The sequence below is a fragment of the Parasteatoda tepidariorum genome, chromosome 12 (genome assembly GCF_982258835.1).
Source record: "Parasteatoda tepidariorum strain Cologne lab strain chromosome 12, Ptep-v5.0, whole genome shotgun sequence".
In the NCBI taxonomy this organism is placed as follows: Eukaryota; Metazoa; Arthropoda; class Arachnida; order Araneae; family Theridiidae; genus Parasteatoda; species Parasteatoda tepidariorum.
In genome coordinates, this window is record NC_141766.1 from 53,932,917 (window position 1) to 54,048,674 (window position 115,758).

Below are 115,758 nucleotides of genomic sequence, written 5' to 3' on the forward strand. Positions count from 1 at the left end.
AGAAATGTGCAACCAATCGAATGCAATACATTGAACACGCGTTACATCGTAATTTCTGTTCCAATAACCTTATAAAGCAATAAATTGTTCTCCCTGTCAAATGACTGGTTGTGGTAGGAATACGACAAGTATTATTCGAAATAAAAAAAAATAGTCAATAAAATAAAAATAGTAAATATTAACTGAATATAATTGTTAGAAAAAGTCATAAAATCAAAAGTGCAAAAACGATAAGATGATAAGCGCATTTTCGATGCAAGATATAACGAAATACCCAAAAAGTAAAATTAAAAGGAATTATTAAACTATAAAAAGGGATTATTAAACTTTAAAAATTGATTATTGAAGGGGAAAATGAAACTTTGGATTGCTCTCTCAATGAAACTATCGGGGGCAAATTTCCCAGATTGTGGTTTCATCATGTATTCGTCCAAATCCGCCGAAAAAAAGATATGTTTATTCAGAGAAAGTGAGTTCTTAGGGTCTGATTTCGTAACTTTAAATGTCATTTATAAAATTTTATTAGCATATTTGAGGTCACCCCCGTGAACCATTAAGTTTCAATCTCAGTACATGAAAGTCCTATCATTAGATCAAGAAATATTCAGGGTGATTCGTTTATTTTTGTGCTCATTGTACAATGGAATTCTATGTATTATATTTGTAATACACTTTTAGTTCCACTAAAAACTTTTATTGTCATAAGATGTTTATAAATTGGCGTATAAGATCTCTAGCTCTTTTCTTAGAATGGTTTTACATTATTGTTATCGAATATATATTAATTATTTCAACTAATATGTTGCTACATAAAAAGTAATTTTAAACAAATTACATTTAAAGTTCATTTGAAATTATTAGGGGGACCGGAAAGTAAAGTCGTTTTGGTGCATTTAATATTTGTTATCAAAATTTTATTTTTAATCAATAATGTATTATTGATTAAAAATTTTTGATTAAAAACCACGTTAGCAACAACCTTTCAATACCGGATTGAAAATGAATCAAAATCGATCGAAAAAAATTTATTAGTTTTTAAGACTAACGAATATAAAATGCGGCGAAACAACATTGTTTTCCGGTCCCCCAATGATATTTAGTAACAGTATTACTTTTGGAGGATTCGGAGGAAGTTTTTATTAAATATAGGTGGAACCAAATCCGCAGCTCTGCTGTTTGCTGTTTGCACATAGAACCTAGAAACATAAGGAAATAACGATAAATTATATATCCCTTTGCATCCAAGATTGATTTTTTTTAAAAACTAGAAACTCGTGCAATAAAAAATATAATAAGGAAATAAAAATAGTTTAAACTAATATTTTTTCAGTTTTGTATTTTATAAATTGTCTTTTATTTATGTGCATCTTTTCTCTTTTGTTGTCCAAATAAAAAGTTTATTTTTAATTCAGTCTTTTATTTATGTGCATCTTTTCTCTTTTGTTGTCCAAATAAAAAGTTTATTTTTAATTTAATTTAATTAGGAAACAAATGCTTAATGACGTTAATTCTCTGCATTTGATAAGTGTTAATGTTTTACTAAAAGTGATATTTATAATATAAATTCTACGTAATATTAGCAATATTCATAGCAATTTAAATATAATTGATCTTACTATTTTAGATATTAAAAACTATTTGAAAATGTAAAATACTCTGTTTAAAATTCAAAAAAGAAACTACTTTATTTTATGAAAATAATAATTGTCTAAGAAAGTAACTACTTTGTTAGTAAAATTTAAGAGGAAAAAAAAATATTTTCAGTTTTAGGTCTTAGATAATATAAATAAATTTAATTACAAGAATAATGTAGCCCAAACTTATATGTTATCATGTCACTTTTGAGGTTATAGTTTTGCACTTTCATCAAATTGAAATAGATACAAAATTTTCATCTTCTTTGAAGATACAGTTTTCAATCTCTTGGAAATTATAGCTGAAAATTTTGAATCTCATAGTTGAGCAAAATGCAGTTGCTGCCATCTATTAGCGAAAACTTGCAAATGATATATCTCATTGATTTTGTAAAATAATGCGACAAACTTCATTAATCTCTTAACAGCAAAGTTTACTTTATTGATTGAAATGTGTGATTTAATTAAATGTTTCATTGATATCTTAAATAAAATTTCCTTAAAATGATTCTTTTTTTACGATTTACTTCTCAATTAATCAAGCTATGTATCAGAAAAGTATTTTTCAAAAATATTAGAAAATACGAAATGAAGGAAACACAACTGCTGAAATAAATAGAAAAAATACAACGAGTGTTAATTTGTTTTAATAGTATTTGTGCTGATTACTCGGAGTTACACGGAGTTCTGGGGCCTTTAGAGATTATTAGAGATTACTCGGAGCCTTTAGAGTCAGTAGCAATAAGACATTTTTAAACAAGTCTATAAATGTGTCTATTAAGTTACTTCTAAAATGTTTCTAGCTGAAAACATTTGTGTACGCTTAGTTTCATAATTATATGAAAGTAAATTTCTGTCACTAGTATCTGAATGTAAAGTTCTATTAATTACATATAAATGCGTTAACAAATGGCGTAAAGTTGTCCCACAAAATTGCGTGTGAATGTCAAGTTTTCCCATTCATGTTACAGCAATATATTTATTTATTGTTTTTAATTACACCACGAGAGTAATTTTGTCGTTGAAATGTCTACTAGGAACTGACCTTACATATACAAATATTTGTGCAAACGATATTTTAACTTACGAAATCAGACATAATGACGTTGTTTCATTAAATTAACATGCCTTTTCTATGACCAATTTGAGTGTTTGACCTTCAATATATGGGACGGGGTAGCCACAATTTGAAAAATAAGATCTCTACAGCTTCGGCAAGAGAGTGTTAAAAAATTTAGGAATCATAATGTTAATTTAATTTCGTACGCAATACGCTATATATAGAGAACTTTCTAAGAAAATCGGAAAACGTTTGATCACAAATCTAAAATTTGTTTATCAAAAAATTATTCTATGTAAGAAAATAATTTCAAATAATTATTTACCATTTTTTATTATTCTTTATAATAATAGTCGAAAATTTTCATTTTATTCAATTTTTTCTAATATTTTTGTACATTTTTATAACGTTTTTAACAATGGAATTTCAAATAACAAATTACAAAATTCGAATGATATCGATCGAACAGTTTCTGAGCTATCAAATTTTCAAAAGTACGCCCGTAATTGCAAACGAAGATTGTCATGAGATTTTGTTTAGTTCTTTCTTACTTTTATTTTTTAAAATACTTTGTATTTATAATATATATTTGTAAGAGCATAATTAATGATTGAAGAATTTAGAAATAGATTAATCTTAAAATTTTTTTCATAATTAAATAGAGAGAATGGCAAGGTATTTAATGCAAATTAAATATGTTAATTAATTTATTGTCTTGATTTAAAAATGCGGCAGTGAAAATGAGGCTAGATTTTCAATTACTGTCACTAGTTGCTAAATAGTAAACTTATTTTCACTTTTGTACTTCATATAAATATTCCAAAAAAGCAACAACAAAAAATTCTGAGTTATTCCACGAAAAGTTTAAAAATAATTATTTTTTAGCATTTAAAGTTAAAGATTCAAATTATTAAAATTCAAGTAGTTTTTTAGAAATTTGTTTCTGTTGACTGGCAACAGTGTATCAAACACTGTTGTTTTGAGAAACTCAGGCAGTTCCGTTGAATTTCGTTTTTTGGAATTAACTTTAAATCATGAGTTTTCATTTTGAACAATTAATGAACAACACTTATATCAAGTTACTAACCGTTCTCAGTTTTCTTATTTGTTAGTGGAAATAAAATATTTCTTTTTGTTTAAAAAACTAATAGTTGAAATTACATAGAATAGTTGTTTCACACGTGACAGAAAGCATGGATTTTTCTCAGTATCATCGTTATTTTCAAACATTGATTAATCATTCGTATTGTATGAAAATTCATTTGTATTATATAAATTTTTTAAACAAAAATTCAAACCTTTAAGATAATTCTATCGTGAAAATTCAATCCTTATATCAAAAATTATTCAGGGTGTTCACTTTTTTGCGCACTGTACAATTATATGTTATAGCAAAGTTTTCCTGTACAACAATACATGAATGTAAAATAATCCTAAAATAATCTAAAGTATTTAAAACCTTAAATTATAAAAGAATCTCGTAGAATTCGATAACTAAAGATATATTTTGTACCGCAAGGATACATAAAACAAAGATCCCTTCTAACAAATCCCTTTGTTGCTCTCACCAAGTTCCTTTTTATGTCAAGTTTCGTTTGATACAATTTTAGCATGAAGCAAAAAATCGAATTTGCTCACTCACATCGAATACTCAGCATTTTTATGGCTGAAATATGTTTCGTCCTTGATAAAGGTCATTGGTTGATCATATTCTTTAAATTTCATTTCTTTTTTCTTTGCTTCATTAGACATTAGAATATTCATAAGCAATTTTTCTGGTAATTTAAATATATCCCTTCTACAAAAGAATATGTTTCTAAAAGTAACCATATACCAATTGTATCTTTAACAGAAGAATGTTTTAGAATTGGTATACTTTTCGACGTTTTGAAGCATTTTCTTTTTAATATTATATTGCATTTTATATGTGGCCAAGAGAAAACAACTTACGGCCGTTGCAGTCACAGTTATTTGTGGAAGCCTATTGTGAAAAATGTACTTACTGTTAACAGGACTAAAATATTAAATTTTTTTTGTTCCAAAATTACAATGAGGGGACCACTTTCAGATTCGACTCAATTTAGCAAAATTACGTTACTGAATAAGGTTTATCTTGTGTTCTTAACTTCAATAACTTTTCTTTATTTATAAACAAGTTTTCTTAACTTAGTATTCATTAAAAAGAAAGAACTTAGAACTATGTAGTTAAACTTTTTATTTTGATGAATTTTCTTGCTGATTATATATATATATATATATATATTCTTTAAGATTCTAAATTCCAAAATTCTTCGCGATTTCTTATAGCACAAAAGCAAAGTTTATTGACCTCTATATTTTTTATCATGGTGTAAAATGCCATATGAAAATCAAGAAAAGAAACAGTTCGCGTTCATGAAAGCTAGTTATCAGAAAATTGTAATTTTAAGCTGGGACTGGACTCATGCTGTTTCTATTTTTGGTGATAGAGGGTGATCTTGTTGTCATTTTTGAGAAAAATGAACATAAACCTTTCAAAATGAGAAAATTAGGAAGTTATTTTTTATTTATTAATTTTTTTCTTTGATTCAGATCGGGAAATTCGTTCTTTCACAATTAAAAAATATTGAAATAATTCGGCAAAAAATCACTTTTAATTTTTTAATGACCAAAAACAAAAACAGAAACTTTTATGATTTTCTACGCCGAAAAGTTTAACTTTTAGCATTATATGAAAAAGGTTAAGGACAAGAAACTTTGTTTTGTGCTATAAAAAATCTTGATGCATTGTAGCAAAAACCCACTTATTTTAACGGGTTCAAGCAAAAAACACTCTCTTGATTTTTTTTATATAAGAAATTATGACATTTAGCATTAGGAAAAAAATTGAGGCTAAAAAAAAAAATTTTTGCTATAAAAAGTTTGAATTAGTTTGGCTAAAAACAACTTTTTTCTTAATGTCAAAAAAACAGAAAACAACTTCTTGATTTTTTGTGCTGAAAGGTATAAAACTAAAAAAAAATTGAAATGGTGAAAGTTGTGATGTCCTTGAAAAAAATTTCCTCAAACATTATTTAAATAAAATGTTTAAGTGATGCTCCTCTTCGGGTTTTTAATTCTAAGCATTCAGATTTTATCCCAAATCATGTCACAGTTAAGTTTGCTTTAGAAAATTTTTAAAATATATACCAAGCATATTTTTCGATAATGAAAAAAGCAAAATCTATAAAATTTTTTCGAAAAGAAAACTTTTTTTAAATTCCTATTCTGTCTCTAATTTTCACTTCTAAAGAATCTAATTTTTTTCTCAAGATAATTTTTTGCATCTCAGTTTTCTTAAGTAAATCCTTTGTTAATTTCTATTATTTTTTCCACATACCATTGCAAAACTCAAGAGATAAAATAATTTATGGAGAAGAATAAAACAATCTCTAACATAGTTTTCAGTCAATAAAACAAAATGTTTTGTATGTATAAAAAACAAATGATCGAGAGATTTTAGATAAGATATCTTACCATTTAATGGTTACATAAATGAGTATAAAAGGAAATAAAATTCTTTTCTTTTAGTTAAATGGAAAAAAAACTTAAGTGCACTGCGATAAATGGAATCACTTACTAAAACAATATCCACCGAAAAGATAATAGTATTAGCGTTCAATTTGCTTCCATGTTAACTTAAAATGAACTTCATAATGAAATAAAACAGCTGCTTTGCTGGGGACAGAGATTGTTAAATGGAAAACAATAAAAATTCATCACTTAAATAGAGTGAATGATGAATTTAGAAAACAAACCATTTATTTTTCACTCATTCATTCGCTACTGAAATAAAAAGGAAAAAAGTATTTTTTCCTCATTTAATGGCGAGCAATTTATTAAGAATAAAATGAAATGATTGTGTAATTGCTTAATAGTTTATACCATCTCCCGGTTTCATTACAAAATGAATGTTTGTCATTATCCAGGTCTTCTGCAAGGCTTATAAATGTAACAATGTTGCCAATTTTTTCAACAAGGATAGTGATTTAATCACAAAGAAGCATTTGCCACTTTCATTAAAAAAATCATCTACTTTCTCTCACTGTGCTTATTTCTATTGAAGTAGAATTGGTTTGTGTTAGGTAGAAACTTGACACTGTCATATTGTTTTTTGAAAAAAATTGCTGCATTAGTTTCTAAATTTTAATAAAGATCATCTTGATGCGATGCTTTAATTAAGGAAAAAATATTTTTAAGCAAAAGTATTAATGAATAATGCAACTGATGAACTTTTCATTTATCTTATGTGTCATTTTTAATTAAAAATTTCGAAAGAATTGCAATTTTGCGCTCAACTTTAAAGATTTAAATTCAAACTCAAAAACTTGCGTCAATCAATTTATCGATAAATATTTTTTATGCTTTATACTCTCAGAATAAATTCAAATTCCTTTACAAAGTTGAACATATTTTCATAACGCAATAAAAGCAAGTTTTATTTTAAACTTTAAATTTGAATTTTAGTGTGGCCTTCAAAAAAATTAACGAATGATTTCTGAAAAATATTTAAGCAAGCTAATATTTGAACTATTCTATCTCCTCATAATTGGAGAAAAACTATTACCTACCTAAATTTTATAGATTTAAAGTATTATAACATTATTAAGAAGTTCGTTTTTACAATTTGTGATAATTTAACAAGTCAGAGACATCTGGTAATCAAATCATTACGATAAACACAAAAGGAGGAGATATTTTTTTTTACTTTTTTTGTATTATTTATGAGGCAAGAATAGAGACTATGCATTGAAGAGAATGTTGTACCGTGGATCTCAACTTTAACCTTTTGCTTTGTTATTTTGTTTTATGTGATTAGTATATACCAGGAATAGAGATTACCAGGAATAGAGATTATAGACTGGAGAAAGAGTTGTACAGAGGGGGAAAAAATTGTGTCACTTTGTTTTTGTGCGCTGTTTGAGCAACCGAAATAAATACTGTGAATTAGAAAGATTGTTTTAACATAAACCAAGTTTCCTATTTTATTAACTTTGTAAAAATTAACAATTTAAATCACATTCACTTTTTTCATTTTCACAAAAAAAGTATCTTTTTTTATACTGATGTTTTACGTTATTTTTATAATTAGCTTAAATCACAAATGACTTGCGAAAATTGACCAAAGAACCATGAATAACTTTTGCAAACTCATAACGTACTCACGTTTTGCGCCATTATTATAATTAGCTTAAATGACTTAAGAATCACGAACAACTGTTACAAACACATAATTTTTAGTTTTATGCCACTATTATCACTAGCGCAGGTGGCAGAAGAAATCAAAAATTGACCTAAGAGCCATGAACAACTGTTGCGAACTGATAACGTAGTCATGTTTTGTGCCATTTTCATAATTAGCCTAAATAACTAAAGAATCATGAGCAACTACTACAAACACAAAAGAACGTTTTGCGCCACTATTATCACTAGCGTAGGTGACAGAAGAAAGAAAAAATTGACCTAAGAGCCATGAACAACAGTTACAAGTTTATACCATTTACATAAGAAGCATATTATTTGCTAAAAAGAGCTATTTCATGTGACGGAAGAGACTTCGAAAAGCAGCCTTCGATCAAAAATCATCAAATAAATTGTGAAATGAAACACTCCGTGCGTAATAGTCAAATTTTGAAAATATATTTCTAAAATAAATTAACCGCACCTTGAGTTGGAATGATATAAATGTAACGAAGCAAATCACCTACATTCAGAAGTTTGTTTTACGCAGTTTTTTTTATATATTTACTACAAGATGTTTTAAATGATGCATAGAGATGCCAATACTTTTACCTAACAGTAGAGTATCTTCACGCCTATGGAAATTCTTTAAGAAAGAGCATGATCATTTTTCGAAAGATTACGAAAAACATTTGACCTATCGAACTATTTTGATAGAATATGAAACTTTTTCTTATTATATATATATATATATATATATATATATATATATATATATATATATATATATGTATTATAAAGTGTATATAAGTTATATAAGTAATTTTATAAGTTATAAAGTGTAATTAATTTTTTATCATCATTATATTTTAATAAAACTGAACATGATAAAATATTTTGCTTATTACTCATTCGTGAGTTGTAAATAAAGTAATAACAACTTACTTGGAAAACATTTTTATTTACGAAGCGTAATTTAATTGAAAATAGACTTGATACATTTTGAGAATCAATTATAGAATCATTGCCAGTCCATACAATTTAATCACTGAAAAGTACTTTTTACAACTCCGGGTCACATGCTTGTTAGAAAATTCTAGGGCATGACTTATTGTATTGTTCCCTTAGCAATGTTTTGCGATTTGTCCATTTCAGATTGGTTATGTCAGGGGGCGAAATTTTCACTCGCCATTGGCAACAAATTATTTAAGAATGGCAAGTAAGTTTCATCTTTTAAAAATTTAAGTTTTAAGTTCCATATGCCCTTCGACTATTGTGCTTAAATGAATCGACACAGAGCCGTCGTGGCTTAAGGGATGGAGCGTTTGCCACCCAATGAGGTGAACCTTGTTCGAATTCCAGCAATGGCTGGTTGATACGAATTCCGCATCCGACTCTCAGCGAAACACTGTTCTGACGTAACGTATCCTCAGTGGTAAACGTATCATGGGTCAGAGTCCACTTGCCGTCAGGCTAACCATGGGAAGTTCTCGCGGTTTTTCTCTCTCTGTAACTCAAATGTGGGTTAGTTTCATCAAAAAAGTCCTCCACGAAGGCAAATTTCTCCCAATACTTGATCCAGGAGTTCCCTCGTCTTCTAGATTGGGTTCAAAATTACAAGGCTACGGATTTGAACATTAGTATTCGTTAACCCAAAATTGGGTGGGCAGTTCAAAGGCGGTTATAAAATGAGGCGACTCGTAGAAACGCCTCAAAATCAAACGACGGCCTCTATCTTACAAAACATCTTAAGCCAACCATTTTTCAATTGCGAAACCATTTTTTATTTAATATTATTATTTCAATAAGGGTTTCGATCCTTAAGTTTCTTCATTCTTTTTTTTATTTCGGTCATTAAAAAGTTTAACATTTTTAAAAAAACGTTCATATTTTTCATAAATGCAAAAACAGTGGTGAGCGAAACTCTTAGTCCAACTACTATCTTTAAAATTGAACCTGGATTAAGTTTACTTCTAATTTTATGCGATCTAGATAATTTACACAAAAGTCAGATAAATAAGGCTACAATACAGAAAAATATAGTTTACAATTAAACCTAGATTTCCTATATTTTAACTAAACTCAAATTAAGCTTTATTGACTTGTTTCTTTTCTGAGGTTCTGGTCGTACACTTAATTTAGTGTTCAACGCTTTTTAATTCCATACGTTTCTCCCAGATTTAAATCATTTCTCCCAGAAAAAATTGTTTTTCCTGCTCCTAATTTATTGTTCAACGCTTTCTAAATTACGCTCGACGCTTCTTAATTCCATTCATATCCACCCAGATTTACGAAATTGCACACAACAGTGACAGAGCAACCCATCTTCTTTACAATAGACCCATTAATGCAACCATTTATGCTACATATGATTTTACTTGAAAATTAATCCATATGATTATGACAATTCACTGCAACACAAAAGAGCAGGAAGAACATTAAACTCTAAGCAATAAACAATTAAAATGAGCAATAAACGATTTAAAATCTAAAGGGGAACAGTAAACAATCAAACGGGGAATAAGAACAATATAAATTATTGTTCGAAATAAAAGAAATCACTGAGAGTTCATTGTTGTCCTTGTTTCCTTATTTAATTTTGTTATTCTTGGGAGCTTCTTTCTCATTCTTGATGTGTCAAAAGATGACTCGAATTCATAGTGCCTGCTTGGCAAATTGAGCATACATTGCATAATACTTCTCTCTGAATAAGTGCAGTACAACCATAACTTTTTTTTAAATCAAATTTTCGTTTGATTTTCACTAGTACGCTTAATTTTACGTAAATGAGATAAATAAAACAAGAACAAGAAGACAAATTTATAATTGCGAGAATTGCTATAATTGTAGACAAATTGCGAGAAGACAATAAATTTGCCTTCTCACAAACAAGAAGACAAATTTATTTTAATACTTATCAACGTCAACTAATAATCCCTTTTATCTAATTTATCTGCAAAAACAAAAGTGGTAAATTATCGAAATTTCATATTAGAAAAGAGAATGAATTTTTACTCCGTTTTCATGTAGAAACTCAGATGAATAAATGAGGACTATACCCATCAATAATTATTTTTGTTGGTGCATTTCTCTCTTAAAAAAGTGTAAAAACGATTTGATATTTGATATTGCAAATTAATTTTAACTCCGTTTCCATGAAGAAACTCAAAGGAATAAATGAGGACTATATCCATCAATAATTATTTTTGTTGGTGCATTTCTCTCCTAAAAAAGAGTAAAAACGATTTGATATTTGATATTGCAAATTAATTTTAACTCCGTTTCCATGAAGAAACTCAAAGGAATAAATGAGGACTATACCCATCAATAATTATTTTTGTTGATGCATTTCTCTCTTAAAAAAGTGTAAAAACGATATGATATTTGATATTGCGAATGAATTTTAATTCCGTTTCCATGAAGAAACTCAAATGAATAACTGAGGACTATACCCATCAATAATTACTTTTGTTATAAAGAGTAAAAACGATTTGATATAACGTAAATAAAGATAAAAAATAATAATAACTCAGTGTTTTATGCGAAAAGTGAGTGAAAATACAGGTATATTTAATTGTATTTTCAGATCTGTAGAACAGTTAAAATTCCACGAGTTAGAAAAAACTTTCTACATCTCTCTAACTTTCAAACAAGCTTTCAATACTCTTATTTTTTTTATCTTAAAAAAACAGACCATTAAAAACTGAAATCATGAATTTAAGTGGTAGCAAAGTTTTGTTTTTGTCATTGAAAAATATGTCTCTGAATACAAAGGAAAAAAACTCGATATGATAGGGAAAAAGAGACAGGGGAAAAAATAATATCCATATAACACCATCCATATAAACTTGAGGTCGAAAGTATTTCGATCGATCTCAGCGCCCTCTAGCGGTTACTCTACTTCCTAGTTTCATAAATTGATTCTATTGGTCGGGAACAAATGGATTTCCGACCACTTCTTTTATTATATTCCCCTTTTCCCTAGTCCATATTTCCCGCCATTTTATCCTATACCCTCTGGCGGTACAGAGGTTGTTATTTTCTGAAATATCACCCTAGATAGCCGATGTAAGAGAAAAAAAAATTTAGATCGAGATGATGTTTGTAAACGCTTATTTGGAATTTGGACGGTTGTGACGATAGGATTTTTGTCACAGAAACCCGAGAATTTGCGTTCCTCGGCCGAGTCTATTAATTTGAAGTTGTGACTTTGGATTTAGATGACGAGAGATTTCCTTAATTGAATTTCGTTTCCTCCAATACCAAACTTTGCCTTCCAGGGAGAGTTTCCGTCCATGAAATTCGATTTGTGGGACTGTTCATGTGGAAAATAATTTTGCATGTAAGGATTTTTAAAGAACATCAACTAGCAATTGAAATGCAACTTGCTTTAGTTTATTGCTAGAAAGTTCAGGACCTCTCAGAAATAATGAAAATGAGGCGAACGACTTCAGTGCAACTTTTTACTAAAATTAAATTGTACTCGCTGTACTTTTTAAAGGTTGTGTAGTTACATGAAATCACGTTTTTTTTTCATAACAAATAATAGGCTATTTTAATAACTACGATGAGTTTACCACAGTTATTCATTACTGTTTGGTCAAATCTATTCTATTTTAGCCCAATTCCTAATTCTGGAAATGGCGCAAAACGGAAGAAAAATTACCATTTTGTGAAAATGATAGGAATTTGTGATCTTATTTTTTATATTTAGTAAGCTACTCCAACACTGCTTTATCTGGACTCATAAAAATTTACATAAATTGAGTATTATTCATCGATTTTGATAATTTTCTTCTAGGTTTAAATTAAATAGTTAAGGTATTTTTCCGTTTTAAAACCTAAATAATTTTCACAGTAAGATGGTGTAAATGGTGTTCCGCAAGACCACCTATTTATATGTATTTTTACATTCCTTGTAAAAAATGGAAACAAAAAAGTAAGCACATTAGGGTTTCAAATTAATATTTAACCGAGGAAAAAGCAAAATTGCTTTTAAAATCAAACAAATCAGGGTTAAAGAAGTCGATAGTAATAGACAATAAGAAAGTTTGACTGGTTGGAGTTGATCTTCAAAATCTTCAAATTTAAATCGCAAGTCAAACCTGTTTTAATATTATTATTATTATATATTTCGTCTATTTTAAATACCCAAAATTCGATGTTTTTTTTCTTTTGGTTAAATATCAATTTGTGACTCCTACAGTTATACTATTTTGATTTACTTTTTGGTAATGATTCTAAATATACATTTTAAACGAGTTCTGTGGGAAACACCAGATATATAGTTTAAAGTTATATCTTTATTTCATATGCAACGCACTAAAACTGTGGCTTTGAAAAACACTGTTTAAGCACACTGTTAAAAACACTGCCTCATGCATGTTTGTTGACATCATTTTAGAGTGACTTTGCCAAATACGCTTTTTATCATCAAATTTGGAAACTCTTTAAATTTACTTTTTATTTAGAAATAAAATGCTCGGAAGAAAGTAGATAAATGAACGTATTTAAAATTTTGTTTAAAGAATTCAATTAATTAAACTTTATTACTTTCAATTATTGCATAAAGTAATTATAAGTTTTAATTTTTAGCACTTTGTAGGATACTTTTATAGTTTATTTCTTCATATGTTGATGATGAAACAAAATCCACTTTACGCAAATAATTAAGTATACCACAAAACAGTCTCAAAAGTTACTTTAACGAACATCTCATAATTTTTTATTCCAATTAAAATTTGCATATTTCAACGTAAAGTGTGTAATGGCCCAATCTATTGTGTCATAGGAGGATAAATAAGTTTGCAATCCATTGAATCTTAAACAAAACAAAAAGAAAAAACAATCAACAAAAACAATCTTATTCCTAATGATTTGTTTAGTAAAAAAAAGCTTCAATAGTTGCTTAGAAAGGAAAAAATCTTTGTAGTACTGGAAAAAAATTATTTTAGCTCAGCTTCCCTACAAAAATTACGCTTTATTTTTAATTTCGCGGATTTTAAATTTTTTTTAAACAAATTCTATCAAGCATTTTCTATACCTTATCAATATACTGTACTTTTTATGTGCTACTGTTTTGAAACTATACAACTGGGCTGGGATAGCCTGGTTGATAGGGCACTTAGCCCATGTCCAAGAGTTTGTGAGTTCGAACCCAGGCGGCCGAAGACTCCCCGCGTAGTAATTGGTGACTGATACGCGTTAAATCTGTCGAGTCGCAAAGTCCTCCATGTTCCCATAACAAATCAATACCTCTGGAGGTACTGATCCAGGAGTTGGCTTGTCTTCTGGATTGATTCAAAATTACAAGGCTACGAGTTGAACAATAGTAGTGGTAAGCCCAAAAAATTGGGTCGGTTGTTCAACGACGGATATAAAATATTAAAAAAAACTATACAACAGTTGAATTTTTCCTCAAAGTTTCCTCCCCATTTCACTAACGGCAATCCTATTTCTTAGAAATAAGCATAATTGTTACATATACGAAATAATACATAAAAAACAATTTTTACTAAAAATTGTGCCTAATAATCTATTGAGCAAATCAAAATCGTGATTTACAAATTTATTGCATTGTATTTATTAAAAATTGCGTACAAGGAAATGTTATTTTTATTGTTATTTGAGATATAATAAAACAATTGTATTCATTTACTAACATTCGCATCAATAACTAACTCCTAATTAAAGTTTATATAATTTTATTAGATTAACGAAATACATGAGATGAATAATGGCATTCAGACCTTCTGAATTGTTGACAAAAACTATCTTAGCAATGGTTAAAAAAATAAAAAAATAAAAACATTCATTCGCTGAAAGAATTCCATTAAGTAATAATTCAATTTGTTCATTCAACGGGCTTCAAGGAATAAAGAAATTTCATAGAAATGTTACGGGAAGCCATCAAATCTAAACGTTCTATCAATTTATCAAGAAAAAGGGGACATAACTTGATTTGATAAAAAGCTGGACAAATAACAAGTATCAATTTTATTTTATTTGCAAAGGATTTTTAACTCTACCTTTATGATGGTTTATTTGTAATTTTTTTTAAATCTTAACATGCTTAACTTTATGTATATTTCAATAAATTTTTCTGCTATTTCAATGAATGTACGTGATTTCTTAAAACAGAGCACGGAGTACAAAATTAAAAATTGAACACCTTGATAACTTTTGCTCTAATGATCGGGATTTTACACGTGCTAAGAAGGTGAGCAAATTCTGTTTCATCTTTTTTTATATTTAAAGTTAATAAGGTGACCAGGAAGTTTAAAATGCTGAAAAAATGCTTTTATAAAGAACATATTTTTGGAAGATTACTTAGAGCAGAGATGGGCAAACTACGGCCCGCGGGCCAACTGTGGCTCGTCGGAAGGTTTTATCCAGCCCGCGGATAGAATTTTAACTTGCCGATCCAGGATAAATATAAAAAATATGCATCTATTTTCTTGTCGACTTTTTTAAAGCTATTTATGTTCTTTCTTTTTTTGATAAGTACTGATGACCTTTTTACTTTCCCTATTTTTGTTCTACAAATAAATTGATGGAAATAGCACAGAGAGCTTCAATTGGTAAAATGTTGAACGCAGAAGTTCTTTATAGACTAGCTGTAGATTGGCGTTTGTCTTTCTCGAGGAGAAAACTTATGGAATCGAATATAGGTGAATTATGATTCACGTGTGGCAGACTGCGCATTTTAAGCTACAACGAGAGGACAATCTAGCAATCATCTGATACAGTTGTTTCTAAATATGCCAATGTTTGAGTTTTACAAATCATTACCAAAAGCTAGCACCCAAAATCTTAATATTTCATGCTCAGGAAATCAGTGCTATGTTTGCTTAATCTTAAATATATCTTGAATATAAAAATAAAATATTAAAAATAAAATAAAATAATCTTAAATATAAACAATCATTTTAGAAGTAGACTAACCGACAAGTATTTAGCCTCGTTCTTTAAAGTAAGCACATCTCACTTCGAACCTCATATAAGGAACTACTCATATAAAAATGAAATCGAAATTTCATTCATCTCACTAAATACTTAAATTAAAACTTAAATATTGGTTTTTTTTTTAAATTTAAATTTTGAAGTTTTTACTTGGCCCACCAAACAATTTTTTTCTCAATTTTTGGCCCTCGACCAAAAAAGTTATCCCATTCCTGACTTAGAGGATGAAGAACAGTGAATCATTTTGCGATAACTTGTTTACATTTTGGCCTTTTTTTAGCATTGGAAAATTCATGGTTTACCTTCCCTCACTTTTTCTTTACTTTAAATTTTAAGCTACGTATTTAGGTAAAAGGGAATTTGCCATGAAGGTATTTTCCTACGATAAAGCGTCCTCTTATAATTCGGGGGACTAACCTTGAAAATGCTGATTAATTAATGCAGATTTATATTATTAGTACTTACATATAAGCTGATATTTTAAGTACTTACACAATTAGTACTTACCCAAAAAAGCATATAGTTTGTCTATAGAACGAACTCCCCTCGTTATGAAGTCTAAAGCCGTCTTCTACTATGGAAACAGGAAATTGCGCATTTCAAAGAGGGGAGCTTCTTTTTCCCCTGATTCCCTTTCTCTCACCAACCCAAACCAAAACCCATCTTAAGTTAAACCTCGTAACCATAGTCACCGCCTCAACTCCAGGCGAATGGTTGGGGGAGTTCCTTACATAGACAAACTATACCTTTTTTCGATGGATTCGGGTTCTAAATATAAGAGAAGCCGCAATCCAGAAAGTAAGATCCTAATAGTTAGGAGAGGGATCGAAAACATAAGTGCCTTAACGGTTATTTCACTTTTTGAGGATTTCTCAATATCTCTGAAACTATTTAAAAGTTACTGTTATTTCGATATTACTGTTACTTCGATATTACTGTTATTTCGATATTACTGTTACTTCGATATTACTGTTATTTCTATATTACTGTTATTACTGTTATTTCGATACTTCAGATAATAAACAAACGAATTCTTTTAGAGTACTCTTTGAGAACTTTTGTTAAATTATAAAACTCTACTATAATCTAATATTATAGAAAATTAAAAACGGAAGTTTTTTATGGAAATACAGAAAAATATTCGTAAGAGGCTCAGTAATTTGACGGAAATAAAGTGAATATTAATTTATAAATTATTTTCCGGCTCTTAGTCTTTAAATTACTGTTCCAATCTAAAAAAAAATTTATTTTATGTCAGTGATAACAAATATTCTTGTTCAATTTTCAAAAAATTATTCCATTTCCATTAAATTATAAATTCCATTAAATTATAAATCCTTAAAATTTAATTTTGCGTTAAATGTCAACTATTAATTAATTAACAAAATTAATTTAGTTAAAATGTTAAAAAAAAACTTATTTCATTTTCTGATTTCTTGTTATTACTTATTTGACCTATTTATTAACAAATTCATTTTTAACCTTTGGTAATGTATAGCTTTTTTATTAAAAATTTTAAAATAGTACTGAAATTATTGGAGGGATAGGTTCAAGAATTTTTAAAAAGTGGCAAATAATTACTCACTGTTGTCTACCACCGCCTCAGACGTTGTTACCCTAATTTATTTAAGTACAAAAACACCCTTTGCTCCCTAAACTACCTTCCATTTATAACTTAAGTAAAATCAGCTAATTAAGTTAAAATTTAATAAACTAAAAATATTTTACCTTACCTTTTAATTTGCTTCTAAAAATTACATTTTAATTTTTATTTTCAAAATGAATATATCAATGCTGTAGATAACAATATCTCAATTCATTAAATAATTAACTTGATACGTGTTCACAAAGTATCTAGTTTCTGAAAGAAATAAAATTGGAAACAAACTTGCGTTGTAACGCCACTGTTGTTCATTGTATACATTTGTTTATAAGTTGAGAGTAAATATTTATTCCACAAGGAGACAAATTGTCTACCGAAAGACTGAGAATGATTTATTTTCGCAAACCTTTAGAGTTTCTATCAGAAATACTGCGAATAGAAGGTAAGATTTAAAGCTGAACAACAAAGTAAATAGTGTACTTTCAGTAGATAACTTTAGAAGAGAAGAATTGTAATTTAACCAAAAATAGTCATGTTTCATTTTGATGAAATGTTTAATTCAGGCTTGATTTATAAAAATTCCTGTTTATTGCTTTTCGGAAAGCTTGTAAATTTTATTTTTTTCAATAATTTTCTTAAATAGTTTTCTATTTTAATAATATTGGTATGAATACATACTTTATGTCAGTCCTTTACTTTTACGGACCACTAAGTACTAATCGAAAATTAAAAAATCCGATGTCTGTACTATGCTTTGTACAATATTGTACTAAATACTAAGCAATTCAGAATTTTGTTTTAAATAAACAAAATCAAAATTCTTGATTTTGAGACCAAGCTGATCAATAAATTCGGTAAACGTTTTCACTTTTAAAAAAATCTCTGACTAGGCCATTAGCTCTATGTGGCCGTATGATGTCGACTATTAAAACACTCCATCCCTAGAAACAAACACAGGGCTTCAATACTTCAAACAAAAACCGCAATAGCTAAAGCGCTCACGTCCCATTGAGATAACCTAGGTTCGAATTCCTGCGATCCGACCTCAGTGCTGACGTAAAATATTCACGGATCATCCGTAGAATACTCTTGTTATAATCCTCTTGTCAATGGACGAACCGTTGGAGGTTTTCATGGTTTTCCTCTCTTTGTAACGCTATTTTTTTAACTGAATAACGGATTAAAAGTGTAGTAAATTTTAAGATACACACATTTTCCTTTTAAAATAAACATATACCGTTATTTAAACTTAAAATAACGGGATGACTAATTTAGCAAAAATAATTGCTCTTTAATCGAACGCACTGTATTTTTATTTAAAATTTGCTCAAAAGGAAAATACTTAACAATTTGAAACTAGAGCCCAATAGGCACTAAATCCCATAAAAATAACATTCTAAAATCTTGTCTTACAAAATATAAGTGCAAATCATTAAGACATTGTACTATTAAGTAAGAACAACACTATTTTCATCCTTTTAAAATTTTTATAACTCATCTTATAATTCAGCTCTTCAATATGTATATCTCCGTTCGGAAAAGATTTTTCCTTAAAAATTGCATTTATTTTTTATTTATATCAAATTCAAGGCATTTTTTGTGAAATGTTTACTCTTTATGTAATTTAATTTAAAAACTAGCAGAAAAATTTTTAAAGGAAAAGCAAACTAACTTTCTTGTATGCTAAAGTAAAACGGCAATAAAAATTAACCTTTTAAACAAAAAGCTATCTTTCAATATTTTTTTTTCTTTAATAAATAAAATGTTTATTTCCTCTAAGAAAATAAATCTTAACAATTCATCAAAAATAAATGAATAAAAAATGCAACTCGATCGCATAATCAATCATTCTGTGGGTGAATTCAAACTGAAAGAAAAGCAGTATTTCAATGTAATGCCGAAAGCGACTAAAAAAACGCAGACTAAGAAAACTAAAAAAAGACTGGTATCGCCTTGAGGTCGTAGCCCTTGAAAAAAAAGAGGTCACTTTCTAGATCAAGAGAAGAATTCGCCAAATGAGAAAAACATTTTCATCTCTCGCAATTTTTTTAGTTCCAGTGGTTTCAAAAATAATGCGTAACATAAAAGTTATTTTTTTAATACTTTTTTATTCTGTTGACAGTTATCCTCAAGGGTTACCTACAGATACTTGTGATACAATAAGTCCTGTAAAAACTCCTTTACAAGTCAATGATTCACCTTATGTTCTTCTTCAAACAGCTCTTTCTTACAAACCTGGCCAAGTTATAAATGGTAAATATTTATATTATACTTATTTTCAGGTAGCATTTTTTTTTCAGTTAAAATTTCATTTGCGTTGCGTCAAGGAACTCATATTTTTATTAATTCATAATAAAATCTAATTTTACGTACTAAATTGATTTCACGTAAATTACTTATAATTTTATGTAATATGATCTTTAAGGGACCATCCACAAATATTTGCGCTGAGAAAAGAACAGGGTTCGTGAAATTATATAAATAATATTGCAAAAAGCGAGAGAATAAGAAAAGAGTGTGACCACATATTTGGTTAAAATAAAAAGTTTTTTTAAAAACAATTTCTTAATCTCTAGTAAGTTATCCACACTGGTTGATAACAGATACTTGTAATAAAATAAGTCCTGTAAAAATATTTTTACAAGTCAATAATTATCCGAAGATCTTTCTCAAACACCTCTTTCTTACAAACCAGGCAAAATCATAAATGGTAAATTAAATATTATATTTATTTTCCTGCGCATATGTATATTTATACTTGACATTTTATTAAACTTCTCAATAAATACTTTCGATATTATTTTGTAACTTTAGAGGTGTTTAGTTCATGTGATTTTTCATACTTCGTAATAAGATTTAAAGCCTTTAGAGGTTTGAGGGACCGATAATAAATTACGAAAGAACAAGTATTTTTGAACGCCAGAAAATCAGTGAATAAACTTGTAACAAGCTATACGATTTCTTTGATTGCTATAATTGAATAAAATTTCGTAAACCTAGCTTAAATATTTAAAGAAATATGGACATTTTTAACCAAAACTATATTTATGCTTCAACTTTAAAAATATTTAATAAAATGAAAAACATTTTTGAAGCGATTTTTCCTATTAAATATAACCATATTGGTCTCTGAAGATATTTAGCAGTATGGAAGAATACAACAAATAATAAACAATTATAAACAATCTGCTGACGTTATCGAAAGTATACTAAAGCAGGTGCTTTCGGAATCGAAAATAATTCACAAATAATAGGATTCACGGAGCTTACGATTTCTTAATTATTGTTTTTTAGATTTACCTACCCTCTTTAAAGTGTATTTGGACGTTTAATTTGGTGTAAACTTGAAATAAAGTGTTTCAAAACGCACTGTTCAACACCAAATTTGAAGAGGTTTTACACCACAGGATTTACAGTGCATGCATTTCGCAATAGTTATTTGACTATTATTATAAAAATAATTTTCAAAACTAATGCAAATCATTTCATCGCATTTCTTCACTTTTTTATCGAGCTAATCGATTTATAAAATGAATGGCTCAATTACTGATGAAAGTGTTTTGAATTTGTCAGTTTTGGGAGAATGGGAAAATGTCTATTACAAAATAGATAAGATTTAAAAGCTTTGACTGAAACTAAGCAATCTGACAGCTCAACCAGCAGAAAATTGCTTTCCATTGGGTTATTTTCTAAAAATGATTTCAAGAAATTTTATTTCTATCTTGAAAACATTCTAAGAAACAAAAGTTTAACCAGCAGCTCTCTCTTAATCCGTTCCTTATAAGACAAGTTCTGATGTAATTTAATAATCAATAAATCAATAGAATTTTCTTCGTCCGACTTTTATCTCTTTTAAGTTCACAAAATGGCGGCGAATCTATAATAATTACCGACCGTAATTAAGTTGCCTTACAGAGTTTCAAAGAATATCATTAAATGCGAGATTTTAAAAAGCATTTAAAGCGTCTCACTCCGAATTCTCTAAAATGTATATTTCCCATCATCCTTTGTTTGGTTAGTTCCTGGCAGTGACGGCTGCAGTTAAGTAAAAAAGAGGAGATTCTATACAACCGATGCTTAACGCAACATTTTCTTCATACTCCAGCCATCTTACTACCGTTAAGGGAAAAAAACCATTGACTCAGCTTTTTAATCATTACTTTTCCTTCTTCGGATTTTTTTGATACTTATTAAATGAAAGTTCTTTGAATGAAATTCTATCAGCGTATAAATAGGATGTAGAGATCGAAAAATGAGTACACCTTAATAACTTTTGAACTACCGATTTTCACTTACTATGACTCAATCTTAAAGGTTAAAGGGCTTAAACTTAAATATACTATATAATTAGTTTAACGTACGCGATAGCCTGGTTGGCAGGGCACTGGACTCACGTTTGAGAGAATGATAGTTCGAATCCATCCAACCGAGGATTCTCCGTGTAGTAAATGGTGACTAGTGCACGTCAAATCAGTTGGATCACAAAGTCCTCCATGTTCCCATAACAAATCAAAACCTCTGGTGGTACTGAATTGGAGACTGATCGTTCTCTAGTTCGGGTCAAAATTACGATCTGTGGATGAATGAATGGATGTATGAAAGGGTACACCCTATAAACGGGTGTGACGTATGGATGTGGCAGAATTCAAATTCGTGGCCATTGGTGCCGCTGGAAAACAATGGAAATCGCACCCTCTCTGCCTTAATGGCTGACGACGACAACAGCAATTTGTATAACGTGATATTTTAACAAATTCGGAACTTCGATCACGTGATTCTCCCATCACGCCCGAGGTATCCTGTATGAGACAAAACTTTCTGACTCTAGTTGAAAATAGGAGAGCGATCGAATAGTTGAATTTCATATTTTACATATTTCGTTACCTCTAAGAAGTCATTTTACATTAACATTTTATGATTTATTCGATTCAATTTCAAATTCATTTGATTCGCTTCATTAGTTCCAGAAGTACGGCAAAGTACGCAGAAAATAAAATTGACTCTAAGGTAGCTCGAACTCTCGACCACTCTCATATCGAAATTATTGGGACCATATTTCTCAACTTCTCGCAACTATCCATATTTTGAGCATCAAGTATTCAAATCCAATGAAATCCATCAATCAAATCCTTTTTTTTTTTCAGATAAAGTACATTTTAGAGTCTAATTTCGTAACTTAAGATATCGTCGGCGCAAACTAATTAGCATGCTTAAAGTTAAGATTTCAAAACAATAACATTAGATATTAATACGTGATTAGATCAGAGGTTATTAAGATGTTCTTTTTTTCCGCACACTGTGTTCATTATATGGAAATTTAGTGTACTTAAAAAAGGGAATATTACTCAAATACTAAACTCGTTTAATAAAATAAGCATGAAAGATTTAGTGTTCAATCTATAAATGAAAATAACATTTTTTATGATAAAATAGCTGAACAAAGAAATGACTTAAAAGTCTAGACAAGATGTTATCTAACAAACAATACTATATTTAGACGAAATATCTGCTTAAAGAGCGGAGAGGTTGCAGAATGTTGAATATGTAAGTATCTTAAAGAAAAAATTAACATGACAAAGTTTTATGGATTTAAAGATGGATGGATTATGGATTTTTGAACTATCTTTTACCAAATCTTTTTTTTTCTTTTTCGAAAAAAAAATTCAGATGTTTATAATTGAACGCATAGAAAGGAATTATTTTATTCTACACTGTAAAAACCACACTGTTAGAAATTTCTCGGAAGAAAGGGTTAAATAACAATTTATTGAATGGTTATTTTACTACATTTAATCAAAACAGTCAAATAACCATAAATAAAATGGTAATCAAACTGTTAATTTTGAGAAAAACTGTTTATTAACTGCTCTCCCCTAATACAGTTAAGCAACCAGAATTTTATCGCACCAACTACAACCACCTAATGAAGCTACTTGGTTCTTTGCAACTGCGTGCATATCATAACCGAGTGGGCTTATTCTGTCAATCTCATGACCGGCAGAACTAGAGTTCGAGTCCTAGTGTTGACGCTACTATATTTCCTCCTTTCCCTTCAACACATGAAAAATTTCCAGTGTCCGGCACTCTCCAATGCCCATTACCTTACGAAAAGCCGAGCTCCTATGCCTAGTTAAATAATTTTTTTACTTTATGCTAGTAGTAAACGTTTAAAAAACCTAACAGTTTTGTATTCATGGTTTTTATAACCATACTTTTCGTAAATGGTTAGAGGAAAAACATTCTTTACCGTAAACTTTGCAGTTAATCGTAAGGACAGACAGCTGCCATTTACTTCACCATAAGTTTAGAATAAAAATTTTAAAAGTGCAATTAAAATATCATGTTCAAAAACTCTAAAAATTGCATGAATAAATATAATACCGAATTAGCAGCACTTTAAAGGATGTAGTTACTTAAGTACTAATTATTTAAGACTTACACCAAGCTCCGATGCATTTCCGCCATTCACGAATTAAGCCACTTAGGCGTACGTTTTAAAAACGTCAGATAAAAACGGTAGGTTATTTACAATCAAGCCGGAAAAGGTCAAAGTTTGTGGTTGCGTAACATTTCACAGAAATAGAAATTTACTTTTATAAAGGGCATGTAAGTGTTTAAATGTGTAATAGAGATATTTATCTTCTCATAAGATTTACATTAATCTGTCAATTGTATAAAACAATTTTATAGTATTTATTTTTTTTCACTCCTAATTTATTGAGCCTAGTTCGAACTCATCTTAATATTATCTTCTGGTGTGTATACGTTTGGTTAACAAACTTATTTTACTTTAAGGATTAGTGTATATATGTATCCTAAATTAATGACTCTTACTTTGTATTGAAATCAACTATAATCGTGAAATTAACTTTGCTAACTCTTATGTGTATCATATGTATAATTAGAAATTTCAGTGGTTCTGAACGGGGGCAACTACTTCATACCAAGTAGTGTAAAAGAACATTCTTAATGTTGAACTTAAAATCATGCTCATATTCCAGAGAAGTCAGTCCTGGAGCTTAATTTGAAAGTGACAAAAAGGTGTTTTTGAGTTTTAAAAAAAAGTAGGTGTTTTTTAGTTAAATAAAAAAACGAACTGTTAATTAACGAGTTGCGAAGCGAAACTTTTCCCCCTATAATTACAATTATATTTTTTCCTTAAATCTGAACTTATCGTGGTTATTGCAAACTATGAGTGCAAAAAATATTTTTACTATCTGCTGTGTTTAATTTACAGTTGATACTACAGTCAAGTGCGGGACACTTTTTTGTGCATTATCTTCATTAAATGTGTCTTAGATGTAGTTTTCATCTTAAACTAAAGATTATAAACTTAAAATTATAAGCAGTTTGCATGAAAGACTAAAGAAAGACTAAAAATTATAAGTAGTTTACATGAAATGTTTAAGAGTTTTCTAATTTTTAAGACAACATTTTTATTTCGCAGTCTAAAAGCATTTTTATTGCAATTTTTGCAATGATCAAATGCGGGATGGAGCTGAAAATGGATAAATTTATTTTCTTAAATCATTAAATCTGCGAATTGAATATGATATTAATCATATTTGTTTTCATAAAATGCAAATTTTTGCAAATGCTTTGCAGAAGTTTCAATTTTAAATTAAGTTCCTCACGTATTGAGACACTAGAGAAATGTTTAGCACGTGACAGTACATGATGAAATAACATTCATTTTAACCCAATATAGATCTTCATTATTAAAGATGAGTAATGTTATAAAAATTTGTATTATTGTATAAACATTTTAATGATAAAATTATTTTGTGATAATTTATTTAAATTAGCAAAATTAAATATCTACTTATGTTTCAATAGAATGCCGAACAAAAAATTTACGAACTGCTAATTAACGAACTGCGGAACGAAACTTTTCCCTCTATAATTACAATTATATTTTTTCCTTAAATCTGAATTTATCGTGGTTATTACAAACTATGAGTTCAAAAAATGTTTTTACAATCTGCTGTGTTTCATATGTTGTACAGTCGTAAGGAAATCGTCATTAATAAATTCCAGATGTACTATTTCCCTCTTTGATATTTGATTCGTACCTAAACTTTTTACGCGCAATATTTTTACTAAATCGAAATCAAACGTAAAAATTACTATCTGTTTGAGCAATTATTCAAATGTTTAGCCTTTTTTCATGATTGATAATTAATTCAACATTATTGTATTGGCATTAAGTTTTCAATCAATTTCCTTGACTTTCTATTGTATAATGTTCAATACTATCTCTATACACTTGCGATTTCAATTAATTTTAAACTAGAAAAATATTTTAGAATTTTTCACCCTTTGTGGAATTCGCACGTGCTAATTCTATTAACTCTTTTTTCAACTAAATGAAGAGTTCACTTTTTGTAATTAATTTAAACCGAATAAGTTGTTTGATATTTTCTACCAACAACCTTTTCCGTATGATATGACAAAATATTTCCATCTACCTTATGCTTAGCTGTTGATAGAATTATTTTCCCATTAGTTTGTATTTAGGTTAAGATCAAGGTAGATCGCTCCATCATAACTTTGTTTTTCGTCGTATATTCTAAGAAAGAAGAAGAAAAAACTTTCAAAAATTACGTTTAGTATGTATAAATCATACAGTAAATAATGCAGTTAAATATCAAGTTAAAAAATTGGCCTTAGTAATCAAAAATTGTAAATTAAACATGTTGTCGATTCATATGTTAAAATTGTATGTCCTTGTAAATTACATACGTTTTGTACAAACATTGCTACTATGAATAACAGAACTGTAGTTCTATTCTGGAAGGAACTTCGTACATTACAAAATCTATTTTAAATGTTCTTTCGATGACTTTTTTATTAATTTTTCAAATTCTATTTGATTTCCTGTTTCTTCATCGAAGGTAAATCTTCTAACCTCTTCTTCTCTAACTTCTTCTAACTTCTATCTTTTTCATGCTTATGAATGTGTTTAAATTTTAATTTCTCCTCCCCCAAACTTCATATTTTCTTAATTTAGAAACATGGAATAGAATATTATTTTTTTTACTCGCAGATTATTTCATTCCTTGCATCTTTTTTTCCCTTTCCACCTGTTATATATCTATTGAAAAGAAATTATACATCTATTGAAAAGAAACCGAAAATACATTGACTAATTATAAAGTCATAACTTCTTTATGATGAAAATATTAAAGAAAACATTATTTTCAATATATATATATATATATATATATATATATATATATATATATATATATATATATATATATATATATATATATATATATATATTAAGAAACAGGTATATATATATACATATATATATATATAAATTATTACTTTGTGATGTTTCAGAATCGATATTTTGCATTAAATTTAGTGTGCCAAAGAGCTATAACTATTATTTTATTTTTATTTTATTGTTATCATATATTTGCTAAATTAAACTAGTCAAAACAAAGTCACCTAGTTTTCAGTGTCTCATAAAAATTTGAATTTTGTGATGTTGTTGTTGTTGCTGTTGGAATTTTTTTCATGTGCAGGACAAAATGTATGCTTCAAAATTCTTTGTTTAAAACAATTGTATAATTTCGATGAATCCATGCAATAGAAATGATAAATCAATGTTGTAAAATAAAATTTGAAAAAAAACCATGACAGTGGAAAAAATCCATATTTTCTGTCACTTGTGGGACAGCTATGTCATTTCAATTATTAACTTTTCAACGAAAAAATGCTTTAATTCCCCAAACAAATAAGGAAACTATGAACAGTTGGTAACTTGATATTATATGTGTCGTTCATTAATTAGTCAAAATGAGATTTCATGACTTAAAGTTGATCCTAAAATAACAAATTCAACTGAACAGATTGAGTCTCTCAGAACAGCAATATTCGATACACTATTGCCAGCCAGCAGAACCAAATTTTTAAAAAACTACTTAAAATTCAATTATTTGAATCTTTAACTGTTAAATGCTGTCACGCAACTTTTAAATGTTATTCAAGTGTATTTGCTAATATTTTCTTACATTTTTATTAACAAAAATTTTTACAACATAATTTATTAATCGGGTTTAGATTTATTGATGATTTAATTATTTTTGATTATAATGATTTTGATTTAATTAAAGATATTTATCCTAAAGAACTAAGTTTAATTAAAACTAATTCTGCTGAAAATTGCGCTTATTTTTTAGATCTTGATATCAAACTTCATAACCAAACAATTTTCATCGGATTATAAGATAAAAGAAGATATTTGAAGTTTAATGTTATTGGTTTAACACATTTTAATTCCAACCTTTACTTAAGATTTTTAAGAATATTTTAATTGCTCAAATTATTAGATTATTTATTTGTAATAATAAAACAGATTTTCTTACAGCTATCGGGAATTTCGAAATTACATTAGAGAATAATAATTTTCTTTTTAATTACTGTAATTATGATGTTTTGATTCAAAATATTTTAAAGACGTTTAAATAATTCGGCCGATATTGTAACCCGCATAAATAGGCCTATGCGGTGAAATTTAGGATTTTCTGTTCCTGAAGCATGTAGATGCAGCACTTTTTTTTTAAATTTTTACTCATTGAATGTTTTTCTGTTTTAATTTTTCAAGATTTTCAAGAAAGGAGTCAGCACTTGATTTATTTCTAAAGTTTTCTTAATGATTTGGCCATTCATATTTTATTTTGATGTGGCTATTATAACTGTAACCTTATCTTCATTTATTTCTCTTATTTGTGAGCGTCTCTTGATTATGTCTTAGTTTCTGTATTTTTAAGCCATTATTAAGACTTACTGTGATTGTTTGTCATTTATTTTTCTTTGCATTTACATTTCAATTTTTCTAATTGCTCTTTCTTATTTGATTTTCTATTATGGGGCCTCGGGGCACTGTCAGTTTTTGGTTTCACCACTGACAACAAAAAGGCTCCTGTGTCTTGGCAGGCAGTGTGTCCCCTGGTGAAGTGCTGTCCTGCTAGCAGACATATCTTAAAATATCTATAATTTTTGTTGTTTTCTGATATAAAATTGTTTTTCTGACTTTATAAATTAAAATAAAACAAATTTGAATTCACAGCTGCTTTAAGCACTTTTCCATTTTGATTTATTATTTGAAATGTAACTTACTTATTTTGTCTTTTTCTGAATTTGTAAATTAGTTTCATTCTTTTATTAGATGCTATAGGTCTTAGCATCAGTTAAAAAAAAATATTTTTTTACGTCTTGTTCCAACTTTTCGTACAAAGAGATTTTTTTTTTTTTTTTGCTTTTTTGGAATAGTTATATGAAGTACAAAAGTGTAAATAAGTTTAGTATTTAGCAACTAGGAACAGTAATTGAAAATCTAGTCTCATTTTCACTGCTGTATTTTTAAATCAAGACAATAAATTAATTAACATATTTGATTTGCATTAAATGCCTTGCCATTCGCTCTACTTATTTATGACAAAAAATCTTAAGATTAATCTATTTCTAGATTCTTTAATCATTAATTATGCTTTTCACGCTCCAAGATTCATATTTGCCTTCATTACGCTGAAAACATTAACACTTTTCCTTTGAGCGCCGTAAAAAAAAGATAGCTATCCGTTTCTCTTAAACTAATTACTTAGTATTTTCAAAAGTAAAAGTAAGAAAGAAAGAAATGAAATCTCATGGCAATCTTCGTTTGCAATTACTGGTGTACTTTAACATAAAGGAGAGAAACAAATGTTCAACGGCAAATGCTAATTCATTTTCATATTTTGAAAATTATCTTAGTTGCTATTAATTTATTATTCATTCATTTTTCTCACAATGACAGAGTTTAAAGTGCGATAGTTATAATTTTTTTTCAAACAATTATAATCTTCACAAAAATATAAATATAACTACTCTTTCACTGTCTTTCTAAAACAAATTATTATTTTAAAATTAAATAAATATATAATTCGGACTCCATATTTTAAACAATCAACAATGAAGGATCTTTAACTTAATATTTATATTTTAAATTAAATTAATGCGACGTATGCCGTCTGCTAAAATCACATTAGTTCTTAGAACATTTGCAGCTGTTTTTATAAACCGAAAATTCTAGACTAATGAAAAAATATTTTCAAAATTAAATTTTACAAATACAGTAAAACCTAAATTAATTACTAGGTTTATATATATATTTTTTTTTTACTGAATCTATATTTGATATTTTTACGAAACATGAGATACATTTCTTTGGAATCTCTACAGAAGAGTTTTTAAATATTATATTTATATGATGAGAAAAATTTTAAAATGAACACAGTTTGAAAGTTAACAAGAGCTCTTTTTTAACTTTTTTTGTAAAGTTTATTTTACGAAAATCTTTTCTGTTTAAAAGTTGTATAAATAAAAGAGTTGAAAATTATTGAAGGCATTCTATAACTTTTCGTAATTTATAAATAGTTTTCATTTGGTTTCTTTCTTAATTTTTTTAACTTTCAATTTTCTAAAGTAGCGTAATGCTTTGAAACTTAGTGTGAAGCTTTGTTCTTTTTGTTCGTAAATTTAGAAAATGGAAAGCTCTAATCCTTTATATAAGAAAAATGACAGTTTTAAATTATGTTTAATATATGCCCTACAAAAAAATTGATTTTTCAAAATGGTGATCATTATTTAATAAAAGAATGGTTGAAGCATGTTTTGTTATTGCAATAATTATTTTCTTGGAGTTTTGATTTTAAGAGGCGGCTGGTTAAATAAACCAGTGATTTTATTAGTAGTGGTCACTGTACTCAATTATGCTTGATCCATGAAACATCATCAAGTCTATGATAAGACAAAAAATCAATAAGAAAAAAAAATAAAAAAGCACATAAATAATTATGGAAATTTAACTTAAAATTTATATTTGAAACATACTTAATATTTTATGTAATGTTACACGTAATTTACCAATTAAATAATAATTGACAATTATTATTTAATAAAATAACAATTAATAAAATTATATTAATAAAATAACAAATAAATAAATTATATTTAACCATTTTTCCAAGAAATTTCTAACAGGGTACTTAAAAAATTTTCTTTTCTAATTTTATAAGTTTTCCAGATCTGCAGAAACTTTTTGAATAAAAGCTGATTTTAAATAAATCTTATTTTGAAAATCTATGAAACAAGAAAGACCTTTTGATTTGAGATACATAAACTATTGCAACAAAACATCTTTTAAATCATAATACGTAATAAATGTGTTAGTAGAACTTCAGTTTTAAAAAGATTTAAGCTTTATTTATATACTTTTTATGAATGCATTAACGAATTTTAACACAGAGGTATTTAATAATGTATTTAAGAAAACGAGAAGTAATTGAGACAGTTTTTGAATGCTCTGCTTTTCCAATTTTTTAATCTCTCGCGAAATTCTTATTGTTTTTATTCTATTTTTCAAAATCACTCTTTTTCTTAGTCTAAACTGCATGTCAATATATTAACATACAGCATTTTCTTACAATTATACCAGTACAATACAATTAATAATATTTAAAATATATTGCTTTATTCGTATTTTTATTAATAAATAAAAACTTGTTTAGTGGTGTTGGAGGGAAACCCTGTTAATAATTAAAAAGAAATCTTCAGCCTTCTTAAATCAGCCTTCTTCAGCCTTCTTATAATTAAAAACAAATCTTCTGCCAAATCTTAGTGACCTTTCAAAATAATCGTTCATTTTTTCCTGAAGGAAAAAAGTAGTAGCACAATAAGTGTTTTATCGTTAGGGCTTATTTAGAAGGGGAAAAAACAAATTATTTTGCAGATAGGTTATTGTACAGAAACTGTCGACCATACACTCTCAAACATCACAAAACATTTTTGACGAAACCATTTCTTGGTATGTGATTCGAGCAAAGGTTTCGTGAAAGTGACGAAATATCTATTTTCACTTCTTCGGTGAAACGAATTTAATCGGAATTAAAGATAATTTCCTCTCATTCCATTGCATTCTAAAAAAATACTTTGTAGTGACTTATGCATGTAACTCTTCTAATAATCACTCTATCGTGAGCACCATAAAGTGAGATCAATGTCGCCTAAGCAACACAAAAAGAACAGAGAGATAAATAACTCCTCAAGCCCGAAGCGGTATTCGAACCAAGAATATTCCTGGTACGAAATACGATACTTGACTTCCTTGCATTGTAACTTTATTTCCAATCGTCTAGTTTTCATTCTAATTCCCTCATACCATTTTCGTCATTCTGATCTCCCACAATGTACAACTATGAGGTTTCGAGTGGAAGAAGCATGTCGTCAAACATTTGAGAGTTCACGTTTCGTCACAAATCACGTGATTTCGCGACGAGCTGATTCTCAAAAAAAAAATAATAATACAGCTCAAATATTACTGAATCGTCAGAAGTGTGAGTTTCATTTCTGAGAGTGTAATATGCTAATAACATAATTATTTATTTTTGAATCTAAAATCAATGCAATTATTGCAATGCAATGCAGTTATGCTATATTCTGACCACATTTTTATAAAAGTGTTACATATGCATTTAAAATCTTAAATGTAAAAAACTTTAAACTCATTCCTTATAAAAGTTATCAGCAACAGGGTGTGCAGTTTTTAACTAAGCCAAAAAACCATCGAGCCAGCCTATTTCGGGTTTAAACTACTAACAAAAAATTTCAATTTAATAAAAATTTATAATTGTGATAAATAAAAAATACAAAATATTAATAAGTAGCTGAGCTTAATATTGATAAATATGTATTTAATTTTAATATCATCTACTTAAAATAAAATAGATTTTGTCTAATTTTTATTTTCAAAAAAAAAATTTTTTAAGCAGTGCACAACTTTTTGTGAAAAGAGCCCCTTTATGTATATAAATATGGGAAAGTAAATAATTTCAGATTGATACAAATGAATTTGCGCAAAAATTTTAGAAAAGTCTTAAAAGTCTTTTATATCATTTAATAAACCGTTAAATATACATAAAATTCAAAATAGTTTAATTACAAACTGGATTATTTCAATCTCATAGTATTATCCTCATCATGTTACAGTAATGACATTAAAAATCACTTTCATAATAACATTCGTAGTAATCCACAGAAATATTTCATAGTTAAATCATAAAATCCTATTAAGGTATAATTTTTTGAAATCGATATACATTTAAATCGTGAAATGCAATTTAGAGGGAAGCTGTTTTATGGTTGATTGTATAAAATTAATTTTTGAACGAATTGAATGTCATTATAGAACCATAATTTGTTTTTGTTATTTAATTCGATGATAAAGTATTATAAAAATAGTTTCAGCATCGCTCATATATTTGCATCTCAAATTCAATTTAACGCAACTGTGACTCAAAGAAAGGTGTTTTCAATTAAAGTTGAATTAAAAAAATATCACTTTTTTTAAGAAGTAAAAGTAACTCTTCTATTTTAAGTGAGTAACTGAAGATCACGTCATTATTTTTGACAAATTTGTAACGAATGAAGACTTTATTACTATAGTTTTGAAGTATTCGCCATCAACTGCAATCCCCAGTCGTAATGTGACATTATGTGATGTTTTTTCTCAGATTTACAGAATTATTTTCCACAGCGCCATCTGTGGAAATTTTCTTGAACAAAAACTTGAAACTCTAGGCAGAAACATTTGTGCTATGTCACATAAATCTGCTAAAATAAATTATTATTTTCCTTTAATTTAAACCATTTTTCTGTACAAAGCTGTCAATCTAATTTAGGACGCCCTGCAAATTAAAATGGTTAAAATCTCTGTGTTTCATAATACAGAAAAGGGCCGATAACACGCTTCTCATTTACGCGTCATTTTCATTTATGAATCGTTTCATCGCAGCCCAATCTATGTAGTTGGTGTTGGTTTTTGCAGCGGAAAAGTTTCGGTTTTTTAAAAAAGGCCTCCAAATTTCAGCAAAGTGATGATCATAAAAAGGTCATTCTAAAGTCACTAGACTGATTGCTGAAAAGAACTATCTCTACTGTTATAATATTAGGTCTCTACTGTTATTATTAATAATATTAGGTTCCACATCAACTAGGCTACTACGTTACCGAAATTATTATTTTACGATCAATTTTCTATTAATTTTCTTAATTTTCAGTAATACGTCTTTTCATTTATACGTCGATTAGCATCGGTTCTCTCAAAGACGTATTAACTGGGTTTTGGTGTATTTAGATTAAGTTTGTGAAATGTGGAAAAGAACTAAAATCTAAAGAGCAATTGTAACAAAAAGACATTTATCTTTTTCCTTTAAAAAAATAGACTAAGAAATCCATTAACATATTCTCCTTAACGACCATTTCCCATTTAAAATGGACTTTTGTACCTGACTTAATCATACTCTTGTTCAGCAACTTCATTTCTTCCTCTGATTGGAGACAACTTTTCTAGAATAAACTGAGAATTTTTTTACCCTTTTTCTGTCCTTACATAGTTTTTCCCCTCAAATCTTTTGTCTATTGGTCTTTTTTATTTCATTGTAATTTATTTCCAAATCTCTACGTTCATTTAACATTATTCGCATTTCCCTTCGTGTTGTCTCATTTCCCTAAACGATAGATTTTTTTTCCCTTTTTAATCTTTGTTTCCGTCGGTTGTATCATTCATTGTAAAGATTCAAAACAAAAAAAAGGAGGATGAATATCATTGTTATACTCAGAAATGATAAAATGAAAGGCTTTTTTTCTTGCTTCTCGGTTCAGATTTTCATAAATAATAAATTTTAAAAATAAGGAAAATAATGTAATTTTAATGAAGTTGTAAGACAGTGAATAATTACATCTGTTCTCACAAAAAAAAATCTGCCTCTTTTACTGTTGACACAAAACCATAGAATATCATTTAAGGTTCATTTTATTTTATCTGTGTAGATGGGTATAAAAAGTTAAAGAGGAAAATAATACTGCTTATAACCTTTCATCTAATGATCAAATTTATACGTATCATAAATTTGGGCGTTTTCAACCCATTTTTCTATATCTTAGAATGTATTTACTTTTAAATTTCATATAAAATTTACGATTGGTGAACAATATTTTTCTTGATCTAAAACAGTAATTATTATGCACAGCTTTATGAACAGCTTTTTATTATGCTTGTTTAAGAAAATGAAGATAGCATTTGATTAGTTTTTGAACGATGATAATTATTCCCTTTTAAGGAATACATTAATGTATCCAAATCAATTCATAATGTGACGTCTTCCGTGTTACTTAATCACTTGGCGCAGTATGCTAATATGCACACAAAATGCGCAATATGCACACAAAATAGTCTCTTTTTTTTTGGAAAAGATATTAAATGTCAACAAATCTTCTTACAGGGTTGTCGCAGATCCTTTAAATTTATAATAGTGGTATTAAACTGACGATATACGAATTAAGATATTTTAATACAACTTTTGAATCGTTTTTTGTTCTGAATACAAAAAGAGACTTGAAAAATTACGTTTGTAATGTACCCAGCAACCCCGATCCCGAAGTCCGGGAGTTTGCCCGTAATAATTTTGCTTGGTATTTAAAAAATAAGGAAAAATAAGTACGAAATTACTCGTTTAGTTGTAAAATTCAGGTTGAACAATGAAAAAGAGCCTTTTATGATGTGTCTATTTTCTAAACAATATTTGGAGCTGTGTTTTGTTCTTTCAAACACTCATTTAAGCTTTGTTCGTTTTCTCATTTCGAGCTAGATCCTGAATAAAAAACTCACTGAATAAAAGTAATACTTTTGTTATTAATAATACAGGTATATTAACATAATAATATTTTTTGGGTTCAAATAGAACTTAGGACGGCGGGGGCACAAAGACATCATTGTGCGGAGGTTTTTCTAGAATAGAAAGATATTCACCGAAGAATTGGTCAACCAGATCTCCAGACCTGAATCTAATCAATACCTTGGAAAGCAAGTTGCTGTCATTTTCCCTAATAAGCTGGAACTCAGGTTCGATTCCAGAGTCGGCTGGTGGATTCGAATTCTGCTCTCGGCTCTCACCGACCACAGCACTGACATAAAACATCTTCAGTGGTAGTTGGATAGTGTGTTGAAATCCTTTTGCCTTTGGGCTAAATGTAGGAAATTTTCGTGGTTTTCCTCATTATGTAACGCAAATGTGGGATAGTTTCATTACAATGGTCTTCTTGAAGGCTAGTTTGTCCCAATGCTTGATCCAGGAATTCCACAGTGCTACCACAATGCTGACATAAAATATTCTCAGTGGTAGACGGATTGTGGGCTAGAGTCCCCTTGCCGTCAGGCTAACTGTAGTTTTCCTCTCCATGTATCGCAAATGTGGGTTAGTTCCGGGAGTTCCAAAGTCCTCCACGAAGGAAAATTTCTCCCAATACTTGATCCAGGATTTCCCCTGTCTTCTGTATTGGGTTCAAAATTACAAGGATACGGAGTTGAACATTAGTAGTGGTGAACACCAAAAATTGGGTCTGCTGTTCAACGACGGTTGTAAAATAAAATGAAATTTGCTTTGAATCGGTCAATTTTAATTTTATGAATGGAATAAAGAATTCAGTACTCTATACAATGTATTGGATTTCATGTCTCAAATATTTCTGAGTTTAATTAGGGTTAATAATTCAAATCTTGAGTTTAATTAGTTTTGTTTAGTTTAATTTTACATTTAGAATTCAGTTAAAAACAACTCAACTTGATTTATAAATTTTATTACGTAATTGTCTTTTATTTATTAAGTTTGGTATCAAAATATTAATGATGTTAAGAAATATTAGTCAGTTATAGAGCATTCAATCAGTGGCCAATTAGTTGTAATAACTGAAATTGTTTATTTTAGCATTTTTTTGACACTCAAATGCTTAAAGCGCTATAGCGAATTCAAATACTTTAAACACTATTTTTGGAATTCAAGTGCTTAATGCACTATGTTTGGAATTTAAATTCTGTGTTGAAAATAAAATGCTGTATGCTAATACGTTTCTCTGTAAGATTTAATGTAATTTTTAATTTTTATTTTTTAGAAAAATCTTTTATTCTATAAGTTTTCAAGTAGGTTGCATTATTCTCAGTTAGTTACCAAATTTGAACTTTTTTTTTTAAATTATGCAAGAAGTATTTTAAAGTTCAATTGTACTTGTGGGTTAAGCTAAAAAACAAGGACAAAGTATCGTAAGGAAAAATCTTTTATAAAGGTATATTTTGCCTAATATGTTTCAAAATACTCATTATTTTACTTTGTGAACGTCAATCAGTTAACCGTGAAATTAATCAAAAAATGGTTATTGTGAAAATAATTTTTCCCTTCGTTATTTTTAACCGAATACATTTCTCAGTGATTACGAAATTTTTAATCCCATAAAAAGGAAGAATTTGGAAGAATATAAAATGATTTCTTCAATTCCAATTGTTAAAACCTTTTCTTGAATTATTTTATGATTCATTTTTTGAAACCCTAATAAGAAAGAAGTTATCGTGTTTGAAAAGATGATCCATTTCTTAAGAGGTAGACATGCAAGATGTGTGTACAGATTTTAAAAAAAACTGCTCATTAAAAGGATTGGAGCTGCTAATTTGATGAATCCAATTTATGAGTAGTATGTGATTGATAAGAATCAGAATTATTAAAAAGTATAACAGTATCTGGAGGTATATCAGAAAAGGATTCTAAGAAACACATAAAATCAAATAACGAAGCAAATATATTAACATTGTTTGAAATAAGTGTTTTTTGTAGTAAATGCAGTACAGCTTCTATTTTGACTGAATTAATAAAAAAAAATACCGATTAAAGTATTCTATTTTTGATACAACGAATTTTGAATATTGCGAAACTTTGAGTGCTCTTAGTTGTATTCGTAATATAATAAATGTATATCTTAATCATATCAAACGAAGATGTAAATGAAATAAAATCAAAACAATGATATAATAAAGCAATTAAAAGGAATAGAAGTACAGTCTAACCTCGCTATAAGGAACCTGAGATGGTTGTTGCGAACGTTTTTAGTTGTTCGGCTTGAACTATTATTTAACTAATGTTGTTTTATTCATATATAGAGAACAACTAAGAAGTTAATAGCTCATTTATACTGGATTTAAATTACCTTTTTACACGTATAAATGTTACAAAATTTTTAGTCTATGTGATAAGTTCAAATACATATAATTTAATAATATAATTGCTCTAAATTAATAAAGTAACACATATTGTAAAGGAGTGTTTAAAATGAGCCATTTTGCTGAAATGAATAATGACAGTGGCTCCAAAAACAAGAGAGCGAATCGGTTGCACAGAAATACCAACTTTCTCCAAAATGACGGAAATAAAAAACATAAACATCTAAAAAATTCCAAATGACCGAAATAATAAAGATAAACATCTGAAAAATTCCAAATGACGAAAATTGTGAAAACAAACGTCTGAAAAATTCATTAAAGGGAAACAAGCTGTTCCTTATTTCGAGAATGTTTTGAACATTATTAAGCATTTCGATTTAAAATTTCGTTATAGGAAGAAATATAGTTATAGAATCTGTAAATTTTCTTAGTTTATAAGTTATAATGCAAGTTATGTAACACTGCAATCACTGTTTTTTCAATACTTCTACTGAAAAAAAAAAATTTCACAAATTTTGAAAACAATGAACCAACGTTTACAGAGGATTTTTTGCTGGGTTCACGAACGGTTCACTATAACGAGGTTCAACTGAGTAACTTAAGTTCTTTCGTAAGTTTTACATTTCCTTTTCTATGTCAGAGAAAACAAAAAAACCTTCAAAAACCGAATTAATTTCTAGATGCGACCTCTGAGAAAAATACCTTAAATGGAGAAGATCAGATCAATGAAGCATGTAATATTATCCATGTTCTCAGAAGGTTTAAGGAAATCCTTTTTTTTTTTCAAGCTTCTCGTCAAATCGTAATTCCATCTTTCATTTCTTTGTTGCATTTCTTCATAAACGTCAAGAAAAAAAAAGCTAGGCTTTCAAATGCAGAACACAATAATAGCCATGCAAGACAAATGATCGGGCATAGAAGGAGCTATTTTTCTCCCTTCTCATCTAATACGATATATAAAAAAATACCAAACTCCAATTTCCTCCATTTTGGGTCAGTATCAACAAAATTTAAAATCTCTTGCTTAGAATACAGAATCTATCAAAAAAATATATAAACAAAAATAATAACTATGTATACTTGGTTTAAAAAAAGAGAAAAAGCTTTTAAACGTTTATCCACTTGATCTAAGTGCTCAAAAAAATTAATAAATAAAAGAATAAACTTTTAGTCTAATGGTCGGATTTTTACGTACTAGGAGTAAATTTTATTGATTCGTGGAACTAACCTTAAATATACTAATAAACCAATGTAGACAATTTTTTAAGTTATAAAATCAATACTTTCTTTGCAGAAACATACATTTCTTCGATAGATTCCTGAACCTTATAATATGGGTCTAAACAGTATCTGGAAAATATGTACCCAATAGGAGAGTGGCTCCTAATTTCGTTTTTTCTGTTTTTCGCCATTTCAAAGAAGTTGTATTTTTAAAATTTAAAAATTTTTTTTTATCAAATTTCAATTTTTTTTATTCAAAATTACTTAGATTAACAATTAAAGGATAATGTAAGTCTTGTAGAAAATAACGGTATAAGCATTTTATTATTTTTTTTTTTTTTTTTTTTTTTGCATAAAATGGAAAATAGTCACAAATGCAAATTTTTCTTACTTTCAAACTTCGCAGTATTCAAATTTTGAGTTTGACGTCGCAGATGACGATTTAGTGCCAGCGAATTTGAATTGGCTTTCAGCATAATATAAGATAATGCGAAAAGCAATGATCGACATACAATAAGCGAGTTGTTTCGATGAGTGCGATGTCGCAACGAAGTCTAACTAAATCAGAAGCTTGGAGAGTGTTTGGCTGGTTAGAGGGGGCCAAACACAAGCAGAAGTAGCAGAAGCCATTGGAGTTTCACAAAGTGTGATTTCCAAAATCTGCAACCGTTCTGTGGAGCCCTGAAATGAAAACCGAAGATTAGGACTAAGGCGTAGACGTGCAACAACGCCCAATGAAGACCGTTATTTAACGCAAGCTGCTTAGAGACACCGAAATATGAATGCCGCTCTTCCTCAACAACACCTTCACTCGGCTACTGGAGCCACAGTTTCGATACAAACTCTCTAAAACCACCTTCAAGTTGTAGGTCTGTATGCTCACCGATCAATGGTGTGTGTCACGTTAACAGCAGGACACTGTAACGCCCGCAGGAAGTGGGCTACAGAGTATGTGAACAAGAGGAGAAATAAATGGCGCACTATTCTCTTCTATGACGAGTCCCGTTTTTCTGTTCATCCTGATAATAGACGTATTTTCATCTGAAGGGAGCGTGGCACTAGAAACAATTCAGCGTTCGTGCACGCAAGTGTGGGATTTTGCTGTAGGACAGTGATGGCCTATGCTGACATCTCCATTGATGGGCCAAATGGAGCTCTGACTGGTCGCCGAAATAGGGATGAAATCTTGAAACCGTTTGCAGTCCCTTACCCTGAAGCAATTGCAGATGACTTCATGTTAATGGACGAGAATTGCAGGCCACATCGTGCTAACTTGATAAACGAATGGATTGGGCAGCGTGTTCTCCGGACATGAACCCAATCAAGCATGTTTGGGACATTCTAGGTAGGGCAATTGCTGGACTCCTACCGCCCCCAAAAACAGGAAAGAGCTCTTCTGGAGGAGTGGGACAGAATACTCCAGCCCCTCATTAATAACCTCGTTGACTGGATGTTTCAAAGGCGTTCAAAATTGCTGGCCATCCAGGCAAAACATATCCTCTACTAAAAACGATTTTCTTTTATGGAAACACCTTTTTCATTTGTTTTTCTCATATGCACAATTTTTTTTTCCTTTCGTACCCAAATGCTCAATAAAACGCTCTTTTTTTCTTCTTTTTTTTGCCTGTTACTACGTCTGTCGATAATGTATCGATCATTCAAACAATTCTCCAGGTGCAAGATCAACCCACAACTTCAATATCCTTAAATTGTTTAGAGCAGTGTAGTTGTAAAATTTTGTATACTTTAAATTTCAAAATTTTTTCCACCATCAATAAATTAAATAATAAAAATAATAGCTAAATACTAAGCAAATATTTTTGCACCGAATTTTCTTTAGATGAACAAGTTTTAAACTTTTCAGTAAAAACAATTTTATTCCCTTCGTTAGTTTTAGAAAAGGGCAAAATACGCAAGAAATGACGTTTTCATGAAACCTTCGACCGCTCTTCTGCCAAAACTATTGGGACCCTATTTTCCAGATTACTGATACTCCTTAGAATTTGAGGACGAAAATCCTCTAATCCGTCCTAAAAATATAGAAATATATATTTAGAGTAAGTATGTTTTTGCAGTCAATATAATTTAATAACATTTCTCTATAGTAAGAAAGACGTTTAAACTAAATCCAAACATTTGCAAACCATTATTCAATTTGACTTATTCGAAAGCTTAGATACAATTTTAAGTTAAATAAGCTTTAATATTCATAGTTTTAACTTGACGATGAAATGGTTCAAAAAGACAACATGGCTTAGCAATATTTCCTTGACTAGAGCCATTTGCTGATGTTCTGTTTTAGTTTTATAAGTGGCAAATATATATATATATATATATATATATATATATATATATATATATATATATATATATATATATATATATATATATATATATATATATATATATATATATATATACATATACATATATATTTTTTATATTTCCAATATAAGCTGCACAATCGGTCTTGCCGATGACCAGACCTAGTGCGTTCTCCAGAGGTGGTATCCACTCTTTCAGGACCACCACAATGGGTGAGATACCGTTGGTCATGTTAATTTGGACGTCTAGTTTCTGCCACACTAGATGGCAGCACCGAGACTCTATTTGGATGCTAAAGTGCACTAGGAATTTAATTTTGCCGGAAATGCCAAGAGACAATGAGGCACTCCAGGGATCCTTTACCTGCCGCATAATCATACGACATGGCCGTGGAGGATTTTCTGCATCCCGAAAATCCAGTGTCTGGGCCGGGGATCGAACCCGCAGACTTGGGCTCAGAAGACAAACCAACTGCGCCACCCAGCCACTATATATATATATATATATATATATATATATATATATATATATATATATATATATATATATATATATATATATATATATATATATATATATATATATATATATATATACTTGATAAAAACATCGCTTTTAAATTTTCGTAAAAGTTTTAATGAGTCAACCTTAAAAAAGTATTACATTTGTAACTAATTCATATTTCTTCCATTAGAAGTTGAAAGTGACAAGTGTATACATTACCGTGAATGACCGAAATCAAGAGAATGTCGACATTCACCGGTGAAGGTCAGCAATCACATAGTCGATCGGGTGAATGTCCGAAATATTTGTTGGATCCGATTTTATATTAATTTATTTTTTGATATCATTATATTTATTCGATATTTTAATATCTGTCTAGGATAGATTAGGAGAAATATCAGTGTTCGGAGTTCCGATTAAATGCTTACTGGGCAGTGGCACTTGACCTATAAAAAAATCGTGCAAGGGCATGCCGGGCGAATGTATACCGGGCAGTTGCTACTGAACTAGACCTAGTATGTATTTCGGACACTTACCAAAGAAACTATGTGATTGTCAACATCCACCGGTGGAAGTCAAGAACTACCAATTTCTTTCACTCACAGTAACATATATATGTCCACACTAGCCCTATCAGCATGTGCAAAATTACCGATGTATTTTTACAGTTAAATTGCAATACACAAAATCTAATATATACCGTAAAACAGCTTCAAAAATCCTCTAGTTCTGTAGAAGAGCTGCGGTTTATTTTCAAGTAACCTCTTTTTTCGACATATTTAATTTTCGACTATCAAAATATGGAGGGCTTCTGCAATCTGGAAAATAAAGTCCTTATAATTTAGTCAAGAGATAGGTCGAAAGTTTGGGTCCTTTTTTTGCAAATTTCACCATAAATCGTTAATATTTTAAGTGATTCAATAAGCTTTTGATCACAGTTATGAATTTAGTTTAACCAAATATGTATGTCAAAAATATAATCGGGAAAATAAATGGCTGAAAAATTTCTAAAATTTAATTTTGAAAAACACTTCACGAAATGTTAAATTTCGCTGAAAATCATCAAAATTAAAATGTTATATTTAAAATTCGATCTTTTATTAATTAAAAAACTTTGAAAAGACAAACAAACAACTCGCGCAAATCTATTTCCGAGCCAATCCGAGATGACAGACAAATTAAATGAGATTCTGTACTTCAGTAAGAACTCACCTTAAACATATTCCTCAACTCTCTATTTCCGCTTTAATTTCGTATTTTGTAATCTGGCAACTTGGTTAAAAAAAGTATTTTTAAATCATTTTCATAAGAATTTTTCTTTTTTTCTTTTAAAATTTTTTTTTCTTCTTCATTTCTTTCTTTTTTTGGTATTTTTATCCTATAATATGGGCTCTATATACTTGCAGCTAATGCGCATTTAACAATTTTATTTTAGAATGTCCACTACTTTTGTTGTAAAGTAGTTGCCACCATTTTTAATGTTAAGATACACAGAAATTAAAAATAATATATATTCATTGTTAATTTCAATGCATATTAAATAAATGCATGTAAAAGTATTGAGCATTCAAGTGAAAGTAATGAACATTCAATGTTCATAAAAGTAATGAACATTCAATGTACATAAAAGTAATGAACATTCAAGTGTTTCACCTCACCGGGAGTTCTTGATGAAATGAAACATTCAGTGGAACAACACTTTAGTGTTAAGTAGTCGCCACCATTTTCAACGTTTTGGTTCTCGTTTTACTGTTCTATTGTAAAGTGCTCGACTTAGTTTGCAGGTCATCGGGCTACCAAAGCGGGGTAGTCATCTCCTCTGCAGAGGATTCAAATTATGATGTCATGTCTTAGAATCATCTTATGGGATTTTTCCCAAATCGTCGTCAATATCCTTCTCTGCAGCTCTACTGCGACGAATATAAGCTTTTATTACTAATATTATATTTTATTTATTTAGTTATTTTTATATTTTCCAATCGAGTTGATTCAACAGTTTCTAAGAAATAAAAAATTCAAAAATATGACTTTTAATAGCAGTTTTTGCATTGAAGTTTCATTTGAAAAATTCCGGAAGATAAGATGCTGATGTATGTTGCATATAAAGAATTATTTGATATATGTTGCCGTTATTTAAACTGTCTGACATATTATGCTTGTCTCCATTATTACATGATGCATTATATTTTCTAAAAAGCAATCATTACAGTTAAAACTGAAAACATTCCTGATTTTTTACCTTCATATATTTTGAAATATTTATTTCTAATAACTTTCTCATATGTATCATTAACACGTTGAATGCCACACTAATTTTACATGACTTGTCTGTCTGGCCAAAATGATTTTTGTGTGCTCTATATTGCATAAATTTTTTCAAACCATTTTAGTAACGATAATGATGTAAAAAAATTAAAAGCATTAAAAATTTGCTCAAATTATGTGTTTCTAATAATCTTGGCATCACCGGTGACCACCGTGGCACTACGAACAAACTCAGTGTCGGTCACCGGTGATCCCCATCTCAACGTGTTAATTATTTTCCTCAAATAAGAACATTGTTTAAAATGTCTATAATCGCAAATCAAAAAATATTTCATTAAAGTACCGCTAGTACATGTAAAATTCATTTTTGAAAATGTTTAAGGAAGAAAACTTTTAAAAAAAAATTAATAAATAAATAAATGAAAATCAATGAAGCCTGTTTTTTCAGCATGAGCACTTTATACAAAATCATGCAACTCGATTTGAATGGGAAATAAACAACTCCAATAAACTGACTCGAATGAATAAAAATATAAATTATTAATTACCGATTTTAAGAACTTCTTATTTCATAATCTTCTAATTAAAATATTTGCAATCCAAACGAAAGATTTGTTCCTCTTTTTTGCTAAGAAGAAAAAAAAACATATTTTTAAATTAACACCGGATTAGTTTAAGAAAGATGGTAACAGGGGAGAAAAACAGAAATAATTGGTGAATCAAAGGAACTATTTCTGAGAAATATTCTTTTGTTGATGAAACTGAATAAGTTAGTTAAAAAAAAATATATATATATATATATATATATATGTGTATTTCGAAACTTTTATTGCGGATTAAAGAAACTAATTGCAATAAAAAAGGGATACCACTTTCCAGCACTTATGATATTTCTTCTTTCGCATTCACTCATTAAAAGACAAAGAATTAATTACACTGACTGATTCTTTTATTTCTTTTTTTAATTCTTCAAACTTGGATTTAAAAATAAAGAAAAATGGAGAAAAAAATAATTTATACATACAAAGGATTACGCATCTAAAAAGGGCTAATTCCATGAACCACCTAGATAAGCATATATGTATTTTATTTCTGTAAATAAAAATAAATAAATATTTTGAAGCACAAAACATTCTAAATTTACTGGATAGTATTTGTTATTTTCTACAAAAAAAACTTTTCATCTTCTAAAAACACAATAATTATATTTTTCTACCACGAACCACCTAGATCAGTATATATATATATATATATATATATATATATATATATATATATATATATATATATATATATATATATATATATATATATATATATATATATATATATATATATATATATATATATATATATATATATATATATATATATATATATATATATATATATATATATATTATCTCTGTAAATAAAAATAAATAAATATTTTGAAGCACAAAACATTCTAAATTTACTGAACAGTATTTGTTATTTTCTACAAAAAAAAAAACTTTTCACCTTCTAAAAACACAATAATTGTATTTTTCAGTATATATATATATATATATATATATATATATATATATATATATATATATATTATCTCTGTAAATAAAAATAAATAAATATTTTGAAGCACAAAACACTCTAAATTTACTGGATAGTATTTGTTATGTTCCACAAAAAAAAACTTTTCTTCTTCTAAAAACACAAAAATTATATTTTTCTACGCATTTGAACTAAAAATTTTATTGTTATATTTTTATTGTTTATTGCAACATTTAAATTTAAAATGTATCTGAATTTTTTCTTTCGATTCTTTTTTATTCGTATTATTTTTTTATTTATTATTTTATTTTCATCATTATTTGCAGTTTCACAACCAGAGGCGTGGTAAGAGGAAGTGACTGCACTGTAAAAAATTCCTTATCAAATTACGGTAAAAAATACAGTCACTCAGGCAGCGGTACTTTTTACCTTAAAATGTTACTGAACAAAAAATCTGATATACTGTAATTTTTGCTGTAAAATCGCTGAACCACTCTAATTAAATAAATATTACTGTAAAAATTACCGTACTTTATTCTACGGAAAAAGACGGATTATACGACACTATAAATTTACGGATGATGCATGCTTTACACCAGTGCTTTACTGGTACTTGATACCGGTGTTTTCACACCGTAATTTAATCCGGAATTCTTTATATTTGTTTTACCAAAATTATTACGATCATTATCTTTCAACCCTTTACTTTATGATAAAATAAATTCGTTTTATTATTTATTAATTAAAATTTATTTATTGACTAAAAGGCAATAAAATGTCCAAAAAGGCAATAAATGTTAAACCTAGTTCAAATTAGTCTCAGTATTCTCACGCATATGTTTGATTTACAAACTCATTTTATTTTAAGAATTTAGTGAACATCTGTAATCTATATTACTGATTCTTAGTTTATATTGTTTTGTCTACAGATTCTTATGAATATCGTATTTTACTATACTCTTTAAATTTTAGTTTATTGAATACAAACATGGTGGTTGGTGGTGTCTACTCTGCACTAAGTAGTGAACATTCTAGGTGTTTCATAGCACCAGGAACTGTCCTCAGGCTTTGGTGTAGTGGAACACTTAGAGGAACACCACTTTGGTGTGAAGTAATTGCCTCCATTTTCGCTGTTCGGATACGCGAAAATTTTTAACAGCTTTGTTGAAATTCATCTTAATACTCTCTCTGTGCTGTGAGTAAGTTAGATTATTAAACTAATTTAAATTTACAATTAATATTTACATAGCAAAAAATTTTGTGGTATAGTGTCCACTATTCTTCGTGTTGATTTAAACTATTTTTTTTAATGACTTTATTGCAAAAAACATTTCGTTTAAAAGGCAATCACCTTTTTATTCACTTTTTCACTATTATAGTTTTATTTATTATAGTTTTATTTTTTCGACGGATCCGGATTTCTGACTCCCAAAATATAGGGGGTAGCCGCAATCTGGGAAATATGATCCCCATAGTTTGATCAGGAGAACACTCCGAAGTTTGCCCCTTAATGTTAATTTTACTTCCGGCGTATTTGGCTATATCTCAAGAACTTTTAAAAAGAATTGGAAAAATGTTTGCCCACAATTACAAAATTCATTTATCCAAAGCTAATTCCATGCAAAAAGTAACTTTTAGTAAATATTCATTATTTTTTATTACTTTATTTAAGAATGGCCGAAAAATTTTTGAATTGTAAGAAATACAATTTCTTGCATCATTTTGAAGAATGTAATTTTACATGGCAAATTCAAAATTTGAGTGAAGTCGGTCGAATTTGAAAAGAATTAAATGAAAGAAATTGAATTGAATTTCAAAAAAGTCATATACTTAAAATTCGACTTCTCAGGAACTATTCAACCAATTAATTCAAATTTTGTATTTTCCTAATAAAATTACATTCTTTAAAATGATGCAAAAGATCTCATGCCTTACAATTCAAAATATTTTCCGTCCATTCTTAAATGAAATAATAAAGAAAAACAATAAATATTTACTGAAAGTTATTTTTTGAATTAATTTCTTTGAATAAACAAATTTCGTGATCGTGTGTAAAATGTTAATGTCGCTTACAATATTCTCGAGATATAACGAAATACGCATGACCAAACTATAGGGACCATATTTTCCAGATTGCACTTACTCCCTATATTTTGAGGGTCAGAATTCCAAATCCATCGGGAAAAAAAGTATGTTTTTTCAAAGAAAGTATGTTTTCGTGTCTGATTTCGTAACTTAAAATATCGTCTGCACTTAATAATTAGCTTATTTGAGGTTCCTCCCCTCGAACCATTAAGTTGTGTCCTAGAATTATTTTGCACAATTTAATTGATTTTTAATATCAAAACAAAACAAAAACTTTTTTATTCCATTCCTATCATGAATTTTCCTATTAAATATTTCTGAACTTTCCACGCATTCCTGTTTAAGAATTATGTAAATGGCATTTTTAAATTTTATTAAATATTTCTTATAAACTTTTAAATGCATTGGTCAGTGGTCAGATATGGTTGATTCCATAAATAAATAAGTTATATTCACGAAGCAAAATAATAACTATATTCTGACATAATACACAAAACATACATCTTTTAAAACGTTTTTCAGTGCAGTTTATTGTGTTATTCATCAACTAGTTCAAAATTGAATTCCCAAAATACTTCTTGGTTAATTTTTTTTTTAAAATAAAGTCTTTTTAACTAATTGACTGATTTTAAATACGATCTAATTCGGATGAGTATTCTTAATTTCGATGAGTTTTAGAAAAATTAACATTTATTGAAGAGAAATTTTAATTAAATATTAAAAATTTAAGCCATGAATTAGCCCGAAACGGTGTGGTACATGGTAAAAATCAATTTAAAGAGCAAAAAAAAGTTGTGTTTATAAATTCATTAATTATTTAAACATACAACTAGCTCAATCATTTTGTATAGAATTTAATTACATTAATTGGATGTTCATTGTTTCTTATCAGATTTTGTAAAAGTTTGTCTGGTTGGTTTTTGAATAAATAAAAAATTACTACAAATTCCCTTAATTTTTTGTATTTGATTAAAAATAGTATTTAAATAAATTTTTCTAGAAAAAATAGAGTTCCATGTAATTATATAATTTGTAAGAATTATTTATGTTTTTTAAAGTTTCAATCATATTCGGCAATGTCAATCATATGTTCATTAATCCTAAATTTTCATTGATGTCATTATAATTAAAAATAGCTCTACCAAGAGTTTTATTACATTTATAGCTGTCATTTATGTTAAATTTATGCTAAAATTGAATTTTTTGATAAATGTAAAAACATTATTTCTGGCAATGTAAATATTGCAAAAAATTTAGAACTTAGAAATTTCGTGTTAAAATTTCCAAAATTTAGAACCATTTACCATAGACCAATTAATAAAATTCTAAACAGCTTTCTGAATTATCTCAATAATTTTTGTCTAAGGATTTCGAAGTGATTATCTTTACTTTTAGGTACGCTTACAGAATGGAAATGGGTTTTTGAATATTGGTTTAAAAGCTCTGTCTTCAAAGGAACTATTAATAACTGTAACAATTCAAGAAGTTGTTCTTAAGTTGATCTCACTATTAATCAACTGAACTATTAATCAAATGAATTTTGTAACAAACCTCACAGACAAAGCTAACAACAACTATGCAATCTTCTGTAAAAAAAAAAAAAAAAAGAAAGAAAGAATCTATGTTGAACTCTTAAATAGGGAATTAATAAATCGTAAAAATTTCAAGCTTAGTAATTTAGACAGTAATATTATAATAAAAAACATTTAAGCTTCATATAAGAAGTTAAAAATTTAAATTAGTAATATGCAATTTCCTTTCCTAATTATCAGGCTAAAATTTCATAAAATTCCGATCAAGTTTACATACCCAATGACTAATACATGCTGAACTTAGCCATTCATTATTTTTGCTAACTCCTTAAATAAAAGTACTAACAATATTATTAAAGAAGGTTTTGATGGATTATCACGAATAATCAGCATATTTTTGATTTAGTGAAACGAAATTATTCTAAAATCTCTTTAAGATTATTCCACTTTTTAATCTAAAAGATGTTCTTTTGAGTTATTACTATGTTTATAAAGAAAAAAAATAACAGCGAATTTGATAACTGGGAAAATCTAACTAATATATGTATATATATATATTTCTAATAATTATTTTTATGATAAGAAGCATTTTTTTATTCGAATAGATGGAATACCACAATTTGTTATTTTTTTGTCACTTCTGGCAAACTTATTCTATTTTGAAAAAAATTATACTCTAAATATAAAATTTGTATTTAAATTTAATGATAATTTAATTATCTTTAACTTTCAAAATTATATAACTATGTTAAGTAATATTTACCTCCGAAGAATTAATTTTGCTTCGTAATCATGACGATAATATTATTTTAATTTTTTTGGATCCAAGTATTAGAAAAGAAGAAAATATTTGCATTGTTAGCATATACATTGAAAGGAACGATTTTCAGTTTAATATAAATAAACTATTTACATGAAATTCCAATGTTCAAAAAAGAAAATTTAAATACTGTTTCTAATCAAATAAATAGAATTAAAAGAATTTGGAGTAATATTTATTTATTCAAAAATCAAATAGACAATCTCTTCTGATGAAAATATTTGATATCTAACTTATGTAATTAAATTCTATGCAAAATTATTAAGTTAATTGCATGTTAAAATAATTAAGAAAGTTATTTACATAGAAAAATCTTTCTAATACATCTAAAATAATTTCTTTCCATGTTCAAGTCCAATTCGGGCAAACCATAGCAAAAAATCTTACAATATTCAATTAAAAATCTTTGAATAAATGTTAATAACTTCTTTGAAATCATCAAAAGTAAAATGTTAGAATTAAAATTCGACCTTTGAATTATCCAATATAACATACAATTACCTATACGTAAATCCAGTTTCGGGTCAATCCAAGGAAACAGACAAATCAAATACGGTTCCATACTTCAGTAAGAAAGCGCATTAAAAAATGGCACTACCCTCTATTTACACTTTAATTTCATATTTTGTAATCCGTTAACTATGTTACGAAAATATTTTTGTCCCGCAGTGGACTGATCGTTAAGACACGGTTCCCATCAGATCACCGAAGTCAAGCATCACTGACTGCGGTCAGTGTGCGGGTGGGTGACCACTTGGATCAGTCTGCGTAGGGACCGAGGGTGTGTGGTATTGGTTCTCGTTAAACTGTGCTACCGTAAAGTGCTCGACTTCGCGTGCAGGTCGTCGGGCTACCGAAGCGGGGGTGCCATCCCCTCTGCAGAGGATCAAAATTGTGATGGCATGTCTTCGGATCATCCTCAGGGATGTTTCCCAGACCGTCGCCAATAGCCCATTGTGCAGCTCTAGTGCGACGTAAATGAACAACAACGAAAACATTTTTAAATTATTTTAGAAAGAGGTCAGAAAGTGCATGGACGTCTGTTCTCAATCCTCGTTTTATGTGTTGCATTTAAGTTCGTGTTTTGTTTTTATTGAAGTTTGAATTTTTGTTTTATTTTAAATTTTTACTCAATTCTACCTTTTTTTTTTTTTTTTTTTTTTACTTGATATGTTTTATTTTCGATTCGATTTCTTGTTTTTTTTCTTTTTTGTGCCCCTCACAATATTGTATTGATTGATATATTTTGCTTTGGCTGTATTAATATATTATCAGAAAGGACTATTTTATGGATCTAATCAAGTGAGCTGATTAACCCATAATTATAATCAAGATTATATCCTTTCGCTGTTTTGTTTTCTGGCTTTATTAATTTTTTTAAAACTTTAATTATTTTCTTGAACTTCTTTTTCTTCTTCTCACTTTTAAAAAATGTTTTTCCGTTTTTTATTTCTTTCCTTGTTCTCTCTCTATTTTTATCCTATAATTTGTGTCCCATATAACGTTTTTTTCTCTAACAGTTATTCACCGAAACGCTTCCACATGAATGAATCTAGAGAGTCGTTTGATAAAGTCCTGTACTGCAATCATGTTTCTTTTTTCATCTTTTCAATTTACTTTTCTCTTTCAATTGCATATGATTCTCAAATCTTTTTACAAATTTATACTCATAATGTAAGCAGAAAATTCGAATTTTACAGCTTTTTTTCGTAAAACTTGACGAACTCGAAACAAACTCGAGAGTTAACAAAAAGTTTTAAACTAAACAATGTAAAACATCATAAAGATATTTTCTTAATTTATCTTCCAGTTTGAAACTCAATAATCTCTATAACAAAATATACACTGACAATTTTTTTTTCAATTAAAAAATGTTTTCGAAAAGAAAAGGATCGATTACTTTATACCAAACAATTTTTTTATAAGAAATATTTTTACACTTTTTTGGGTTTTTTTTAAATAAAACTAATTATAATATTATATTTAATAAAACTAATTATGATACTGCATATAGTTTTTTGTTAACTTTGATCTAAGAAAAATTTTTAATTGCGGAGTCTAAAGAATTTGATCTAGCTAAATTGTTAAATCCTTTAATTAAAAATTAAAAATTGTTAAAATCGTTAATTAAAATTGTTAAATCGTTTGGTTAAAAGAGGAAACGAGTTTTTCTTGATCACATGAAAACTATTTAGAAAAATATTTTAATTATTAAAAAAAAATATTTCTCAAATGAATATAATGACAATAATTTAAATTATAACTTATCACAAACTTAATTTATTATATTTGAATATGTTTGAGCTTATTGTTAAATTCTTGTATATTGTTGAAATCATTGAATTATTGCATTAATTAAAAAACTTGTAAATAGAAGTTTTATTTTGATTCATAAGCTCTAATACCAAATTTGTTTAGCTAAGACGAAAATTTAACTAAATAGACGGGTTAATTAATTTAATATATTAATTTAATATATTAATTTAATATACTAATTTTATATTATCATTTATAATAGTTATGTATATTTAATAATATTTTCCTAGTACAGGAATATTCAATAAATAATTTTTTGATAAGATGTTTGTAAATGTACGAGATAAGGCATTGATATCCAGCTTTTTCTCTTGGTTTTGCACAAGTTCAATATTTTGTATAAATATATATATATATATATATATATATATATATATATATATATATATATATATATATATATATATATATATATATATATATATATATATATATATATATATATATATATATATATATATATATATATATATATATATAGATTTTTTGAATTCCTTTCTTCAATTGTGAAAAGTTTTAACAAGTATGAATAAGTATATGTTGAAGTTTGCGTCCCGCTTAACTAAGTACGGATTCAGCATGAAATCCTATCATCGAATGGTATGCACATTTTTTACCACTGCAAAATATAAACCTCAATTTGATACAATCTATTTCAAAACAACAATAGTCTTTGAACAAATATGGTGAATTCGAGAGATCTAGCTTCCTTACTAGTCTGAACTTCCTTTTTAGAGAACATTTTTATTTTTTGGAAGCGGATAAGACAGATGTTACTATTTGGTACGCGCAGATAGATAGTAGACAGAGTGAAAAAGAAACCACCTATATCTATCTTAGTAAATGGGGCCGAGTTCTGTTCTTCTATTCAATACATTACTGTAGCAGATTTTATTTTCAAACTGTACAAGATTTCATTGGAAAGGATAAGGAAAATAAATTTGTTTTGTTCCTTTTTATCTTCTACGCAACCAGTCTTTTGTTTTATTTTTTATAAAGGAAGATACTTAGGCTATTGTTTAAAAGGGAGATTCGAGAAAATCGACCATCTGGCCCGCTAGCGCCCTCTTCTTTTTCTTTGGGATACTACTGCTAATGGCTACTGCATTTTATTCATTCGTTTGGTCAAAGTCTCTTTACTTTTCGAAAAGTAAACCGATCTATTTTTGTTGGTGAATATTTCTAAGCAGAACAAGATTTGGAAGGAATATTTTAAAGAACAATTGATTATTTTATTCGAGATTGTAGAAATCTGTGTTAAAATAATCAATCAAAGAGCTTTGAATTTGCATTCGAAAATCGTTATGTTTTTTAAACTCTGACTATTTATTTATCGTAATAGAAAAGAAGTAAGCAGCCCCACACTATTGAACAAAAAATAAAGTTTTTTAAGCGAGTATTACATAAAATAGTTTAAGACTTAAAAAAATAAAGAGAGAAAGAATTTAAGAAGGAAGGAAGAAAATCAAACTATAGACTTTTTCTCTCTCTAAATTATCTCCTTGATTTTAAGGAAATAAAATTTCATTACGAAAAATCGAAGAATTCTACAAAACTTTTTAAAAGGAGTTGACATATTTATGAGGATCAGTGAGAAATCTGTATTTCTTCCAGAATATTTTGATTTTATCCCTGATCCAGAATAATATTTTATGGTAGGCATAAATGTGTATTTTCCTCTTGCAACTACACAAAAAAAATTATTTTGCTTAAAATGACAGAAGACAGAATAATGATGTTAATGAATACTGATTCGTCTCAATAGGGAAAAAAAAAAATTTTTTTTTGTATTGCTTAAATTTCAAGACGACTTAGTATATACACTGAGAGGCCAAATTATTATGACCACCCCTTTAGTACGCTGTTGGGTCACCTTTTGCGCATATTACTGCCTTAATTCGTCTGGGCATGGACTCTATGAAATACTGGTAGGTGATAGAAGGTATGCCAGACCATGCTCGCTGAACTGCCCTTGCCAATTCCTGCAAATTTGATGGTACTTGATCCATCTGTCTGAGCGCCCGTTCAATTTCATCCCACAAATTCTCAATTGGAGTGAGATCTGGGGATTGTGCTGGCCAACGAAGCAAGTTAAATTCTCCGTCATGCTCTTCGAACCATCTGAGGACAATGCCAGCTCTATGAAAAGGAGCGTTGTCCTGCTGGAAGTATCCTTCCCCTCCAGAGTACACCATTGACAAAAACGGATGTATTTGATCTGCGATGATACTTAAATACCCTTGGGCATTAAGGCGTTGTGGTACAGGAATTAAAAGAACCATTCAATACCAAAAGAACATTCCCCATACCATAACGTTGCCACCACCAGCTTGAAGTGCCGTGGCAATGCAGTAGGGGTCCATGCTTTCGTGCTGTTTTCTCCATATTCTTATCCTGCCATCTGCGCGATGCATTTGAAATCGTGATTCATCAGACCACATGACCCTCTTCCAGTCATCTACTGTCCAATGTTTGTGCTCATTTCCAAATTGGAGACGTCTGCTCTTATTTAAAGCAGGCAGTAGAGGCTTACGAACAGGTCGTCTGCTTCCATACCCTATACGGCGCAATGTGCGTCGAACAGTCCGTTCAGAGCCGTTCACAGTTGCTCCTTGAATAAGATCACTTGCAATTTGTCGCACTGTTGCTCTCCTGTTGCGCTGCACAACCCTGGTCAGCCTTCTCTCTGATCGAGCATTCAGTACCCTGTGACGACCACAAGTCTGACGTTGAGACCCGGTTTTTTGCTTGATTGTCCATTCTTTGTACACATTAACAACTGCTGCTCTAGAACACTTCACAAGGGCAGCCGTTTTGCTGATACTCGTTCCGACACATCTCGCACCCACAATCATTTCACGTTGAAATTCAGTTAAATCGCTTTTCTTTCCCATATCTGAGCAAGCAACACAGTATAACTGATGACTCACTTGTCCAGCATTCCCGTGTTATAGTTATCTTGCCCTCTAGCGGCAGCGCTGTGACGCAATAACTCATTCACATAAAACTCTGAGGTGGTCATAATAATTTGGCCACTCAGTGTATATATATATATATATATATATATATATATATATATATATATATATATATATATATATATATATATATATATATATATATATATATATATATATATATATATATATATATATATATATAGTAACAATTTTAATAAGGGCAAGGTAAATTTTTTTTTCTCAAGTAACAATTTAAGTATGGTCCCCCCTCAATAAATTTTATCTGACGAAGTCAATGCTTAAAAGAGAGATTGATTTACACGATTAATCTGAGACAATTAAGAATTTAAAATGCTGAATTCGCAAACCAGACAACTCTATTTTTGCTGTAGCACGTTTAGAATCCATACTGAACCTGTTACTGAAAATCTAAAAAATGCACAAATATTGAAGTCAAATTAAATGCAAGACACGATATTATGATGTGGCATAAAAGCATCAATACGCGGAATCTTTGAGACACGTGACCAAAAATGTATTAGTGGTAATGGATGGAAAAATTTACCAATATGATATTTGCATAAAAGCGAAATAACAAGAAATGTCCTCCGAGATCTACTAATAATCGATAGTTGCATATGAATCTTTGGGAGAGTACAGATTGGATTATAATTTGGTGGTGCCAAATATGTTCTTAATATAACTGGTGATTATTTTCGAGATTTGTTCCCGTTTATGCTCCCAAGAAAAATGTTTTGATTATTTTTGTACATCCAAAGCACAAGTTGAAAATATAATGGATAGAGAGATTAAAGCTGTCCTCACAGATAATTGCATGAAATTTTGTTCTGCGAAGTTTGAAGATTCCTTATCCAGTATAAAGATGAGAAGTACAAATGCTCCAAAAAAAGAATGATATTGCTGAAACAGAACAGGATGAAGTACTATAATGTTTGAAGCTGAATTACCAAAAAGTTTGTGGGCAGAATTACAGCCAACTCATTTATTTATTTGAAGAACAGATTTCTGCACAAGAATACTAATAATGAAAATCCATGGCATGGTCGTAAATGCTTTATTTGACACTTAACGTAAATGCTTCATTTTACTCTATTTGGTACTTAGTAATATTATCCCTATTTATCCCTTTTACATTTTCCCTTCGCTTACTTTTTGACTTATAACTCAGTTAAATGCATGCTTTTGCTGATAGTATGTGACAGTGACAAGTATAGTCTTTATTATTTTGTTTTCTTCATTTACAGATAGATAATTGATGCTCTTTCTTTTAGTTTTACACATTAAAGTGCATTTACTTTTAAACTAGTCTTATCTCATTTATTTATCCCATTGCATCAGCGGAAAATAACAGTAACTATTAGTTGCTAACTAACATTACTAATAACAGTAACTATTAGGAACTAACAAACTAATCTCCGAGCAATTCATTGGTGTTTTAAAAAAAAGAATTTTTGTCAAAAGTCATAAATCTAATCATTTTTTTAAAAATAAAAATACAATATTTTTATTACAATGCGCAAGAGTTTATTAAAAAAAATGTGAATATCAAAAATTACGCGTTACAAATATTATGCTCTTAGCTACCCCACAATTACATGAGATTGCCGTTAAATCACTGCTCATGGTGTCCCATGAAGATCACCATTTATATACATTTTTAGGATCTTTATCAAAAATTAAAACAAAACACAAGTGGTGAGTTAAGGCTATCGAAATCCGACAAATTATCGTAAAAGGAAGGCGAGTGTAATGATCAACGAGACAGATTTAATTGTGCGAAAAAATGCGCACATTTTTCTAAAATTACATATTACATATTCTAAATTACACATTAACAACGATTTATACGGAACTCATTGGTATCATATAAAAATACTAGTCTTTGCACTAACTGTACACTTTCTAAAAGTATAGCTTATAACACACAAAACAAGAAATATCAAAACAGTTGTTTTCTTCTAGAGTAAAAGAAATATATATATTTTCTAAAATTAATCTTAATTTTAAAATTACTCTAAAAACAATAGAATAAGAAAAAAAAGTCTAATGAAAGCAGTGATGGGGAAACATCCTTGTCGTTTTTTATTTATTTTTTTCTTTTCGATTAAACTAATGCCTAGTAGCCATATTGAAAGCCTATCCTTTCAACACATATGTTACGGAGAGCAATAGTTGTCGAAAACAGATGAGCTTCTCTCTAAGAAAAGCAAAAACATAAATTCAATTTTAAAAAAAGAAAATAATAAAATGCGTCTTAAGTGAGAAACGCATTACAGGCTTAAATGATTAACGATTTTTCCTCATCTCATTAAATAAAAAAAAAATCCTCATGCAATGAAAGGAATGAAATGTAATTAATTCACTTAAAAGAAAATGAGTTGGTTTCTTTTTTTTCTAGTTTTTTATGTTTATTCTAACGTCAAAAAACATTTTTTTTTTCAATTATTGTAGCAAAAAAAAATTTCGATATATTAAGGCTTATTAAAAAATATTCTTCAAAAATAACATTAACTAAATAGCTATGATAAGATTCATTTTAATGCTCTAAGAATAAGTAAAATGAATGTATAACAGATTGTTATTTTAATTAATTATAATGTTAAAAATTATTTTGCTTTCTTGGATTGATGAGATATGATGGGTTGTGTAGTGAAACTCCATAAAGTCTGATTGAACCAGTCAATTAAAACTAAACAATAAATAGTTGAGAAATGTCGTGAGAAAGGGAAATGGGCAATGTATTCAAAAGGATTGTTTCAATTCTTATTGCTCAAAGAGTAATTAGATTGAATAAATAACAGATTGTTATTTCGATTAATTATAGCTTTGAAAAAGATTTTGTTTGTCTGAATTACGGAGTTATAATGGGTTGTGTATATTACGTAGTAAAACTCTATAAAGCCTGATTGAATCAGTCAAATAAAACAAAACAATAAATAGTAACAATACATCTTCGGAAAAGGAAATTGCATTGTACTGAAAAGAGTATGGATTCTTTTAATTTAAGAGTAAGTAAATAGAATAAAAGAGATTGCTATTTCAATTAAAGGAAGCTTTAAAAAAGATTTTGTTTGCTTGAATTGAGTTATGATGGTTTGTGTACTAAACGTAAAGTTTAATTGAAGTAAGCAATTAAAATAAAACAATAAATTGTGGCAAAATATCTTTAGTAAATGTGAAAAGGATTGTATCAATTCCACAATTCATTTTGAAATAAACACCTATTATTGCACTTAAATTGAACTGTGCTTTTACCATTAATTTGTAAATCAATTTAACTTTATCTAAAAGTATTAAAAGAAAAAAAACTGAGCGCAACACTCACAAATGGCAAACTTTATACTTCATTCATGTCGTGAAATTAATTTCCTAAAATCAATTAATGGTTCACGACCATTTAAAATTTATAAAATACAAAAGAGTAATATGGTAAAATTATGTACAATTTTATGTACTAATCTCAATTAAAAAACTTCTTAGTATATCACACTCATTTTCCTTCACACATAACACAAATTGAGAGATTTACCATGCGTTAATCTGTTTTCTGAATTCAGCTCCGGTTTTAGAATCTTGTTATTGTTTACACCAAATTCCCCATTCATAGATTTTTGTATATCTAATTTCGCTATTAAGCGTAATTTTTTTAAACAGACAGTGCACGGTTATACTGCAGGAAAAAAAATTTGTGTGTTACCATACAAATCTGGAAACATAATTCTGACAAAGAATGTTTGGGACTACCTTGACAAACAAGCTTTGAATTCTCCTCCATGATTGCTACATGAGCTAATACAAAGTTCTTTCTGTGTCTGGTCTTCCATTTTGCCTTCCTTCGGACAACTTAATTAGTAGGTTGAAAAGCAGAAGCTAGCAATATATTGCAGTTAAGGATGGGTAACTTTGATCAGCGATAGTTGAAGTAAACATAAAACTTTGCTGCTTATAACCAACTTTGCCTACAACCTTTAAAAAGTTGATTGGTATGAAAGTTTCGAGCTAAATTGCTTACTTAAGATTGAAACCAATTTCGTGTAAAGATATATCATTCTGCAGAATTATTCTAATTTAGGAAATAAATAGCATCAAGTGTATTACATTTGTAATCAATTCAAATTTCTTCAATAGGGCCAGTGTGGACATGTCCACGCTAGCCAAAGGAGGACTTGTGTTTGTTAATGCGTAATGCTGGTTAATTGAAACTCTACAGAGCAAAAGTTAATATCAAAATAAGTATAAAAAACGGTATAATTTATAGCATACTATCCCCTTTTGTTAAAATTCTGAAAATGAAATGCGTTAATAAAAGAGTAAAGAGAAAATTTGAAAGTTACTTTCGCACCTTAAAAATCTTCTTTAACGAATCTCTACTGAAGTAATCACAGTGTGATTATGCAACTGCACATCAGTGTTGTCAATCTCATAGAGGAAACTTTACCAATAAATAAAAAAATTTTATTCAAGATGTCCAACTCTAGCACTATGTCCACTTTCCCGAACTGCTAATGATGAAGCATTTGTATTATAATTTGATTATTTTTTGAAAATGTCACTTAGCCGGTTCTTCCTTTTTTATTGACTTCAAATATCATTTTCTTTATCAAACACTGAATTCTAATATCTAGTGAATAATAATTTTATTTTTAAAAATAACTTTCCTGAACTATAAAAGTTGTTTTTCCATTTAAATTTTAAAAATCCTCCGACACAATCTAGTATATATCTAGATATTGATCTAATATCTAGTGAATAATAATTTTATTTTTAAAAATGACTTTTCAGAAGCATAAAAAGTTGTTTTTCCTCTTAAATTTTAAAAATCCTCCGACACAATCTAGTATATATCTAGATATTGATCTAATATCTAGTGAATAATAATTTTATTTTTAAAAATAACTTTTCAGAACTATAAAATTTTGTTTTTCCATTTAAATTTTCAAAATCCTCCGACACAATCTAGTATATATCTAGATATTGATCTAATATCAAGTGAATTATTTTATTTTTAAAAATAACTTTCCTGAACTATAAAAAGTTATTTTTCCATTTGAATTTTAAGAATCCTCCGACACAATCTGTAGTATATATCTAGATATTGATCTAATATCTAGTGAATAATTTTATTTTTAAAAATAACTTTCCTGAACTATAAAAAGTTATTTTTCCATTTGAATTTTAAAAATCCTCCGACACAATCTAGTATATATCTAGATATTGATCTATCTAGTGAATAATAATTTTATTTTTAAAAATAGCTTTTCAGAACTATAAAAATTGTTTTTCCATTTAAATTTTAAAAATCCTCCAGCTCAAGCAGAATTAAAGGACTGCTTTTAATTTATTCTGGCCCCAGAGGTTCCATACTCGTTGATCCTGCCGTGCATCCCTGTCGATAAAATACTGGGGATTCAGCTAATTTCTCCCCCCCCCCCCAGAACACAAAGTAAATGCAATGGACATAGTAGGCCTTTTCTCTTGATGGGCTGCTACGCCATTGAGTTTAGTTTAATTTATAATTGACTCCTTTGAAGTTCAGATCATTTAGCGAAGTAAAAATGATTTAATTGATATTACCGTAAGCTTCTACTTAGATGAAGGCATGAAATTTCAGACAGACAAAATTTTTTCCTCACTACTCTTTAACATTCATGAAAAATATAAACTATTTCTAAAATATTAATAGATGTAGTATGAAGAAAAATAATAATCATTTTTCTTTCCACCAAGTATGATTGTAAGACCTCCAAATCTTGATCGTAAGACACGATTTTCAGAAGATCACCGAAGTCAAGCATCACTGGTTGCAGTCAGTGAGCGATTGGGTGACCATTTTGATCAGCCTGCGAAGTGACGGAGAGTGTGTGGTATTGGTCCCTTTTAAACTGCTCTCTGTAAAGTATTCGACTTAGCATGCAGGTCGTCTGGATACCAAAGCAAGAGAGCCATCCCCTTTGCAGAGGATCAAAATTGTAATGGCATGTTTTCGTATCATTATCATGTATGATTCCCAGACTGTCACCAATAGCTTACTCTGCAGCTCTTGCGTGACATAAATAAAGTACTACTACTTTCCTCCAAATTAAATCATTGGTCATATAGGGTGTTCCCGGAAAGTTGTGGATAATGGGAGAAAACGGAGATCATAATTGGATTATCGGATCGGTCATATTCGGATTAAAGAGTCATCTTTTAATGAATCAGTAAAATAGTGTCAATGGTGTTTATTTATTTTTTTTAATTATTTTTTTTGGTAGCGCAGTATACTTCATTAATTTTTTTTTTTTTTTTTTTTTTTTGCAGTTAATATTCAACGTCGTTCAACAGATTCAACATTTGAAGGATTTATGGTTCAAGCTCTTGATAAAATATCCGGCAGGTACATTGGTCGTTTTTTGGAGGCAGATGGTTTATTTCCTATGGATGAATGTTCAGCAGTGATGCATAGAGATACAAAACAAAAATCCGGTGTTCATTTAGCATGGGTAGCCCCTCTTAACCAAAGAGGAGATGTAATATTCAGGTAAGTTCATCAAGTAAGCAGTTATTTTTACCTCATAACTAAACTTAAATTGGGGTAACTTGATAACCATACTCTTTTCCTATGAATGAATAAACAGTGATGTAGTATGAGAGCAATTTTTTAACCCTAAGTAACTAAAATCGATGTAACTAGATAAGCACTCAAGTAAGCAATTTTTTAACCCCTCATAATGAACAGTGCTTGATTTATCATAGAGAATAAGAGGCCCAGGCCTAAGGACCTGGGCCTCTGGGGGGCCCCTGAATGCTAAAAATAATTCTTTTTGAGTTTTTGTTAAGAATTGTCAATTAGAGTAAAAAGTGAACAAAACTTTAAATAAATTTAAGCTCTAATTTACTAATATATAGCAATTTTCTTGCGTCATAAATAATTTAAGAGCACCTCATAATTAAAGAACATGTAAATTTAGTTCAAAGTAATGAGCAAGGGTGCTTAGGGCCCCCGCATTTCTTGATCAGGCCTTGCCTGTGAATGAATATTCAGCAGTAATGTATAAACGGTGATAAAGTATGAAAGCAATTTATTAACCCTAATAACTAAAATCAATGTAACTAGGTAAGCAATTTCTTAACCCCTCATAACTTAACTTAAATTGGTGTAACAAGGTAACTTTTCCTATGAATGAATATTCAGCAGTAATGTATAATCAGCGATTGAGTACGAAAGTAATTTTTTGATGAAGTATGAAACCTAAATAACTAAAATCAAATTAACTAGGTAAGCATTCCAATCATGAACTACGTGCTTATTTTTATTTTATTTTCTATTTATGTCAAACAAAATATTGTATTATAATGGAAATACTCTTAAATTTTTATTATCAATTATTCAAATTCTTCAGTATAGAAAAATAATAAAATTTAGCATTTGCGAGTCTTTAAATGTGTTAAAATATTATCGATAATTTCCCGAAATCGTAAAACTGGCAAAAGTCAGGAGTCTTATCTGATGATTAACGAATGTTTAGCTATCGAGGGTAACAAAGGTAACACAGTGATAAATTATGCAAATAAGAAATAATATTAAAATTTTGACGAAATTTATAACTTATTCGACATACAATCATTAAAATTAACAAAAATAATAATAATAATTGGGAAATCGTTCTACCCTAAAAAACATTTCAAACAAAACAAATTAGATTTTGAAATACAGCACAAGTTCGATATAACGAATGCGGCACATTACAAAAAGTTCGCTATTACGACAAATTTGCAGTTTACCGTCTAAAAGTTAATATTAAAGATACAACATTTGTATTTTGATAATGAGTTAAGAATTACTAGCATTCTGTTATTACAACAGAATTATGTTTAGGGAAATACATTTTTTTTATGCTGTTTTAGTTATGAAAAAAGATTTAAATCGAAAACAATTTTTCTTTATTTCTGGTATCAATACGTAACATCGTTTCTTTCTTGCAATTTTAACCCCTTATTTTTCATCACTAAAGCAATGTGTACTCTACCACAGACTAAGTTATCTTCTTCCTAACATAAGAAAAGTTTCTCTGTTATTTTTCGAAGTCCAGCCGCCCATTTCAAAAGAATTCACTGATAAACAAGCTATAGATATCGGGCATGGCGTTTACCTTTTCTAATGTAGTTAGTTAAGCTGATTTCAAATCTGAAATTCATTTTAATCTATCATGTCAGGATTTTTAGATATTGATAAAAATTAATTTTCACGGAATATCCATAATTAATATCCATAGAATATGGTTTAAATTTTAGTAATTTTAAAGAAATACTGTATAAATTTCAGTAATTTAAATGAAACTTTCTTGCATCTGATACAACTTCACATTTTCACCACCGTCACTAAGAATTTGAACATTTCTCTTAAATGAGTGCATTTTATATTTGAACCAAAGAAAGAAGCTCTTTGGAAAAGAAAAAAAGCTCTAGAAGCAAAGAAAAGGCTTCGGATAAAAAACCCTACTTCAACAATTACATGAGTTTAATGATTTGATTCAGGCTGTGACATGAATTCAATATAATTAAATATTTATTCGAATGTAAATACTATTTCAAAAACTGATTAATAAGCAAGGTTTAATTTTAAGCTTGCGAAAACGAACATTTACTGCATATCCTGATTTTTCTTAATAGTACTTGATACAATTATGTAATATATTTAATATTATTATTATATATAATGTATCAATTGGCGATAGTTTATCAGGCAGCTAATTTTGTGATAAGTTGAAAACATTGACAAAAATTATAAAATGTTTCATTTTAATATAAATTTTTTAAAAAAATAATAAAAACCTGTTGATGAAGCATTAGCATAACACGTTAAGTGTAATTAATGAAATTCAGAAAAACTATTAGAATCCTAAAAATTTTGTTGAATAGTATGAAGTGCGTAAAGTTCCTTCCATAAACTTTAAACGAATCCTTGTTCTTTAGTTGATTTTATTTTTAAAAAAATTTTATTTCATCAAAATAAACATTTCATTACTTTAAATTTGGGCTTAATTCGCTATAGCTCAAATCAAATGGGAAGTAAATTCATACGATTGTTAAAAGTAATTTTCTTTTTCTGATGCTTTTTTTCAAAAGCTTTTTTTTTCTGTGCTATTTTATTTTATTTGGTGTTTTTTCCCACCCGATGCTTTTTTTTCTTTTTTTCGTTCACCATTTGCTATTGTGTAGACTTTCAAAATGTACAACACTGAAGTATACCTTAGATTAAGGATGTATTTTCAGTGAGTATAGATTTTATGTGTGCAGTATTTTAAATTAGATATTTCTATACACTACATATATGAGACATAATCTGACTGTTTTCTCAGGTAATGATAAGTTCATAGAACTTAATGTAACAGTAAATAGCTCTAGTAAAATACAAAAGGTTGAAAAAGTATGTATATGTAAATTTAATTTTTCTCATTAATCTCTCTTTTCTTGCATTCTTTTTCGGACACACATCAAAACACTAAAAAATTAACTTTTCTAAAACACTTTTATACAGTAATAGAGCTCATCTGTTACTCCCATTTGTTGAGAATATTAACAAGTTACCGTTCTATTTCAACTTCATAGTCTTATTTTAACATTGGTTTGGTTAACTTAATGTTACTTTATGTTACATTGGTCCGGTTAACTTAATGAATCTCCAAAATAGCACTTAATATAGAAAAAAAAATTTTAAAGATATTTATTGTTACTTTTGCAGTAATTTTTCCTGCTCTTGTAACTAAACAGAATTTTAAAGTTAACACGAAAACCATTAAATTTAGTTGTTGCCAGAGCTTCAAGTTTTGATCTGTGTTATGCTCCCATCTCTTGAGAATGCATAATTAGATTTGAACGAGCATGGTGTAAGACGGCTCAACAGTATTGTACACTGCTAGCGAAGTCAAATATTAGCTCACATTGCCAACAATTGATTAACATACACAACAATTACTATACATATGCAGTTACCACAGTGCCCTCGCATGTGCATAAATATACAGTACTATACAATTTTCATTATATTGAATCCCTAATTTAGTGGCACTTGTGTCTAAAATAAATGACTTTTTTTCAGAGGAATTATAATTGAAAAGAAAACTAAATTTTATGATGGTCTGTTATCACGATTGGAACCACAAAGAACTAGAAGAAAATTATTTTAATTTGAAACTCAAAAAGTGTTAAAAATAAAGCCATGTCCTTCAAATAGTTGGAGTTCTTTTCTTTTTCCTTACTTCTTGAAACATTACATTGTAAAATATTTCTCGGCTACAAAACGGTTAGTGACCAGCAAAAAGTATTCTAGTCACTGAGCATAAAAATAAATGTTTGGCCTTCAAGTTTTCAAGACCATAAAAATGCAAGTATGTTCATAAATTTATTTTCATAAAAAATTACATCGTTTATATTTTCATATAGAAGCTGACGTAAACTATCTTTATTCTTGCAAGAAAATGTTCCAAAGCTATAGTCATAAAATTCAATGAAATTTTTACAGATGCTAGAAAACTTATAGATAAATCATATCCTTAAAATTAGCTATAAAACTGAATAAGGAGAAAGTAACATAACATTGAAAATCAGGTTATGTTTTCTAAAATCATTATCAAAACTTGGCGATTTTTCACTTTCGAAAACTAAAAATATATATAAAACTCACTATACAACATCCACACCATGATGAAAATATTTATCTGTAATATTTATTATGACATTGCTATTTTAAAGACACTGATAAGTAAGAAGATTTTTAAAAAATCGAATTTTAAAAAATGAACAATTCACTCACCAAACCTTTTCAACAAAAAAAAATTTTTATTTAAAAAATAGGGTCTTGTAAATAATTTATTAGCTTACTATTTACTTATATTACTATTACTTATATTACTATTACTTATATTAAAATAACTATTTACTTATTGCTTAATTAACTTGAAATGGAAAAAAATGCTAAGAATTCACAGTTGAATTTAAAAATGTAAAAACGACTTTTCAGTACAAAACAAAACAAAACAAAAATTCTAGTCCTTAGCTAATCCGTTTAACTTCATGTAAAGAATAACAGAAAATGTACTAGGAAACCCAAAATGTATTTTTAAATCCGATTTCAAAATCATTCTCCAAAAAATTTAAAATCAATGAAAACTTGGATTACTTGGTTTCAGAAATTGACGTTTTTCTTTGGATTCTTGTCAGCAAGGATCATTTGGAGTTAAAAATGTCATTTTTTATAACTTTACCATTGTAATTTAGTAGTTAATTTACAGGCCTAGAATTTTCCATCAGCCCTCCTAATACCTGTAAGATTTTATTGAATTTTGAAGATTTTAACTTAGTAATGTTTCATTACTGGAAAATTTTCTTCATCTCAGGCTTCATAATTTTTTTTTTTTACCCGAGATATAAATATTAATATTTTTTAATCAATACATTATGAAAAAATATCCGAATGGATTATAAGGATGGATTATTACAAAGAGTGATTTTTATCATTCAATTAGTTTTCCAAATATAGTTTTTCAATCTTTTTTTGTTTAATGAAAATACTAAATTTCAATGAACTTTTTTCTTAAGGCTTTGATAAAAAACTTTATTTTGAGCAACTGTTTGTTAAAATTAAAATGAAATCCAATTAAATCCAAGAAATACATGACTTCCCTATTAATAATAAAGAATTGTTAGATGACAGATAACTTCAGTCAGCCTCGCTTTAAAGAATACCATTGGTTCTAGCCAATTATATTCATAAGAGGGTTATTCGTTTATAAGGGGAGAGTCTTAAATGTTATGTTTTTTTTTTAAATTTTACTTTGAAAAGGTATAAAACACATAGTACAATGTTTTGAAGAAATAAACAAATTTTTTTAATAATGATCCTAAAAGACAAATGTCATTTAAATTTAGATGAAAACAAATCGATACTACTAAATAGTATAATGAACATCATTTTTATGAAATTATGATTCATATGTATATAATACTACTTATTCTTTTACAAAGAAATCAGTAATTGAAGACTGTTTTGACTCCCATTTAACACAACATTTCTCCACTTCTTACCTTCCTTCATTCTAAAAATTGTGCGAGTGAAGTAAGACAAAGTGAGTAAAAAAAACCTTCTCATTTACTGTATAACAGTTTATAAGATTTTATTAATTCTTAAAGTACTCAAACTTCATTTAGAGCATTAAATGGGTAGGAAGTCCCTGTTGAATTGACTGGGTATTCTAGTCTCCTCTTCTTAACTAAAGCTGGAAATTACATTGCAACTGGTAAAAAAAAAAATTTTTTTTTAAAAAAGGTCTCTTCTTTATACAATTGAGCGAGGACTATTAACATAGATTTCATATAAAATAATTTGGCTCCATTACATTTCATTCGTCGAAGCAGGTTATTCAATCATCCGATACACAATTAGTAAATGAGGATGACTATATTTTAATGAATTAGTTTCAAATTTAATTAGAAATATTTTGTGATATTAAAGTTCAATTAAAAATCTTCATTAGAATATACCCTGATATATTGATATGTGTTTAAAATTAACTTAAAAGTACAAAAATAAAATAATATTTATAATTCTTCATATCTCAATAACTATCCCAATAACATATTCAATCTCTTGTGATTAGACAAAAAAAAAAAAAGTCTTTCCTTCACATGCATAAAGAGGGACGTAGAAAAAGACATATCATATATGGCCATTTACAAAAATTAACAGCTTTAAGTGATTTCAGAAACATAAAGAATTTAGATAATTTACTGCAAAGTATGAAAATTAAGTTTTAAATGACAATACATTTTATTGATTCTCTTCTCACTAATATTAATGAATCATCTACATTTGATATAAATGAACTGAATTCAGCTAATATTTTTTTATTTTCCCTTCATTATGCTAAATGTGAATGAGATTAAACCTGCCTGTAAAATTCTTCTGCGGTTAACATTTTAATGGTTTCAATGCCATTCGCTCACTTGAGACATTAACTCTGTTACTTCTCTACTCTATGGTTTCTAAGGCTTCCCGCAACCACGGAACTAGCAGCTTTTTCGTCCCTCAATGAAATAGATATCCCACAAAAACAAATTGATAATTTGTAAGCTACAAATCGCTTGTGGTTGCCCCCTTATCATGGTGAACGCTAGAGGGCTTGAACGGCGATAGGACTCCTCGTCTGGTCAGCAGAGGGGGGAATAAGGAGCGATAGATTTATGAGGAATTAGAATGCAGAACGCCTTATCTTAACAATTTGTTCTTGTGGAATATAACATTTCTTTCAATTTGTTTTTGTGGGATATCTATTTCATTCAGGGACGAAAAAGCTGCTAGTTCCGTGATTGTGGGAAGCCTAAGTACAAACTGGTTGTGTAGCAAATTGTAGATCTCAACTTTTGGCATGATGGATACTAGAAAATGAAAGGACAAGCAAAAAAAGATTTGATAGCAACATGATGAATCTGTAAATAAGAAGACTTGCTGTCCTATTTGCTCTTGTGGAATTATAATTGAATATAAAATTATTCCACTCATGTCAATAGGAATCTTTTTGTGGTGACGTTTTGGCTCAGCAAGATTGAATAAAAGTATCTTCTAGTGGTAGTGTTTAGTCTTAGAAGGAGAAGTATAATAAAAAAAATAAAGTGGCGGCTTGCAAAGAAAAGAAAAATTCTTTTAGGAAAAAAGAAAGTTAAGCACATTCATAACTAAGAAAAATTGGAATAGAAAAATAGTTGCATGTTTTTAACAAGATCATAACATGAATTTAATGAAATAAATTAATTAATGAAAGTAAGCAATGTTTTCCTGAAAGAAAAATAATAAATTTTTAACTTTGAAATTAAAAAAACACACTTAAATTTTTTGTATATGAGATTATTGTATTTCATGTCAGTGAAAAGAAAAATCGGTACCAACAACTTATTTGTTACAAGGGTTTCTCCGGAAAATAGTTCTCCACAACCAACAATCTCAGTTTATTACCTCCCTGAGAGACCCCCTAAAAAAGGTCAAACTTTTATTTTAGAATTTTGATCCCCTTTCTAGAATTCCATTTTTTCTTTTCTTTTAAGGAAACCATTTTCTATGTATCCAAGTATCCAACATTAAAATCTCCCATTTGCCCAGATACATAATGTAATCACTGATAAAGAAACTAAATCCCCATCACTTTAAACTGTAAATTTTGACTTTTCCTTTAGATAAAAAGATGAAATTTTAACAATGAATTATAAAGATACTTGACTCTGAAGAAGAAAAAACGCGAATCACAAAAAGAAAACTTGTGAATGAGAAAAAAAAACCTAAATTTTCCAATTATACATTAAAAATTTTATATTATTTTAAAAATCACTAGCTTTTTCAGAAGCTTTGAACCAGAAAATTTACCAATAAACTTTCAGAAAGCTTTAATCATAGCATAAATGCCAACCAGAATATCCAAGCTCCCCCACAATATTTAAAGTGGTAGAGAAATAACAATTGACGTAAATAGTATAATTTTGCAACTTAGTATCATCGCAGCACGATTATCAGGTTTTATGCAATTGTTTTCAAGTAGTGATGGTCAAAATCTTTTAAAAACAAATTTATTAAATCAAAATAGAAAGCATAATATTCACTACTTTACATTACAAACTTCCACTTAATTATAAAATAATAAATAAAATACTATAAAATATTAAATAAAATCCCCTATAAAAATGGGAGAAGTTAGAATGTATGTCATAGAAAATTCTAGAAATTGAGAATCTGGTATGGTGAAATAAAGATTCCTTTCAGATACTTTTGTGATTTCTTTAAAAAATCACCCCTTTACACATAAAAAATTGTAGAAGGAAAGATATAGTCTGTCTATGGAAAGGACACCCCTCAACATTCCTCTGGGAAACTATGGAACTTCCACTATGGTTACGAGGTTTAAGTATTTCAAGTAGGAATGTTGAGCCAATATTTAAGACAGATTTTGGCTTAAGTCAGCGAGAAAAAGGGAATCTGGAAAGTGCTCCATTCTTTAAAATGCAAATTTCTTGTTTCCATAGCAGCAGAGAGCCTTAGATTTTGTGGAGAGGGGAGTTCTTTCTATAGACAAACTATGCACTTTAGCAAGCAATTGCTTTAAGCATCAAAGGATTAGCTTTTTATTCATTCATTTTTAAACAGACTAGTGTAGCAATGCACAGGTAAATGAACATAGTTGGAAAGGTAGAGCAAATCATTAAAAACTCAGCGAACAAAGTAATCCCAGAACTTGAAAATAGCAAAATAAAAGGGCTTCCAAATGCAATAATGATATCAAAACAGAAATTAATAACAGGATAATGATAGCCAATAGGCATTATTTTGATTGAGAAACCAACTAAAATCAAAGCTCATTTCCATTAAAACTAAATTTAACTTTTATAATACTCTAACTAAACCTGCATTACTTTATGGCAAGAAATGCAGGCCTTTAAATAAAACCGATAAAAACAAACTACAGTAGAGCGCCGATTATCCGAACAGCTCGGGATCGAACGTGGTTCGGATAATGAAAAGTTCGGATAATTGGAAAGTTGTTTAAAATCTAGTTTAAATTATTATTATTTATGCACTAGCTTCCCTTCACACTTTTTCTAGGCTTAGGACTGGCAGAGTACTATCTAATATAGCTCTGGCGTGTTTAAAAGTTTTTTTTTTCAATTTTTAAATACTTTTTATTTTAGTTTTTTAAACTTTTTTTTTTCATTTTGAATTATTTTTATCATACTTCAGCTTTTTATAAATATTCTTTATCAATTACTGATTTTACAAATTTTTTTTTATTTTCCATTGCAAAAGAAATCCAGCAAAGACTTATGTTTCAAAGAAGATGCTCTTTTTTGAGCAGCCATATCCCTTATTCTTTCTAAATAAATCAACTGAACTGGATCAACATCATTTTGACGTTTTAGCCATTTCATTGCAATATTTAATGAATTGCATGCTTCTATATGAGAAGGTTCACTATCTTGAAATTGATCACCTACTTCTTTCTCTTCGTCTGTGGAGTTCCGTTTTTAAATCAAAATTTCAGCATCAATTTCATCATCATTTAAAATTTGAAGTCCTGAGTCGTTTTCAGTGTCTCGACACCAGTCTTCTATTTCTTCTGATGTATAACCTGGCATCTTTTCATCGGGAAGATCTACTGGTTCAGAAGCTTCTGTTTCGTTTATTTATTTGTTAATTATTTTATTCCAAGATTTAAGATTCCAAGCACTGTAATCACTAATCATTAACAATAAGTGACAAGTACCCATCCCCCTATTGTAAAACTTCAGCACATATCTATTCATAAACTCCTTCCTCTTTTCAACCATTGTAGACCGTCAAATTGAAACTCGCATTCTTGATTCAGATAGTTTTCAGTGGAAGAGGGCTAAAGGGGTATGTAGGTTTAACTGTATAACAATACATGTATGTATTGGCTACTATAAGAAAACTGCTAAAAAAGGTTGTAAATTAAATATGGTCTTCAGATGTAGTGGATATTATTAATTCTTCTAAATTTAGAAAAATTTTAGATAAGTTAAAAATTATTCTAAGCTTTTAATAGAAAGAAACGAAGCGAATTCAGACATGGTTCGGATAATTGGACATTCGGATAATAAGGGTTCGGATAATCGGCGCTCTACTGTACTAAAATTTAAAAGAAAAATAATCAGAGTCATATACGAAGCTGTCAAAGAAAGCAGTGTTTGGTGGATTCAGTACAATTATGTGTCATACAGAAAATTTAAGCAACCAAACATAATTTCAGCTATTAAATGCTATAGAATAAGATGGCTGGGTCACATCTATAGAAGGGATGATGGTGACCCAGTTAAAAAGCTGACTGGTTTACAGGCAACCAAAAAAGAGGAAGACTAAACACCAAATGTATTGATTCTGTGGAAAAAGATCTCAAAACCGTGGGAATCAATAAATGAAAAAACCTAGTATCTAATTGAGACTAGTTGACCGCTTTGACCTATACAAAGCTGTCATGCTGATGGAAGAAGTGCAACTCTTTACAGCCTTTTGAGTTATATAATTTTTGTTTCCTTAATTTTGTAAAAAAATTAATTGTAATTATTTCACTTTAATTAACGTCTCAACTTATTTGTTAAATCAATTTACAGAATTTCTATAAAAATTAATTTCTGTGTGCATGTAAAAATCTTCAAGTAATGAATTGCAGTTTGATTTTACTCAAATTTTATGCTGATTATGGTAATAAAAATAGTTAATTCAGTGAGACAAAAGATTACAAAGAAAGAACCAATCTCTTTTATTAAAAAATTAACTACATTTTTTTCATGCACTTGTGGGGTACAATTTGCAGCAAACTTTAATAGTTAGTAATAAAACCAAAGTCATATTCTAAGATGTACAACACAGAATACTTCGTTAGAAGCATAAATTGTATGCAATGAATTTATCTGTGCTATACAGCAAAAATTTCTTTTTTAATATATATATATACATATATATTTTGATTTTCAAAAGTGTTTTAGCAGGTACATCATTTTTTAAGATATTTAAAAATACTTTTAACATATAATCTATTAAACTATTTAAATTTTAAGTCCAAAATTCATAAACAAATACATAACAATAAAGATATCAACATTTTTAACAAACTCAGATCGATATTTTAATACTATATATATATATATGAATAAATTTCAAAATGGCAGACTAAATGTCAGAGAAAACATTTTGAGTACATGGAGAGGAAACAGTTCCTTTTTAAAACTGTTTTTAAGGCCTTTATTAATATTATTATTGGGGTAAATTCCTGTACTTCAAAGCAGTATACATCGAAGCTTGGATGTTGATTTAAAAAGAGTTAACAAGAATCCCTTAACATAAGATATTGTTTAGAGATCTGAAACTTGAAAATTACTTAACAAGTTTATATTAAGTTAGTACTAAAATAGTGTCAGAACAAAGGCACCAGCAAAGGTTTTATGTTAAAACTTCATGACTATTATTGCCAAAATATTGGAAATATGAATGACTAGAAAATTTTTACCACAATACATTGGAACCTAAGAGTTTCATAACTGTCAACTATTAAAGGAAAATTAAACATATTATACACTAAACAATGCACTCAGAAAACACAAACAATTCACTTGAAAGATCACACAGTATAAAATACAGCACACTAGTTTTAACACAGTGACTTAGTATACTTAGAGCTAGTTTTAATATATTGCCTTGGTAAGTTTTTATTAATTTATAATTTCAGTTTCGAATAACAGACAAAATACAGAAAAAACCTCAAAAAGTCTAAGCAACAGTGAAGCACTGTGCTTTCAATTTAAGGGGAATAAAAGCATACTTAAATATTAGCAATTCAACTTGAAAATTTAAAACTTCAAAAAAATTATTTTATTTAGCTCAATAAAGATTAAAATAAAAATATAATTAAAGCAGATGTTTTTAATATAGCTACCATAAACAAATGTTTCAGAATTTAATCAATTTTTAGCTGCAAAGCAGAAACTGCAAATTATATATATAAAAAAGTTACTATTTATTCAGAATAAATGAATAATTCTGAAGTAATACTAAGTACTTCTTGAATACAAAGTCATTTGGACAAGTCTCTTAAGAGTGTGCAAGACAGGTACTTATGTATTAGCCTACAAGGAAGTATTATCAGTATCTGTTGCAATTAGCACTTAAAGATGCCAAACCACAGAAGTCAACAAATAATTTTTCAAGAATACTTCAGTCACAAGATAGGATTAGAATCTACAAATGTTTGGCTGGAGTTAAGCTGTGACCAACGATGGAAAATCATTCCAATCATCCACACGAGGAGCGGACTGTTGGCTAGACTTGTTTATTTTTATATTTCGATAACTTCGCCCACCCATGTTGGATCCAGACATTGGTTCACGTCTTTCTTCTCTGTGGATTTCTTTATTTCCCATAGAGCCACCTCCACCTCCGCCGCCGCCGCCACCACCACCACCACTTCTAGGACCAATACCCCCTCGGCCACCACGAGCTCTTCCCCTTCCACGGCGTGAATCATTGAAATTTATCTGAATATCTACAAGCTGTCTGTGACGCCCACGTCTTCCAAACTCTTCATCCTGAAAACAAATTTTCAATTTAAGTATATTTCCTTAAATACTTGCTACAAATATTACAATACTTGCTGTATTTCATTTTAACAACTTTTTTATAAAGTACAACACATTCATTATTACAAATTCTTCTAAAATATAATAAGTAAAAAGCTTTAGTCTAAAAAAATGCAACCACACTACTGTTATTACATTACAAATTTCGAAAATGGCTCTGAGATATTTTTTGAAAATACTTTTTTTTTCTTTTAATTATATAAATCGGGGATTGTGAACATCTTCTGATAAATGTGCCAGTTGAATCATGATCATTATTTTTAGGTATTCAATGTGCCGCTTGTTACATTTCTTTTTTCAAAAATCATCTTTAAATCTCTGCTTTGGTTTTGACATCTGCTGTTTAGTTATTAATTTTGATCAAACATAAATTGAATAGTGTAATTTAATATATTCAGTTAGATAGTAAGATCTGTTAAGCGTCCTAAGCAAAAACTTAATTGTAAGTGAAAAATTAAAAGTAATTAAAATTAAGTTTTTAATTTATTATGGTATGAAAAATGAGATGTATCAATTAAATTCAAAAGATTACAATAATTTGGGATTTTATTCAATTAAAATTGTCAACTTTTTAATTAACAAAAAATATACTATAAGACAATCAAAAACAACTATTGAAATGTTCCATTGTTCAAGGATTACGTTTTTTTAACTTTTAAAGGTCTGCACACTTAAATTCTTAATGCTTTCCCAAGATTGCTTTTCTGATCACCTATGTAGAATTTTCAAGAAACTCTTTCTTCCATTTTCAAAATGTCAATATCAAACCACTTAAAGAAACTTTAAGATCATTCACTTAAACAAAATTATCAACAACAAAAAGAACTGTTATATTTCTTTCAAATCCTAGGTAGGGAAAATCCTGATTTTGTCAGCATTTTGCAGCAAAATTTACTGCCAATTCAAAGTATATTTTAATCCTTTGCTTATGTCATTAAGCATGGTGAAGCCTGTCATTCTGTCAGCCGTAAACAAAAGTTAATATTTAAGCTTTGTATGTTTCATTAATCATTATACTTAAAGATTAAGTTAATCTGAATATTTTATGATCTCAAACAATCTATTATCAATTGGCCCTTTTCAATATCTGAGTGCTGTAAAGGTGCTGCAAAAGTATGAGTTCTGAAAATTTTTGTTCCTTTTCTCTTATAAAAAACTTAATTTCATCAAAAAATTTAAGACATCTACGAAGAATTTATCCCTGACATTATTAAACAAAAGACATTTACAACATGAAAATTCCATTTATTGTAAGAACTTTAAGGATTTGCAATGCAAACTGCATATAATAGTACACACTTCTGAATCCACCCTAGATGGCTGTCATAAGTTATTTTTCTTCCAGTGCAAGTGAATAAAAGTAGTTTAATTATTACCAGTCGTGTGCCATTGAAATAACTATTGTGAGTAAATAGTATGCGTGCAATAGGATTGCTTTCTTTGATAAGAATCAATATTTGACCAGCTGGAAGAGAAATTTTGCAGCCTCTAAAGCTGTAAAAAATGTAAGACATAAAAAAAAAGCTGACTGATGGATCAAAAAAAATTACAGAAAAAAAGCTAAGGTAATATGAGCTTGCATTGCAATTTTTATATTTTTTGGAACAGCATTTCTTTTTATACAAGTATATAAAAAAGAGTGTTTGCCATATAAAAAAAGTTTAATTCATAGCTTCAGTCTAGATATTTCTTCAACATTAATAATTTTGAATTTTAATAATTTACAGTAAACATAAAGGGAGTATTCAACTCATCTTGTTATTAATTAATTGTAGAGGACCAGTTAAGTGTAGTGTTAAGTAATTAGAGACAAGTGTAGTGTTAAGTAATTAGAGACGAAGTCCTGAAGGTTTAGTCAACATATCAAGTCTGGACATTTGTAATCAAAATGTGTTGACATAAGTTAAAAAGTTTTCTTTTTAAACTTTAAAAATCACAGACAAACTTGTAGCTATTATTTTTGTACCATAAAATAACAATTTAGGCAAAACTTAATTTGGGAGAAAATGTATAAGCTGAAAAAAATAAAATATATAGTGGAAATGATACCACATGAAATTTTAGCTTTCCTTACAATTTCAATTATTATAGAATATTTAAAACATTTGTAGTTAATATTTATTTATAATCAACTACATTTATGTATAATTTAAAAAATCCTAATGAACAAAAGAAAAAAAAATTTTACGTTATCATAACATGGAGTGACACTATAGATCAGTAGTAAATCTTCCAACATTAAGTTGTCAACTTTAGCATTCATGGAAGTAAATTAGAACAAATTAAATGTTAAATGCAGAGTTAAATAGAACAAGTGAAAAAACTTTCAGATTATATACACAAAAGTAACAAAATTAAAATTTCTTAGAAACCTTGTCTGAAAAAAAAATAAAAAAGGGAGAAAAAGTGTTTTTTTTTTTTTTTTTTTTTTTTTTTTTTTTTTTTTTTTTTTTTTTACTACTTAGTAACTTATTAAAATGAATTAGAAAACAGATGGAATGGCCTTCATTCAAATTAAATTATATAGTTGTTAGACCTAAATCTTTAAATTAACGAAACACAAATCTTATTTTTATCAAAGATAATTTATAAAAACTTCAACAAAAAATATTTAATTAATCTAAACATTTTTTGTGGACGCTTGACTGTTCATAACAAAATTTCTTAATCAGTAAATTCCTTATTAAATCATTACTTTGCATGAAGATGAAACATTACATTGATGTGATTGATATAACAACTTACTACTGCACAACAATAACAAGTTTTAAAACAAATTACATTATTTACTATTCTTTTAGAAATATTTTTAATGAAAATGTTATTTATGACTTAACCACATTACTCACATCAACATCTTCATCATCCTCTTCCTCGTCATCTTCATCACCATCTTCTTTTGCTTTTTTCTTCAGCATATAAAGCTTCTTCCATTGATTACCATCTTCACCTTCTCCAGGTTTTCGAAGATTGTATTTAGGAACAGCTCGCTTTGCTTCCTGTTCTTTTTTCCATTCATCTAAAGTCATTTCTCGCATTACTTCATCAGAACGTTCTTCAACTGGAAGATTTTCCCTGTGCAAATCCAAAAAGTACTTGTATTTAGATATCAAGAATACAATAAAATCTGTTACTTGCATAGCTCCTAACATTTATTATTTGAAATGAGATTTTGTGACAGAAAAGAGCTAATATGCAATATAAGAAAAATTTTAAAATGGAATGCAAATTTTTTCAGAACACAATATTAAACATTAGTTACATCTATTGCAAAAAATTAAAACATACTCAGCTAGTTGTTCACTTTTAGAGAACTAGTTTCTTTTTTTTTTTCAGGCATGCCAACTCTCAGTAAACCTTTTCAGGATTAATAAACACGATTGAAACTGATGCACAAACTATCAGTAGATCAAAATTATTTAGATTCAAACTATTGGTACCCTAATATATGACACTCTCAAAACCAGGGGTATGTTAAATCATAAAAATCATCAAACGGAAACTTAATCAAGTTGGTTTTGCTATGAATATAAACACTACGAATATGAACATTAAACTAGGAGCAAAATTAATAAGAATAACTAGCAGCTATTATAATGTTTTCAAAAGAAAAGACACTTTTGTTTTATTTTTTAACATAAATGACAATACAATATCATAAAAAATAAAATAAAAAATGCAAATCATAAAATTTGTTTACTTCTAGTTATTTTCTAGCAGAAAAATTTCTAATCACTTAATACAAAAGTAATTGAGCAAAATCAGCTGTAATAAAGGTGAAACAGGTCAGATTGTTGTTAGGTATAGTAGGATCAAGTTTTAGGTAATCAAGGTAGGTTTTAATGTATTGTTAAAAAATTCAATTTAAAATTTTCAAAAGAAAATGTTTTAATTGCAAGCAAAGTATAAGCAAAATAATATTTTATTTGTGCTAAGAAATATTAATACAACTTAAATATTATTAAAAAAATGATACAAAACTAAAACCTTAATGAAGCCTCACAACTATTTGTATTTTCTGACGAAAATTGACACCACACTTTTTAGCATAGAATTGCCTAGTACCCATAAATCTAGAAATAATTTCTCTTTAGATTTTTCCTTATCTGTTGCAGCTGTCAATTTCGACATTTTTATAAAGAATACAATAGTTTGTTCTGTTAAAACTCTGAAAGGATTATCATCGTATTAGTTCTCTCATACTCAAACTTTTATAGGATTTATGAATTTGGAAATATTTTTTGGAATAATAAGGTATCAGAGCGATCAGATTCCACTATCATACAATTATTTTTGATTATGAAAATTATGAACAACTTTATAGACACTTTGATCATTGCTTTCACAAATAACAATCATACATCATGATTTGTTGATTTACCATTCAATATAATTTTTAAGGTCATGCTTGAAGCATGTCCCGAGACACCCACTATCTCTTTCCACATAGGCAAAACAAGTACAACCATGATTAAATGAAGCTTAAAAAGATTTCAAAAGAATTTTTCATCTTAGAATAATTGTTTTTCTATTTCTGAGTGTTCTGCCGTTTGGACATTTGAGCTTTCTCTTAGGCAAACTGACTTAGATAAAACAAATTTGCATTGATTGATGAAATGTGATTAATCAATGAAACCTGCGTATAAAGTCTTATCTCTTCAAATATTCAACTGCATCAAATCTATTATTTAAGTGACCAATAGCAGACATGATTATGGCAAGGAAGCACAACAGGGTTCCTACACTATTTTGAGAAAACAATATCCTGACTTTTGCAGGTTTTTCCTGACCTTTTACAATAAAATTCCTGACCCGCCGTTTCCCATTCCAACAAAACTTTTAACATTGCAGTTTCAATTAGTAGTAATATACTACTTAGTCATAAGTATCATATATTGAATTGGATAAACACTTATATATTAAAGTAGAATTGCATAATAGTACTTTATATCCCAAATTATATTTTCAAAAAACTTGTGAAACATGTATTTAATTTTCATGATTAGATTAAACTTTTAGTATGTTTTTGTAGTTAGATACGAAAACTATTTAAATAAAAAGATCAAGAAAATCTGTTGGATTATGGAAATATTATTTTATTTAATGTTAAGTGGAACCAAATGCATAAGTGTCGTCAGGATATAAAGGGCTAATCAAATCTGCGATATATGTATCAATATCCTCAAATAATATTTACTCTTAAAACATACTAGAACATTTGTTACATTAAGTTATTAATTTTTTAAAATCACCAATTCACTTCAAACTGACTTTTCTTTTAAATATTGAAATATAAAGGGGAAAAAAGTCAAGAAAAGTTAATTATATACAAATAAAAATTCAGATAAAAAAGTTATGCAACTTGTCAGAAAAATAAAATCAAAAATATCTTCTTTTTTTTCAGTATTTTTAAATTTATTTCTGTAATACATTAAGCTTCCGGAGAAACTCAGGGGCTCCTATGTTATATAATATTTTTTAACATATTTGGTTGTTTGACAATTTTTGAATCAAGAACATCCAGTTCTGTTGCAGCAGTTTTCGTCAATTTAGATTTTCTTAATTTCAAATCATCTATCTCTTCTTTTATTCGTTTTCTAGAAATTTCAGCTTTTTTATTCTCTTTGTTTTTCCTTTTTTTTTTTTTTTTTTTGGCTTCTAATTCATGTCTTCATCTTGTTCTAGATCCTTTTACAGCATCTAGCATTTTCTCATTAATGTCTATGTTTCTTATTCCATTCATAAATGAAACATAATCATGCACACGTCTTTGTGAAATAATAGAGTCTTCATTGAGGTTTTCAACCAATAAGCTTTTATTGATTGAAAACCCCCCTTCGACTGTTGCGCTACCATGAGAGAGGATAAGAACAATTTTTATAACCTCCCACAAATTTTCAAGTTTTTTTTCTCGGTGCAAATATTTCGAAAAAAAAATTATCTAATCTCTGTTGCTGTGGATTAAACTCTAAGAAACTCTTTTGTTGTTTTTTTTCTTTTTTGGCAGCATCACAAAACAGTGAAAATTCCTTTTTTGCTTTTTCTGCTGTTGTTTCAGCTACACAGTTATTAACATGGAGAATTTCCAGACAGTATCCATCATTTGTTGAGCAATGGATGGATGTTGAATGATCAATTCTGGAACTAAACTTGAAATGCCATGTGTCATACTACACAACAATGGACTTTTTTCAAGCATTTTTTCGACCGTCGTCAAAAGGAATTTTAGCCATTCTAACTTAAAATATCCCTTTTCTTTCTCACTAACTTTTATCATGTTCAGATATTTACTTGCTGCAAAACCTATATTCGCATTATTAACTCTTAATAGATTGTCATTGCTTGTTAAGTCAATACTTGCTTTTTTTTTTTTTTTTTTTTTTTTTGCAGTTGTAGCATTGTCTATAACCGACTTTTTTACACAACCCGCAAAAGATTTTGTGTTAGTTCCAATATACTGGAATTTAAGTATGGACTGAGAGGTTTGAAAATTTAAAAGAAAAGGTTGAAATTCTTCAGAAATTAGCTTAAAGAATGCTAATTTTGGTAACATTATCGGATCCTTAACACGGTCTTCGACATTTTTTATTGAGATTCCGGTTGGCTGAGAATTTTTTTTCTCTTCTATGTACCTTTTAAGACAAATGTTCCATGTACAAGAAAGAGGAAATTTTCTTAACTGTTGTCTGTAAACCAGTTATTCACACAAAGAGCAATAAGCCTAGCAACCCTATCAAAAATTCCTGTCAGTCTTTGAATGAACTATAGTTTTTTTTTTATTTTCCTAACTATATGAATATGTAAGAAAAATCCTGATTTTTTTCCTGACTTTATGAATATGTAAGAAAAATCCTGACTTTTTAGCTTAATTTTAGAATATCCTGACTTTTGCAGGTTTTCCTGACTGTGTAGGAACCCTGCACAATCACATTTTCATCTGTTTTCAGGCTTAAATTTGACATTTTTGAAAGTAAATAAGAGAGCAGCTAAAAAAGTTAATGTAGTTGATTTTAGGGGAAGCAGGAGCAGTGGCATGCCTGTTACTTTCTAAACATCACTTTTCAATGTAAATCTAAAGCTCTTTAAGTATTTGTAAAAGTATCAGAAAAAAAATTGATCTCTAAATAAATAACTCATATTAAAACAAATTTTATTTTTAAAATTAAAACACAAAGCAAATTATAAATGATTAAATACTAATAACTGCTACTCTTAAAGACAAGGTTTCCAGTGTGCAGATTTGGATTTTTAAGGAAATTTAAAATTTTCTACAAAAATCAGTTAATATATAAGACTCTTAGGTTGTTTGGGCGATACCAAAAGTCCTTTAAAAATTTAGTGAGTTGTGTTTTTAAAAAAGAAAGAAAAGAATATTGGCTCATTAATAAAAAAAAGATTTAAGACATTTTTGACATACTATTTATCTGAGCTACCATCTCTATTTATAATATTTTCTTAGAGTCAAATTTCAAAATTGCCTTTAATTGCAGTTTTGATCCAAAAATTCGAAGAAAAAATATATTTAGCCATTTTTCATGAACTTTTTGACAAAAATGTACATTAAAATCTGTGATCCTCATATAACTTTTCATACAAAACAGTCGTTTTTAAAGCCACAGTGTTGTTACTTTATTTATATTATCATAAGTTATATCTAAAATAATGAAAATAGTGCAAAAACTTGGTAAAAAGCAAAAGTAAGAGCTAATCAAAAGTTTAACTTGCATCACAAAGACTGGTCAATAACATTTTTTTAAATAAAACTTCTTCTAAACCCATTATAACACTAAAAAGAATATAGAAACTGGTAAAAAAAATTATAAAAATGAAATTATTGCATTTGGACCCTTAACGATCGGTTAATTTTTAAGAAAACGGTCATAAAAGTGCCTATTCTGTTTAGCCCTGAAAATTATATAAAAATATGTGTATGAATTTATATATACAGTGAAACCTCCTGTTATGGACACTCCTGCAAAACGGACGCCTCTCAATACGGACATATTTTTAATTCCCCGGGAATCTTCTATGAATAAACCATTACGTACATTCTCCGCAAAGCGGACACTCCCGTAACCGGACGCGGACAGTCATTTTGGTCCTGAAACGCTGTTTTTTATCTCAACAAACCGGACACTACTTTTTCTAAATAAATTGCAAGCTAAAAAAATTCAACTTTTCACCATTTTTAAAGCATGTAAATAAAACTTTTTTCCTTATCCATAACTAAAAATATTGTTAAGCTATTTCACCACCAAAAAATCAATCTTTCTCCTGTCACCTTGCCTTATCTTTGTAAAGAAGGGAGAGAAAATGGTACTGCACTCCTGAAATAATTTTGACATCGGCATCTTTTGATCTTTTCATCTGGATCACACAGGTTATGAGACCCCTCAAGTTGAAATGACTTCTCTCAATGCTTCTTCCCCATTGAAAATTTCTTTAATTTTCTTATCAATTTGAAGACTGTATTTAACACAACTGGGGTAAAAAAAAGTGAACAGAAGTATAATCTTTGAGGTGTTTATATAAATGAAACATTTATTCAGACACTTGATAGCTGATCAATTGTGAATAATCATCTCCATAGGTCGTCATGACTTACAGGTATGCATTACTTTTTTTTCTGTGAATCATGGGAGGTTTATTTTCCAAGAAGGTATTAACCATGTTCCCTATAAAATGATAAGTAGGTGTAAGGGGCTGTGAACCTAATAATTGAAACGGACTGAGGACAGTACGCTCCTATTTGGTATCATATGTCTAACTTGAGTATCTATGCTAATAGGAAAATTATATTTATTTATCTGTAGCTACATCTAGAATTATGTATTTATATCAAACTTCGTTATATATTCGTTTTTTATCTTTCTTATTGTTTAAATAAATATTCTTGTAGATATTTACAGTATCCTTGTAGATATTATCTAATTATTTCTACATCTTTGAGAATATTCTAAAAACAATTTTCGGTGTTAAATTTCGCTATTAGGGTACACTTCCCGTAAATGGACAACTCTCATAAACGGACAAATTTTTTGGTCCCATGAATGTCCGCTTAACGGAGGTTTCACTGTATATATATTCCTTTTTAATTTTTGATTTGTTTTTAGATTGAATTTTTTAAAAATTAAATTTTTAGGAAAAGACTATGATTTAATGTTGGTTTTCCAGCAAGCTAGGAAAATTTAAAAAATATGTGTTTTAAACATTAAAAAAGAATTTTATTAAACTTACATATAAAATAAATAAAGATTAGTATTTCTTTCTTGTATGATAAATTTCAAAGCACGAGATACAGAAGCCCACGTCACAATCTGGACAATAGTACCGAGTTTCCTACTTATATCTCTTTTATTTTCATCTCTTCCACAATTACCCTAAAAATATTCTGGTACTGCTATCTGGTACGTAAAATGAGAAATAAAATGTTTTTCGGGCAAAAGAAATGAATTAGTTTTATTCTTATTGGTGCGTTACTACTGTACAAACCTGCCCGTCAATATCATGGGAGCGCGAAATAGAGGGCGAAACCTCACTTCGTCGTTTTCACGGGAGCCTGAAGAAAGGGGTTAAAAAAGGTAGAGCTGATTAAAGTTGCACCATTTAAAAGCACGAAATCCAGCTCTGTAGTGCATGTGTGTAGTGCTCTGTAGTATAACTAAGTTTGGTTTTCTATTACTGATGACCTTATGATATTATTATTAAAATAAGTGTAATGTACAAAACTACTAGCTTGACCAGGAGCAGAATACAGGGAGCAAGGGTATTTTAAAAGTTAAACGTCAATAATGACAACTGACTGCAATTTTCTCGCATTAAATTAAAATTTTTAGGTATGAATTACAACCACTTATTTTGAACCTTAGACATGTCATACATTACATATGCCTCAGTTGTTCCCACGTTACATCCCACTGTAATGTTCACTAAAATCTCTGACGGATACTTCGTGTTTCATATCAGATTATCTAAATTATAATGTAAACATTTCTTTATTGTGTTAAAAGAAAAACCGGATTTATTAAGAAACAATAAAAAATAAGTATTAAAGAGATAAGTGAAGGCACCTATAAAAGAAATTTAAGATGAAAAATTTTTTGCACACAAGAATACATACGAGGTATGTAAATTATAATAATTAAATGCAATTTCCACTAGACTTTGGAAAGTCCGCTAGACTTTTCCACTAGACTTTGAAGGTCTTAAGGTCTTGGGACATCCACATTTTGAGTTTTTTAGTTATTAAAAGCGACTCCCTGTTTAAAATAATACGCGTCTTCCACTAGAATCCAATGAAGTCTACAAGATGAAGAAAAAAAAGATAAAATATAATTTGTGATATAAAGCAAAAGATAAATTTTCGACCTTTTTCATCAATCTACCAATATATCTGTTTATAAGAATCCCTTCTATTGATAGACAAAACAAAGAATTCAAAAGAAGAGGAAAGAGTTATATTTGAAACCAAAGTTTTAAATTAAGACTGATTTTGACAGTAGCATTATAAAGAAAAAGCAGCAAATTTGATACTCATAATTATTTTCATTCTCTCCTTCTATTCCAAAAAAATTTCTGAGAGAACTTTTTTCTTTTTTTTCAAATTGAGTTTAATTGTGCCAAGATAAATCTCTTGGCATGCATTTTTTTTCCTATGAGAATTGCAGGCCACAGATAATTAGCCTAATTAGCCATAACCTTGTTTTCTCCTCAGAATGCTAACAGTCAGACGGCCATGAATTATTATGAAGAATTACAAAAATATTTATGAAATTATTAAGAATTATTATTAGGATGAAAATATTTATGAAAAAAATTGAAGCATATAAATAAACAATGCATAAAATTAATATAAAATCCTTTTATCATAATAATACAGGAAATAAAAGGTGAAGTAAATAAATTTATATATATATTAAAGAAACTTTTACTTTGATTCATTGTTTTCATTAGTAGATGGTTCCTCAGTTTTTTCAACAGGAATTTCTTCTTTGCCAGGACTTGGAGCACTAATAAAATTAATATAAGTTTTAAAAAAACCATTCATGTATAACATAGCATCTAACTTTGATATACAAATTGAAATTTAAACACCATGCCAGATATTACAAAAAAATTATTTTCCCCACTTTTGGAATAACAGAAAATAATTTAAGCTACAACTAAAAGGATTAAATGCAATCCAGTTTTATCTTTTATGAACTACATAATATTTTGGATTCTGGAGAAATAAGATATCTGAAAGCTAAAGCATAAATGCACTTCTAAAGCATAGATGCACTATCTAAGCATAGATGCACTTCTAAAATAATATTTAGATATCAAATGTTTATTTATATATTAAGTAGGGTTGTGGAGTATTAACTAAGCATTTTCAAATTTTTCTTTATCTTGTTCGCATATTTATGGAATAAAAGTGAAGATTTTTTAATTCTTTACTAAAAATATTAATCATAGTCAAAAAAGATTTCTGTGAAATGCATTTGAAGGGTTTAGTTACTTTTAATTTGGGGCAAAAATATTTATATAACCTTTTGTTTTAACACTAATAACTTTGTTAAATAAACACTATCAGTTTAAACCAAAAAGAAACCTGGTTTAAACCAAAACAAAACAAAAAAATGCTTCTTTTAATAGAAAAGAAAAATCCTTTTTTTTTTCAATTCTGGGGGAGGCATAAATTTCATTTATGATTCGGTTCTGACTTATTCATTAAAAACATTTTATAACGCTTATACTTGCAACTTAAGTTGAAAATTAACAATTTTTTGAAAGAAATAATTTCATAAATAAAGACATCACATAAAAAGATTCAGATATCAAAAAGGAATATAATGGACAAACACATTTTATTCTAGGCTGCAGAACTTTCAGCTGCTACTTAAAATATGTCAGAACAGATAACTAGAGGGAAATACTCTTTTCTTCATATAAAAGATAAAAATCTTTCATCGGTGATGGCTTGAAGTCTACACATTTCCAGTTAATTGGGTATCAGCTTGCCGGGGAAATTAAGATGATGCCTGCCATATCATAAAATTTTATGGCAATTGGGTGTCAATGGTGATAGTGGCATTTTTTATAGAATATTGATAATAAAATAAAATTTAAAATAGAATATTGATTTTTAATGTGGCACTATGCAAACTATCAGTTTACAGAAATGTCAAATTTTTGAAACATTTAATAACTATACTTACAAAGTCTCAGGAGTGGTATCCCAGGTTGAATCATTCAGCTTATCACCAGATGACCTTTCAATATTAAGTAAGATTAATAGTTTTAATCAATCAAAGGTTTTAATCAAAGATAAGAATGTTATAAAAGTATATCAAATTAATAGTAAAATACAAAAACATTAGTTACAGTGCTTGCCAAAACAGCAGTAATAATTTGAGCAAAATAAATCTAGATATTTTTATAATAAAAAATACATTTCTTTTTTTATTTTATGAACTGACTCTTCTTAAAACAGACACCTTAAAAAATTTATTTTTTTTTATTTTATGAACAACAGATTGATAAGGCTATTCAACACTTATTAAATGAGGGAAATATTTTGTAATATATAGCAAGAGCATTTCTCTTTTTTTTTTTAACCCTTCATTACTCAATTCAGCATCATAACAAATTCTCATTTTCAATGTTGTAATGAGAAGAGACTCTACAATTTTAGTATTCATGCTCGTAGGAGCTTCCGTCTGATTTTTCCTGTCCATGCTAAAAATTCTTTTAGTTCTAGCATTATTTTGTGGTACTGATGCATTACTTTTAGCAATGCCATGTACTCTTTACTGTCATTACTATTTTTTAATCGGCTAATTATGAGCCATGCTTTGTCGATTATCTTGATTCCTAAAATTTCATAAGTAAGATAATCAGACTGAAAAAAAAAAGCAAATTCTACTTCTAATATTGATCACCGTCTATCGAGCAGCTAAACATGGGTATAAAATATTTTACAGACAGTAAATCAGTCACCTACATCTTTAAAATGTTTGTTTCCCTTTGTCATAATAATTGACCAAAAGATATAGAGTTTCTTATCAGTCGGTATTTCCATTTCAATCCATAGTTTCTTTTTACTTCACATCTATAATTCCATATTTTACAACTTATTTCTGTACAAAAATTCCATAGTAGTTGGAGGGAATTTACATGTATGTTAGAATAGATGCTGACAAACAATTGTAAAATGAGGGAATGGTCATGAATCGAGTGCATCAAAAAGTAATCACATATATTCGTGAATTGCGTTTCATTATATTGTAATAAATATTTTGGAATTTGAAAGCCATTAGAAAATACCCCAAAACACAATAAACAAATGCAGGAAAAATTTTTAATTTTTCGTAGAATGGGTAATAAATTCCATAGTCTATAGCAGGGGTAGGCAACGCGGCGCCCGCGGGCGCCATGGCGCCCCCGATCGATTTTTAATGCGCCCTCGCTGGACTAATGTAAATGTATGATAGCCAGAGTGATTTACTTAACTCTTGTCAAACGGCGATATACAGCAAGTAGTCAGTTGAGTTTAGGATTGTGCATGATTATCTGTAAAATATGCGCCCTCGGTGATTTTCAAATTTAGTATTGCGCCCTTAAGGACAAACAGGTTGCCGACCCCTGGTCTATAGTAACAGAAGAAACTGTGCAGAAACTATGAAGAATCTGTAGTAATTGGAGTCTGTAAATATATAACATGTAATATATCACAAGCACTATAAATTTTAGAACTTTTTTCCATGTAGTTGAAGTTTTAGTATGGTCTGAAATTACCTTATAGTTAATTTACACCTTCAAACAGAAAATCAAAAGACTAGCAAACAGCAATGAAACTAGAGCAGAAAATATCTTTCAATATCTAGAACTCCGATATAACTCAATACCAAAAAAAAAATTTAGTAAACATTAACTTTTTAAATGTACAATCTGGTTAGAAAAGTTGTGAAAAACCAATTTATATCTATATTACTATTTAGGGTTGTATAGTAGGGAAATAAATTTAATAAATCCTTTAAAGCTTTGTGACAGCATTTAAAATAAAGAATCATTTGGTATTTTTATCTTCAGAAGTATGTCTAACAATATTCCTATTTTATGAATGGGGTTCTAATTAATATAAAATGTAAGAGGGTGTTAGATAAATTACCCTCCTGAATTTGTTGGTTTCTGCACTGTTTGCTGCTGGCTGGGTATCATTCTTATTACAATTTTGAAAAGTATTATGATTGTTTGTGATGTTTTTTTAATCGACTAACCTAAGAGTTTTCATGTTCAGAAATAAAGATCTCTTAGAATTATTAACGCATAAATATCGAGTAGTGAAAAAAATTCAATATTAAAGCTCTTATTTTTGCTAGGTTTAAAATTACCTTGAACAATAGAATCTTCAACTGACTGGATACAAGGAGCAGAATATTGAAAGTAGAAAAAAGTAACATCGACTCATGTCTGAGAAATAAGGGAGCTGAATAACCATACGGATGTTTTATTAGCCAAGCTTAAACAAAATCCATTTATTTAAAAAAAGGAGTATGTCTTGTTGTTGCGGCAATGTTTTTAAATCACAAAGACAACAGCAATAAATGAAACATTCAAATTTAAATGTCAAGTTTCATGACAAACATTCATGATTTTACAGCAAGGAATACAATCTGCCACAACCCAGATACGCTCAGTTATCAAATAGTTTTAGAAACGAGTGAAATGAAGCTTCAGAGATTATGATTATACAAATCCTCCGAATTAAAAATTAAGGAGTTCTTAAAGACCTTTTTTAAGGACTACCAATGTGGACACTGCTGATATTAAACATTAGCTATTCAACATTCTTAGATATATATAATGCTGGAAAGAATGGTCCCATCCCCTATATTTAGTAATTTCCTAACAAGGATATTTTAAGTTCGATTTATTAGAATATTGAATTAAATTCAACAACCTGCGTTACCGATGCTTTTGTTTACGTTTCAACTGGAATGGACGAAGAGTGGCGTAACTCATGAAGAGAGTGATGTAACTCGTGGCACTGGATGGCGGTCATTCAACTCTATCAGTGATCGACACTTATCCAGAGCTTCGGGAAGGTTCACCGCTTGATTTATAAGGTGTTTTCAAAACAATTTCTATCTTCGTTTTTATTCTTTATGTTGGTCACACTCTTCACGGTAGGTTAGCGAGTTAGGAAGATGCCGGAGGGCAAATACGTTGTTACGGAATATCCACCAGTATGCCAGAAAAAGATTTTTTAACTAATTGTTTTGAAAGTTAATTGTTTGAAAGTTTTTTGAGATAAATAAATTATGATTTATTTTTAAAACTAAGTCTTCATTCAGGTATGACTTTTCACTGCTACTCTGCTCCTTTCCCACCTAAAGGGAAACAAAGGGTTATGAGCATAGCAATGCCATAACGGAAGATTGGAAAATACTGCAGACTAATGTGCCTGGAAGACGAAGGGGGTGAATGGGTATAGAAATTCTGATTTTCAAAGAAGGATTTATATTAAAGTAAAAATGGCTACCTACCAGATAACTCCACAAAACTCAACCAATTATGCAACAAGGTCGACAGATGTCAGGTTCCTATTGTTAGAAAAGAACTGCTTTGATATTGTTGACGGAAAGGAAAGCGTACCAGAAGAAGGGAAAGAAGAAGCTGGAAAGCGTGAGGTTGATGACTTCAAAGTCAGACAGAAGTTAGCGTTATCGATATTGTACCTAAATACAAGTGAAAGTTATAGAAAAGTGATTGAGAATATGGATGATCCTGCAGAAGTATGGAAAATACTGAAGTAAAACTTTAGGCCTGATATTAGATCGTTTCACATGTAGCTGTTTAATGAATTATAATCCAAAGAAGTGCCTCCAAAATGAACAAATTACTTTTTCATTGAGGTTGAACGAATAGCAAAGCAAATTAAAGCCATGGAAAAGTCTGTAGAAGAAGTTTTCTGTTGCTGAGAAACCTGCCGGCAAAATTCAACCCTATAGTTCAAGTAATATTAAGATGGAAGGATGAAAATTTTCACCATGAAAAGATCCTAGTGAAACTGATAATTGAAGAATCAAAATTGAATATTTGAGACACAGAGAAGACAAAAGTGCAAAACCGGAAATGTTTCATCTCCAGAGATCAAGACTCAGATGTTATATTTGTGGAAGATACGGTCACCTACTGCGGAAATATTGTAATCACAGATTTGGCGAAGCATCTATGTATCATCAAAATACGATCACAAACAGCACAAGGTATCGCCGACATCATCATCATGGTGTGCCAGGTCAAGGTATTGAAACAGAGGTAACCAAAGTAAAAAGAGTGTATCACCTATCACCTGAGAGAAAGCTCCAAGAAAAAGGTATCATTAAAGTATGTTTCAACACTTTTTCTGGAGGAAGCCAATTTAACAAGAAATGTGAATAATAGTGCATGGATTTTAGATACCGCTGCAAGTAATCACTTTTGTAACAATAAAAGTTTATTTGTTGCACTTGAAAATGTTAAAAAGGAAAGTTTAGTTTTAGCTGTAAATAATGTAAGTTGTTCTATTGAAAGAAAAGGAAATGTAAAAGTTTATTTTGGTAATACTGAACGTAATGTATAAAAAAAACTTTTATTTACCTAAATTAAGACAAAATTTAATATCTGGTCCTATGCTTCATAAGTATGGTTTTAAATTTGTAGGGCAAAATGGTGAAATTAAAGTTTATAAGAAGGATTCATTAATGTTTAAAGCTAAACTTGACATGGGTTGTATTATATTTATCCTAAAGTAGATGTAAATGAGATATAAAGTAGATGTAAGATGGGAAAAATACTGCTAATGATAAAGCATATAATGTCACAAATCAGTTGATATGTTTGTAAGACACATAAATTGGGCTGAAAGATGGTTAGACCGAAAAGTAAAGACAATTCATACAGATAACGGTAGTGAATTTATAAATCAGTTTTTTGAACAGTTGTGTTAGAAAAAAGGTATAAAACATCAAAAAGCAAACATCTACAGACCACAACAAAATGGGTCAGCTGAGAGGTTAAATAAAAAAGTGCTCAATAGAACATGTACTATTTCAACAAAGAGTAGATTAGATAAAAAAAATTTAGCTAGATGCACTTTTATATTCTGTTTATGTCTGGAATATCATACAGGTCTATCAAAAACTCCCATTGAGATATACACTGGATAAATATCTACAGTATGTCATTTTCAAAGTATTAGTTCAGAAGTGTATATTTGAACACCTAAACTTTTGAGAGGAAAATTAGAACCTAAGGCAGTAAAGGGCATTATGATAGGATATTTGATTGAAACGAAAAGGTATAAAATATGGATTCCGGAGGAACACAGGGTAATTTAAAGTAGCGATGTTGTGTTTTCTAAGTTTCAGCAGAAGTCTAATGGAACAGTGCTGGCACCCGTTTGTCCCGATTATCCAAGGGTTAGTCAAGAAGATAATGAAGATGAAGTGACAAAACTGGAAAGTTCAATCTCATCTAAAACAGAATGCGATACATCTAGTGCTTCAGAAAACGAGAGTGAAGGTGATAAACTAAGAGACTCAAGAAATCCTGAGGAATCATCGTGCCGAAGAGCAGCAATACCCAGACCCAATTGTTCTAGCATTTCATCTATTGCTGAGTCCGGAAAGGGTAAGCAACTTAAATTAATAAGAGAAGTAGAAGATTATTGTAAACATCAAAATCTTGTTTTTCGCAAAGTATTTGACTTTAGTGGTAGAAATAAACTTGAAGGGTTCGTAACATCAAATCCCAGTGTATCAGGGATATAGATAAGATCAATAAATGAAAATGAGACATAACTAGATGTGATAATACCACGTACTTACAAGCAGATGGAAAAATCACTACAGTTTTCGTCCTGAAAAATGGTGAGGGATGAAGAGTATGAGAACTTAAAATCTAGAAATGTGTGAGTTTTAATAGAGCTACCTCCAAATAAGCACAGGCTTGGTAGTAGATGAGTTTATAATGTAAAACAGGGTTAAACCAAGTTGTTAACTGATTGTTTGCTCAGGGGTACACCCCAAATTAAAAGTGAGAGTTATGAAGAAACTTTCCTCCGATGGTAAATTTTTCAGTTGTAAGATTTTTTTCTTCATTGCTTGTAGTATGGTTAGGATGAAAACACTTACAATGTGACATAACCGGAGCATACTTATATGCCCCATTATCTGAAGAAATCTATGTGAAACAAATCCCGGAGTTTATGATTAAACAGGAAAAGAGAGTTTTGTATGCAGATTAAAACACGTGGATTACAAGAAAGTGGGAGAGCCAGATATTTTGAGCAAACTAAAATTTTAAGTGAAATTGGTTTAAATAGTTGTATATGTACTTATAATAGTTGAATACTTTCCATTTACATGGATGATATAATAATTTTTGGCGAGACTAAGAGTGATATACACAAAGTATTAAGTAAGTTAAAACACAAATTAGATATTAAAGTTCTTCAGAAAACTAAATGTCTTTTAGGGGTGGAATTTGATGAGTTAGATGGATGTTTAGTTATACAATGAATTCCCTATATTGAGGAAATATGTAAGAATTATGAGAGTTTAAAATTACCCATTACATCTTCGCCCATTTCAAAGGGTATTTAGTAAGCGTCAGTATCTACAAAATAGTGATGAGCAGAATTGCATGGGTAAATTGAAATATTGAATCATTTTAGGATGTTTGAAACTTTTAGCAGGTCAGACCAGACCTGACATATCTTATGTAGTACATATTTTCTATCAGTTTTAAAATAATCCCGAATTGGAACAGTTGAATGGATTGTTGAAGTTGTTGTGATACATTAGCAAAGCCTGAAATTATAAGTTAAAGCTGGAATGTAAAGGAAGTGGTCTTTAAGCTTTTCAGATGTGGATTTTTTAAGCAAACCGAGAAGAGAGTATCTATAATAGGAGGATAACAAGGAGAACCTTTAAAGACACATCAGTGAGTTTGTCTACAATCGAGGCAGAGTTTATGATAGAAAGTATTAAAGAATTTACTTTGCTGAATAACATTCTTAGTGAGTGTTCAAAATATTTCAAATTTAGACATCGGAAACCAACATTAATAGCCAATAATCAGGCAGCTATCGACTTTCTTAAATCTCCAATAGAAAATTATCAAACCAAACATATTGGAATAAGGTACCACCATGTAAAAGAACTTTTTTATAAAAATGCCCATGAGGTTAAATTTGTAAAGGGTAAAAATAATTTCTCAGATGTTTTCACTAAACCATTATCTCAATTTAAATTAAGAAATTTTGTAGAAAAGTGTTTTTATGTAAGAGTAATTAAAATTTGAGTATAGTATTTTTGAGGATTTTTTTACCACTCTACCACAGTTAAAAGTTTAAACTTTAAATACATATATAATGTTTTGCTATTTTTTCATTATGTAAATAATTTCTAACATATCATATTGTTGGGTACACATGCTGAGATAATGAATTTTGAATAAGTTAGCGCCGCAGCACAAATAAAAGGCTAAATGTTAGGAATGGGAGGTGTGATAGATTTGATAATTTATTATTTTCATTTTTGATATCATTAAATTGTAAATAAATCGTGTAAATAAATCGTGAAGTCATTTCGTCAACACTTTATAGTAATAGAGTTTTTCCAAGGTAATCTCCAATTTAATATATGTACAACCAGAATTCTAAAAGTAAAATATCGCAGTAAATCTGTCTAAATGTTGAAAATGTGATAAATCGGGGTTCCCACTCAACCTCAGAAATATAATTCTGACTTTCCAAAAATATCACGAAAATTTTAATGAAAATCTAAATAATATTTTATCTATACCATGCAATTTTTTATCAGACAACTTTGATTTTTTTCTTGCAATGTCAAATATTAGATTTTGCGAGCAAAGAAATATCATTGAATGAAGATAGAAACATTGAAGTTTCACTAAAATGTGAAATTTTTATAACAAATAGTTGTTATAGATGTCAGAATTACTTAACTCTAATCGCAATAACTGATTACTGTTACTGACAATTTTGAGACTGGTTGTTTTCCAGGTGTATAAGAGTTTTCCAGGGGTTTTTTTTTTAAAAAATTTCTTTTTTTCCTGACTCTTCCATACTCTTTAGAGGTCTACTTTTAATACTGTCAAAGATTATTTTAAAGAGAAAAATATTCCTCTTGCAAATGTTATGTCTGTAACCCCTGATAGAGCTCCTGTAATGGTGGGTCCACATCTTTGATTTATTGCCCTTTTGAGGAGGAATCTGATATTTTAGCTGTTCACTGCAAAATTCACAGACAGCATATAGTTGGAAAAAATCTCAACAACCGCTTGCATCAGTCATCTCTGCTGTGAATAAAATTCGCAGTAATGCTCTCAATGACAGCTGTGTAAAAAAACGATGAGGAATTCAATCGCTTGCTACTACAAGCCGAGATTCGTTAGCTTTCCAAAGGTGTCTGCCTTAATAAGTTTTTGAATCTTTTCAACTCTGTGCTTGAGTTCCTTGAAGACAGAGATGTAGCTCTGAGAGACAGATTGCTAGAATTTAAGATAGACCTTGCAAACATGACAAGATTTATTTGCAAAATTTAATGGCGCTAATTTATAACTTCAAGGTGAGGAGCTCAATTTGATCACTACAAAGCCAATTTCTACCCCTCTAAAAAAAAACTAATTTAGTGGAAGCAGAATTTTGGTAGAAATGAGCTCAGCCAATTTCCCATCTTATCAGTTCTTAAAAAGACCAGCGAAATTCTTTCTGTTGATACACAAGAATACTGTCCACACTTTGATTATTTGCACATAGACTATTCTGACCGTTTTAAAGATGTTTTGTCCCTGGAAGTCCCTCAATCGGTTATGAACCCTTTTGTGAATATTGAAGCAGCAAAGGTTTTGATTCAGGAGGAATTGGTCGAACTTTTAACTAATGAAACTTTGAAAGCTAGCTTCCAGAATGTAGATAGTCTTGCAGACTTTAGGACATCAAGGTAACATCAGTCACTTCTACCCTGGACTGTGAACTATTGTCAAAAATATTTCAATTGCCTGTCATCCCACTGACATAGTTGCTTGATTATTTCGTTGATACAGCTTTTTCAAAGGAATAAATTATCTTAGGATGTTTTCTTAATTATCTAATTTAGAATAAATTTCTCTTTTTAAAACACCATGATTCTAAAACACCATGATTACGAATCACAATGTTTAATTTTATAATTACGTGAATACCAGTCAGGATATGATACTTATTGTAATAGGTCTCCAAAAACCAGTTCACAACTACAGATATTAGAGTCTTTTATTGAAAATTTTATAAAAATATTATTTTATTGTATGTATGCTTAATGTAAAATATTTAAAAAAAATGAGAAATAAAATGAACTTGAAACACTATTGTAAAATAAACTTACTCGAATTCCTCATCCCATGTGGAGTCTGGTTCCCGCTTACGACTACTGCAATAAGGAAATAAATTATTTAATCTAACACTACAATAAAAACTTTAAAAAAATTAACATTTTATGTATTCACAAATTGTAAATTAATTCTGATGAATGTATCAAGGTAGCAATGTGAAAATGTAAACAACCATGTGTCAGGATTTTTAATTAGCTTTTTTGTACAGTTAGTAGAAAAAAATATAAAACAATTGAGGTTTATTGTCTATATGTTGCAATAAAGAAAAAATAATTATCTTGAATAAAATAAATAATCAAAATAAAGCCAAAATTTGATTTAATTCTTTTTTAAAGATTAGGGTTTAAATAATATCTTATTTAATAGTTCTTTTGGATTACTTTCTAGGAAAGCATGCAACAAGGGATTAATTTGGTAGCCCAAACATGTTTACCATAATCTTAGCCAATCTTTTTTTATACTAAATAATCCTGGAAATTTTATTTTCTCATATTAATAATTCACTTTAAAACTTTAATAATCTTAAGTTATTTACTTAAACCAACTATTCTGTAATGGAGCTGAACCCACCAGTGGTTTACCAAAAGAGCAAAATTGGAAGAATGTTTCTCCCCTATACATAATTTCTCTATCTAATAACATGGAAAAACCAGTTTACCTATGTGGGGAAGACTGCAGGTTAAAATACAACTTTTTAAGTACAGAACCATCAGTGTGTTAAACTTTTTCTTTTGTATAATTTTGTATTTAGTAGCATTGGGTTGTTAAAGAGACTAATATATTTTGATTAAAAAGTTTTCACATTTTTTTTAAATTTTAATTAAATATTTCGTAAATGAATTTTTAAAATATGCATGTTGAAAGAAACTCATGTGGAATGGGCACTTTGAATAATAAGAGATGTCATATGCAGGATGTTCAGACATTTTCAAATTGCCTTACTTTCTTTCCCTGTAAGTCTAATATTTACCCTGTATCGTGCAGATAATACACTGGTGGACAAAATTAAGAGACGGAAGACATTTTCTTAAATATCTCAAAAAATACTGAATATAAATAAATGAAATTTGGTATGGATATAGCTTAGTCCATGATAATAAAGTATGCAAAACAAAAATGAAAGTGCCATTCACTGGCAAGACCTATTGCCAATAAATCCAATGTAGTGTGAACTTAAGGATAAAAGATGACAATAAAAGAGAGGCTCCTACAGTGTGTGTTGCCTCTAGTATGGTGTATGGTCACTCCTGACAGACAGACAGCATGCACAACGAGTATGCATGCTGTAAATAAGGGAGTTAAGGAGGACTTGTGGAAGACCCTCCCATTCTTCCACCAGAGCAATTTTTAACTCCAGAATGTTTCTGGGGGGAGGTTGGCGCATCGCAATAGCTCAATCAAAGAGCATCCCAAACATGTTCAATAGGATTTAGGTCAGGGGATTTGACTGGTCAATCCATTCTTTGAATATCCTCGCTTTCCAGATACTCATCAACCATGAGAGCCCTATGTGGTCACGCATTGTCGTCCATAAAAATGAACTCAGGACCAACAGCACCCCTGAAAAGACGCACATAGGGCTCTAGGACCTCCTGCCTGTACCTCTGGGCATTCACGGAACCATTGTCAAACATATGGAGCGGTGTGCGGGTATCTTGCATGATACCTGCCCAAACCATGAGTCCTCTACCAGCATAATGGTCCCTTTCGATAATGTTGCTGGGATGGTATCGGGTTCCAGGTTCCCTCCATATCAATAACCGTCCAGAATCAGGTTGTAGACTGAATCCGGACTCATCGGTGAAAAGAACATTAACCCATTGAAGCTGTGACCAATACTGCTGTTGTCTGCACCATTCTGCACGCACTATTTTGTGGGAGGGAGTGATTGGGATGCAAATAACGGGCTTCCTGGCATACAGCCCTCTTTCATGGAGTCTCCTGGAAGCTGTCTTACTCGAAATTGATGATCCTATAGCAGCCGCGAGGCCTCTAGACAATTGAGTGGCTGTAACCGTCCTCTGGCGCTTAGCTGAAAGGAACAAATACTGGTCTTCATTGGCCGTTGCAGCCCTCGGACGACCTTGTCCTGGTCGTTTGCATACTGTCCCACTAGTTTTAAATTTACTCCACAAGTTGAAAATAACGCTTGGTGTTATATCCAATTCCCTAGCAATCTGAGCTTGGAACTGACCTGCCTCAAGTCTACCCACAATTCTCCACCTCATACCTTCGTCGTAAACGATGATGTTCACTCATTTCACCTAAAACCCAGCAAGAAACAACAAGATTATTCAAAAAATGCACTAAAATCTGCAACTGTCTCTTCACCTGCTGGCTTACCAACGCCCACAAGAATACGTAAACTTATCTCAGGGCCAATAGCGCTACAGTGACCATATATGGCAATCAACTGTCCAGGTTTAGAGAAATGTGCGAAAATGCTTTCCATCTCTTAATTTTGTCCACCAGTGTATTTAATATTGTATTTTATTAACTAAAAAAATACTTCATAATTTAAAATATAAAATCAGAGTAAAATAAATATAATATTAATGGACATATTAATATTATAAAATAAACACTATGGATTTGAAAATAAGGAAGGTTTTATTCTAGACCTTAAAAAGGGCATCAGGCTAGAAGCTGAAAAGGGCATTATATCCCCCTCAAAAGGAACATCCATTACAAAAAGAAGCATTGCATTTCACAAAATTCTGCATAGCTTTTAAACTCAAAATATACTAAGTTCTCAATTTTATTATTTAAAAAAATCTAATTTTCAAAGAGATAGTTTAATTTATAAATAATTTTGCAGTTAAATTAGCACATTCTACAAACCGGTTTTAAAATGAGTATTTTCAAATGTTGCTTGTCATAATAAAGTTTTTAATATATCAGGACTTTAAAAATCCCAGATCGGTAAAAGAGGCGATCGGAACTGAATCACTAGAACTCTGTCTTGGAGAAAGATAAAAAATAATTAAAAGCTGCAACGTTAATTAAGTACTCTTCAAAAAAAGCTGTGATGCATATCAACTTATTGCGAGCTTTGCACCTGTGAAGTAAGAACAGAATAAACCTTCAAGTCCAGTTGTCTAAAAACTATTGTGATTGCTGATGGACTACATATAATCCTTAGCTATGAACTTGCATAACTTCTTTAAGGATACGTCTCTCAGGGTCTCTTAATTTCAAAAAGAATTTGTGCCCAATGTTCATGGATGTCAACACGTGTTTCGATGTTTGACCATTAGTGTTTTAGTAGTTTTCTCTCTATTTCTATAGCTGTTGTGAATTACCTTACCTGTTTTAAATATTTGTAACACTCAGTAGTTTTCTCTAAATGTTAAAACCACCCGAGTTAATGTCTTTAATTCTAAAGGCACCCAGATGGCTCTAGAGAGAGTAAAAAATATGTGGTGTGGGTGGTTACAACTTTAGCCTTTTTCTATGATCCATTGAAAGGGTCCCCCATCCAGTTCCTATTGACTAAAGACAATGGTCTTGAATATAAGTCAACATATCAAATTAAATAATTGACTGAAAGATTACCTTAACTTTAAAAATAAAAAAATGAACCACCTTATTCAGTTCCAGATCTGACCAATATAGTGAGCTATAAGCAGAGCCAAGAAACCTTGCTTTGAGAGTAAGTTGCAAGAGGGAAAAGAGGAGTGATTTCTATTTGTGTGTGTAGCTCTATCAATGGGATGGCTGAAAGATAATTGACTTTTACAGTGAGTGTTATTTACAAAACTTATAGCCCTTATTTAGATTTTCCATGCATGGTTTTTTCAAAATTCATTTTCTAGGGAATTTGAGTTCTGATTTAAATAAATATTCCTTTGTATAAATAGAATCTTTCTGTAAGTTTGTGACAAAATTTATTTAACATAAAAATAGATAACGTTATGCCTTGAAAACCCTGTCAAAATTGACATTTTGTTTCAACAATCAAAAATATGGTAAGTAAACCTCTAACCTGGTCTGTAAAATATGGAAAATTATCAAGACATGTACAATAAGAAAAAAAACAATAATTCTAAATCTTGACCCAGACAAACTTTTGACTTCACACAAAACAATTTTTAATTTATTTATCAATTGAAACTGAATTAAAACTCACAAAGAATAAATGAATCTTACTTAAAATCAGTACGCATATCACTCCAGTTGTTAGATCCAGCACCATCTTTTTTATCAAGAGAACGGATTCCACTAAAACAATTAAAAAAAATTTCAATTATAAAAGTTCTGGTTGAATAGTTAACAAGTAAAATGAAAATTATTCTAAAAGTTGAGTTAACTTTAACTATTTTGGCAATAAAAAGTTTTATTCAAGTAATTTTTAAAATACATTTTGCAATTGAAAATGAAACAGATAATGAATAAATTCAACAAATATATAGATGGATAGATCGATAGATACAGTAGAGAACCAATTATCCAGGATGCTCGGGACCATCGCTATCCCAGGTGTATAGTTTTCCTGGTTTTCAGGATTGGCCAAAAAGTTTTGTTAATCAATGTTTTATCAAATCCAAATTATTTTTATTTTTTAAAATTTTTTTTAAAGCAATTTCATAGTATTTTGAATTTTTCTAAATTGATGTAAGCAATAACATTCCACCCTTTCCTCAATTTGCAACAGAAAAATCATTTGGCATGTAGAACAGAGTAAGCAAGTATCTCATTTCTTTAAACGTAAGATGCAAGGAAAATTTTCAGAATACTTTTTGTTAAAAACTGTTTTGATATTTTTCCTGCTCGTCAGACATTTTTAATTTCCATCTAACACATTAACAGTTTACCATTAATAAAACAAATAATTCACTTATGAACATTAACAAACATTTCATTTGTATAATTTTGTATTTAGTACCATTTGGTTGTAGGGATATATTAGACATTTGGCATTGGAATGCGGACATATTAAGATATTTGGAAAGCGAAAATCAGCACAGAGTGCAAAGCAGAAGCAATTCTAATTCGCTTCTGTTGAGTTGACAATTCTCAGGCCGATCTGCGAGAGGAGAAAAAATTATGAATCGAAACTTACAGCAAAATTGGCTTATTAGCAGAACGCCTCTGCTTTTCCTCCCTTCTACAACAACAGAGTCATACAGAAACAAGTCAGAAGAATTCATAATCAAGATTTCATACAAAGAGGTTGTATACAAATGGCAGATGAGCACACAGAGTAATCTGCTAGAGGGAAACAAAGCAGAAAACTTGTTGAGGGTCAGAGGGCCAAGATTCGCAAAAAAGCAGAAATACTGGCAGGTCTGTACCACTATTTAAAAAATTATTATTCATAAAATATTTATTAAAAAAATGAATCCTTTTGTTATTTAAATTTTACATTTATTAGAGTTCATATCAAAAAAATATATTTTTTCAACATATTTTTATAAAATATAAAATTATTATTTATTTTTATATTTTTTATTTATATATTTTTTATTTTTAGTTTCGGTATACTACAAAAATAGTTGTTAGATATTATAAACTTTGTATATAATCAGTAAACGGTCCATAAAATTGGATTGAACTTTGCAGTTTCTATAATCATTATTAATTAAAATAAAAAGATATTGGATCAAAAATTGTAATCTTCTGATTCTTCAAACCTATTTCTTAAAATCTGCATTTGGTATTCTTAGAAAATGGAGTTTTCTAAACACAGAAAAATTAGGAATAGCAAGATAAAAATAAACTAAAACTCAGGACAAATAAGGAAAAATCAATATTTCATCATTGAACATTGAAATTAGAACAATTACGAACCCTAAATTTGATTAGAGTTTGAATAAGTTTGCTGATTCATAATTTAAGAACAAAGTAAGGTTAAACAAATATTAATAAGAAAATAATAAATTAAAAACACTTATTACCTTTTATCACTGCCACTATGACGATCAAAATCTCTCCTTGGTGGACGATTATCCGTGTTAAAGAAGTTTCCTCGACCACGTGGTCGTCCTCTTCCTCGGAAGCCACCACCTCGACCCCTACGCATTTCGCCATCTCTTTCTCTATAAAATATGAAACAAAATAATTTTATATCCTACAAAGGATAGGGTATATTTTAAACTTTATAGAACAAACGATAGGATATATAGGGAACAGGGTTTTTGCCCCTGTTAATAAACAAAATTTCACCAATCTTAAAGACCCTATTGATAATATTAATAGTTGGGGTATTTATCAAATATCATGTTAATGTTGTCGTGCGTATATTGGGCAAACTAAACGTACCCTTAAACTTTGACTTAAAGAACACAAAAGATTAGTCCAAAATCAGAACATTAATCGATCTTCTATCACTCTACATAGTTCGACTTCAAATAACAGGCTAGAGGCCACCAGATAAATTACACAGTCTTGCCCTTCACTCGCTACCATGATAATGAAGTTTATGCAATAAACATATTTAAAATTCAAAGAAATGCTGAATTAATGAGCGGAAACTATAACTAAAAAAACGAGCATTACTAGCAAGAAATTTTCACCACAGACAATGTGTGTGGACACAATGTGCATTTGTTATTATACAAAATGATACAAATATTGCCACATCAATCTAAAGGTTAGGCAGTGTTTTTCTCATAGTTTGCAAAATAATTCATTAGTGTAAAAAATAAAACTACTTGGTACAGTATTTTTTTGCGTTTAAAATGAAATTTTAAAATTTCACTAACATATCCATAGCTTTAAAAAAAATATTTTATTGTTTCTCATAAGATGCAGAAAAAAACACGATGTAAGCAAGTTACCATATGATTTTAAACTTACATTTTAAAAAAATTCCTTTATTCTAATCCGCTTCATAATTATTTTTTTTAAAAATTTAGATATGAAATTTCTAGTTTTAAAACTTTTAGTTTTATTACTTTCATTAAACTTACAATAAAATAAAACAAACAGGTGGAATGATGGTGTCTTGAATGACTTAAAAACTTAAAAGATCTCCGACTGGAAGATCAAGGTCAGGGATAGAGAGTGGGCTGTAGTGCAAATAAAGAAATTTTAAAATCATTCTCTGATATTATTCATTTCTTCTATTTCATCCAGTTCCTACCAGTGTGTAAGGGAGAAAAAAAAATTTTCTTGAAAGGCGCTCAACCTTCACTAAAATCTCTTAACATCATGTCTATTTTGAGACATTGCACAATGCAAACCTTTATACATTACTTTTTAATGCAAAAATGCAGCTCCTCTACTGGGCATTTATACTTTTTTGAAATATTTTTTCTGAAATTAATATATTTTAAATTTTAATGTTTATCTTTGAAAATTAAAGATGTTACTTCCACAACCATAGGCTAAACAAATCATGGTCGTATGCTTTAATAGGCAGAAAAAATTATAAAAACCCTGATTTTAGGTATTAACCAAAGGCAAGGGAAAATACCTGGGTTAATGCCCACTTGTAAATACCTTATCTACTGAGTATTTACCCGACCCACATCTATATACATAAGTACCATAATTTAATGTGTATAATCAGCAGATTACCTGCTAAAAACAGGAAGATCATCAGTGCGGATCTACCGAAAATATCCCCCTCCCCGACATCCTTCCTATCCGCACCCATAAAAGTGCAAGGGCTGATTCATACTGTAAGTGAAAAATGTATGTGTGACTTCGGAGATACGAGCAAGAAACTTATTGTTAATATATTTTATTGGTAGCCTTCTTATAAGGCTTCGTATTTCACTGGAGCTTTATTGGCAGCCCAATCATTAACATGTTAATCAGGTTCTTGTTCTCATCTCCAAACTCGCAAATGTGATCTTTTGAACCATCATTTCTCAATTTGATGTTAATAAATATTCCTGAGTGCCAATTTTAATATCGTATAATGCATTAGAAATTATGGTAGTTCTAAGATTGGGAAAATTTTTATACACATTTTCAAAATACAAAAGATTTAGCAACTATGCAATCAATACCTGGATTCAGAACTCTGATGTGAAGGCTCATCTCTGTTCCTGAAATTTTTCCGCTCTTCTATATCTCTGGATTCATCCGAATTTCTTAGACCTTTTATGTTTCGATCAGCAAATGGTCTTGTTCTTGGTTTGTTTAAGATTTCTATAGACAAGAAATAAATTTTATTCATATTCATTCCAATTTTAATGTTACAAAACTAAGCCAATGTGTCAGATACTATTTTAATATTTATTTATTAAGTTACCAACATCTTCAATCATACTATGAATTGTAAAACAGGAATTTCAGAGAAAAATTACTGAAATGAACTAAGAGTTAATAGTGTAAATTCCTAGAATGTGCAAAACAATCTATTACTATACAGAATTTATTGTTAAACCTTTATTAGTAAACTTCTAATTTCTACTCTCACTCAACAAGGAGTATGTCATAAAACCATAACCACGGAAAAGCAAGGCGACTTTGCTAAGTTACACTTGCGAAATGTATAATCAGGATAAGATTTATATATATCTACATACAGTAATTTTTGGTAAAAACGGCACAGTTATACATGCTACACACTCAAATAGTATATAAAATAAATTTTATTATCATCGCCTAGACTGCAACCACAAAAAAAGCCTATCTAAAATTTTCTATTATCATCGCATAAGCTTGACAGTCGTATATGTCACTTCTAATTTCAAATTTTAGCCTTAATTAAAGGGAAAACAAAGATTATAAGCACAAAAAAGAAACAAAACAAGCTTTTACAACGGCATATCATATAGGAAAGTGAACTCAAAAACTTTCTAATGTAAATTGTGTGAGCTTAAAATCCCACATCCAGCTTTAAATCCCACATGCAGCATGGTGCAAAAATAAAGTCGAAACTAACTGGCTGCAGTTGAAAGGATAGGAATCGAAACGAAACATTGTGCATTGGTCATGTGATGCTATTGACCTCATCAATAAAAAGACAGGTTAGAATTTTTTTTCCTGTTTCTCTTTTCTCAACTAGCTGTTTCTCTTTCTCAACTGTTTCTCTTTTCTCAACTTCGTCCACCCATCTACTCCTAAACATATCTCTCGAAATGGGGATAGAAGTGAAACAAAACGTGCCAATCATGTGGCTCTGATGATCCCATAAATATGTATTTTTTCCCATAAATATGTACAGTAATATATTTTTTTTTCTTTCTCTCTTCTCAAGAAACATGCTTCACACACTTATCCACTCCTGAGAACAATCTCTTGCAGATGTGAGAATGAATTTCTTTTTGGGCTACATTCCTTTTCCTCGTCACATGATTTTTTTATTTTACATAATTGTTTTAACCTGGAGCACATTTTTTCCGAATCCCCAGAACACAAACATTCATTTAATTAAACTCAAGTTGTAAATTGGTTCCTGTTGCACATTCATAGTTGACAACATACAGTCCATCGTTAATCAAAAACTTGTCTTACCCCACCACATTTTAAGAAAAAATATTAGTTGAAAAGTATATAATTTTCCAAGCAAATTGATTGAGCTATTTCAAAACTTTTTTGTAAACATATACTTTTGTTCCAATTCACATTGATTGCGGAATTCTCGCATAAAAAAAACGAAAAAAATAAATTTGCTGGATAGGTCACATATCACGATAGTTTAGCTCGTGTTAAATACAGATACGCTGTGGCACATATACCAGAAATCACTGCATTATAACTTTTAACTCTTTTTTTCTTAATTATATTCAGGAAAATCTTTTTTACTACCCCTATTATTCATACAAAAAATATAGATAAGTTGTGAAAACTTAAGATTTCTCTTAAAACTCTTTTTCTAATGTCATACAGATGTATAAAGAATGATTAAAAATTTCCCACCCATCCCCTCCTAATAAAATATAAAAACTAATTTTTAAGTTTAACAAATGTGCCGGTTATAAATGTCTTTCTCTTATTATGCGAAATTTGAATTGAAGATACAATGAACATGGCTGGAAAGAATAATCGCCACTGAAAACAGAAATCTAAAAAGTATTCCCACCAAAAAAAGATTTCGAAATCTAAGTCGCTAGCAAAATCTCTCACTCCTGCAAACTAAACCACAACTTGAACAAAAAAGAACATTGGCACGAAAGAAGAGTAGAACATTGACAATAAAATATTATGGTTGGAAAAATTTACACCTGTCTCAGATTTTAAAAAATTATGCTCTAAACAGTCAAAAATATTCTTTAAATATCTAATTTACAGTTTAAAAACTACAAAAATATTTAATAAAAATATCAGCCCAAAATGGCTATGGAGACTTGCTCTCTTTGATTATCTCCTAGTGTCACCCTTGGTGATCAGTCATATTAAATAAATTACGAGATTACAATTTAATTAAATATATAAAAAAAATTACGAAAAAAGTGCTGAGTTTCTTTTTCATAAGATGACCAAAAGACTGAAACAAGATTACAAACCAGTGTTTATTTTAGACCAGGGTGCTAGAAACTGAAAGGGGCAATCGTTCCCTTAAAAAACGGTACCTATCACAAAAAAAAAGCATTTTTTTATCTTATGAACAATACTTAAGCATTTAAGACACCCAAAATACATAAAGTTTGAATTTAAAAGGTAATTAGTTTAAATAAAAAATAATTTCTTAGTTCTGGAACATAGAGTGGCAGTGTATTCATTACAGAAAAAAATTGGGAGAGAATTTCTCACCCTTTCTCAAAAACAGGGTGAGATTTCAAAAAGTTAAGTGAGATTTCTAAAAATTAAACAGTGTGCATAGCCAAATCTTTGAATCAAAAATAAGCACTTTTTAAAAACTTTTCAAGCACTTTACAAAAATTTTCAAGCACTCAAAAAATTCATATTCAATCAATGATATTATTGAAAAACAAAAACTTTTTATAAACAGTTTTAGCGTTAAAAAAAAACCCAAAAAGAATCGGGCGTAAATTGAAACAATCAGTACTTTCCCACATCACTGAGTGAATTCAACTTGACCCTGAACTCAGAACAAAAGTACCCTTACCCCCTACGTCAAAAAAAGTGTTAGAAGTAAATTAAATAAACAAGAACAAAATTAAAATAAATTAAAAAGAAAAAGATTTCATAAGGATCTGACATTCTCTATTCGAATTGGAGCACTCGGGTTTCGGTTTCAAACATGAAGTCTGCGTGAATGATTACGTAGCAAACTCCCCATTTTTCGTGAAATGCATGCGATCCACCAGATATCACTGAAGGGGGAAAAAAATTATTTGGAAAAAAAAAAGCACTTTTTAAAAACGTCAACTGAAAAAAGCACCTTTAAAAGCTTTTAAAAACGAAATCCCCAAAAAAGCACCTTTAAGTACTTTTTACAAACGCTACGCACCCTGTTAAAAAAACACGAATAGACTTGGAAAAAAATTTATTTCTTTAATTATAATACATTTTTCACATCTTCTAATTGAATATTTTTGCTGCATCATCATATGGAAAATGTTCTATGTCTACTTTTTCATCAGTCTTACCTACGGTGAACACGTGGTTGCAGAGAAATGCGTTCTGAAAGGAGTTCCGTGGTTCGGGGGGGTGTTCTGCTGTTTGCACTGGTTCTGAACAATACTGATAAATAGGGAAGCTAGATAAACAAGGACCGATGTTCAAAATAATGAAAGATCAAGGAAGAAAAGTGAAACGGATTTTATTCAAAATGGCAAAAGAAGAAATTTTTTCCAAAATTCGTGCATTTTGAAATTGATTAATAGAGTGCGCGTACTTCTCGAGTTAATCATTTTTTATTACGAGAAAAGAAAAAAATATCCGAGATTCTCGCGCTGTAGTGAAAACACTGGAATGGCCATAATTTTAGAATTTTTAAAATGTTGTGTGTCGTAATAACAACTTACAAAAAATATTGGGATTTTAAAAACAATGTCAAATTGATTGAAAAATCAATAAGTAATTGTAATAACTGTCGAAAAAGCGATGGAAAATGAATGTGGATTAACAATGGAATCGTCGCGAATTAAGCTCATGAACAAGTTATTAAATGTGAAACTTGCTATCCTTAACATCATATTAATAACATTGGAATCGAAAAACCCATGAGAAAATAGTCAAGAAACGGCAAACAGCTGCCGAAAAACAACAAATAAATTATGTCAGGTTTCGCCAAGTGGGCCCACTTTGAAAAAACCCACCCGGGTTTTATTGGGTGGGCCCACCTTGTAAAAGCCCACTTGGAATGATAAGTGGATTTTTCAAAAAAAAAAATTTTTTATTAAAACTTATTGATGCACATTTAATTTTATATAATTTATTGTGCAGCATAAACTTGTCAAATAGAGTTGCATGATTTATATGATTAAGTTTTTAATATTAGTAAAATAAAAGAAACTCGAATCTATAATTTTATAGTACTATTGAAAACTTTAAGTGGATTTTTTTAAAAAGTAACATTTTAATGAAATTAAATGAAATAGAATTTCAAATAATATAGTTCAAAATAATTTCCAATAATATCAATTTTTCAAATATAGTTGCACGCTTTATATATTAATATTATTAATTTATATGTTTAAAAAAGATGGGAGAAAAAAAAGTTTTTTTTACTAAGTGATACATTAACACATTTAAACAGTTTTATTTTCCGGCTTTAAAAAAATAAGCTAAAACTTTTTATAAGAGAACTTTTTAAAATTATTCATCTAAAAATTAAATCATTTTCCGAGGGTTAATTATTTGAAAAAATGGGACAAGTAACTGATACTCTTTATAATTATACTTAATTTCAATTTCACTTTCTTTTAATTTATTATAAAAACATGGAAGACCATTAAATATTTTAGTTTTTTATTAAAGTCAAAAGTCAGATGAAATTTTAGTTTTCACTGATTATAATTTTATAATAGGAAGTATATATATGTTTAATAAATATAGTAAATAAGAGTGTGTGAAAACAAAAAGATTTGTACACTTGTTCCTTTTATATAACTGCATTTATATTTTATAATGCTTGAGTTAAAAATTGTGAAACGTTATGTACTTAACAATAAAGAAGATTCAAATATGTATTAGTGTTAGTGATAATGCGTTATTTAAACTTAATATAAAATACATATAACAAAATTAAAATAACTTTTTGGATTTATTTCTATTTTTAAGCTTATACAACACTTTTTAATAAATAAAAATATTTACAAAGTAAAACTGAGTTTATGAGCAATATATGAAAAAACCCAATTTTCCCCGGGTTTTTTCAAATAAAACCAAATTTTCCCCCAGTTTTTTCAATAAAACCCAGGTGGATTAGGATTTTTCTAAAATACCCAGGTTTTATCAAGCCATGAATTATGTGGACTTATAATAGAATCAATCTAAATTCGCACATCAAAAGTGACTTCTTAAATTGAAAAACTCTTTTGTCATAATCACATCATATAAAAATTATCAAATTAAGAAAAAACAAGTGGAAATGACATGGATTTAAGATAAATTCGGTGCTAATTGAATGCTTTAAAAAGTGATAACTCAAATTAGAAATGTGGATTTAAGACGGATTCGAAGCGAACGCCTTAAAAAGTAATAACTTAAATTAAAAATTAATGTGTTGTAATCAGGGTTCGCCAAGTGGGCCCACTTTGAAAAAACCCGCCCGGGTTTTATTGGGCGGGCCCACCTTGAAAAAACCCACTCGGAACGATAAGTGGGTTTTTTCAAAAAAAAATTTTTTTTTTACTAAAACTTATTGTTTTGCATTTACTTTTATATAATTTATAGTGCAGCATAAATTTGTCAAATTGAGTTGCATGATTTATATGATTAAGTTTTTAATATTAGTAAAGTAAAAAAAACTCGAATCTTCATATAATTTTATAGTAGGTATCTACTATTGAAAACTTCAAGTGGGTTTTTTCAAAAAGTAATATTTTAATGATATTAAATCAAATAAAAATTTAAATAATATACTCTGAAAAGATCAATTTTTCAAATATAGTTGCATGCTTTATATATTTATAAACAGGTTATTATTATTAATTCATATGTTTAAAAAAATTGAAAAGAAACAATTTTTTTTCTTTTTTTACCAAGTGATACATTAACAAATTTAAACAGTTTATTTTCTGGCTTTAAAAAAAAAAAAGCTAAAACTTTTTATAAGAGAACTTTTTAAAATTATTTATCTAAAAATGAAATCATTTTCCTAGGGTTAATTACTTGAAACCAAATGGGATAAGTAACTGATACTCTTTATAATTATACGTAGTATTAATTTCACTTTCTATTAACCTTATTATAAAAACATGTAAGACCATTAAATATTTATTTCAGTTTTTTATTTAACTCAAGTCAGATGAAATTTTAGTTTTTACTGATTATAAATATTTACAGATTATAATAGGTAATATCCATATGTTTAATAAATATAGTAAATAAATGTGTGTGAAAACAAAAAGATTAATAAACTTGTTCCTTTTATATTACTGCATTTATATTTTATAATTCCTATTTTAAAAAATTATGAAACGTAATTCACTTAACAATAATGAAGATTCAAATAGGTAGTGATAATGCGTTATTTAAACTTAATATAAAATACATATAACCATGGTTCCCCAAGTGGGCCCACTTTGAAAAAACCCACTTGGTGTTTTTTTTCACAAATTGTTTTTTTTAAATTTGGTTCAAAAAGAAGTATCTCCTAATACTATCATTGGACACATCGTTGAAGTTAACAAATATTTTAGAAATGTGCATCAAGCACATGGATGGGCAAATGAAAAAAACTACTTGATGACCCAATGACACTAGGTGGAATTCATATTGTGAACACGTAAAAACTTTTGCCAATAATTACCATAAATATGAAGAGATTGTTCCTGAACATCAAAATGAATCTAATAATAATATGTCAAAAATATTAAATAATGTTGGGCTTTACCAATAAACTATCAATTGGGAAAAGCAGATATCAATTGTTTCTTAAGCTTTAAAAAAAGCTTCAATCAGAAAACATTTCAATTTCAGAAGCTGTTGAAATATGAAATAACTTACTATCATGTGATGAATTAGAACCCCATAAACATTTTGTAAAAAGATTCAATCAGGCTCTTCAGCCACATCATTTATTAGTATATGCATCCTGGATCCCGAAACAAGGGGACAATTTTTAAATGATGAACAAGACCAATTAGCAGAAAACTGTCTTTCTAAGCACCATCCAGAATTTCTGCCACGTGTTATGGCATTCAAAATTTCCGATCCTGAATACTTACCAAAATCACTGATGCTTGGACACTGTTATTCAACAGTTTTCATCAAAAAATAGTGGAAAATTATGGCAAAAAAATAAGTAAATAAATAAATAAAATTCCTAGCTTCCACAAAATTTCTGTCAATTCTTTTTTATTTGCACTCAGCACCAGCATCCTCTGTCTCTATCGAAAGACACTTTTCAAGTTTCGGTTTGGTGCAGAGTAAACTTCGAAATAGATTAGGAATAGATAAAGCTACAAAACTCGTAAAAGTGTATCACCATCTAAGAGAGAAATGTAGACACTTTGAATCTGTTGTATGATAATAATAATAAAGGAAAAAATTGTACCTTTTTTTTTTTTAAGTTGACTCTTAACATCTGCTGACAATTTTTAACTATTTGGAGAAAGTTTATCACAATTAAAAAACAGTTAAAAATTAAAATATTATTTTTAAGATTTTTTAAATATTATTTTTAAGATTTCATTTGAATACAATTTATTTTGTTTCTTTTAATCACATTTAAAAATATTGAAAGCAAACAAAAAAATTTCTATTAAGTGATACATTAAACAACAATAAACAAATTTAAAGTTTTATTTTCTGATTTTAAAAAAATAAGCTATAACTTTTTACATATGCTTTTTTTATAATTTCAAGATTAATTTGTCTTTTAAAACTATAAAGTTAAAATGTATCTAAAAATGCATATATTTATCTAAATATTTGAAAAAAGGGGCAAATAACTGATACTCTTTATAATTATACGTAATTTTAATTTCATTTTCTGTTAATCGTATTATAAAAACATGGAAGACCATTAAATATTTATTCAAGTTTAATTTTATTACAGGTAAAAGTCAGATGAAATTTTAGTGTTTACTTATACAACTCTATTTAATAAATAAAAATATTTTCACAGTAAAATTTATGAGCACTAAATGAAAAAACCCAATTTCCCCCGGGTTTTTTCAAATAAAACCCAATTTTCCCCGGGTTTTTTCAATAAAACCCAGGTGGGTTGGGTTTTTTCAAAAATCCCCGGGTTTTTTCAAACCCTGGTTGTAATAGCATATAAAATTCATTGCAGCTTGAAAAACCATGCATAGAAGGCCAAAAATATGACAAATAACATGCTGAAAAAACTATCATAGAACGACATCAATTATGACGGAATCAACGCAAATTGAATGTTTTAAGAAGTGACAGTCAAATTCAAAATTTGAACGTAATATTAAATCTTAAAAAAATATCAGAGAAAATAGAAAAACCATGTGCAAAGAGCCGAAAAAATTACAAATAACTTCCAAAAAACTTATTTCGATTGTCTGGAAAATTTGTGTACGATAATCAATATCTATATTTAGTATTAAAGAATCGTCACCAACTTTCCAAACGACCCAATATTATCCAACAATGGGAAATTATAATGGAATCAACATGTATCGAACTTCATAATAACATGATTTAGAAAAATCAAGTGAAAGACCACTAAAATGATAAATAACTCCGAAAAACCTACCATAAAACGACGAGAAATTGTGTCAGAATTGTCACGAATCGAGTATCCATCAAATAGTGACGAATCATCCATCAAATAGTGACGACTCAAATTTGAATTTCAAACACCCAATAAAACCCAAGTAAAAGGGCTGAAAAATGATTAAGAACTTTCGAAAAAACTAATCATCAAACACTATGAAATTGCGAAGGAATCGAACATCTCAAAATGTGATGCAATTTTGAACCCAATCGAGAAGACTAGGAGCTCCTAGGTCAAATGTTAGTAAAAATTTAATTCCAGGAAGACTTTTAGATGAAACTAATCCGCATTTGCTTTAGATGAGGAAGAAAACCACTCACAATTAGCTTGATGGCAAGGGGACTCTAACCCATGATTTGTCTACCACTAAGGATATTTTATGTCAGCATTGTGGTTGGTGCAAGGCGGGTGTGGAATTCAGTTTAACCAGTCATAACTGGGATTGGAACACAGTTAAACTCATTAGGGGGCTAACGCTCTATTTCCTGAACCACCACGGCTCTCTTAAAAGTTATGCAAATACTTTTGAACAATGCCTTTTTTATGATAGGTGAACTTTTATTAAGAGAAATAATGCTCTTTTCTGCTTTTAGCACACTGTAACTTTAAAGGTTTACAATGAACACTGGCAGAAGCCATGCAGACTTGGATAAAATGAAAAATTTTCGATGAACACAAAATCTCTATTAAAAAACTTTCTGAGAGCAATTGATTAATTCTTAATAACAGTTTCAAACCCTTTCATCACCCCCCCCCCCTTGTTTTGGCGAAATTTGCTTCAAAATTGCGTTGTTTTTTTTAAATGTTCTAATTTTTATAAAACTCTATAATGATTCATACCATAAGGATGAGTTAGGTAAAAAGAAAACACAAATAAGCTAAAAACGGAAATCCTTTATCCCTATGCTTGTTAGTGAAAGGGAAATTGGCACACTTCAGTGTTTGTTCAATTTAGGAACAAAAATTGCAAATAATTGCGTTTGGTTTTGAGCTCAGTTATAAGTTAGCTTTAGCAATATCATAAAAGATCATGCATAATCTTTAAACACTATAAAAACATAATTATATAGTATTTCCTACATCAACAAACGATCTTTAAAAGCCAAGATATTAATAAACAAAGGCATTTAAATAAATAATAATTAAGGAACAATTTGTGATTTAATTAATATTTTATACAAGCAACTTCAAATCTGAGTTAAATCTATTATGTTTCAAAGCATAATATAAGTTATTCAATTTCAGCACACAATAATTCTTGCTTTTAAAACGGACATCAATTTTTCAATTACAAGTCAACTCTTATTGTAGCTAGCTCTATTGTAAAGGCGAAGTTTATTTTAAATTTGAAATTTCAGAATATGTTTGAATACTATAGAAAAGTTATCAATGCTCATTTCTTAAGGATTTTTTGTTTAGATGTAAATTTTCTAAAGAGCTCGAAATGTGAACCAAAAATAAAGTAGATACATTTGCAAAAGTAATAACAATTTCATGCACTGTAGTTTTTTTAATTAAGGCCTTTAATACCTGTTGTTTCAACTGGTTTTGACGCAGTAGCGAGGGGATTTTCTTTGGGCTTTTTAGAAACGGTCGCAGCCGGTGTGGGTTTTCCAGGCTTGACACTTTTGTTTTTATCCTTCGGCACAGTTTTATCGGTCTTTCGTTTTTCCTTTGCTTCCTCGCGCTCACGAATTATTTCGAGAGGGTCAACATCTTCATCGTAAAACAATTCATAACGATTTTTAACACCGATTCCGTATGTATTTTCCATCTTCGATTGATTTTAAATCTTAAGATGGAAAAATTATTTTAAAAAAATAAAATTTAAGCCTAATAATACGGCATTTAACATTCAGTTGTTAGTTTATGTTTAACCGCGCTACGGTCATGGTTATGGTCGCTTTACTGTCTTTTTGGGAAGATCGTTGCTTGGTTGACGGAATTTTCAATTCAATATACTTATTTGATTAGCTAGCTCAAAGATTGACTTTATCGTTATCGTTTAACCCCGTTCCAGGTTTACTTTATTTGGCTTTCCTTTCCTTCCTTTACATGGCGAAAGACAAATTCATTTTTTCTCACCCGGAAACCTATATATATTTTTTTTTCTATCTTGTTTCGTTTCCTTTCACTTTATTTATTTTTTAAATAACATATTCAATTCATCAATTTAATTTTTAGTTAAAATTTAATTTTTACTTAATTTTAACTATACACTTCAAATTTTCTTCAATTTATATTATTTTCTCATATTGATTTATAAACATTCAGCTTTAATTATTTACATATACATATTCAATATTTTTTTCAACAAAGTAAATGAATAACTAGGTTTTTTTTCTTCTCTCTCAATTTGATTGTAAACGAAAAAAATGGATGAACAAAATTTTTCAAATTGTGTACTGTATCATTTATACTATAATTAATTTAATTTCGATATATTTATATCATATTTTTGTCTATATTAAAAAAATATAGATATTCTCTTCTAAGAGAAAGATATCTTTCAGCATTTATAGATTTAAATGGTTCTGCGTCGTGATTGCCAAGTCACGAATTTCTTTCGCAAATCTCAGTGTTGTACTAATTACCGAAAAAGAGGCAAAAAATCACGATATTGGAGTTAATTGATTTCTGGTTTGTTACTGCAAAATTTAAAACTTGTAAATTGATCATCTTAAAAATTTAGTTGTTAGTATTAATAGTGACCGCCGGCAGAGTGGTGAACCCGTGCCACAGGTCCTGGGTTCGATCCTCGGGCCGGGCAAGGTTGACTCAGCCTTTCATCCCTTCAGTGGGTCGATAAATGACCAAGCATGCTTGGGAACTAACCGGCTGACCATCCAACCGGAACATTTGCTGCTGCAACCCAGAGCCCAAGGTCAAGAAAACTGAGATGGGCACAGTAGGCATTGGCCCTCTATGAGCTGTCGCGTGTGAGGAGCACCCAAAAAAAATTTGAAACGAAAGTAGAACAATTTATTATCTATTTTTTGCTATGTTCCATTTTCTTTTCAATATTTTGGGTACTCCTCACACTATTGTATTGATATATTTTACTTTGGCTATATTAATAAAATATTAGAAAGCAATCTTTTTTGAGGATATAATTGTGTGAGCTGATGACGGGATTATATCTTTTTATTATTTTGTTTTCTGGCTTTTAATATTTTTTAAAATACTTTTTTTTAAAATTACTATTAAATTTAATTTTTATTTTAAACTGCATTTATGTGAGTACTGATTTTAACTCTTCAGTATTAATATCTTTTGATTAATTACTGCTTTTTATTAGTAAAAACCTTTT

The 115,758-nt window shown here is 29.1% G+C and overlaps 2 protein-coding genes across 3 annotated transcripts; one reads left to right on the plus strand and one right to left on the minus strand.

The window, feature by feature from the left end:
- Positions 1–14,980: 14,980 nt before the first annotated feature.
- Positions 14,981–65,343, plus strand: LOC107436077 (putative defense protein Hdd11-like). Of its 2 annotated transcripts, XM_071188301.2 has the most exons (4): positions 14,981–15,112; positions 19,581–19,711; positions 61,433–61,652; positions 65,214–65,343. In XM_071188301.2, the coding sequence occupies exons 1-4, from the start codon at positions 15,084–15,086 to the stop codon at positions 65,299–65,301; spliced, it is 468 nt and encodes a 155-aa protein (XP_071044402.1). In that variant the 5' UTR covers positions 14,981–15,083; the 3' UTR covers positions 65,302–65,343. The 2 variants fall into 2 exon arrangements, with proteins under 2 accessions (XP_071044402.1, XP_015906722.2); XM_016051236.4 differs by lacking the exon at positions 14,981–15,112 and having other exon boundaries at positions 19,466–19,711.
- A 7,062-nt stretch (positions 65,344–72,405) lies between these two features.
- Positions 72,406–114,353, minus strand: LOC107448332 (intracellular hyaluronan-binding protein 4.S). Its single transcript, XM_016063860.5, has 9 exons — positions 113,979–114,353; positions 103,687–103,828; positions 101,626–101,766; positions 99,878–99,949; positions 95,722–95,766; positions 86,503–86,556; positions 85,234–85,311; positions 77,152–77,377; positions 72,406–74,251 (listed from the first exon to the last, which is right to left on the minus strand). The coding sequence occupies exons 1-9, from the start codon at positions 114,220–114,222 to the stop codon at positions 73,925–73,927; spliced, it is 1,329 nt and encodes a 442-aa protein (XP_015919346.1). The 5' UTR covers positions 114,223–114,353; the 3' UTR covers positions 72,406–73,924.
- Between the last annotated feature and the right edge of the window lie 1,405 nt (positions 114,354–115,758).

Bases quoted from the DNA above. Each gene is read 5' to 3' on its own strand.
- LOC107436077 (XM_016051236.4), top strand. From the start codon at position 19,474: ATGAGAAAAACATTTTCATCTCTCGCAATTTTTTTAGTTCCAGTGGTT. The intron at 19,712-61,432 runs GTAAATATTTAT...TTTTTTTTGCAG, and splicing joins ACCTGGCCAAGTTATAAATG to TTAATATTCAACGTCGTTCA. The intron at 61,653-65,213 runs GTAAGTTCATCA...ACTTTTTTTCAG, and splicing joins AGAGGAGATGTAATATTCAG to AGGAATTATAATTGAAAAGA.
- LOC107448332 (XM_016063860.5), bottom strand. From the start codon at position 114,222: ATGGAAAATACATACGGAATCGGTGTTAAAAATCGTTATGAATTGTTT. The intron at 99,950-101,625 runs GTAATAAGTGTT...TAATTGTTTTAG, and splicing joins CATAGTGGCAGTGATAAAAG to TGGAATCCGTTCTCTTGATA. The intron at 95,767-99,877 runs GTAAGATTCATT...TCCTTATTGCAG, and splicing joins GATATGCGTACTGATTTTAA to TAGTCGTAAGCGGGAACCAG.